Source organism: Papio anubis, chromosome 1, assembly GCF_008728515.1.
Source record: "Papio anubis isolate 15944 chromosome 1, Panubis1.0, whole genome shotgun sequence".
Lineage (NCBI taxonomy): Eukaryota > Metazoa > Chordata > Mammalia > Primates > Cercopithecidae > Papio > Papio anubis.
Genome location: NC_044976.1, coordinates 135,249,928 through 135,393,587, shown reverse-complemented (window position 1 = coordinate 135,393,587; position 143,660 = coordinate 135,249,928). Strand labels below are relative to the sequence as shown.

Sequence of the window (143,660 nt, the reverse complement as noted above, 5' to 3'; positions counted from 1 at the left end):
CCCCCATGATCTTCCTCCTGCTCCAAACTGAGCAGCTTGCTTTTGAGGCCTGAGCACAGCTGTCATCCAAGGACTTGAATTCAATGCTCTGCTGACTCCCACCTCCTGTTTCCTGAGACCCACCTCTTCTTTCTTGGTCTACAGCCTAGTTTTAGTGGTGTATAGTCTCCAGCAGTTTCTTAAGACAGAGCACATGAGAGGTTGGTCGATTTGTTGTGAGTCCCTGCACATCTGAAAAACATCTTTATTCTACCCTTGCACTTGCTGACGGTGGCTGAATGTAGAATCTCAGGTTGAGCAAAATGTTCCCTCCCTTTAGAATGTTGAAGACGTTGTTCCCTAGACTCCTGGCTTCTAGAAAAGCCAATGCCACTCTGATTCCTGGTTTTCTTCCTGTGCCCTATTTCAGCTCCCCAGAAGCTTTTTGGATGTTTTCTTCATCCTCGGTGTTCTGAAATTTCAAAATTGGGGTAGGTCTTTTTAAAATTTGTAGTGATGGGCCCAATTTCCAATTGGGAAATTCATTTCTGTTCTAGGGATACTTTATAGATATATTTAAAAATTATTTCCTCCTGTGATGGCTAATTTTAGGTGTCAACTTGACTGGATTATGGAATACCTAGAAAGCCGGTAAGGTATTATTTTGGGGTGTGTCTGTGAAGGTGTTTCCAGAGATTAGCTTGGGAGTCTTAGTGGACGAAGTGGGCAGATCTGCCCTTGATGTGGGCAGGCACCACCCAATCTGCTGTGGGTCAGAGAGAACAAAAATAGACAGAAGGTGAGTGTATGGAGCTGCCTGCTGGAGCTGGGAGGCACTCTTCTCCTCCTGTCCTTGGATAACACTTCCAGGCTCCCTGGCCTTTGGACTCAAGGACTCAAACCAGCACCTCCACTCCCCGACCTCACCCTGGTTCTCAGGCCTTTGGCCTCAGGCTGAGAGTTTTACCATCAGCCTCCCTGGTTCTGAGGCCTTTGGACTTGGACTGAATCATGACACCGACATCCCAGGGTCTCCAGTTTGCGGATGGCCTGAGTGGGATTTCTCAGCCTCTGTAACTGCATGAGCCAATCCCTCTAATAAATCCCTCTCCTGTCTGTCTCTCTACAGACATCCTATTGGGTCTGTCTCTGGAGAATCCTAACTAATATACCTCTCTCTGTTTTATTTTTCCTCCTTGTCTTTTAGTTCTCTTTTCTGGCAGATTTCCTTTTATTGAATGTTTATTTCAATGGTTATGATTTTTAAAATGTCCAAGAGTTCTTTCTTGTTCTCATATTATTTCCTTTTCTGTAAAGAGCAAAGTCTTCTTTGATTTCTCTGAAGAGTTCTCACTAGAGTTCCTTTTGAAATTTTTTTCTGGTCCTTGCACTGTTTCTGACATCCTTTGACACTCACCCCATTCCTGGCTTTGTTTGGATCTTTTCATGTTGGAGTCCTTCCTCAAATATCTGCTGATCTGTGACTGTTTGTGTTTCAGAGAGACCCGTAAAGCTGATCGGCAGCTCTGAATGCTTTCACAGAGCGTGAGAACTCATAGGGCTTTTGACACTGGAAATTGCCAAATGCTAGTAGGTAGAGATCTTGCTCTCTGGGGCATTCATCTACTCAAGAGAAGAACCCTTCTTCTTTTGGGACAGGGTTGATTCCCAACCCTTGCCTCGCGGAAGGTTGCAAGCAGCAGAAGCAAAACACGGGACTTTGGAATCCACTGTGAAATGTCTAGACTGCTGTCCTGAACCTAACCTTCCCCCTACCCTCTCCCCACCCACCCCCTGCCCCCTGACCCCCGCCTCACTTTGCCAGGTGTCCTGAAGTTGGGAGTTCTCTCATCTGCTTCACTGCAGAGCAAGCTTTGGGCTCTTGCCTGGGGCAGGGGGAAGAGAAAAGCCAGCTGCCCATCTGTGTGGGGTGAAGGAGGGAACTGGGGGCGTCTAGCTCAGCACACAGACTTGCACTTGAGCCCCTCTTCTTGGCCCTGCACTTGACCTTAACTTCCCCCTGTACCTGTTGCCTCTGAGTTCCAAGCCTCTCGGGCATTCTGCAGGGCAAATCAGTTTCCTGCTCATCTGGATCCCCCTTTGCAGGCACTTTAGCTCATATCTTCCTCTGCTAATGTTCCTCCTCCATCTGCTTTCTGTCTTCCAGACTTTGCTGAAATCTCTTATCTATAATCGTCTCCTCTTACATTCTCCTAGTCTTTGGATTTATGCTGTCAAAAATGCATTTGCTTTCATTTTAGTGGGGTTTTGGGAGAAAGGATAAACACAGGTAGTTACGTTTAGTAGGAATCTGCATTTCTTATTGCTTCAGGCTTCTCCCCCATCTCCTGATGGCTCCAAGCGGAGATTGTGCTCTCAAGGGTTATGACAGCTGCAGTCTCAATCCTGGAGCCCTCCCGGCACTCCTGATGGTGTTGTATCTTTGGAGTCTCATATCAAAAACTTAGAACTTGTAAGAAATAAAATGCCACCTTTTCTCCCACCCTGGGGACATTGTGACAGTGACGAGCAGAAGCCAGCAGCCTTTGCCTGTCAGGGCCACTTCCAGAGTGATGATGAGGCTGCTCGTGAGTGTCTTTGCCTGGACTTGGTCTGGCCTGGAGGAACCAGACAACAGAAGCTGCCCCCAGAGCAAGTGACGTGAAGGATCCTGGCATCTGATGACAGCAGAGGCTGGGGAGGCAGGGCTGGTGGCCCCCAAACACGCAGCTGTCGTGGAGGTGGAGGTGCAGACAGCAGGCACTGAGCACTGGGTCAGGAACATATGGTAGCAGGCGGGGCTGGTGGGCTGGGCTGACAGGCAGTTGGCCTCGAAGAAGTCCAGCCTCTGGTGGGGGGATTCAGCTCAAGGATTGGGGTCTGAATCTGGGGAAAGGGAGGATGCCCATTCCCAGGGGATGGCTCAAGGCAGGGATACGTAGACAGATGGTGGTAATACAGGGGACATTCTGGGGACTGAGACAGGAGCGAAGAGGGACAAAGGGACAGGCAAGGGCCTTGGCATCTGAGCTGAAATAACAGCAAGTTGGAAAAGCAGGCCCCCTGGGAGGGCCTTGGGACAGGGTTGATTCCCAAGCACAGGTCAGAATACTATCCTGAGCTGATGTCAGGTGGACACAAGGACTTGGAGGCAGGTGATTGCAAAGGAGCCTCCTCCTCCACCAGTACCTGAACTCGAGCAAACTTGCACCTCACAAGACGGAGGTTGGGGAGAGAATCAACTTTGCCATCTCACTAACTCTGGCAGGATGGGCAGGAGGGAGATGCACCACCCTGTGCTGGGAACCTGATCTGTTTGGTGGTGACACTGATGGTGTTGATGAGTTGAACTCAGGGAATGAGTTTTGTGGAGCAGGCACTTTACAGGCATAATCTCATGGAGTCCTCACATCAGGTCTCTGAGATGGTCTTGCCACCCCCATTGTACAGATGAGGAACCAGGGCTCAGAGAGGTTGATCAGGTTGATCAGGATCACACCGCTAGAGAGCGGCAGAGCCAGGATTCAAACTGTGTCTGCCTGAAGCCAAACACAATCTCTTCTCGATCCATTTTACTGCCTCCCGAGAAGTGACTCACATTCCTTCAAGATATGAGTGGTTTCAGGATCTCTTGTAGAAAGACCCAAAGCAGCCATTGACATTGCACAAGGCCTGGGATCAGCTGGGGGAAGGGTCTGCTTCTCTAATGACACAGCTCACCCCGGAACCCTGGTGTGTCACAGGCAGCTAAGCACAAGTGCTGTGTCTGCCTGAGGGTGTGGGAAGCACCCTCAGTTCTCTGGAGCCAGTAACAGGATTTAATTTGCAAGCCTGTCCTGAGCTCTCTTACGTCTGCCAAGTTAATTGGGTCTTGGGCATCTGTGAGCTGTGATGAAGTGTCTACATCGTGCAGGGAAGGCTGGTCCTGCTAGTCCTGTTAATGTGTCCAAAGCCCGAAACTCCAATCCATCTCCAGCTGTTGCCTGGAACCACGTCTGCTCAGGCTGTGAGGGAGATTCAGATAGAGGGAAAAGCTATATAGAGAGGTGACGATATAGATGTAGAAATAGAAATAGATATATGGATGTAGATGTAGGTATAGATACAGAGACAGATATAGACATAGGCATGGATATAGATATAGAAATGTGGATGTAGATGTAGTTATAGACATACATGTAGACATAGATACATATATAGATACATAGAGATCACCAGAGACAGCCCAGGCAAAGGTATACTTTGAAAATAGCTACCACTTACTGAGCTCACTTAATCCTCACAGCAACCCTGTGAAGTAGGATTTTGTTTTGTTTGTTTGTTTTTGTAGAGGGGATCTCACTATGTTGCCCAGGTTGGCCTCAAACTCCTGGCCTCAAGTGATCCTCCCACCTTGGTCATGCAAATTGTTGGGACTACAGGTGTGAGCCACCATGCCTGGCCAGATAGGAATTTTTATCCCCTTTTCTACAGATGAGGAGCTAGGGCTCCCAGAGGTTGAGTGACTTGCTGAAATCACACAGGGATGGAGATTAGGAAGGGGATCCTGATGGGTCCAGGTGTCATTGCATGAAAGCCTCGTTTGCGGCCATAGCCTCCACTGCCCCCAGACCTCCTGCTCTCAGCCCTGCCAGCCTTGCTTAGCCTTCCGGGGCAGCAGAGAGGCAGCCCAGACTCCATCCTCCATGTAGCCTCAGTGAGGGAAGAAATGAGGTCCAAGGGGGGAATGAGCAAAGTAAACCATGGGGAAAAAGAGTTCCCAAAGGAGAGCATGTCTTAGCCCAGTTCTGCTTGTCACCCCTGCCCCTGTCTCCCCTTATTCTTTGGTTAAAGAACTGTTTTTCAGCCAGGTGCAGGAACATTCAGGATAATGGCATTTCCCAGCTTTGCTAGCTGTGCTGTAACTGAGTTTTGGGTTGATGGGGTGTAATTTGCAGTGGTTTGTGCAAATTCTAGGAAGTATCCTTAAAGGGAAGTGTCTTTTTCTGACCCCTTGTTCTTTTAGCTGCCTGGCATGTGGATGTGATGGCTGGTGCTCAAGCAACCATGGAAGCCACGTGTTGAGGAGGGCAGAGCAGTAAGAGAGGAGGGGCCTGGGTCCCTGGTGATGGTGCGGTGGCATACTGCTCCAGGCTGCCTGTTTCCATGAGAGACAAATACAGTCCTACCTTGTTGAAGCCTCTGGGTTTTCTGGCACAGTCAGGCAAACGAATCCTAATATTCAAACTGTTTAATTCCTTTCACTAAAGCTTACATCCCTCATTACACAGGTCCCACTGTTGTCCTCTAAATTTCAAATTTGTCTGTTTCAGATCTTCTCTACTTTGTAGGTTAAGTGAATGTGTTCAGGGTGGGTAGAGGTGGGTAGGAAGAAGAAAAACGAGTTAATTTTAATTTGGGAAAGCCAATGTGTGCCGTGAGGATGCAGGAGGGGCAGCCAGAAGCAAGGGGTGCTCAAACTCCATCAGCACCTGCCTGATCCCGGGTACACCTATGGCTGCCTCTCAGTGGCGAATCTGCAGGCGCTCTAAAACCTTCCTTGGCTCTGGGCAGGAAGCCTGTGAGGAAGCCCACCAGCTCAGGACTGAGCTCCGTGCTCCTTGCTGTTGTCCCTTGGCTGGTGGCTGAGCTGTGCCTGGCACAGGGTGTGTGCTTGGTGGTTATCTGTTGAATAAATGAATGAATATGAGGCAGCCAAGTAGAAAGGGGTCACTGGAGAACCTCCCACTGGCCCGCGCGCCGGAAGGAATGCACACTGGGATGGAGCCTCAGGAAGTTCCGCCATTTGCAGAAGGAGGAGCCTGGCCTTTCCCGTTGTGGGGTGGAACCTGGGATTCAATCTGTGAGGCGGGAAGCTTATACTAGCGGGGCTTTCGCTACATGCGCACAATGTGTGGTGAGCAAATCAGGGTAACTGGGATAGCCATTGCCTCAAAATTTTACCTTTTATTTGTTAGGAACATTTGAATTATTTTCTTCTAGCTATTTTTAAGTAGATAATACTTTATAATTAATTATAGTCAACCTCCTGTACTATCAAACACTAGATCTTATTCATTTGATCTAACTGTATTTTTGTTCTCTTGAATCAACTTCTCTTAAACCCCACCTTCCCCCTACCCTTCCCAGCCTCTGATAACCACCAGTCTACTATCTCCATGAGATCCTCGTTTTTAGCTCCCACATGAGTGAGAACATGCGATACCTGTCTTTCTGTACCTGGCTTATTTTACTTAACATAACGACCTCTGGTTCCATTCATGTTGCTGCCAATGACAGAATTTCACTCTTTTTTATGGCTGAAAAATATGCCATTGTGAATAGGTATCACATTGTCTTTATCCATTCATCTGTTGAAGGACACTTAGGTTGATTCCATGTCCTGGCTGTTGTGAATAGTGCTGGCAAAAACATGAGGATGCAGTTATCTTTTTGATATATTAATTTCCTTTCTTTTGGATTTATACCCAGCAGTAGGATTGCTGGATCATATGGTAGTTCTATTTTCAGTTTTTTGAGGAACCTCCATACTGTTTTCCACAGTGGCTGTACCAATTTAACATTCCTACCAACAGCGTGTAAGACTTCCCCTTTCTCTGCATCCCTGCCAGCATCTGTTGTTTTTTGTCTTTTTGATAAAAGCCATTTTAACTGCGGTGAGATGATATCTCATTGTGGTTTTGATTTACATTTCTCTGATCACTAGTGATGTTGAGCATTATTTCATATACCTGTGATTCATTTGTATGTTTCACGAAATGTCTATTCAGATCTTTTGCACATTTAAAAAATCAGATTATTTGTGGTTTTTTGCCGTTAAGTTGTTTGAGTTCCTTATATTTTCTGGTTACTAATCCCTTGCTGGATGGATAGTTTGCAAATATTTTCTCCCATTCTGTAGTTTGTCTCTTCACTTTGTTGTTTCCTTTGCTGTGCAGAAGCTTTTTAGTTTGATGTCATCTCATTTGTCTATTTTTGCTTTCCTTGCCTGTGCTTTTTGAAGTCTTACCCAAAATATCTTTGCCCAGACCAGTGTCCTAAAGTGTTTCCCCGAAGTTTTCTTCTAGTAGTTTTATAGCTTCAGGTCTTAAATTTACATCTTTAATCGATTTAGATTTGATTTTTGTATATAGTGAGAGACAGGGGTTTAGTTTTATTATTCTGTATGTGGATATCCAGTTTTCCCAGCACCATTTATTAAATAAACTGTTATTTCCTTAATGTATATTTTTGATGCTTTTGTCAAAAATAAGTTGGCTGTAAATGCATTGATTTATTTCTGTTTTCTATATTGGTGTCTGTTTTTATGCTAGGATTATACTGTTTTTGTTACTATATCTTTGTAGTATATTTTGAAGTCAGGCAATATGATACTGCCAGCTTTGTTCTTTCTGCTCAGGTTTGCTTAGGCTATTAGAGGTATTTGTGTTTCTGTACTTATTTTGGAATTGTATTTTCTATTTCCATGAAGAATAGCATTGGTATTTTGATTGGGATTGCACTGAATCTGTAGGTCACTTTGGGTAGTATTGACATTTAACAATATTAATTCTTCCCCTTCAAGACCATGGAGTATCTTTCCCTTTTTTTGTTTCCTTTTCAATTTCTCTCATCAGTGTTTCAAATTTTCCTTGTAAAGATCTTTCACTTATTTGGTTATATTTATTTCTGTGAGCTGGGTGTGGTGGCTCACACCTGTAATCCCAGCACTCTGGGAGGCCAGGGTGGGCGGATCACTTGAGGCCAGGAGTTGGAGACCAGCCTGGCCAACATGACAAAACCCTATCTCTACTAAAAATACAAAAAATTAGCCAGGCATAGTGGTGTGTACCTGTAATCCCAGCTACTTGGAAGGCTGAGGCACTAGAATTGCTTGAACCTGGGAGGCAGAGGCTGCAGTGGGCTGAGATTGCACCACTGCACTCCAGCCTGGGTGATGGAGTGAGACTCTGCCTCAAAAAAATATACATATAGTTCTATGTATTTTATATTTGTTGTAGCTTTTGTAAATGGGGTTGCATCTTGACTTTTTTCCAGACTGTTTGCTGTTGGTATGTATAAATACTACTGATTTTATTATGTTGACTTGTATCCTGCAACTTTACTGAATTTGTTGATCAGCTCTAAAGGTTTTTTGGTGGAGTCTTCAGGTTTTTCTAAATAAAAGATCATATCACCTGTGAACAAGGATAATTTGACTTCTTCCTCTCTGATATGAATCCCCTTTATTTCTTTCTCTTGCCTAATTGCTCTGGCTGGGACTTCCAGTCCCCAGCTCTTTATTCCCCATTTGCCTCACTTGGGGCCACTGACTGTACTTCCTCTTCTCCCTTGCCTTCCTGTGTTGACTCAGTCCTACTCGGCCCTTTGCCAACTACTGAATTCAGGCTGAAAGAATTTAAGTAGACTTGTCCCAATATTCTGTGACTCAGTATCAGGCCATTATTGGTGGCAATCAGTCCTGATTTGGGGCCCCACTTCTCATAGGTGGGCTTCACCTTGTTTCCAAGACTCAAACCCTCCTCCAACAGAGTCCCATTTTGGAGCGCTGGACTCCTGTTTTGTTCCTGGGACCTGAGTCCCACCAGGGTGAGTGGCCTAGGCTGGGAGGTCTCTGCAGTTTGTTCCTTCCTTGTTCTTGGCAGGTCCTCCTCCCTTGGGAATGGAGTCCCGCTGTCCCCAGAAGCCCTCCCTGCCCTGGACTCCCTGGCATCTGGCCCTGTCCTTCTCTTGGGGCCTTTCTAACACCAGTAGTTTAATTTAAACCATTCCTTTATGAATGTAGCTGAGTCATTTCTACATATCAGGAACTTCTGTGGGCACTGGTGATACAGCAGAGTATAAGACAAGGTGGTCCCGGCCCCTGGGGAGCTTATAGACAGCAGAGCAGAAATAAATTAAACATAATGCTGTATGGTGGTCAGTGCCATGAAAATCCTGAGGGCTGTGTGCATGACCACACTTCAGGTAGCCTTGACAGAACCAGTTCTTCCTCCTTTCTTGCTTGTATTTCTCAAGAATAACTGTAGAAAGTGCTGGGAATGCAACATCCTGAGATAAGGAAGAACTGACCAGAACAGCCCAGGATCTGTTCCTGGCCTTCCTAGAATAGGATGCCCTACAAAACTTTAGCCCAGCAAATCAGGTTGCTGGTGGGGTTTAAATCTGCTTTCTGAGGTTCTGTAGCTGTAGTGCATGTGAGGGACGTGTAGACAAGATTCCATCCACCCTGGACAACTTTCCTGAGCCTCTGGGGACTGGTTCACCACAAATCCCAGGTTCCTACTGTCCCTTGCTGCCTGTGAGTGATAAACTTGCTTTATTTAACTTGCTGTGTGAGTAGTCTATTTCACTTGACTCATGCAAGTGGTAGAAATTGCGGCCCAAAACGTGGTGGGCTGAAGTGGTAACCAGAGCACAGCAAGCCTGCTTTGCACGGTGAGAGTGTTTTTTGTTTTTTTTTTTTTTTTTTTTGAGGCAGTCTCCTCTATCCTGGGCTGGAGTGCGGTGGCGGACTCAGCTCACCAGCTCGCCTCCCGGGTTCACGCCATTCTCCTGCCTCAGCCTCCCGAGTAGCTGGGACTACAGGCGCCGCGCCCTGCGCCCGGCTAGTTTTTGTATTTTTAGTAGAGCGGGGTTTTCACGTGTTAGCCAGGATGGTCACCGATCTCCTGACCGCAAGTGATCCGCCCGATCTCGGCCTCCCAAAGTGCTGGGATTACAGGCTTGAGCCACCGCGCCCGGCCACGGTGAGAGTGTTTTATAGGGGAACCTGGGCAGGTCTGAGGGGATCAGGGAAGGCTTCTCGGAGGAAACGGTGTGAAAGTTGAGGTCTGAAAGAAGAGCAGAGGCTAGCTAGGTGGAAGGGGAGGGTGTTCTCAGGAGAGGTAATGGCATGGGCAAAGTTCTGAGGCAAGAAGGTGGGTGGCAGAAAACCTGAGAGTTTGAGCACAATCATTGAGGGGAAGAAGGGTGCATGGAAAGGCTGGAACCTGGGCAGGGCCTTCTGATGGCCCACAGAGCATGCCTGTCCAGGCCTCCCCCTGGTGTGGGCCTGAGCCTTGCCCCTGCACACCCAGGTAGATCCTATCCAGGTCTTGCCACTTCCAGTTGCCCATAGGTAAGGGGCCATGCCTTGCTGGGTCCCAAGTTCTCACATCTTATCTCTCCCTCCTCATAGACCCTTTCCTGTTGCCACACAAATCTTGGCCACCCTCAACACTGCAGGATCCCGGGCCATTTTTTAGAATCTCTTTTAGGAGGGTCAGCTGCTTGCTCTTAGAACCTCAGGACGAGAGGAAAAAAAACCCAAAAAACAAAGAAGGGCAATCCCCTTCAGCTATACTTCAATGATAGGGACAGAAATTCTGGGTTTGATCTTCCCTGAGTTTTGTGGTGGCCCAGAGACTTGGCTGTGACTCAGCCCACTGCCTCTGCTACCTGTGAGCTGCCCACACTGAGGGGTGAGTCACCTGAAGCCCCCTCGTGGGCGCAAGCCTTGTGGGGAGGAAAGCTCAAAGAGAAAACATGAGAGGGACGTCATCACCAGGCCCTGCTGGGAGCTTCAGTACATCCTGCAATTCTGGAACCAGATCGGCTCTGTTACTTCCTTTGATTTAAACTTCTGTTTTCCCTCAACCCACTGGATCCATCTTTGAGTTATTTAATTCCAACTGTAATAAAAAATCCATTGAACCGCACACTAATGCAATATGAGGCTGGGAAGCAAACAGCAGGCCTGGGAGGGTGGAGCTGAGCAGAGCGGAGTTTACAGGGCTTTGTCCTTTTTATGGGATCTGCTACATAAAATCTGATCGCATTTTGACTCAGAATGTGGGGATGGGAGACATATTCTATTTAAACTGGGGACTTTATGGGTGGGAGGAGAGATCTGTGCTGTCCTTGCTGATAGCAAAGATTTGTCCTTTTCCTCAGACACAGCTACTCTCCTTGTAGCTTTTCAGGGTGTGCCGGGTCCTAGGCCTCCACCCACCTGTGTCTTAGGGACTGCTGGCTGTGTACCAGGCACCCTTACACTATTTACATCTTTAAATTGGAATCACAGGCTCTGACCTACTTCCCAAAAGTCAAATTGTTCTTACTGTCCTAGCTTCTGCCTTTGAGGCTCACTTCCCTCTCTCTGGCCTTGCTGCATGCCACAGACAGCTTTGACTTCTGACTTTTTGACTTCTGATCCCTTCCATCCACTGTAGAACTCTCCTCTGGACCTTTCTTCCAGCCAGTCTGGTTCACCAGAGTCCTGTTACTCGCTGTAGGCACGAGTGGTGTTGCCTGGCCTGGTTACAGGAGTCACTGAAAGAGAAAAGGCTGCCCCATTGAACCCCCTGCTTTGGGGCCCACTGCTTCTGTGCCTGTAGAGCCTGACCTCACAGCCTAGCCCAGATGCAACTTTCCTCTGGGGTCTGGTTAAGGAGGACTGCCTCATCCAGGGTCCCAGGAGCTGCTTTCAGACCAGAAGTTTCCATGAGAGGGCTGGACCCAAAAGGAATTTCAAAACAATGAAAAACTGGCATGCCTGGGAGTGGGCCAAGCTCCGGGCCATCTCGCGAGCCCCTTGCAGGGCCAAGCGTTAACTCTTGAATGTGGGACTGGGGAAGCTCCTGGATTCCACTGGAGGGTCCTGAGTGGTCAGGTTGATGGGGCCTAGGAGGGGAGATGTCAGGGTAGCAGCTACTTGCTAACTTGTGGGAATATACTTCAACATTTTATCCACAGGTCAGCTGTACAGGTGCACACCAGCCTATGGGCAGTCCTGGTTGGTTCTGCTGAGCGTTTGTTGAGTAGAAAAACAGGTCTCATTTCTAGAGCTGCGTTCTCATTGGAACCGCATCCTCTTGAGGCTTCCCAGGGGCTTGCCAGGTTGCTGACCTCAGATTCCTGTCCTTATTTGTTCTTTCTTTTTTTCTTTCTTTTTTTTTTGTGGTTATAAGGAGCGGAGAGTTTAATAGGCAAGAAAGATGGGAGAAGGCAGAAGATAGAAGCTCCCCCATACAGAGACAGAGGGAGGGGGCCTCCAAAGCCAAGAGAGGGAACCCCAAGTGGGGCAGAAACCAGCCAGGTGTGTATATATAGAGACTGGAGGAGGTGGTGTCTGATTTGCATAGGGCCCAGGGGATTGGTTTGACCAGGCATGGCATTCATGTAGCCTGCAAAAAAGCTGGACCTCCTACCTTAGCCTTTTAATATGCAAATGCAGGGCGCCAAGATGTTCTACACATGTGGGGCTATGTGGGGGCGGCCATGTTGCCAGGAACATGTGGGGCAAGAAGGCAGAGGGAATTGCTATGTTGGGTGGACTCAGTTTCTAATGGACTGCATTTGCATATCAAAGGTTGCCAGCCTGGCTATAAGAGCTGCTGCTTTACAAGAAACTTTTCTGGAAATGCTTTAAAAAATGAAAACTTCCCAAGGACTCCTTTCCCTCTCTATCTGCTTAAAATAATTTCTTAATAACTCCTACCACATTCCTCCCTGTGGCCATATCACACTAACTGCTGTTACAGGGTTTTGGATGATGACTCTTTCTGGCTACTTCCTGCTGAAAAGGGGTGTTGAATGGGGAACAGCAGCTAGGGCTTCTCCTGGGGTGGATCTAAGGGTCCTCGAAGAATGACATGTCCATGTGTGGTTCAGTTTGCAGCACCATTTGGAGTCTGATTGCTTCTGTGAGTTGGGTGATCCTCAACTCTTGAGGTCCCCAGATAAACTCAGAGCTTCCAGAGCTGTTAGAAAGTGACATTCTTTACTGACCACAGGTTAGGAACCCTGCGCGGGGATTTGTAGACAAGGTATGAGGCCAGTTCTCCCCAAGGGGCTTTTATTGGCTCTGCATGTCTGGCTTTATTCCTTAAAGGGAAACACACCCTTTCAGTCAAAGCCTTGGTAAAATAGCCAGTTTTTCCAATTGTGTCCTGTTGACAAACAAAAATGATTCTTTTTTTTTTAATTTAAATTTAAATTTAAATTTTTATTTTTTTGAGATGGTGTTTCACTTTTGTCACTCAGGATGGAGTGCAATGGAGCGATTTCGGCTCACTGCAACCTCTGCCTCCCAGGTTCAAGCAATTTTTCTACCGCAGCCTCCCAAGCAGCTGGGACCACTGATGTTCGCCACCATGCCCAGCTAATTTTTTCTGTGTTTTTAGTAGAGACAGGATTTCACCATGCTGGCCAGATTGGTCTCGAACTCCTGACATTGGGTAATCCACTCACCTTGGCCTCCTGAAGTGCTGGGATTATTACAAGCATAAGCCACTGTGCCCATCCCAAGAAGGCATTTTAAACAAAAATTCTGACATTTAAAAACTGAAAATATGAGCCCAGGAGCTCAAGGCTGCAATGAGCCAATACTGTACATTTGTACTCCTGCCTGGGAGACAGAGTGAGACTTGTCAGTAAGAAAAAAAAAAAAAACTGAAAATAGAAAAGAGAGCTTTTACAGTGTTGATGAACTCATCTTAGAGTGCATGATTTATAAATACGTAAATATCCATGTATACTTTCACAGTGATAACTACTGGAAAAATGAGAATGTTAAAAAAGCCAATCTAAACAAAGTCCTTCTAATTCTACCTGCCTCTTTACGTTGGTAATACCAGGAGTCTTAAGAGAGCTGCTGTGGTCTATGTCACATTCATCCCAGCCTCCTTTCTAATCCTGTAGCTGATGAGAAAAATGTGATAAATCCTCTGGCTTAGCTTTGATGTTTTTTCATTAATTCACTTCTGGTAACAAATTGTGGCAGGTCTTCCACTTTCATCCCACCAGCCATTTCCATCACCTTCTAAAAGGGCTTTATTGTAACTGCAGCCCAGGAAGAGGTGGTTGGCCCAGACCATGGAGAGGGACAGCAGCTGGTCCAGGCAGCCACCACCATTGGGTGGGTCATGGTAGTCGGGCAGGTGGAGCAGGATGAATTCCATGAGGGCCTTCCATTGCTTCTCACTCTCTAAGTAGGAGCGAAACTGTTCCATGAAGTTGGCTGCCTGCTGTACCCCTGAGACCAAGTCCTCCACCGCGGCAGGGCCTCGCCACCAATCATGGTGCCCACCATGCCAAGGACTGGATAGCCTGCCGCCATCAGAAAAATGGATTTTTATTGCACTGATGCAAACAGCTATATTGCCATAAGTTAAGAGTACTCACAAATAGTTTCCAAATTCTAGAGGAACCAGGCAGAGAAAAATAAACATCCTCCAAATTTTGTAAATAGTTTAAAACAATTTTCCTTGACTCTGAAAAACAAAACAAGGATCAGCAATATTCCAAACAAAAGTCAAAAAGTTTGCTTTCACTTTCTGAATGCAGTCCACTTAGTTAATTCTTGTTTTGCTTGATATTTGTGAACATGTTAGTTCTTTATGAGTCCTGTACATTCTTTCTCTATTCCAATGTTACAACCTTCAAAGCTATTAAAAACTTGCATTTGAGAGCACCTGTTAAAGTCCTTAATATAGCTTGATTATAAACCGTCTTTTGAGAAGGAACAAAACAAGACAACAATTATCTGCCAATGGCAAAATTCCCGGCTAGTTACAGTTAAAAACAAGACTGACAAAGTTTATTTCCGTGGTTTACAATAACTTTACCCTTAATTATGATTGATAGCACATACTTAGACATTAGCATTTTAGAAATCCCATACAATTTTGGAACATATATTAGTATTATTCACCAAAATATAACTTAAAGAAGATTGGAAATCATTTTGGCAATCTAATGTGACTAAACATGTCAAATAATCCTGTTTACCTCTTTTCTGAATGTTTCAGGGGCCCTCTGAACCATCCAAAATCCAGGCATCAGGAAGGACAATTTCCAGATTGTCATAAGTTATTTTGCCAAAATGATGACTCAAAAGGCAAACACCTTTCATTAGCCTTTACTATGACATGAAAGTTCTGTTCAAAGCCAAATTTTACCCTTGCTTTAGTTTGTTAATGTTAACCTCAATTAGTTAAAATGAAAGCAATTTGACCAGGAGGTGAAGTCTTTACAAACCTTTTATGACCCTTTTACTAAACAGCAGATTAGTGTCTTAAGACCTCCTTGCTATGCTTTTATTTCAATGCTCAATTTATGAAAAGATCATATAGATACTATGGGAGAAAACAGTGTAGTGCTTCTACCACGTGTTTCATTATAAGGCAACCCAAAGCCAATTGGCTTATTTTGTAATCAGCCCATCCCTGATGACCGTCTCATCTCCCAGTGAGGGGTGGGCATGTTTCCTTATCTTCCAGGTGGCCAAGAGCATGCTTCTCTCATTTATAACTACTATTAGCCATAGGTTACAGTGCATTTTCTACCTAGTTATTACACACCAAAGCTCTCATAATGTGAAGTAATTTCTGATACCCCCAAACTCAAAACCATCAGTGCAAAACAGAACAGAGCCTTCGATTTTGAGAGAGATCCTTTTAAATCCTGGGGTTTCATGAGGAAAACAGAGGTTTTTTCCCCAAATGGGGTCTGTGGTGCCTCCTCTGTTTTTCCTAAGGAGTCCCATGCTACCAGAAGTTATCTTAGGGCCTCTCATGCATGCCTTAAGAGTGGTAAGACAAAAAAAAAAAAAAAAAAAAATGGAGAAAAATCATTCAGTCGACTGAGAAGAAAAGAGCCTTTTTCCAGAAAAACAAGATCGAAGAAGAGAAAAACATAAAGGCCTTTTAAATATACCTGTAACTTGAATATCCACTTTTAATTAAACTGACCACTCTTTAAGAAAATCCTTTTAAGTTCCCTTGTTACTTGACTTGAGCCACACCAAGCAGTTAAGATTTTCAGCTTCTGAACTTTACAAAAAATAACCATACAAGTGAAACCAACAAGCCTTTATCGGGTTATGACTTAACGGCGAGTGTACAAGGTATTTTTAAAGGAGTGATAGGCAGCTTTTGAAACTGTTATTGCAAAATTGTGACTGAGACAGTGAAAGAGATTTGACCCAAACAGCTCCATTTTGTCTCTAGCCCTCAAGTTCTCCTTGCCCATCCCTGGGCGTAGGCTGAACCAGCTTTGGGAGGAGCCAGGTTTACAGTCTATAGTCTAAAACAAAGACGGTAACAGCCACTTCCCAAGGTATACTTTCCTCTTGCCTGGGGACCAGGCCAAGAAACTAGCCACAGGATTAGAAACCGTGGCCCAGGAGCCATGCAGCTGAAGGCTACAAGATTTTGACCCTCCCTAAACTGCTCTCAAGATCAATGCTTAAGATATTTTGTAAACCCTGCCCTTGAAGGATTAGCTGGAGTCATCCAGATTGACAAACTGGCTTGTTTGATTTTTGTGGCCTTCACTCAGGAACTGACTTAGCACAAGAAGACAGTCACCATTGTAAAATGGCAGAGACTAAAACAAAGTATTGCCACGTGGTTACAGGTCATGTTCCCAAGGACATGAAACAAGATGGAGGCCTGTAGCTAAGATTGTTACTGACAGTTTTGTTGGGCTGGCTTGAACAGCAGGCTTATGGGGTCTTGGGCATGCATCCTAATCTAAGATACTCCTTCTTTGACAGAACCATACGGAAAGACATGCAAAGCACACCAGATTGTTTACGGCTTAAGATCAACTTCACAAATCCTTTTTCATTAATTATAAATTTACAGAGAATATAAGCAATAATCCTTATTATTCCTTTTACTGGTTTGCACAGGGAGAGAGAAGTCAAAAGCCCAACTGGTAAGAAATGTTTACCCTTTTGCTGGCATATCAGGCTTCTGGGTTCCCTTCCCCTTAGCTCAACTCTAAGCCAAACATTTTAAGGTTTGGAAAATTAACTTTCCCGAGGTTGGAAGAACATTACAAAAGAGATAGAAGCCATTTTAAACCACAAAAGAAGGAAAAACACTACAGAAAGGAATTCCAATTAGGATTCTCAAGAGGTATTGCCTCTCTTCCTGTTGGGAATGGGGTTTCCCCTATTTCTTTGCCTTCCCTATTTTTTCTTTTCTTTAACCCTTTTGGACTATTATAGGAGATATATTGTTTATCTCCAGAATTCTCTTCTGCTTGCAGAGCTGCCTGTTTTAGCTGCAGTGAGGGTTTGACTTACCGCAACATAACATCCCTCCGTGTGAGGTCAAATATCTGAGTGAAATGTTGGAAAGCTTCTATATACCTATCAGGGTCATCAGAAAATTGGCTTTAGTTTCCCTTTACTTGCCTAAGGTCCCGCAATGAGAAGGGAATTTGAAGGGCCCCAAATAAGGAGGACTGTCAGATGATTTCCCTGAAAGCTACTGTTTTTAATTTTGGGGAACTACTTTCCCTGGACCTGCCCAATGTGTTGCTAAAACAGCTGAGTCGATCTTACAACGCTTGCAGAGGTTTAGTAGAAATGCTATGCTCTTGTGCAGAATAAAATGAGTTGTTTTCTTTAAAGTTCTGAGGTTAAGGAAGTTCCAGTGTTTCAGAGTGCACTCCAGAGGGGTGCAAGCTGAAGATAATTTATTATCCATTTAGAAAAAGAAGTGAAAATAAAAGCATCCTCTTAGTCTCCTTCCTTTCCACATGACCCAGAGTAGAGGAGAAGACGGGGAGCGTCTTCCGAATGTCTTACCTACTCAGTTTCTGGATTCTGGAACTTTTAAAAATATGCCCCCACCATGGTTGTAGGCGTGGTCCTCCAAGTCATGGAACCAATGAACTAAGTGATGGGGCTAACCACGTGTACCCACGCAGCCTTAGTTTATCTGCCTTGTGTGATTTCCCTTTGCATTCCTAGAACCCATGTGATTTGCCTGGCTTCCTCCAGAGAGACTGTGCTGCCTTTGGGCAACACTCCTTTAACAGAGGCAATGTGCTAGATTGCCTGCTATTACAGCCCGTGCTAAAGCACTTACCCTTAAAACAGTTCTGGTTAACTTCTGAACTTAAAATTCCCTTGCTAATTAAGTACTATCTTAATCCGAGACAAAATAGATGCCTTAAAACAACGTAGGAATCAAATGGCCGTTTTCCCACTGATGGGACAATATGGGGACTAAAATCTGGCTGCCAAAGACGTTTTACTCGTAACTGTTAAAAGCAGAAACTTCCCATTTTCGGAAGAGGCCTAGAACCTGATTTCTACTATGTGGCTTAAAAATACCATGTGCTCGCCAGAGAAAACGTAGGGAGAGTTACTGAGTTACTGCCTGCCACGATTCGCGATCTTTTCTAACAGAGCTGTTTCCCTGAACTGTAAAGATTCCTGCACATTAGACACATAGAGAGAGGGTAAGAGACCATGGATAAAAAGAGAAAGAAAGTTTGGTGACAGGGTAGCTGGCAGAGAGCCTTGAGATTAAAGGACAGATTTAACGTTGAAATCCGCTCCATATTCACCAGTCTGATGACTGAATTTCCTTTCCCAGCCAATGCACCAAAATGATACGGCTCTGATGAGTGGAGGAACACCAGGGCTCTTGTCTCACATTGAACTGGAAAAAATGACACGGACACACGTGGAGTGGTTTTAAGGAGCAGAGAGTTTAATAGGCAAGAAAGATGCGAGAAGGCAGAAGATAGAAGCTCCCCCATACAGAGACAGAGGGAGGGGGGCTCCAAAGCAGAGAGAGAACACCCCCCCATTTGGTCTTTCTTTTCTTTCTTTCTTTCTTTCTTTTTTTTTTTTGAGACATAGTCTCGCTTTATTGCCCAGGTTGGAGTGCAATGGCACGATCCCGGTTCACTGCAACCTCCGCCTCCCATATTCAAGAGATTCTCCTGGCTCAGCTTCCTGAGTAGCTGAGATTACAGGCATGCACCACCATGCCTGGCTAATTTTTGTATTTTTAGTACAGATGGGGTTTCACTGTGTTGGCCAGGTTGGTCTCAAACTCCTGACCTCATGATTTGCCTGCCTTGGCCTCCCAAAGTGCTGAGATTACAGGCGTGAGCCACCATGTCCAGCCCCTATGTGCTCCTTCTAAGAGGAGGGGAAGGGAAGGAAGAGAAGTATATGATGGTCAAGAACTCAGGTGTTGGGGTCAGACTATTCTGAGTTTGACAACTGGCTGTGTCACAAGCTGCGTGACCTTGGGAATGCTGCTGAACCTCTCTGAGCCTTGGTTTTCCCATCTGAAATGTGGCACTGATAATGCTTCTTTCACTGGGGGCCTATAAGGGTTCAGCTGTTCAAAATCTGTAAAACACCTGGCATAAAGGATGCCCTTAATTAATGGTAACTAATAATATTGTAATTAGTTTGACTCTGATGGCCCAACCTGACTGGTTTTTTCCCTCACCTGCCTGACCATGCTCATATTCAGCCCCAACTCCTCCTGGGACTTACCCTATGCCACACAGTGTGCTAGACACAGGTTCGGAAATGAATACCACCAGTTACACATTAAATGCTACATGGAGCTTTAATAAATGAACAAGGTATTTGCAGATTACCACCCCCCTCCCCTCTCATATACCAACACCTCATCTGTCTTACATGCAGACGCTCCTAACTATAATGACCCATTTCCTATATTTCCATAGAGAACCCAAGAGAAAGAAGGGCCTGTGCCACACCAGGCCTGTGCCCACACGAAGGCAAGAGTCTGCTAGCACAGGGAGAGGCCTTTGGGGCAGAAGCAGCAAACAGTGTGGGTTCCCTGAGCCAGGATCTGGAACAGGACTCCCAGTGACCAGGGCAAGGCAGGATCCAGCCCAGACAGGGAGGATTGGAGGGCGTGCTCTCTGGGCCCTGGGCATAAGGTGCTTACTTGTGGTTTCTTTCTCAAGGTGAGTCAGACATTTACTGCACTGAACAGGGCTTGTTTCAAATAGTCCACCTATATTAGAGTAGATATGCTTTATTTAATAGTTCTTCAAAGGTATGTAGTTTAATAGACTATCCAGTTAATCTGAGTTTCCATCGAACAACCTATCTTGTGTTGAATCAGAGATCATGTCTCAAATCTGGTCTCCCAGCTAAAACTGACAGCACACAATCTGCCAAGCGTGGATGGAGAAAGAATAGAAACCTTATTACTGGAAGCATTGTTTACACTTATAAACTCAATGCTACGAATAAGAATGGTGAAGAGTCCTCAGGCTTTTGAAATGGAGATAATTGATTGATTTTCTAATATTGATCATTTGCAAAACAATACTCATATATATTGCCTGAGACTGATGCCGCAAGTCAAAGTGATAGTTGGCCACATCGCTTTAGAGATACCCCTCATCATGCCCAGTACTGTTCCCTGTTACCTGCGCATTTGCCATGCCCTTGGTGTGACGCACCTGCAGGAAGGCGAGCAAGACAGCGCAGATGCAGAGCCCATATGTTTCTCACATTAGGAACACAAAGAGGTGAGGCTGCATTTCCTACTTGTCAAGCACTCAAGCTTAATTGGGCCAGAAATACTCTCTGGTTCCTGCTTCTGCAAGACAGATCTCGGCTGTCACTAAGCATCTGTGGTACCCAGAAGGGACAAATGGAGTTCTGTGGGCTGGAGGCTTTGAGAAAGAGCAGATTTTTCCCTCCATGCCAATTATGTGTGTGGGATTTGGTTTTCTTTGTGTATCCCAATCTTTGGCCCTAGGGCTGACATTCTGAGCATGCCTCTGTCCCTGGCACTCTGCTCCCACCACGATGCGTGGGAGGCCAGCTGAACCCCTGGCACTGCAGGTGTTAGAGCAAGAGGGTTCCAAGCAGGGAGGTGGCTGCTCAGGGAAGTTTCCAGAGGCAAGGGAAGTGGAACCTGAAGGGGTGAAGAGCATGGATGGAAGGGAAGAAGGGAGGGCAGGCAGGGGAGCAGTGGGAGCAAAGACAGGGTGGTAGCACATTAGTGCATTCACTTGTGCAATAGTATTTATTGAGCACTTACTGTGTGTGGCAGCGATCAAAGCAGACCCTGTTCCTGCTGTCAGGGAGAGAGAGGCAGACAACAAGCAAATGACCAGGTTTGATAATATCTGCAGTGAAATGTGCTCTGAAGAAAAATGGTGCAGAGTAAAGGGTGAGGAAAGGAGCAGGGGGTTGGTTATGGATGGGGCAGGTGGGGCAGAGTAAACCAGACCAGCAGGGCATTTGGAGGACCAGGCAAGGGAGTGGCTGGCGAGATGCAGGCTTAGGGACCATGATGTAGGTTAAAGAGTGTTGGTGGGACCTGATGGGCAGTCATTCTTGATGGTGCCCCCAGGGGCGGGGAAGGGGACTACTAGATGTTTGCGCTAAGCCCTCTGCTCTCTGAAATAATTCATTACCTTACTCCACGCAAGTCCTTCAAGCCAGCACAGAGGTGTCAGTATGTGGGAGCAACCAGTGATCCCACCACCATTTAACAGAGATGGGAACCAAACCCAGAGCAGGGATGTGACTCACCCAAGTTCACTCACCCAGAGCGGAGGCAGGAACTCGGGTCTCCTGACAGAGCTTTCTCTTCCCAGAGAGTGGGAGGGAAGGGTAGCACTGGCCTGGCTGGCCTTGCTCAAGAAGGTAGAAGGTGAGGGGAACAGGCAGGCCCTGGAGCCTCCTGTGGAGGCATGGTGTGGCATTGCCACCTGATCAGAGAGCAGAGGCGCTGCCCTGGTTCCCTCCCCATCTCCCATTTGCCTTCCCTCTATTGTTGCCTTTCTCTTCTCTCTAAAGCCCTTCGTGTATTTTCCAGGCAGGGCAATACGTGTGTGATGCAGGGGCTCAGACACGGGACTGGGCTCCCTAGGCCGCCTCTGATGGAAACTCCAAGATGCTATGACTTCCCTGAGAGCTCGTCTGCCAGGAAATGCCAGCCTCAGCCTAGAGCAAAGAGGAGCCTGACCCTGTGGGGGCAAGTCTGCGAGGAGCCTGACCCAACATGCGTGGGTGCTGCAAGGGGCGCTCCTGAGGCCAGAGGTTGTGCATTTTCCAGGCGGGTGCATGACTTGACTTTCTCTGCTCATTGAGCCAAGGCCTGGCTCTGGTGGAAACTGCCCACGTCATGAAGGGCCTACTTATTTCATCACAGGCCCGAGCCAGGCCAACACTGGCACTGTAGCTGCCTGCTGGAGTGATTCTTCAATCCACATGAAAGCCTGAAAGCCTCTCCTTAGAGACATTAATTAGCCCCCGATTAATGCTGGGCAGAAGCTTACCCTGATAGAGAGCAGGATTAGCTCCAGCTCTGGAGGCTGCCACCCATCTATCTGTAAATTGCCCAGCAAACCATGAAGAGGCTTCGGTCCTTTCTTATCAAAGCAATGAAACAGCTCAGTGTGGAAATTACAGGGTCTTTGGAGGTTTGCTGATTTCCTTGGCCTTTCATTGAGGACTGTCCCCAATCTGGCATCCCCAGCTGTGTCTCTGGCTCTCTCCCATTCCTCACCAGGGCCTAATCGCAATGCCCAGAAAACTCTCTCAAGAGCATCTTTGGAATGCTCAGGAGGGTGCCTCCATCAATGGAGATGCCAAGGTTTCCCTAAGACGTCTTCTCAGCAGGCTGTGCAGGAGTTTCTGAGGTGTGTGATGCTATCATGGTGACCCCTCATCCCTCTGTCCCCAAGAAGAGGACCTTGTTGTTCAGGCAGCAGGGATTTGAGTGGGGTTTGGGGGTAGAGCAAAGAGAGGCAGGAGAGGAAAGCAGGATGTGTGTGGTTCAGTGAGTGTGGGTGTCATGCCACAAGCAGCGCCCAGGCACCCACACTTACTGCCCGAGTACTTCGAGGATGAAATGTTGTGTATGGCATGTGCCTGGTCCTAAGGCTAACAGCAGAGGATGGCGGCCAGCCCCTCACACTGCAAGCAGAGAACCACAGCTGAGCCGCAAGCTGTCTCCACCCCAGGAGGAAAGCTGGACATTGGCCAGATCACTTAGCCCTCCTTTTCTTTATTTCAGCCCCAGGCACGCGCTTTCAGGAGGCCAGTATCCCAGGGTCTGTCCAGGGAAGAGAAGCAGGGGCAAAGGGCCCTCTACATTGCGGGCAGATGGTGCGAGCTGATGGGGGTCCCATGCATTCCGCCCCAGCAAACCCCAGACCAGGAAGATTCTCTTGAGTAGGGCAGGGCGGGGTGGGGCAGGGCAGGGCAGGGCAGGGGTATCTTTTTTTTTTTTTTTTTTTATATACTTTAAGTTCTAGGGTACATGTGCACAACGTGTAGGTTTGTTACATATGTATCCATGTGCCATATTGGTGTGCTGCACCCATTAACTGGTCATTTACATTAGGTATATCTCCTAATGCTATCCCTCCCCACTCTCCCGACCCCACAACAGGTCCCAGTGTGTGATATTCCCCACCCTGTGTCCAAGTGTTTTCATTGTTCAATTCCCACCTATGAGTGAGAACATGCAGTGTTTGGTTTTCTGTCCTTGCGACAGATTGCTCAGAATGATGGTTTCCAGCTTCATCCATGTCCCTACAAAGGATGTGAACTCATCCTTTTTTATGGCTGCATAGTATTTCATGGTGTATATGTGCCACATTTTCTTAATCCAGTCTGTCATTGATGGACATTTGGGTTGGTTCAAAGTCTTTGCTGTTGTGAATAGTGCCGTGATAAACATATGTGTGCATGTGTCTTTATAGTAGCATGATTTACATTCCTTTGGGTATATACCCAGTAATGGGATTGCTGGGTCAGATGGTATTTCTAGTTCTAGATCCTTGAGGAATTGCCACATTGTCTTCCACAATAGTTGAACTAGTTTACACACCCACCAACAGTGTAAAAGTGTTCCTATTTCTCCATATCCTCTCCAGCACCTGTTGTTTCCTGACTTTTTAATAGCTGCCGTTCTAACTGGTGTGAGATGGTATCTCATTGTGGCTTTGATTTGCATTTCTCTGATGACCAGTGTTGATGAGCATTTCTTCATGCGTCTATTGGCTGCACAAATGTCTTCTTTTGAGAAGTGTCTGTTCATATCCTTTGCCCACTTTTTGATGAGGTTGTTTGATTTTTTTCTTGTAAATTTATTTGAGTTCTTTGTAGATTCTGGATATTAGCCTTTTGTCAGATGGGTAGATTACAAAAATTTTCTCCCATTCTGTAGGTTGCCTGTTCACTCTGATGGTAGTTTCTTTTGCTGTGCAGACGCTCTTTAGTTTAATTAGATCCCATTTGTCTATTTTGGCTTTCGTTGCCATTGCTTTTGGTGTTTTAGTCATGAAGTCCTTGCCCATGCCTATGTCCTGAATGGTATTGCCTAGGTTTTTTTCTAGGGTTTTTATGGTTTTAGGTCTAACATTTAAGTCTTTAATCCATCTTGAATTAATTTTTGTACAAGGTGTAAGGAAGGGATCCAGTTTCAGCTTTCTATATATGGCTAGCCAATTATCCCAGCACCATTTATTAAATAGGGAATCCTTTCCCCATTTCTTGTTTTTCTCAGGTTTGTCAAAGATCTGATGGTTGTAGATGTGTGGTGTTATTTCTGAGGGTTCTGTTCTGTTCCATTGGTCTATATCTCTGTTTTGGTACCAGTACCATGCTGTTTTGGTTACTGTAGCCTTGTAGTATAGTTTAAAGTCAGGTAGTGTGATGCCTCCAGCTTTGTTGTTTTTGCTTAGGATTGTCTTGGCAATGTGGGCTCTTTTTTGGTTCCATATGAACTTTAAAGTAGTTTTTTCCAGTTCTGTGAAGAAAGTCATTGGTAACTTTATGGGGATAGCATTGAATCTATAAATTACCTTGGGCAGTATGGCCATTTTCACCATATTGATTCTTCCTATCCATGAGTATGGAATATTCTTCCATTTGTTTGTGTCCTCTTTCATTTCGTTGAGCAGTGGTTTGTAGTTCTCCATGAAGAGGTCTTTCACATCCCTTGTAAGTTGGATTCCTGGGTATTTTATTCTCTTTGAAGCAATTGTGAATGGGAGTACACTCATGATTTGGCTCTCTGTCTGTTATTAGTGTATAGGAATGCTTGTGATTTTTACAAATTGATTTTGTATCCTGAGACTTTGCTGAAGTTGCTTCTCAGTTTAAGGAGATTTTGGGCTAAGACGATGGCGTTTTCTAAATATACAATCATGTCACCTGCAAACAGGGACAATTTGACTTCCTCTTTTCCTAATTGAATACCCTTTATTTCTTTCTCCTGCCTGATTTCCTTGGCCAGAACTTCCAACACTATGTTGAATAGGAGTGGTGAGAGAGGGCATCCCTGTCTTGTGCCAGTTTTCAAAGGGAATGCTTCCATTTTTTGCCCATTCAGTATGATATTGGCTGTGGGTTTGTCATAAATAGTTCTTATTATTTTGAGATACGTGCCATCAATACCTAGCTTATGCTTATTTTAGCATGAAGTGCTGTTGAATTTTTCAAAGGCCTTTTCTGCATCTAATGAGATAATCATGTGGTTTTTGTCTTTGGTTCTGTTTATATGGTGCATTACGTTTATTGATCTGCATATGTTGAACCAGCCTTGCATCTCAGGGATGAAGCCAACTTAATCATGGTGGATAAGCTTTTTGTTGTGCTGCTAGATTCGGTTTGCCAGTATTTTATTCAGGATTTCTGCATCGATGTTCATCAGGGATATTGGTCTAAAATTCTCTTTTTTATTGTTGTTGTTGTGTCTCTGCCAGGCTTTGGAATCAGGATGATGCTGGCCTGAAAAAATGAGTTGGGGAGGATTCTGTCTTTTTCTATTGATTGGAATAGTTTCAGAAGGAATGGTACCAGCTCCTCTCCATACCTCTGGTGGAATTCGGCTATGAATCCGTCTGGTCCTGGACTTTTTTTGGTTGGTAGGCTATTAATTATTGCCTCAATTTCAGAGCCTGTTATTGGTCTATTCAGCAATTCAACATCTTCCTGGTTTAGTCTTGGGAGGGTGTATGTGTCCAGGAATGTATCCACTTCTTCTAGATTTTCTAGTTTATTTGAGTAGAAATGTTTATAGTATTTTCTGATGGTAGTTTGTATTTCTGTGGGATCGGTGGTGATATCCCCTTTATCATTTTTTATTGCATCTATTTGATTCTTCTCTCTTTTCCTCTTTATTAGTCTTGTTAGCGGTCTGTCTATTTTGTTGATTTTTTCAAAAAGCTAGCTCCTGGATACATTTATTTTTTGAAGGTTTTTTGTGTCTCTATCTCCTTCAGTTCTGCTCTGATCTTAGTTATTTCTTGCCTTCTGCTTGCTTTTGAATGTGTTTGCTCTTGCTTCTCTAGTTCTTTTAATTGTGATGTTAGGGTGTTGATTTTAGATCTTTCCTGCTTTCTCTTGTGGGCATTTAGTTCTATAAATTTGCCTCTAAACATTGCTTTAAATATGTCCCAGAGATTCTGGTATGTTGTGTCTTTGTTCTCATTGGTTTCAAAGAACATCTTTATTTCTGCCTTCATTTCATTATTTACCAAGTAGTCATTCAGGAGCTTCAGGTTGTTCAGTTTCCATGTGGTTGTGCGGTTTTGAGTGAGTTTCTTAATCCTAGTTCTAATTTGATTGCACTGTGGTCTGAGAGACAGTTTGTTAAGATTTCTGTTCTTTTACATTTGCTGAGGAGTGCTTTACTTCTAACTATGTGGTCAATTTTGGTATAAGTGCGATGTGGTGCTGAGAAGAATGTATATTCTGTTGATTTAGGGTGGAGAGTTCTGTAGATGTCTATTAGGTCCGCTTGGTGAAGAGTTGAGTTCAAGTTCTGGATATCCTTGTTAACTTTCTGTCTCGTTGATCTGTCTAGTGTTGACAGTGGGGTGTTAAAGTCTCCCATTGTTATTGTATGGGAGTCTAAGTCTCTGTGTAGATTTCTAAGTACTTGCTTTATGAATCTGGATGCTCCTGTATTGAGTGCATATATATTTAGGACAGTTAGCTCTTCTTGTTGAATTGATCCCTTTACCATTATGTAATGGCCTTCTTTGTTTCTTTTGATCTTTGTTGGTTTAAAGTCTGTTTTATCAGAGACTAGGATTACAACCTCTGCTTTTTTTTTTTTGTTTTCCATTTGCTTGGTAGATCTTCCTCCATCCCTTTATTTTGAGCCTATGTGTGTCTTTGCACTTGAGATGGGTCTCCTGAATATGGCACACTGATGGGTCTTGACTCTTTATCCAATTTGCCAGTCTGTGTGTTTTAACTGGGGCATTTAGCCCATTTACACTTAAGGTTAATATTGTTATGTGTGAATTTGATCCTGTCATTATGATGTTAGCTGGTTTTTCCGCTCGTTAGTTGATGCAGTTTCTTCCTAGATTCAGTGGTCTTTACAGTTTGGCATATTTTTGCAGTGGCTTGTACTGGTTGTTCCTTTCCATGTTTAGTGCTTCCTTCAGGAGCTCTTGTAAGGCAGGCCTGGTGGTGAGAAAATGTCTCAGCATTTGCTTGTCTGTAAAGGATTTTATTTCTCCTTCACTTATGAAGCTTAGTTTGGCTGGATATGAAATTCTGGGTCGAAAATTCTTTTCTTTAAGAAAGTTGAATATTGGCCCCCACTCTCTTCTGGCTTGTAGAGTTTCTGCTGAGAGATCTGCTGTTAGTCTAATGGGCTTCCCTTTGTGGGTAACCCGACCTTTCTCTCCGGCAGCCCTTAACACTTTTTCCTTCATTTCAACCTTGGTGAATCTGACAATTATGTGTCTTGGGGTTGCTCTTCTCAAGGAGTATCTTTGTGGCATTCTCTATATTTCCTGAATTTGAATGTTGGCCTGCCTTGCTAGGTTGGGAATGTTCTCCTCGATAATACCCTGAAAAGTGTTTTCCACTTTGGTTCTATCCTCCCTGTTACTTTCAGGTACACCAATCAAACGTAGATTTGGTCTTTTCACATAGTCCTAGATTTCTTGGAGGCTTTATTTGTTTCTTTTTACTCTTTTTCCTCTAAACTTCTCTTCTCGCTTCATTTCATTCATTTGATCTCCACTCACTGATACCCTTTCTTCTACTTGATCGAATCGGCTACTGAATCTTGTGCATGTGTCATGTAGTTCTCGTGCCATGGTTTTCAGTTCCATCAGGTCATTTAAGGTCTTCTCTATGCTGTTTATTCTAGTTAGCTATTCTTCTAATCTTTTTTCAAGGTTTTTAGCTTCCTTGTGATGGGTTTTAACATCTTCCTTTAGCTCAGAGAAGTTTGTTATTACCCATCTTCTGAAGCTTACTTCAAAGTCATTCTCCATCCAGTTTTGTTCCATTGCTGGCGAGGAGCTGCAATCCTTTGGAGGAGAAGAAGTGCTCTGGTTTTTAGAATTTTCAGCTTTTCTGCTCTGGTTTCTCCCCATCTTTGTGGTTTTATCTACCTTTGGTCTTTGATGATGGTGACCCACAGATAAGGTTTTGGTGTGGATTTCCTTTTTGTTGATGTTGATGCTATTCCTTTCTGTTTGTTAGTTTTCCTTCTAACAGTCAGGACCCTCAGTTGCAGGTCTGTTGGACATTGCTGGAGGTTCCCTCCAGACTGTGTGCCTGGGTATCGCCACCAGAGGCTGCAGAACAGCAAATATTGCAGAACCACATGTGTTGCTGCCTGATCTTTCCTCTGAAAGCTTCATCTCAGAGGGGCACCCGGCTGTATGAGGTGTCAGTCAGCCCCTACTTGGAGGTGTCTCCCAGTTAGGCTACTCGGGGATCAGGGACCCACTTGAGGAGTCAGTCTGTCTGTTCTCAGATCTCAAACTCCGTGCTGGGAGAACCACTGCTCTCTTCAAAGCTGTCAGACAGGGACATTTAAGTCTGCAGAAGTTTCTGCTGCCTTTTGTTCAGCTATGCCCGGGCAGGGGTATCTTTTACTACAGTTTAAGGAGACAGAAGTGGGAATAGGAGAGAAGAAAAGGTAAGGGTAGTGAAAAAAAGGGTATGTGAGGTGGACATCCTTCCTCTCCTGACTCCCGTCACCAGACATAGATACAGACAGAGGAAAAGGAAGGAGAGAGGGATCCTGGAGGAGGATGGAAGGACGCATGTCGGGATAAACACTCATTCCTTAATAATCACTCAAACTTGAACCACAAAGCAAATTGTGGTCCCTTATCACCGCTTTTGAAATACCATGATCATCAACAAACATTGAGAGTCTTCTCTGCTGGCTGTTCTGCTAAATGCTGCAGAAGCAAAAGCTGCCTTGGGCACACAGGCCATCTCTTTGGGAGAGAACTGTGCTGAAGTCAGTCCACATCCATGGTGAGAGGTGCACGAGGGACAAATTAGCCAACCAAGAACATGACTTTCATGATGATAAATGAATTGTCAGTATTACAATATTTTGGCATTAAAAAAAAAATGAGCTCTATTTTCCAATTGAAGTCTGAAAAAAGGTTTAGGTTTAGGTAGTTTCTTTGGGCTGGAAGGAACAGGAACATTTCCCAATCCATCATGACACAGCAGGTGCCCCAGGTCAAGAACCGGAGAGGGCTGGTGTGAGCATTCCCTGTCACCACCTTTAGGGTTCATAGTAGCCCCAAAGTTTGAACAGGCAAAGGGAACCACTTCATTTAGAGTGACCTAGGTTGTCTCTCATCTTGTAGCTGGGCAATTTAAGTCCCCACATTATTTCATCTCTTACGATATTGTCAGCATGTGAGGCATGTCCAAACCAGCTTCTTATGCTACACATTCTGGTCCCCAACACTTAGACCACCAGCCTTGCTGCTCAGAAGATGTAGGGTGCTGAGCCATGTGCCTCTTTTCCTGGCTGGACGCATTTCTACTTTTAAAAAGCTGGGAGCATATCATGTTGCTAGAAGCTATGCAAACAGATTGTTAAGTGAACACAGATTACTAATGGAACTTTAAGACCCATATATAACAAATTTATTCGAATACATATTCAATGATATAAGAAGTCATTTAAAACATAGTGTAGAATATTGTGAATAAGAAAGTTCATGCAAGTGGCTAGTCTTCATTGCTTTAACTCTTACCCTGGATATTGCTCTGTCCCCGTCATAGGCTCCTGCCATGCCCTGCCCTCTGGAATTAGTTGGTCCTGTCCTGGGTTCAGGGATGTCCAGAGCATAGCCCAGCCTTTGGGGTGCCAGTGCAGTAGGGGCCCCTTCAACCTGAATCTAGAGTCTGGAGCCTGTTCCTGCTGTTCCTGAGCCCAGGGCTCCCCTTGCAACCTGATTTAGTGAAGAAATCTTTATGACCTGTTGACTATCAGTCGTTCTAGGGAGGAGGACTTTCCTAACTATTGGCAGCTTCCTGTTTTGTCCCAAACCTCCCTTCCCCTCTATATTAGTCAGGGTTCTCTAGAGGGACAGAACTAATAATATATATATATATATGTATATGTGTATATATATAGATATACACACACATATGTTTATATATATATATATATAAATATATATAAAGGAAAGTTTATTAAGTAGTATTAACTCACGTGATCACAAGGTCCCACAATAGGCTGTCTGCAAGCTGAGGAGCAGGGAAGCCAGTCCAAGTTCCAAAGCTGAAGAACTTGGAGTCCGATATTTGAGCACAGGAAGCATCCAGCATGGGAGAAAGATGTAGGCTGGGAGGCTAAGCCAGTCTAGCCTTTTCACATTTTTCTGTCTGTTTTATATTCTGGCCATGCTGGCAGCTGATTAGATGGTGCCCACCCAGATTAAAGGTGAGTCTGCCTTTCCCAGCCCACTGACTCAAATGTTAATCTCCTTGGCAGCACCCTCACAGACACACTTAGGATCAATACTTTGCATTCTTCAATCCAATCAAGTTGACACTCAGTATTAACCATCACACCCTCCCCTCTCCCCTCAGGGCTGAGATCCTTGGCCAGTGGAGGACAGGTTCTCTTCCCCAAGGATGTCCAAGTGTTGCTTGGTGTTAGGCTCTGTCTCTTGCCAGAACCCCACTTACCTCCTGATTCTAATCCCATGACTGGATTACCTACCACCTGTTTGCAGTGACATTGCCTTCAGCTTCTTGGGATCCACCTGCTAGGCTGGGCTTCTATCTGTGGCCGGCCACTGAGCTGGTCTCCTTTCTCTTTCTGTGTCCAGCCACTGGGCCTAGAGCCTGGCTCTCTTGACTGGCACCTGACTTGGCTTTTGGAGAATAAGATGCCACCTGCCTTACTCCTGAGCCCTCAACCAGGGTCCGATCATGATGATGATGATAATGATGACAATGATAGCTACCACTTATGTACACATTGCCTTTATTAACTTTTCTTTTTTAACTTTTTGTGATGAAAAAATGTCAAACATATACAAAGAAAGAGAGAATAGTAAGGAGCCCTCATGTATCTATCCATCACCCAACTTCAACTATTATCAACTTTTAGCCCATCTTGTTTTCTCTATTCTACCCATTTTTGTTGCTCATTCATTTGTTTACTGGAGCATTTTAAAGCAAATTCTAGATATCTCACATTTTGGTTATAAATGCACAAATATCTTCAGGTCATTTTGAATTGATAATAAACATATATATATATATAAACCACCAAGCCATGATCACACCTAGCATAAACTCATTTTATTGTCTTTATGGAATTATCTTTTATCAGTCAGTTTGTCCAAATCAGGTGTCAAAGTCTATAGGTCCATTTAATTAAGTCTCTTAAGACTCCTTCATTCTTTCAGTCTGTAGTAGCCTGCTCTCTTCTTTTTCATGCCTATAATTTGCTAGAGAACCTGAGTGATTTGTCCAGTAGAATGCTCCACATTCTGGACTGGGATAAATGCTTTCTTGTGATGTCATTTAACTTGTTCTTCTGTATTCTGTATTTTCTTTTTAGCTGTTATTTAGGTCAAGAAACTTGATCAGATCCAGGCAGTCGTATCAAGGATGGAGAAGCACTGGAAACTGACATCCTGGAGGGAAGGGGTATTTTATCAATGACATTGTCTAGAACTGCTGGTGCACAGCGATGATAAAAAGCAGACTGACGTTGAATTGGTTTCGTTATTGCTGTAGAATTCTCTGCAAAATACCCTGCTATTGCCTATACACAACTGGATCAGTATCTCCCCTAACCCCTTCTTGGTAGGCTGCTGGATTCAGACTCCATGTTTAGGCAAGACTGCCGTGTAGGTGGTGCTGTGTACCTCTTACTGCATTACAGCATGAGACACAGGATGTCTGCTTTGTCTCTCTTTTTGTGATCAGGTGGGTTCAGGTCCTGCCAACCTGATGGTTTTAGCAGCTCAGATTCATTATTTTCTTAGGGATTGCAAGGTAGTGATATTTCAATTCTTAAGACAAGGTTTTACTCTGTTGCACAGGCTGGTGTGCAGTGGTGCAAACACGGCTCACTGCAGCCTCAAACTCCTGAGCTCAAGGGATCCTCTTGCCTCAGCCTCTCAGGTAGCTGGGATCATAGGTGCATGTCACTACTCCTGGCTCATTTTTTGATTTTTTTGTAAAGATGAGGTCTTGCTATGTTGTCCAGACTGGTCTCAAATTCCTGGCCTCAAGCAATCCTCCTGCCTCAGCCTCCCAAAATGCTAGGATTACAGGCATGAGCCACCAGTCTTCTGACTTATTACCTGACCATTATTTTCTATAAAGAATAAGTTTCTCTGCCGGGTGAGGTGGCTCACGCCTGTAATCCCAGGACTTTGGGCAGCTGAGGTGGGCATATCACAAGGTCAGGAGATCGAGACCATCCTGGCTAACGCAGTGAAACCCCGTCTCTACTAAAAATACAAAAAATTAGCCGGGCGTGGTGGCGGGCGCCTGAAGTCCCAGCTACTCAAGAGGCTGAGGCAGGAGAATGGCGTGAACCCGAGAGGCTGAGGTTGCCGTGAGCTGAGATCGCGCCACTGCACTCCAGCCTGGGCGACAGAGCAAGACTCCATCTCAAAAAACAAACAAACAAACAAACAAACAAAAAAAACTTTCTCTCCTTGCAGGCATTAGCTTGCTTGCTTTCTCTCTTTTCCTTCTTTCTCTTTGTTTGTTTGTTTCTTTCTTTCTTTTTCTTTTTCTTCCTTCCTTCCTTCCTTCCTTCCTTCTTTCCTTCCTTTCTCTTTCTCTCTTTCTCTCTTTCTTGTCTCTCCTTTTCCTTTCCTTTCCTTTCCTTTCCTCTTTATTTCTTTTCAGATGGGGGTCTCACTATGTTGACCAGGTTGGTCTTGAACTCCTGGTCTTAAGCAATCCTCTCACCTGGCCTCCCAAAATGCTGGGATTACAGGCGTGAGCCGCCAGACAATAGCTTCCAGAGAAGGAGTTGGTACCCTAGCAGCCTAAAATATTGACCTATGTATCGTATTGCTTTTAATATCATTGGGCACACAGATTTTTATGTTTGATTATGCTATATGTACTCTCACATTTTTTAAAGTGAAAAAAATTATAGGTTTGTACCAATGCTTCCAATTCAAATTTAAGATTACAGGGTTTTCACTTAACTTGGTTGGGTATACACTTTCATTTTTTTTTTTTTTTTTGCTGAAAAGCGTGGTTTTTAACAATTGTTACATAATTACTTATTTACCTTATTCTATAACTATAATAGTTTCAAAATAGCTAAACGAATATTGCTGCTAACAGTAAGATTACTGAATACAGTGTAAGATTTATTTGCGACTCATTTTGTCCTTAGAACATATCCTGCTAGGATTGTGTAATCGAAATGTGAAGTGATTATTTTCTTCGTGTTGTTGTGCCATTGACTTGATGTGCAGTTAGGTACATTTCTTTCCTCTTACTTTCAATTTTTAAGACTTCTTTTCTGCCTTTTTGATTTTTTAAAAATTTGTATTCAAAGTCAAAACTATCTAACAAGATATATTCAGAGAAGTCTAGCTCCTATTCATATCTTCTCCATCCTTTTCTCTCTCCCTTAATAGGTGGCCATTTTTATGAGTTTTTGGCTTATTCATTTAGCAATTTTTTTAAAATGTAAGCAAATTTGTATATATTCCCATTCTTTCCTCCCATTTTGTAGCTAATGATGGTAACAATTTTTTGTCACTCTTTCCAATGAGAGATGCAGTTTCTTTCTTCTTTTCTTTTCCTTTTTCCCTTCCCTCCCCTCCCCTCTTCTCTCTTCTCCTCTCCTTTTCTTTGTTTTCTTTTCTTTCAACAGATTCTCAATTTGTCACCCAGACTGAAGTGCAGTGGCACAATGACAGCCCACTGGAGTCTCAACCTCCTGGCCTCGAGTGATCTTCCCACCTCAGCCTCCAGAATAGCTGGAACTACAGGTGCCTGGCACCATGCCCAGCTAATAAAAAAAAAAAAAAAAAAGGTTGTGGAGATGGGGTCTCACTATGTTGCCCAGGTCTCAAACTTCTGGCCCCAAGCAGTACTCCTGCCTCAGCCTCCCAAAGTGCTGGGATTATAGGTATGAGCCACTGAGTTACAGATGAAGTTTCTTTCTCCTCCCCTTAAACTGAGTTGGTCCCAACTGTTTTAACCACTAGAATGCAACAGAAACAGTGCTCTGCCTGTTCTAGGCCTAAGAGGACTGGCAGCTTTTGTTTCCTCCATGTTATGCTCACCCTTGAGATTCAGGATTCATTTGCCAAAAAATAAAGCCCAAGCCATGTGGAGACAGAGCAGTCCTAGCCTCTCAGCCATGCCTGCCAAGGCACCAGACATACAAGTGAGTCATCTTAGATGGTTCAGACCAGCCACCATTTGACTGCAGCAGCATGTTATGTGATAGATAAGAATTCAAACTACAAATTAAGAACTGATTTTAAAAGCATAGGAAAAGAGAGTGAGAACTGATTCCCCAACATTAAAATAGTTCAGGAGAATAATTTTTAGAGGAGACTTTGCTGGAGGATGAGAAGGACAGCTCTTTTACCAAGAATGCTTTGTTTAACAACTTTTTATCTCTATCTTCCTAAATTGGGAAAAATTAAAATATGTTAAGTGAGGGCATAGGTGTTTGCCAAAATATAACATCAGTTGTCGCTGAGTAGTGAAACTATGGGTAATTTCTCTCTTTTAAAATCTTTTCTATACTTTTCTATGCTTTCTCTGAGTATTTATTGCTTTTATCATGGAAAAGAGAAACATTACAGAAATGTTTAGGGATATACTGGGTCATTCTCTTTCCCACCCTTTGTTTTTGTTCTGATGAAGTCTGGTCAAAGAGACCACAAAATAGCACCCAGAAAGGAAAGAGAGATCCTCAGGGGCAAAATAAAATCCAAGGCCATAGGGTGGTTGGGGTAACAGGACAGAGCATCAGCCAGGGTCTATCCAGGAAACTAGGGCCCGTTAAAAAATATTCCATAGAAAAAACTCGTCCAGCTCATCAAACACGAAACAGCCATGGGGACCGTGCATTCAGCCATCCCTGGGATGTGTGCATGGGGCCCATGGCTTGGCAGTGGCTTGGTGTAGCTCCCATCTCAGGGATGGAGTGTTCCCAGTTAGCTGCTGACTGTTACTGGCTTCAACCCACATGCTCAGTTTGCCTGGCTCTCAGGGCTTTCCCCATTTCCTCATGTTAACCTGGTCAACTACTGAATCCATTTCCTATTTTCAAGGAAATTGAAAGATGTGTGGCTCCCTCCCACCTCCTCTCTCTCCTCTTTCTCCTTGCCTTTCTTCTTCCCTCCCTTCTGTCTTTCCTTTCTTTCTTCTTTCCTTCTAGTAGGGAATGAGAGTAAGGGGATGTATTAGGGTTCTCACGAGAAAGAGAACCAATAGAATGTGTGTATGTATGTGTGTGTGTGTGTGTATTAAGAAACTGGCCTATATGATTATGGAAGCTGAGAAGCTCCAAGATGTGCAGATGGCAAGCTGGTGGCTAAGGAGAGATGGTGGTGTAGTCCTAGTCTGAGTCTGAGTCCAAGTCCAAAGGCAGGAAAAGAGTGGTGTCCCAGCTCGAAGATAGTCAGACAGAGAGCAAACTCTCCCTTACTCACCTTTTTGGTTCTATTCAGGCCTTAATTGGACTGGATCAAGCCCATCCACGTTGGGAGGGCATCTGTGTTACTCAGTCCAACAATTCAAATGATAATCAGAAACATCCTGCCAGACACATTCAGAATAATGTTTAACCAAATATCTGGGCACCCTGTGGCCCAGTCAAGTTGACACATAAAATTAATCATCACAGGTAGAAAAAGAAGAGGCAGGAGAAAAAAAGTACTAACCCTTTCTCTTTAGGTGACCAGCCACCTTATCTTATGATCCCTCTGATTCAGGCCTCAGAAATTCCTTGGGTCTTGTAGAGAGTCACTGTGTTTAATTCAAAGCGTTGCCTGGTTTGGCTTTGCCAACAAAACTGACCTAATTATCTTTCCATGATGGAGCCAGGAGGGCCCCTATCTGGTGATTAGGCAGCCTGTCTGGCTCAGGCCTGTGCAGCCAGGACGCTGTGCTGGGAGGGCACTGGGCGGAGGTGTTTTTCAGCTTCTGAACTCCACAGCTGGACTTCTCTCTGCTCTGAAGGGTTCTGGAGCTCACTACTCACCAGGGGAGAGTTGGGCTGGGGGCATGAGCAGAGCATATTGATGGAGGCAAGGCTCTGCTGCAGTGGGAAAGCTAGCCACAAGGCACTCCTTCAGATAATGACAATGATGCCTGGTTCCTAACTGGTGCTTCCTGGTCTCCAAATGCTCTCACATTTGGTCGCCTGCCCAGAAGCAAAGCTAGAAAGTTCTGTTTAAATGGTAACAATAGCTGCTTCACCGAGGAGCTCATAACTAGGGAATGCCTTTGATGTACAATTATTTTCTTCTAAGAAGCTCAAAGTCCCACATGCTGTGCACAAATCCATGCATCAGACACTAGCCAGCTCTTGGGTTTCTTAGGAGCCACTTCCCAGGTTATCACGTGTTGTCAGAGATGTGCAGATGTGTTAGAAGCACCATCGTTGGTCAGCTCTGAGGAATTATGGTGAACAGGAAAGGTGCTGGAGGATTGGAGCTGGGCAAACTTACTTAGATCTTTATAAAGTGAACAAGACAGATTTTAACATCTACCTTCTGGTGAATATGTCAACCCATAAGAAATGCTACCAAAATTATTAATTTTAAAATACCAAGGTAAAAAGCAGTCCTTGCTAGGTGTCATTGATTGTTTTTTAAAAACGAACTCCCAGGGATTCCTCTGCAAATATAACATATTAAAATTGGATTACAGCATCTTCCATTCCCAAAATTGATACCATAACCAGACAAAGGATTTATGAGAAAAAAATTTTAGGCCTATTTATAAATATTGATGCAAAAACACTAAATAAAATATTAGCAATTAAAATACCAACATGGTTATCTTTTGTTTTTTGGAATCTTGTTCTGTCACCCACGCTGGAATGCAGTGGCACGATCTTGGTTCGCTGCAACCTCTGCCTCCTGGGTTCAAGCAATTCTCCTGCTTCAGCCTCCTGAGTAGCTGGGACTGTAGGCACCCACCACCATGCTGGGCTAATTTTTGTATTATTAGTAGAGACGGATTTTGCCATGTTGACCAGGCTGGTCTCAAACTCCTGAACTCAAGTGGTCTGCCTGCCTTGGCCTCCCAAAATGCTGGGATTACAGGCATGAAACCAGCTTGGCCAACATGGTGAAATGCCATCTCCACTAAAAATACAAAAATTAGCTGGGCGTGATGGCTCATGCCTGTAATTTCAGCTACTTGGGAGGCTGAGGCAGGAGAATCGCTTGAACCCAGGAGGCAGAGGTTGCAGTGAGCCAAGATCACGCCACTGCACTCCAGCATGGGCGACAAGAGCGAGACTCCATCTAAAAAACAAACAAACAAACAAACAAAAAAAACCCCCAAAACACCAAACTATATCTATATCTATCTCTTTATATCTATCTATCTATCTATCCAGATATGTTTAAGACTGAATAGCGAAAGGTTGCTTAAACAAGAGACAAAAAAAATGGCAATAATATAAGGGATAAATACATTTGACTACAATAAACTTAAGAACATGTGTTCTTCAAAAGCTACCTTAGGGAAAGCAAAAGTAAAGAAACTAATTGCAAACTGAGAAGAGATAGTAGACAACAATAGATCGGTGTCAAGAATAGATAAAAAACTTCCACAAACAAATAAAAAGATACAACCCTATGGAAAAATGATCAAAAGACATAAATGGCCCAGGCATGGTGGCTCACACCTGTAATCCTAGCACTTTGGGAGGCCAAGGCGGGTGGATCACTGGAAGTCAGGAGTTAAAGACCAGCCTGACCAAGATGTGTAACCCTGTGTCTACTACAAACACAAAATTAGCCAGATGTGGTGGTGCATGCCTGCAATCCCAGCTACTTGGGAGGCTGAGGCAGAAGAATTGCTTGAAATCGGGAGGTGGAGGTTGCAGTGAGCTGAGATCGTGCCATTGCACTTTAGCCTGGGCAATGGGAGCAAAACTCTGTCTCAAAAAAAAAAAAAAAAAGAAACATGTATGGCTGATAAACACAAGAGAAGATGTTCAACATCTTTAGTGGTCAGAGAAACACACATTATAATCTCTAACATTTGTTTTTACCTCTGTTTAACTGGCAATTAAAAATCTGACAACATGAAGCTTTAACAAGATTGTAGAGCCACAAAACCTCTTGGCTGGGCATGGTGGTTCACATCTGTAATCCCAGCACTTTGGAAGGCCAAGGTGGGCAGATCACAAGGTCAGGAGTTCGAGACCAGCCTGACCAACACGGTGAAACCCCGTCTCTACTAAAAATACAAAAATTGGCTGGGTGTGGTGGTGCACGCCTGTAATCCCAGCTACTCGGGAAGCTGAGGCAGGAGAATTGCTTGAACCTGGGAGGCAGAGGTTGCAATGAGCCAAAATGGTGCCATTGCCTGAGTGACAGAGCAAGACTCTGTCTAAAAAAAAAAAAACCAAAGAAAGAAAACAAAACAAAACAAAAAATCCTCTTATACTCATAAGGATGTATGTTTGTGAAACACATTGGAAAAGGGCTTGGCTTTCTCCTCTAAAATTGGACATCCACATACCCTATTACCCAGCAATTCTACCATTAGGTATATATTCAAAAGAAACTCTCATGCACATAAAACAGGAGATTTGAATAAAAACACTCCTAGCGGCATTTTTTGCATTAGCAAAACCTGAAAATAACTCAATCTCCATTAATGCAAAAGTGAATGGATAATTGTGGTCTATTTACACAGCAAAATATTAACCAGCAATAAAAATAAATGAACTCAACCATAAACAACAGTATGAATAATTTTAGCAATATAATACTTGGTGGAAAAAAGTAAGTCTGAAACACTTACATACAATATTACATCCTAATTTTGGGGTGAGGGGTCTCACTCTGTTGCCCAGGCTGGGATGCAATGGCATGATCATGGCTCACTGCAGCCTCAACTTTCCTGGGCTCTTATCTCAGTCTCCCGAGTAGCTGGGACTACAGGCACTACACCACGCCTGGCAATCTTTTTTTTTTTTTTTTGTATTTTTTGTGGAGACAGGATTTTGCCGTGTTACCAAGGCTGGTCTCAAGCTCCCGGGCTCAAGCCCTCAGCGCACCTCAGCCTCCCAAAGTGCTGAGATTATAGGCATGAGCCACCATGCCTGGCCTCATTTTTAAAAAATAATTTCTAAAGTAACTAAAATTTTATGAAAACACATCTTTTAGAAGCACACATAGATACAATAGAACTTAGTTTGAAAGGAAGGCACAGAGCTGATGGACAGAGGATTAAGAATGATTATCTTGGTCAGTGGAGTCAAGAGGATGTGATGGGGTGGGATCATATGTCAAGGTTATTGTCAGGATCCTAGCTTTTGTTTGGATCTGGTGCATTCACAGGTTCTTATATTATTTTAAATAACTAAGTAAAAACAAGCCATGTATAGACCAATAGTCAGGATGTGTAATAAACCAAGGACAATACTTAGTCCAGTTCTGTGTACTTGAGTTCCAACAAAAGAACAAAAAGTAGAAATGGAAGCCGGACAAAAGTTAGGTGAAATTGTATCATTTTTTTCAGTCGATGTCATTTCGGTTCATTTACCATGTCTGTTACATCCCAAAGCACTCTGCCAAGCAGTAACAATGGACTGAAATTCTCCTGGAGGGAGATGTCAATAGTCACTTGGTAGGCTGACTTCTCAAACTTACAGATACCCAAGCTGGAAGGGAGAATCTTGTGGCAGAAATAGTCTGGGTCAGGTTCTGCATGCTTGAATGAATTAACTCTGTTGCTTCTGCCCATGTGGTCACTTGCTCAGGATCTAAAGTCCCTAGAGAGAGAGCACCCATATGTTCAAGCAGGGTTCTCATTTACTTTGGTGCTGCGGTGGCTAGAGGAAGAGCCTTGCTGGCAGTCTCCAGGAATCACTTTGGCATCTATAGTGAAAGAACAGATGGAGACATTTACTGTTATTACCACGATGTCACACCATGGGGAAGAAGAGACGTTAGGTGGCCGAAACAGAGCACAGACTCACTGGATATATTTAAACATTACATTATTAGTGGTAATAACAACACCTACCCTTTATTAAGTGCCTACCATGCGTCAGTCTCTTCAAAGACATTACTCTCTATCTTGACTATAAGCAGCAAGAGGACAAGGCTTCTGTCTTGTTCTACACTGTATTCCCGGCATCTGGATCAGAGCCTGGTACATTGCATGCATTTAGTTAATATTTCAGTGAAAGGCCGCCCCGCCTCCCGGCAGTGTTGTGAGGCAGGCAGGCATTATTCTTGAGAGAGAGGTTGAGTAAGTGTGTGCCCTTCCCATGACATCACTCACCATGCTCCACTGATTCTGCTTCCTCAGTACCTCTCAGGTCTGGTCTCTGGCAGCTTCTCCCCATTGCCCCTCCCATTCAGGCCCTTCTCGTGGTTTGCCTGGAATGTTGCATGATCTCTCGCTCAGCTTCCTGGCCCCTAGCTTCCACATTTACAGTCTATTCCTTGCGTTGCCACCAGAGTTTCTTTTTAAAAACATATGACTCGCTGCTTCTATGGAGTAGGGTAAGTTTCCCAAAAGGGATAGGAAAACATGTGAGGTGGTCCAACACTATGGTTCACGACAGAAGGAAAGAGTTCTGTAGTGCTGTGTGCATGCCATGTGCATCCAATATATGTATTCAGGGAATCATTATTGGGATCACAATTTAAGAAGGAGGTTAATTAAAACCCTACCATTTATTGGTCGCATACTTTGAACCAAATGTCTTGCCTATACCATTTTATTGAATTCTCACAATAATTTTTTGAGGTAGGCAATTCTGGTTCCACTTTACAGATGAGTACACCAAGGCCCAGAGAGGTTAGGAAGGTACATGGTCACACAGCTAGTGAATGGTGGTGTTAGACTCCCCCACTCCCATCCCATCCCTGAGCTTTCTGGCTCCCAAGTCTCCTACTCACAAATAAGCGCATCTGGAAGAATGTGTTCATGGCACTGGAGGATGCATTGGAGGAAAAGGGCTGACTGGACCCAGAAAAGAAAGGAAGAGCTGCAAACAGTGAGTTCCTGGACCCTAGGAGAGCCTCCCCACCTTCCCTGTGGAGTCAGAGAAGCCGAGGAGACTGCTCCTTCCTTGCATGAGAAGTTGGGGGAATGACTTACGATCCCCACCTACTTTATTTTTTGGACAAGGTCTCAGTCTATCACTCATGTGGAAACGCAGTGGTGTGATCATAGCTCATTGCAGCCTTGAACTCCTGGGCCCAAGCAATCCTCCCACTTCATCCTCCTGCATAGCTGGGACTATAGGCATGTAGCACCACACCCGGTTAATTTTTAATTTTAGTTTTTTTGAGATGAGGGTCTTATTATGGAGCCCAAACTCGTCTCAAACTCCTAGGCTTAAGCGATCCTTCATCCTCAGCCTCCCACAGTGCTGAGATTCCAGGCATAAACCACCATGCTGAGCCTGACATATGGTTTCATAGCTCTTTCTTTTCTACCTCCTTCTTCGCCATTTGTTTCTGAGCCACTCAATTCCAGTTAGCACTTCCACTGAGGAAGGGGTGGGAGAAGGGAGAAGCCGTGACTAGAAAAAACAAATTAAATTAATTAAAGTTAGTTAATGGATTTATCTCTGAGTAGAGGGACAGAGTGACTGAAATGACCATTGCTGGGAGTGGAAGCCAGTGGTTCCAGTCCCAGCCCTGCTATGGGCTATGTGGTCTTAGTGGTGGCACTCATCCACGCACATGTCACCTGTGGAATGTGGGGCTCAGGTTATATACTCAGTCCTTCCCTGAATTGTCAGTAAGTTAAGGAGGAATGAGCATAGATTGGTGTTACGGTTTCCCTACATGAATGTTCATGCAGCTTTACTTCTAAGAGCAAAACATTTGGGGGGAAATAAGGGTTTATGAGGTTTTGTTTTTTTTTTTAGTAAAAATGATTAAAAATTGCCTAGGGCTGGGACTTGGAATTGGGAGCGACTGCAAATGGGCACAAGGGATCTTTTTGGGGTGATGGAAATGTTCTAAAACTGAATTGTGGTGATGGTTGCACAACTCTGTAAATTTATTAAAAACCGTCGGATGCTATGTAAATTATATCTCAATAAAGCAGTTAAGATGACTATAAATGCTGGAGAAAAAGATCCCATATCACGGTGGTTGCCTTACAGATACCTCACTTTGTGGAAGGCATTCTGGAAGAGGCGATGATGAGCAAACTACACTCCTATGTTTCTACAGAGCTGTTAAATTAGCCCAGTGAGGAGAGGGGCATGAATACAAATTGTTCTATTGCATGAAAGCATGTGGTTAAATGGTACCAAAGAAAGAAAAATCAGAATCAGGAGGAGGAATTTAGGAGAGCTTGATGAGATCCAAACAAAGATGAAAATCGAGGCAGAATCTGTGAGTGGCTAAAGACAGAAAAAGGAAGGCTGTGTAGTCCACGCGCAGTTCCACTGAATACTGGAAAAGGGCGGTGGGATGGGGTGGGGGGTACAGATACTGCACCCAGACACCTAGTGACCAGTTGGTCCAGGATGGGCCCAGAGTGGCTGTGGGGAGAGGAGGCTGCTGGCAACCACAGTTATTCAGCCATGTGGTTGTGGTGAGTGCCTGCAAGGCTGGGCTTTGGAACTGGGGAGGACATGGCTATCAGCTAGAAAGTGGCAGAACCAGAATTTGGGCTCCAGAAGCATAACTCTGGTGCTTGGCCCTCAACCACAAAGCCACATTGGCCCTCAACCACAATGCCACATTGCCTGCCTTACTGAAAAGGAAACTGAGGCTCAGAGGGGCTGAGTGAACTGCCCAAGGTCACACAGCAGGAAGTAGTAGGGCTGAGATTTAAATTCAGGTCTCCTGGTGCCAAAGCTGAAGCAGATCCAACCAGTCTTGCCTCTCCACTGCTAAGGAGGACACAAGCACACAGCTAGTCCTGCTTTCATCCTCCTGGGACTCTGCCTGCCTGGGGAGGGACCAAGGTATAGCAGGAGGGGTCGAGGTATAGAGGGAGGGCTGGGCTGGGGCTATTCTTTCAGCTGCAGTCATCTGCTTGGGGAGAGCCATATTGAGAAGGACTCAACATGGCTTTCTATAAAGAGGAGGCTTGGAGCTCCCCTAAGTTCTCCTTTTGGGGTGCTTGTCATTTGTCCTGGCAGGAAATGGCTTGACTAGACGCCTGCTCAGCATCTGAAAAGGCTGACAGCTGTGCACAAGGAGAGAGCACTTTGCCATGTTCACCCAAGGAGAAGGGAAGGGCAAAGTCTTTCAACTCAACCCCTTCGCAGTGTGCCTTTCGGCCTTATGATTTGCTTTAAGAGCTCTCATTATTTTACTTAATGCAATAGCACACACTGAATTCTTACTAGAACCAGCGTTCAATCACGGCTCACTGTCCAAATTTATTCCTGAGCTGGCGAGACTCCTGAGCCAGGTGTACGTGCGTTCCATGCAATGCTTGACTCTTTCTGGAGTGATCTTGAGAGGTAAGCCAGGGACAGTGTGGGAGGAAGGAAGGGGACACAGTGTGTCCTGGGTATTATCATGTCTGCTGCATTATGAGGAGACCTGGGCTGAGAGAAGGGAATGCATTCCTCAGAGGCTGGAATGTGGCTTACCTTCTCCTTTCCACTCCTGCCGACACCCCTTCAGTCCCAGGACAGCAGTTTCTGCGGGAACCACCTGTCCTGCCACAGGGGGAATCGCTGTGCCTCTGTAATTCCTGTGACTCCTGCCTTAGCTCCTGGTCTGCCGCCCATTCCTAGGGCACATGCTGAACCCTGTGTTTATTCCCAGAGCAGTTCCTCTTCTGAAATCTTCACTTCCAATGCTTCACCTTCTGACCACAGTCCCACAATTTGCCTTCATAGCTGAGCCCTCCTGGAGAAAAATCAAGTGGCCTGTAGATTGGCCTGGGGCCCAGCCTCAGCAGGGCATTTGGTGTCACCCAGCAGCCACTTGACCTGGTCCTCTGGATGATTCCCCTTAATCACCATCCACACCTTCACCACTTTCTTCAAACTCTTCACCTCAATGTTGCCCCCTCTGTCACCTACTTTGGTGAGCAAATTGCTGTGGGTTGGGTGCCCCATGCACTTGCCACGTGGGTTTATAACGATTTATTTATGTGTTTGTTTCCCCAAGTCGACTGCATCCTTCTTTGGGTCAGGATCTGTCTCCTACTCATCTTCCTGTCCTTGTTGCCTGACCCAGTACCTGCAACCTCCTGCGGCTTAATCACTGTTGCCAAGTGAATAATAATAGATCAAGGGGTCAAGGCAAAGGCTTGCAGCAGAGGCTGGCTCAGGGAGATGACCCACACACTTGTTCCTGTGAGCTAGGAGGAGCTCAAAGGGCCTCCAGGGACCTCTATGCTGCTCAGCTGGCATTTAAATAAGAGAAGACCAGTAACTGCTCTCTGCATTCTAAAATCCTATGTTGGGAGATGAAACGCAAAATCTGAGGTCATTCAGTCCTTTACAGTACGGTTTCCATGGTGACTGTGACTGGCCAAGGCCTGGATAGGGACAGCTGTGCCTCTTGAGACCAGGCCCAAGTCCCACCTGTGTATGGAAGAAGGGCACCCTCGTCCTTTCTGCATCGGGCAGGTGTACACGGGTTTCCAAGTCTTTTCTCTCCCGCTTCACGCACCCCTAGCAGCAGTGGAGCCATGAACTTCCTGCAGAGTTGAAAGCTTGGGAGAGCAGGACAGGACAGCCTAACCCTGAAGGACTGAGCTGCACTCACACAGCCCGAGACTCCTCAGCCCACCCGCAAGTGCCACCATCCAACGTCACTTGACCTAGGTGGACTGGGAATGGTTCCACCTCTTTCTTCTGGGAGTGGGGGTTTGAGGGAGTTGTGTGAAGACAATTTTTGCGTGTTTCTCACCACTATCCTGCCCCTCTGGGATATCACTGGGCTTTATGACAAAGAACTTGTTCTTCTGGGTCTCAGTTTCCTCATCTGCACAATGAAAGGGCCACACTCAACGTTGGCAGGTCCTGGCCGGGCGCAGTGGCTCACACCTGTAATCCTAGCACTTTATGAGGCTGAGGGGGGCAGATCTCCTAAAGTCAGGAGTTCGAGAGCAGCCTGGCCAACATGGTGAAACCCTGTCTCTACTAAAAATACAAAACTTAGCTGGATGTGGTGGCATGCACCTGTAGTCCCAGCTATTTGGGAGGTTGAGGCAGAAGAATCGCTTGAACCCGGGAGGCGGAGGTTGTAGTGAGCCGAGATCGCGCCACTGCACTGCAGCCTGGGCAACAGAGTGATACCCTGTCTCAAAAAAAAAAAAAAAAAAAAAAAAAAAGAAAAAGAAAAAGAAAAAGAAAAAAAAGAAAAGAAAAAAATTAGCAGGTCCTAAATACACTGCATTTCTGTGTCTGCCAGCTCCTACTACCTTCTCTCCACACACTTTCTCCACTTCCCTCTCTCCTCCTCCCTCTCTCCACTCCCTTCCTCCTCAACCTCCTCCATATCTCCTCCCCATCCTCTTTACCTGTCTTCACCTGGTTCCTGGTGACCCAGATCTCCTTGCTCTGCCTGATGGCCTCTTGGTTTCTCTGGAGCAAGCTCCTGGGAGCCTCCTTGACTTTCTCCTGGGCCTTTGAACCCTGCCCTAGTCCATCCTTGAATAGAGATGGGAGGAGGGAAAGAAAGTGGCAGACCAGGCTGCTATGTGGCATGCTTGCCCCCACATTATGAAGCAGAGATCTCTGGGTCTGTTCTCCAGGTGCCCCCCGTGCCCAGCCCAGTTCAGCTATGCCTCTTTCTCTTGCCTTCCGGGACTCATCTACTAGGCCTTTTCCCTATTGTTTCCATCACAAACTTTTTGCCTCTGCTTTTTCCTCAAGCTAATTTTGCCTCTCCTACCTTTCTGTCCTGGCTCTGCCTCCCAGCAGTCTGGCTCCACCTTTCCCTCCTTAAGACTCTGTGATTTGGTGGACAACCCACAACTGCCCTGAACTGACTCCTTTGAAGGAGATTTGAAGTCTACAAACTGCCAGACTCAATCACTTGACTCAGTTCTCATCCTTCCCATGCGGGTGGCATCTTGTGTTCATCACGGAACATTGTGTCACATAGTTCATTGAATGCTGGGAAAGTGTCCAAATGCTTTCTGGGGCCGGGCGTGGTGACTCCCATCTGTAATCCCAGCACTTCAGGAGGCCAGGGCAGATCAACTGAGGTCAGGGGTTTGAGACCAGCTTGGCCAACATGGTGAAACCCTATTTCTCCTAAAAATACAAAAATTAGCTGGGCGTGGTGGTTCATGTCTATAATCCCAGCTACTCAGGAGGCTGAGGCAGGAGAATCACTTGAACCTGGGTGACGGAGGTTGCAGTGAGCTGAGATCATGCCACTGCACTCCAGCCTGGGTGACAGAGCTAGGCTCTGTCTCAAAAAAAAAAAAAAAAATGCTTTCTGGGATATTCTTGTTGCTATTCCATCCCAAGCTCATCCCATTCTTCTCTGCTTGTGGTTTTCACTGGGGCGTTTTCTCTGGAGAACCATGTTCTAGGAAACCCTGCTGGCTCAAGCCCACATAGACCCTCCCATGGACTACCAAGGCTCAGAGCAAGGACTTCTCATTCCCCTGTGCATCATTAAAAAGCACTGCTTTTCCTGCCACAGTCATTACATGCTAAACTCTTCTAATTTGTTTTTTTTTTTTAACATCTTGGGATATATTTACATGGGCCAGAGTATTTTCTTTTTGTCTTTATCTCTTGCTTGATATTTTACTTGTATATATGTTAGTTATCAAAACAATGAATTAATTCATTAGTATGAATTGATAGCCTCAATTGATAGCCAGTTAGGTTCCTTTAAAAAAGTATCATTATGGACTCATGGATTTATATATATATTTGACCTGTTTCAGTCCACCACTGTTACTGTCCTTGTTGGTACTCACATTGTCACATCTCTGGCCAGTGGGAGCCTCTTCATCCTGGCTCCTGAGACCATTTTAGGACTCTATCAAATCAAATTTGTCTTTGACTCTTTCCTCACTATCTTCTGTGACAAGCTGCTCCAGGCTGTATGATTTTCAGGGGCTCTGCTGCCAGTGATGGTTGCATGGTTGGATGACAAGTATTTTTTTAAAGTTCCTTATATTATCCCTTTCCCCAAGGCAGGGAGAAAGTGTGGAAAGGTGGGAGGCAAATCTCTTCTGTGTTTCAGGCTTACCCAGGAGGATTGAGCTGGATTACTTTTGACTGAGGAAAATGACAAGTCTCCCACCCAAAAGGGGGCAAAGAGGGGTTTCCCCAGCAAAGGTGAAGGGTTAGGTTTGGGGGTTTCCAAGGGTGGCAGAGAACGAGCCATGTTTCCTTGCAGAATCTGGGAGCTGCCAGACCTCTGCTGGGGTGGTCTGCGGATGCAGGAGGAGGCCACTTTCAGCGAGTTGTGGACCTGGGCTCCTCAAGGGGATCCCTATTCTCAGGGTTATCTGGGCAGCAACAAAGCTGCCCGTGGACCACCCCAGCCTTGGCAACAGGCAACTTAGAAACAATTCCATGATGGAAGGCTGGAGGCCCTTCCTGGTTTTCTACAAGTTAGGCTCTCTAATCTTGCACAGCCTTTGGGAGAGGGAAGCTGACTTTGACACCGCGCTGGGAAGTGGGACCCAGAGAAGGTTTAATTTAGTTTAAGTGAAGTCATGAGGCAGTTCTCATATCCGATGACAGTTGTCTGTGGCCATGTCCCCAATTTTGAGACACACCCTTTAACTTAGGACATTTTGTTCCCTAGTCCTAGGTCTCTGGGGAACAGGAGGCTGTCCTTTCTCCAGATGTGGAGGATAGGGAGAGAAGAATCTGTTGTTTAAAGCCCTTTATAAAGCTAGCAATTATGATTTCTCTCTGTGCTCCACTGCCCAAGAACTCCAGGCTCACCTCTGCTTCCCTTTCTTGCCCCACTCACCACCCCCTCCTCTGTCACACACTTAATTGTGCTCCATCCACTCGGAACTATTTGCAGATTGAGGAATATGTCACGTGCTCTCTTATCTCTGGGCCTTGGCACATGTAGGTATATCAGTTAGGATTAGGTTCAGCTGCATATTACAACAACAACAAAACAAATAAGTAGTTTAAATCTGACATTTATTTATTTGGCGTGTGAAAGAAGCCAAGGGGTGGCTCTCCAGGGCTGATATAGCAGCTTCACAGTTGTCAGGACGCAAGCTCTTCTTAACTTTCCGCTCTACCATACTTAGTAGTTGGTTTCCATCTCAAGTTTGCTTTATGACACAAAATAGCTGCTGGTGCTCCAGCCATCAAGTCCACATTCCAGGCAGAAAGATGGAGGAACTTGGTTGTATCTCCTAGTTGAGTCAGAACGCCTTCCAAGAAACCCTATAAACTTGTATTTATATCCCATTATTCATTGCTAGCTACAAGGGAATCTGAGAAATGTAGTCCTTTAGATAGAAATATTGCCTAGCAGGATAAAATGAAGTTCTAATCATCAGGAAAAAGAGATAGATAGATATTGGGTAGGAGCTAGTAATCTCTGCAATCAATGAATGTCCCTTCTCTTTGTTCAACTTGTTCTATTGACCCTTTTGCTCTCAGCCTAGATAGAGCTTATTTTAGGAGACAGGCCTCTTGTAGCTACTTCCCTTATCCCAGACTTCCTTGTTATCACACTGTATTGCACCTGCTGCTCCACCTGTCAGTCTCCTCCCTTGAACGTGAGTGCCTGGAAGGCTGGGACTGTAGGTGCTCAATAAAGACTGATGGAGTGAATGCTGGGAGAAGGCTGGGGCAGCCTCATCCAGGAGCATTTCACACTATTTATCCCTGTTCAGAATGCTATTATAAACTCCAATTGATCTTGCTATTTTTTCATTTCTATGTCATTACCACAAATATGTACCCAAACCTTGTTTTTGAAAGAAAAAATATTTCTTCCCCAAACTACTTGGGATGGCCCATGATTTGTACCTTCACAGCTTTGGAGAATGGCACATAAAAAACAGCATAGCATCCAAACCTATCTGAACATGGTCTGTAGGACAATAAAATAAAAAGTAATTTATAAGTGGCAAGGAAGCATAATTTTATTTTGTGAGGAAAGCCAAACTGTTCCATATAATTTGTCATTCAGACAGGGCTCTCTGACTTGCTCAAGCCAAAGGCTCCTAACTCCTTCCCATCTCTGACTGACTCCTGATTTAATTCTAAGTGGCAGAGCTCCCAGTATCTCCAGTAAATATGTTTGCTGTCTCTTGGCTTAGGTAGGTTGTCTATACTCTTTGTAAATGGCTGATCGAAGATGAAAAATTTTGGCCGTATTATCCTAGAAATGTGCTCTTAGAAAAACTCTATCAGTAGTTTTCAATTCTCTATCACTGTTTACCAACCCATTCCAAAATTTAGTTGCTTAAAATAACAATTTATTATTTCTCAAGATCCTGTGGTTTGGCTGAGCTTAGCAGGGCAGCTCTTCTGTTCCTTGTGTATTGCTTAGGTCACTCCTGTGGTTGCCTTCAGCTGGGAGCTTGCTTGTGATTGTAACATCCAAAATGGCCTCCCCTCATACCTCATTTTCCATGATGTGATTATTCCACATTGCATGCCTGTGTCAAAACATCTCATGTTCCCCATAGATATACACATCTACTTGTTTTTGGTACCCACAAACATCAAACATAACAAAAATTAGGGAAAAAAAGGACTACCCTTCTCCAGGGCCTCTCTCCACATGGCCTTGCACCATTCAGCAGCCTAACTTGAGCTTCCTTCAGCATGGCAGCTGGTTTCCAAGGAGGAACTTTCTGAGGGGCGAACCCAAATTTGCAAGTGCCTCCAATTCTTTATGCCTGCTAATATCCCATTGGCCAAAGCAAATCATGAGGATAATCCAAGAGCCAATGAGAGAGGGGAATACACAGTCCACAAACACTAAGGGACATGTTTCCTTGGCCACCAACATAATAATCTACACAAGTGCCCTCTAAGGAGAATGGAACAGAAGAGGAGAAGACCCTGGAGTGAGTTGCATTCCTTTTAGTGTAAGTTCCACGACTTCATGATTTTAAGCTCCAGAGGCAGAGCCAGTGGATGAGGGCTATAAGGTGGCAGGTTTGGGTTTTAATAGGAGCTGCCTAACAGTGAGACACCTGCTTTGTTAGATAGTGAATCACCCATTGTGGGGAGTATTCAGAGAGAATCTAGATTGCCTCTTGGTGGGGATGTGTAAGGAATTTTTGCCCGAGCTAACAGCTGGACTTAATAATGGATAAGCTTCCTTTTAACTCGGAGTCTATTTAAAGCTCTCCTTGGAAGGCCAAGAATATTTGTCTCACAGAAAACAAATTCGTCAAGCCACTTGCAAGGTGGGGCGGGGAACACAGACCTCCAGGTGGAGAAGATCCCAGCTGTGGAAGGGGACTCAGTGTCTGCGGACTGGGAACAATCTTTGTGCTCTCATTGATTGACAGCTGCCCTGGGATTGAGAGGGCGGGACTTCCTGTCCCAACCAGCCCTGAGGGAAACAAGCAGGAAAACGTGACTGGGTCCTGGTCAGCACCTTCCAAACAAGCTTCCCAGAAGTACTTCCGCTCCACACAGCCCTTCAGGGGCTGCCAGGGAAAGAGAAGGCAGGGGCGGGGGAGGGTAAGGGAGACTGTCTGGGGAGAAGCCAGTGACCTCTTTGCACTCCATCAGAGCAGCTCCACTTTGGTTCTTGCAGACTGAGTTTTCTTGTGAGATTTTTGTTTAAGGAAAAGGTTCCAGGGCTAAAATTAAAAGCTTTAAAACTACTCAGAGCAATTTTATCCATGAGAGACATTAAGTCAGCCTAAGTGCCCTGCTGCAGGTGGAGACCCGGCGTAGTGGTGGAAGACGGGAGTAGGGAGACAGCCCTCCAGGACTTTGGTATTGAGGGAGGGCAGTGGAGGTGCTCAGGGTGGGGCAGAGGTGGGGCCGGGGCCAGAGTCAGCTCCTGCACCGAGGTGCGGTCTTGGGGTACAGTTTCGGGGGGCTTGGCCCTTCTTACCCGGGGGTGGCCCCAGGTCTATCTAAAGATGCTAAGACGCCCACAGATGACAGAGCCAGAGCCAGGGACCTGGGACGACCACTCCTGGGAGCACTGCGGGAATGTGAGGGCACCAGTGCAGCTCCAGGTCTGACTGGAAGATCTAGAGCTCCCCTAGATTTGGAGCTCGCCCTGCACTCCCGGCAGCACCGTCTCTGGACAAGCCTGGGAGCCCAGATCCTTTTGCTCCAGAGCGCCTGGCACGTCCTCAGGGTGAGGCATCCTAGTGGCGTGCTGAAGGAGGCCACCCTCCCATCTCAGCTTCAGGCAAGCGTTCTTAGGGTTTCAGGTCCAAAACACGACCCCTTTCCACCTCCAGACAAAAACAGAGTGGGGCCAGCAAGGTGGTCAGGATGGAATCTTTTGGACGAAGCCAGTGCCCCCTGGAGTGAGAAGCAGACCACTGTGCCACAGCTGGAGCCTGTCTTCAGCACCTCCCACCTTCTGTTCCAGGACACCCTCCCCTCAACCCCTATATTAGTCTTCTATTGCTTTGTAACAGATTGCCACAAGTTTAACAACTTGAAGACATCCATTATTCTATGGCAGTTTGTGGGTCAAGAGTCTGTGTACGGCTTCACTGCATCCCTTGCTCAGAGTCCCCTGGGCTGTATTTCCCTCTGGAGGCTCACCTGGGGAAGAAGCCACTCCCAGATTCACTCAGGCTGTTGGCAGCACTCACTTCCTTGCAACTGTACCAAGGGGTGGGGTTGGGGAGGGTCCCCCTTTTTGCTGGCTTTGACTGGAGGCTTGCCCTCAGGTCCTAGGCTGCTAGTTTCCTGCCACAAAGGCCTGGCCACTGACTTCATCTGCCCTCAGGAGATGAGGCAGTATGGTATTTTTGTACATAAATACATAAAAGGTACAGTAAAAATATGGTATTGTAATACCACTGACAGTCTCTGCCCTCAGGAGGGACCCAGCCCCTCTCTTTAAGGGCCGCCTGCCTGATTAAGTCAGGCCCACCCAGGACAGTCTCCCTTTAGATGAACTCGAAATCAACCAATTTGGGACCTAAATTACCTCTGAAAGTGACTTCATTTTTCCCACAGTCCATTGGCTAGAAGCAAGTCACAGGTCCCACCCAAGCTCAAGGGGAGGGGGATATACAGGGTGTGAAGAGCCAGGGGATGGGAATCCTGCGGGGTGTCTCCCACACCCCTCTTTTGGAAACCTCAGGATCCGGTACCATAATCCCTTCCCTCACTTGTGAGGACACACACCCTGCACCCCCCGCCCCCTGCCCCCACCATGCACAACTCTTCCAGTCCAGACCTGTTCGGACCAGCTCAATTTTCTGTCTTATCCTAACACAAATTTCTCCCAGCTGTCAGACAAGATAGAAATCATTGGATCAAAGAAGTTCCCAAAGGGGACTCTGCATGGTCTTTGGGGCTTCTGCCTTATTCCAAAGAAGTGACCAGGGAAGACATGTTAGGGGTCCATGACTAGTGAGTCAAAAAAATGGTTTACAGTCAAGCGTTGCTTAATAACAGGGATTCTGTTCTGAGAGATGTGTCACTAGATGATTTTGTCCTTGTGCAGACATCATTGCGTTTGCCTGCTACATACCCAGGCTATATGGCATACAGCCTATTGCTTCTAGGCTACTAACCTGTACAGCATGTGACTGTACTGAATACTGTAGGTAATTGTAACACAATGGTAAGTATTTTTGTATTTAAACATACCTAAACACAGAAAAGGTACAGTAAAAATACAGTATTATAATCTTAAGGTGTACTACTTCGTGTGGTATGTTGTTGACTGAAACGCCATTATGCTGTGAGTCTTTACTGTTTGGATGCTGGGAAGGTGACTCTTAATCACTTTGCTTAGATCACCACTTACTTTGCCACCCAATAGGGCCATCTTTGGTAGGATTTTGGGGTTATGTCTGCTCCTCCCACCACCGCAGAAGATGACTGATCTGATAAACCACCTGCACTTTGTGTGTTTGCATTTTGCAGGGACCCAGTACCAAAGGAATTGTTCCAGTCTCCTCTATAAAGTGTTCATAATAATGATCATGGTAATAGTCCTATTTATTGAGCACTTACCATGTGTTGGGCATTGGGTTAAGCACTGTACGTGGTCCTCATATCAACTTTACGAAGAAGGTCCTATTTTAGAACTGTGGAAGCTGAGTCTCTGAGAGTCTAAGCCTCTTGCCCAAGGTCACGAAGTTGATGAGTGGCAGAAGTAGGATGGTCCCCTCCCTGGAATGTCAGAGTTCAAGCCCGTGTGATACTGCCTCTCCTGATCCGAACACTTCCTGTCCTCAGTTGTTGGGTTTCCATGCCCTGCACACCTCCCTGGGCACAGCCATAGCTGGGGCTCTCTGAGTCAGCCCCTGACTGGCCTGGGAGAATTTACAAGGAGGGGCTGAGCCTGGGGCGAAAAGAGTTGCCCCTGGGGTACAGGCTGAGGGCCTTCAGGGAGCGCTTTGTCACACGGCAGCCCAGAGCCTCCCCTGAAGCCTCAGAGGTACTGCCATAAGTGAGAAACAAACCAACCTATGCCCAGGAACCAAAGGCCAACAGAGACCAGTCTGTGGTGCCTGCCAGAATAACAGAGCTTCATGTCCCCACGTGTCATCACAGGAAACATGAGACCAGGTAACTAATGGGTGCCAAAGCATCCTGGACCCAGTGTCCTGCCTCATGAAGCGGGGACAGAGGGACTGGGGAGCTGGAGCCAGGCTAGCTGGGTCAGGGGTCCCAGGGCTGGGCCTCCCGCTTTTAGAGCCAGAGGAAGTATCATTGAAGGACTTGGAAACAGAACACTAAGAAGACACTGGATCTTTGCTTTGGATCCATCTTAGCTGATTTGAGGATGTCCAGGACTGATAGCACCCGCTTTCTTGATTGGCTTTGTTGTTGCTTTGGTTTTTAGTTCATGACTTGTTTAGTTAAACTGCAGAGTAGGGAGTATAATGGCACATGACTCACCTCAGTGGCCTGGTAAAGATGACCTTCAAGGAAAAAGGCATGCTCTCTCTGCCTCTCTGTGTCGTGCTGTCTCTCCTTCTCTCCCCAAGTCCACTTCTCTCCTTTTTTCTCTCTCCTTTCCTGTTTCTCTCTGGATTCCTCTTGGCTTCTCCATCTTCTAGAGAGTCATCAGTTCTGGGACTCCCACTGCTTCCGAAAAGACATCAGTGAATTGGGGAATGTCTGGGACAGCTGAATAATAAAAATTGCACATGGATAGACAGGGATTGATTGGTGCCTGAATGAGTGGGCGAATTCAATTCACATTGATCGAACTCCTGGGATATGCCAGCCTCTGTACTCAGCCCTGGATGTGGGCGTGTGTTGCAGGGAAGCGGAGTTGGGGGCTGGGGGAGGAAGCTACAGAAGCTTAACCCTGGCAGTAAGGATTCTTAGGAGGGCAGGAGGAAGAGTCAGCCTCTCTGCCTCAACCAGGGGTGCTTGCCCTAACTCCACCGTGGTCTCTGGAGAGGGGGAAGCAGAGGAGATTGATTTTCAGTTTCCAGGGCACTGTCATCCTCTGTCCTTCTTAGCAAATGCCTCCCCCACCATCTTTAGTCCACTCTGTCATGTTCACTGCTGCCTGCGGTCCCCTTCTGTTTCTGTCAGAAATAGCCCGAATCGAAGGCAGTCTCTCCAGACAAGTGAGGGGACTGACACCTCTCAGAAAGTCCTGTCCTCTCCCACTTCTGTACCCAAGTGGAAGGAGAGAAACCTCTTGAAGCTGAAGGAGGGAGTCTCATTACCCAGGAGCCAGAGGAGACCGGGTTTTCATGAGTGGGACGATTAGAGCTCTGGAGGTTCCTTGCCCACCTTATAGATCCCATTCTCTAGCCCAAGATTAGAGGTCTGTTCTGGTCCTCACACTCTTTGTCTTAGGGCTGGAGAGAGGACTGCAGGCAACCAGACATCTGTGGTCATGGCCTGGCCACATGAACCATGGGAGAGAACAGATAGGGCATTTTGAGGTAACCTCATGTTTTTTCTGCCAGTCAGTTTGGTTTATTGTTCAGATCTGCTGTAATTACAGAGAAACCCAAACCTAATCCTCACCAGGTTTAATCAGGAGAGCTGATTTATAGATTGATTGTAACTTAATAGATTTATTAGGAGCTGAGTGGGGCCAGCGTGTAATGGGCTGAGTGAGGCTGGCCTGTTGCGCTGGGAGACAGAAAAGAATGAAAGCCAAAAGCCAGGGAGAAAGGGAAGGGAGTTAGGAGGTGAGCAGAGAGAGAGGTAGGGGAGAGAATTCAAAGAGAAGAGATGGACCTGAGACAAGCAGAGGGGAAGAAGCAAAGGGAACTGAGTGAATGTGGGAAGAAAGCCTTTGGGACCAATCTTTCCAGCAATTCTTAGGAACTAGGCAGGGCTCATTATTTAACTTTTCTGAGCCTCAGTGTCTTTATCTGTAAAATGGGTGTAATTAATACCTACCTCATAGGGTGCTTGTGAAGATAAAATGAGATTGTGCATGTGAAAGAACTGGGCATGTTTCCTAATACCTGGGGTGTGCAGGGGTCAGTGGGATAAAAGGAAGAGGGAGGAAATAGGAGAGACAGAAAAGAGAAAGATGACAAAAAAGAGAGTATTGGCAGAAACGGATTCACATATTATATATAACTACCATGGAAGAAACTGCTACATGCCCTCCCTATCTATTCTCCCCTTCCTCCATAGTAATGAGCTTTAAATACTTGATTTAGATTTTTTTTCTTTGAGAGAAGGTCTCACTCCGTCACCCAGGCTGGAGTGTAGTTGTGCGATCTCGGCTCACTGCAGCCTTAACCTCCCGGGCTCAAGTGATCCTCCTGCCTCAGCCTCCTGAGTAGCTGAGACTACAGCTATGTGCCACCATGCCTGGCTAATGTTGTGACTTTTTTTTTTTTTTTTTTTTTTTTTTTGTAGAAACAGGATCTCATTATCTTGCTCAGGCAGGTCTAGAATTCCTGGGCTCAAGCAATCCTCCTGCCTCAGGCTCCCAAAGTGTCATTTAGATTGTTTATTTAACTTTTAATTTAGAATAAAGTTTCCTAGCCTCTTTTGTAGTTAGATGAGGCCAGTGGATATAAGTGGAAGACATCTATGCAGGGCAGGTCTAGGGGATGCCTTTGAAAGGAAAAGATGCACTCTCTCCTTCACTCTTCCCGCTGGCTGGTGCGCCATCTTGAGCCACGCAGACAACCCTTTCTGGCATCCTAGGAATGTCAGAGTGTTGAGATAAAAGGATCCTGGGTCTGTGACTCTGTAGCCACCACAGGAGCATAGGCAGTCCTAATGACTCTGGGGAATTAAGCCACTTTACTGACCTAAAATTTTAGGAAAAAAAAAAATCAACCATTATCTTATTTAAGCCACTTTGATGTTGCATCTTTTTAATATGCATCCCCACCTTGATTCTAACTCAGAGCTGTCCAATCAAACTTACTGAGATGATGAAAATATTCTCTATTTACATTGTCCAGTATGGCAGCCACTGGCCTCTACATGTGGACACTGAACATCTGAAATGTGGCCGGTGTGAATGAGGAAATGAATTTTAAGTTTTAATCAATGTTGACTAACTTCAAATTTAAGTAGCCACATGTTAATAACTACTAACTGAAAGACTACTTGTTCTTCTCTGGAGACAACCCTCTTGCCCTTTAAGCGGCTTCTCCTTGAAGGGAAGAGACTTCTCAGGGAGGGTCCCCTTGGCTTCCAGATGTGGTTCAGAATTCTGCCCACGTTTCAGCAGTGCACAGTCTGGGAGTCCTTGGTTCTTAAGAGGATGAAAGTCTGTCCAAGTTCAGCTGCTTTTAGACCAGAGAGGCCTCTGCTGGCTCTCGTGTTCTCTCTTAACAACCTTCCCCATTTTTCTCGGTACCCTGGTCATCAGCCAAAGCCATATCCACTTTGGAAAAATGTAAATAAAACTGTTGGCATAAGAAATGTGACTTGCCAAGGTAAAGTGCTAGCTCTGAGTGTCTACTGTGGGACTCCTTAGATCCCTAGACAGTAATCTCCTCCTCAGCCTTGCTAGAGCTCCTCTCAGCCTGTTTCTCTCAGATCATCAACACTCTAAATTCAGTGTGGCAAAGATTCTTCCTTGGGTCCTTAAAGGCTGTATAAGGTTGTCTGACAGTGACCCTTGTTCTTACTCTGGGTCCTCGGTCCCATCTTCTCCCACTCGGAGTGCTGTGCCCAAGCTCACCTTCCTGCAGGTTGGATAGTTTCTGCTGCCCTTCATCCCTCCCTTCTGACTTCCTGGAAGCACGAAGGTTTCCAAATACTTCTGTCAACAGCTAGCATCTAAATCCAGATGCCTGACCTGAGTATTCCTCTACTGACAAGGTTGCTTTCCCTTTTTTTTAAATTTAAAAAAAAAAGAAGACTTACAGAAGAGAGGTCCCTTCCATTAGAACAGAGACCCCCCCTAAGTCTAACAGGGCACCCTGGCTCCAGCAAGCCTCTCAGTGGGAAGATGGGAGGAGGGGGGACTCATGCCTTCACTTCTCTTATCAGTCTTGGCTTTAGAAGCATTCTTCTCCCTCATCATGTTCTTCTGCAAACATGATACTATTATGGCTTCAGGGAACCAGTGGGGAGGACAAATGTCACTTTAGGAAGGAGGAGGGGAAGCTGTATCCACAGAAGAAGCAGGAAATAAACCACCTGATCCAAAGAGCTGAAATAAAAGCACTATTCTAATTTATGATCTAATTCCACACTCCTGGTCCTTTGGAGTGGGAAGGGTGGGTGTGGAAATTCATATTAAACAAATGGAGAATAGAGACAAAGAGAAATGACTTGCTCTGACCACAGTCATGCAGCTGGGTGGAAGTGAAGGTGTGAGTAGACACCGAGCTGAGGCTCTGTCTTTAAGATCACATTTTGCACAAGTATGTTGCATCCAGAAAAGGCAACCAGAAGATAGGTTCTGGAAGTCAGCATGTAGAGGGAAGCCCAAACACGAGGCTCATGTAGTTCAAGACCAGTGACTTAGAAGGTTCATTGCCAAGAGGTCCACTAGCTTCTTCTAGTAGACCTTGGTCATTACAGTTATGTTTGTCTAGCATGCATCCCTACCCCCCTTTTCTGGTTGCAGTACCACCTATTTCTTTGGGAGTGCTTCTATCCACTCCTTTAGGTTTGATGGAGGGTGTCAATCACAGAGCGCCACCCATGACAGACCATGTCAAACTCAGTACTCAATCATGGTACCCTGGCAACAGTGACTGATCCAAGAGGTGGACCCATTACCAAAGATGGAACAATGAGAACCACTTCCCTGTGAGAAAAAAGTCTCTTTCTGCTGGCCTTGTTTGGAAGGGTGTGATTTGGGGATTTTCAGAGGCCATCTTCCTCACCACAAGGAGAGAGTCAGTCTCTGCAGACTGAAGCCACACACAGAGGGGAGCAGAACTGAGAGCTGAAAGATGGGGGGGTGGGGAAATGGGGAAGGGTGGAGATGGAGATATATATCGAGAGATTAGAATATTTATAGACATAATTTGAGCCCTTCTATGGATTTCCCAGCCATGTAAGCCCATTGTATCAGCTAGGGTTCAACCACAGAAGCAGAACCAGTAGAATAATGTAGATAGGAGAGGGAGAGAGAGAGAGAGAGAGAGACGGACTTATAAGGAATTAGCTGCACAATTGTGGCTAAACAAGTCTGAAGTCTGTAGGGCAGGTGTTCTGTGCTGGAAATGCATGAGGGGAAAAGAAAAGATGCACACACGAGACTTTTTTTAAAATTTTTTTTTAGGCGGAGTCTTACTCTGTCACTAGGCTGGAGCTCAGTGGTGCGATGTCAGCTCACTGCAACCTCGGCCTCCCAGGTTCCAGTGATTTTCCTGCCTCAGCCTCCCAAGTAGCTGGGACTACAGGCACATGCCACCATGTCCGGCTAATTTTTTGTATTTTAGTAGAGACGGGGGTTTCACCATGTTGGTCAGGCTGGTCTCGAACTCCTGACCCCGGGTGATCCACCCACTTTGGCCTCCCAAAGTGCTGGGATTACAGGCGTGAGCCACCACGCCCGGCCCACACACAATACCCTTTAAGGGTAAACAACCTTTATCCCACGTATATGGCAATACAGATATAATAAGCAAATGATATAAAAAGCAAATTGCAGTGGAAAGGGGTGAAGGGAAAAGATATGTACATGTATATTTACACACCACCAGATTATGGAGGAAGCATCACCAGAATGGGAAGCAACAGCCTGGGCTCCAGAGTCAGCCACTGGTCCGTGCACAGACGAGGAGAGGTCACCCGGAGCTTCAGCGCCGCCTGGGACCCTAGCTCTTTTGTAACGAGTTGTTTGGCATGAGGCCCAGTCATGAGGGCCCTTCGAGACTGGGCTCAAGGAACACAAAAAGGTCAACTTGTTTTTGTGATTGTTGTTTTTCACTAACTAACGTACAGGGGCAGATTTCTCCGAAACATTGCTGGATGAATATACCTCAAGGGGCTCATGCAACCTGTTCCGGGACTCGGTGACCATTGTCTATGTCCATGTTCAATTGAGTTCAAATTTAATATTTAACTTTTCCTCCACATTCGGCCTCAATTCGATACTCAGTTGTAGGATAAAACGTGTAAAGATACATGGGGAAGGCGTAGTTGATATAGATTACAGATAGAGGGTAAGCACAGGATAATTAAAAGCACAATTAATAAAAACCATACCCACCATGGCCAATGCCAATGCTAGTTGGACAGCCAATTCACAATGAGGTCCCCATGGTTAGATTCTAACTGCTTTGTTTTTGCATGTCTTGGGCAAGGAGAATAATATTGTGAGAATCGTCAGGGATATACACACAACATTCGGCGTGCAGTAAGGCACAAACCCTTCCTTGGGCTGCTGTAAGCATGTCTAATGCCATTTGATTTTGCAACACAACAGTACGCACCTGAGCCAATTCATCTGATAACAGCATAAGTCCAGTGCTACTATCGTTAAGAGCTTTTTCTACATGCAAGCTTAATATTTTAATTTGTTGTCGAAGCGGTACCAGCAGTGATATGGTACCACCGCCAGGGAGTCCGGCGCATTTGTAACCAGCAATATTTGTAAGCCACTAGATTACTGGGGAGGGGAATATTATCCCAGATAGTGAATGGAATTAATGGCCACCCCCAAGTGCATCTCCCTGTTCAATTCGGGGGCAGGTATCACCACCCATAGGACTCACATACCCAGAGAGCCCCCCAGGGAAGGGGAAGAGTTCTACCGCAATTGTATTGCTGTAATGTGTAATTTAAGTAACAAAGGTGCTGTGTTTCTTTGGGGACACTGTTATTGATTTGAAGTATGTGCTGATAACTATCTGGTGGGAGAAACCCCAGAGTGGCATTGGGGAAGCCATTTAAGGCCTCCCAGCAAAGGGGGGGCCATATGGAGTCCAGCTACCAGTATGACAGGTTCCCAGTATATTCCGTTCCAGGCATATCAGGTAGGATACAAAGGCTTTTGACTCATTGGAAGGGTGGATTTTGCCTTTTGTTGCACTTGGGCAAGAATAGACTGTTTGGTTTGGTTAAAAGAAGTTCAGGTTGTACTACAAGTGCTGTTCTCCCAACCCCATTGGTAGTGACATAGCCACTTGGAAATATTAGCAGAGATAATATTCTAAGGTAATCCATTTGCTGCAGCCTCTGGCAACTCGACACATAGCCAACACTGACTGCAGTTGACCTCTTCTGCAGCAGTGGCTACCCAGGTGATAAATTCATTCTCGGCCTCAGACACAAAGACACAGGTGGTGACCATGAGTAGAAAGGTTCATTCCCTGTAATAACAAAAGTGGAGGGGAACATGATATCGTTTTTTCATATTTAGGAAATTGTACTGTGCCTTCATTTTCTGCTCCCATAGCTACAAGGTCACCAGTCTTAGGGGCAGGATCTGATGGACGCTGTACCCATATTTTGGCTCCAGGATTTAAGCCACGTGTACCAGTGGATCTGAATACCCTGGTTCTGTATGTAGCCTCTGTTGGGGCAGAGATTTCCTACAGGGTTAATCGCTGACAAGGTACCACTAATAATTGAGCAACCGGTATCTGCAGCTCCATAGCAAAAGAATCTGGAGTGGTATTGTATAAAATGACCTAACTCTCCCTGGTAATCACTGTCAGTTATACCACTGTGTACGGTAATACCCCACATTACAAGACCTGATTGGAATGTAATCCACCCATAATGTTTGCAAGGTATAATACCTATAATAACTCCTAAGCTGGTGGCTACTCTGTATGTACTTTGGGGGGAATTATCCCAGGCTTTAAACTATATAAGTCCAAACTGGCAGCTCCTTTTGTCCTCCTCCACGGGAGTATAGCCTCTGGGTGGATTTTCCAGCATTTTAGCGAGAGAGGTTGGAGTACATCCGCACACTTAGCAATTTGTAAATGTGGGGTAAGCATTCGATTCAATGGGGTTTCCGATGTTGTTAATGACTGATTATTTAATATTTGTAGTATGTCAAACAGGTGATCCTTCCATTTTTCTAACTTACCTTGCCCTAACACCTTTAGCGGTTTTTTAAATAACCCATTCATTCTTTCGATTAGGCCAGCTGCCTGTGGGTGGTACGGGATGTGGAAAATCCATTATACGCCATGTTGGTCTGCAAAGGTTTGTACAGCCTTACCTTTGAAATGGGAGCCACTGTCCATTTGAATTTGTATGGGCACACCATAATATAGAATTAGGATGTTTAAGGTTGTAATAGTGTTAGTTTGGTTAGCATTAGCATAAGCGCAGGCTACTAGGAACCCTGAGTAGGTGTCTACAGAAGTACACGTATATTGGCACCCTTTAGAAATGGCAAAGGACAAGTATAGTCCATTTGCCAAATTTGTCCTGGCATTTTTCCCCTATGAATGCGCCCCATAACCCTCTGAGGAACTGGCTTAGTTTTTAACTGTTGGCATGTAGTGCATTGGGATAGAGTTGTGCGAACAACATCCTGGGGTAATGATATCCCTCTTTGCTCTCTCCAAGCCATGGTTCCTTGGATGCCTAAATGTCCTCACTGGAGATGCACCCATTGCGTGAGCGCAGCCCAGTCTGGTTCTTCCGGGCCTGAGTCTGCAGTAATAGTGGAAATTTTAGCTTGTTGGTCTGATTAGTCTGTCAAGAGAAAGCAGAGACACATGAGTATCAACATGGAAAATGGTGATAAAGGTAGTGTGCACCAGGATTCAGATATCTTCCCAGTATTATTTTCCCCAAATCTCTTTATTCCCAATTAACCATTTGTTTTGTTGCCACTGGGGCATCCAAGCAGTGAGATCATTTGCTGCTGACCAAGAGTCGGTATACAAATGACAAATCCTGAATAGCTCCAGCCTCCTCCTGAATAGCTCAGAGGACGGCCACCAGTTCAGTCAGCTGGCTACTCCCACCCCTTCCTTCAACAGAAATGCGTATGTTTTTAACAGGATTATGAACCACAGCCTTCCAACATCAGGTCCCACCAGTGTATTTGGTGGATCCTTCAGTAAGCCAAATGTGTTTCTGATTCTCTGGGTTTAGTTCTTTAAAGGATTTGCCCCATTGTGGTGGGGGGATGGGGTGCGCTCTTTCCCTATCTGCAGGACTTGCTTGGTGGTGTCCTTTTGTACATCTTCATGTGAAAATGATACCCTCTTTGGCCCCGGCTTAGCCTTACCTTGTATGTACCATTTCCATTTGATGATGCAACCTTCTTGGGTGTGCCCTATTTGGTGAGTTTTGGGGAGCTCATGACCCAAGTCATAATAGGAATTTCGGGCCTCATAATGACATCATGGCTGAAGCAGGGGCACTCTGTTTCCAGCAAAGCTCAACAGCAAGCTAACAATTGCTTCTTGAAAGGGGTATAGGCCAGGTGCGGTGGCTCACGCCTGCAATCCCAGCATCCTGGCTAACACGGTGAAACCACGACTAACACGGTGAAACCCAGCATCCTGGCTAACACATGAGACCATCCTGGCTAACACGGTGAAACCCCGTCTCTACTAAAAATACAAAAACTAAATTAGCCGGGTGTGGTGGCGGCCGCCTGTAGTCCCATTTACTAAGGAGGCTGAGGCGGGAGAATGGCATGAACCTGGGAGGTGGAGCTTGCAGTGAACTGAGATCTCACCACTGCATTCCAGCCTGAGTGACAGAGCGAGACTCCATCTCATGCCGGCCTCTGGCAGTTTCCAAGTCCAAAACCCCAAAGGTACCCTCTTTCTGCCAAAGAGTTCAAATAGCATGTTGATCTAGGACAGTTACTTGCAGTTCTACTGGCCCATCCTGTATGGGCCATAGATCCAGGGCCAGTTGCACCACTTGTTTAGCATGTTCAAAAGCCATGTTCTCTTCCTCTCCCCAGTGAAAGTCATAGCATTTTCTAGTAACTGCATGCAGAGGTTGTAAAATGTTACCCAAGTGGGGAATATGATATCTCCAGAATCCAAACAAGCCAGTAAATTTCTGGGCCTCTTTTTTAGTGGTAGGGGTTGCAAATCCTAGTATTTTAGCCTTAGCCTTTGGTAAAATGGACTATTTCTCTGCATTCCATAGGATGCCAAGGAACTTTACAGTTTGTTCAGGTCCTTGAATCTTACTAGAGTTAATTTCCCATCCTTGAGATAGGAGCTGGGTTTTTACCTGCTCCAAACACCGGCTGACTAGTTCTTCAGTTTCACCCTGAATTAAAATCCTCTCTTCCCCCGAGGGCATCCAATCGCCCAAGTCCTGTAGCTGACCTAGTTGTTCAGTACCTCCCGTGTGGGAGTATCAGTATGGGAAAAATAATAAAGATGTTAACACCATTCTATAAGCAGGTGGAGCAATCTTTAAAATCTTATTGCGGATTTTAGGACTTACGGTGTTGTCTCTATGTTACCAGCCATTCCCAGCACCACAGTTGTTTTCATGGCCTTCTCCTTTAACTGCATATCAGTGAATGCCAGGGCTTTCCCTCATCTGGCCAGGCATCCTCTGTGGAATATTTCTGTCTGGTCACATTGATGGCCAGTTCCTACAAAGATATTTCATCTAAAACATTTCCTTCATCATTAGTAGGGTGGAGTCCAGTAGCCCAGTTTCAAAGAGCCAGCTGAATTTTGGGTACCCACGAGAGGGTAACAAACTTTAGAACATTCCCTGAGTCCACTCTAATGCCATTGGTACCCTGTTCATTGATTTGAACCAACCAAGTAATTACACTTTCCCCTCCCTTTTATCCAAAGGTTTGTAAAATGTCTGTTATTTCCTGCTGGGTAAAGTCTTCTACAGCATCTCTCCGGACCATCTGTCCCTCCTGCCCCTGCTGTACGGCCCGTGGCCGCCTCCGGAGTCTGGCCTCAGCAGTTTCCCTTTATTCACCAAGGGAGTAAGTGGTCCCTTCTTCATCATCATCCCGTACATCTCCATCCCATGTGTCTGGGTCCCACTCAGGGCCTGCTCGAGCAAGAGCTACCTATACTTTCGGCCTATCCACTTTGCCTTGCCTGTTCTTATACTTACCGGGCCACCCAGATAGCTGTTTTGTCAGCAATAGCCTGGTAGCTTTGGGCTTGATCAGTCAGGACATAGGCCTGGCATTGGGCCAATACCAGTCTAGAAATTAAGTCAGCATCTTCCTTTTCCAGCTTACTTTTTTCCCGTAGCAACCAATCCCTATCTTGACACATTAACTTATAAGCAGTAAGCAAGCATCATTCACGCCAGATCTCCTTGGCATCTCTTTTGCCGACTGGAATCCCCTGCAGCACTTCACGCACAGCCAAAGGTTCAAATTGCACTAATTTAGATTCCCAGTTCTCACAAAGGCCAGTTCCCCTGGACCATGCAATTGCCATGGGGGAAAACTGGGGGAGTTCCCATCCTGGGATATGGGAAGTCCCCGAGCTTCCATCTCTGTCCTTACAGCCGAAAAGTGGCATACTTTTGTTTTCGAATCCTGTTCGTGATGCCAAAAAATGTTCTGTGCAGGAAACGCACTAGGGGAAAAGAAAAGACACACAATACCTTTTGAGGGTAAGCAACATTTATCCCACGTATATAGCAATACAGATATAACAAGCAAATGATATAAAATGCAAATTGCAGCGGAAAGGGGAGAAGGGAAAAGATATGTGTGTGTGTGTGTGTGTGTGTATATATATATATTTACACTCACCAGACTATGGAGGAAGGATCACTAGACCGGGAAGCAACAGCCTGGGCTCCAGAGTGGGCCACCGGTCCGTGCACAGACGAGGAGAGGTCACACGGAGCTTCAGCGCCGCCTGGGACCCTAGCTCTTGTGTAACGAGTTGTTTGGCATGAGACCCAATCGTGAGGGCCCTTTGTGACTGGGCTCAAGGAACACAAAAAGTCAACTTATTTTTGCGATTGTCTGTTATTTTTCAATAACTAATGTATAGGAGCAGGTTTCTCCGAAACATTGCTAGATGAATGAATGCCTCAAGAGGCTCATGCAATCTGTTCTGGGGCTTAGTGACCATTGTTTGTGTCCACGTTCAATTGAGTTCAAATTTAATATTTAACTTTTCCACTACAGCAGGCAGCCACAAGGGAAGGTCACAAGTAGGCTGGAAGCCCGTGGCAAGAGCTGAAGCTTGATGATGTCCTTCAGCTGCAGTCAGGAAAAAAGTTCTAAGGAGAAAGGAGAGCAATTGTTGACCCAGCAGCTACTTGGAGGATCTCCCTCGGAGAAGGCCCATTTTTAAGGAGCTTAAGTCAGGCCCACCCATGATAATCTCCCATTAACTAACTTTTTTTTTTTTTTTTGAGACGGAGTCTTTTTTTTCTTTTTGAGACAGGATCATGCTCTGTTGCCCAGGCTGGAGTGCAGTGCCACAATCATGGCTCATTGCAGCCTCCATTTCCTGAACTCAAGTGATCCTCTTGCCTCAGCCTCCTGAGTAGCTGAGACTACAGGCATGTGCTACCACACTCAGCTAATAAAAAAAATTTTTTTTTTTTTTGGGTAGAGATCAGGTCTTGCCATGTTGCCCAGGTTCCATTGATTAACTTAAAGTCAACTGATTGGGAACTTTGTTTTATTTATTCATTGTTTTGAGACAAGGTCTGGCTCTATCGCCCAGGCTGGAGAGCAGTGGCGTGATCTCAGCTCACTGCAACCTCTGCCTCCTGAGCTCAAACCATCCTCTCACTTCAACCTCCCAAGTAACTGGGACTACAGGCACATGCCACCACACCCAGCTAATTTTTTGTATTTTTTGAAGAGATGGGATTTTGCCATGTTGCCCAGGCTGGTCTCGAACTCATGAGCTCAAGCAATCCACCCGCTTCAGCCTCCCAAAGTACTAGGATTACAGATGTGAGCCACCTCACCCAACCTGACTGGGAGCTTTAAATCACATCTGTAGAATTCCTTCACTGAAACACCCAGATTTGCATTTGATTAGATGCCTCAGGGAAGGTGTGTGAGTATTATAAAATGGCTGCTGCCTCCTTTCTGTCTTCCAACTCTTGAGCAAGAATATTCCCATTGGTCCAACATAAATGGAAACTAACTAGAAAGAGAAATCTGTGGGCTAGAGTTGAGCCTAGCCAAGCTGATACATTAAAAAGCCATTACATCCATACTTTTTTCCCCATAAACTAAATTTGAGTTGTGTTCCATCACTTGGCATGAAAAAGCTTCTGATTCAGTTGCCATTTACTTATTGAGTGCCTTATACATATTATCTCACTTAATCTTCTTATACACAAATGAGCTAGGTATTATTTGCAATTTTGAAGACTGAAGCTCAGAGGTTAAAAAAACTTTTTCAAAAGCTCAGAGCTTCAAACAAAGTTTGTCTTTCCATAGCTGATGCTATGATACCAATCTTTGCGAAAAAGGAGGCACCTGGTTGGAATATGAATTCCTCATGCAGTTTGGAAGTTGAGTTCAGCAAATTTTTATTTTAGCTAAAAAAAGTCCAAAACTTGATGTACTTTATTCATCTGATGACAGAACAAGGCTAAGAAATATATTTTTATCTTCATGACCCAATGCTTGGCCCAGATGTATTATTTGGCTCGTGTAATGAACTGTTTGGTCTGTTTCCCCTGTTGCGTTTGTGTCTGTGTTTTTGAGATGATCATTTAAGGTTTTAACTTTTATTTGGAAGCCTCTTCTTCCCTGAAATACCTTAGATCTTCAACTTTCCTACAAACATCAGCTGCAATCACAACGTCAAGTAGATGCTGTATAAACCTCTTGCAAGAGCAGTGAGGAAAAAAGGAATGTACAAATGAACAATATCAGAAATGAAAGAGGAGACATCATTACAGCTTTGACAGACATTAAAAAGATAAGAGGAAAGTAGGAAAAGTTTTATGCCAACAAATTCCATAACTTCCACGAAATGGACACATTCCTTGAAAATAGATACATAGCATGTGAGACATTTTAGCTGGGATCCCAGATAGTTAAATCTCCTAACTGCCAAATCTTAAGGGCACTTTTGGGATTTTACTTTACCCTTTAGTGAATTTGACACTGCTGACTACATCCTTCTTAAAATCTTCCTGTTTTGGCTTCCATGAAACACTGTTAGTGTTTCTCCATGTAAACTTCGTTTCCCTCCTTCTTCCTTTCTGCTTAATTACAGAAATTCTATAACTTTTTATTTTGAGACAGAGTCGTACTCTGTCGCCTAGGCTGAAGTGCAGTGGTGTGACACGGCTCACTGCAGCCTCGACCTCCCCAGGTTCAGGTGATCCTCCCACCTCAGCCTCCTGAGTAGCTGAGACTAGAAGTGTGCACCACCATGCCAAGCTAATTTTTGTATTTTTCATACAGATGGAGTTTTGCCATGTTGCCCAGGCTGGTCTTGAACTCCTGTAACTACCATTCGTATGCTGATGGCTCCGAAATCTGCAGCCCCAATTGCTTTCTTGATTCTCAATTTGACTCAATATCCAACTTTTATCAAGACAATTATCTATGCTGGCCATTTAATCAATGAGTGCCCGCTACCTCTCGGATGTGTTCAGACCCTTCAAACTCATTTCCTCCTTGTCTGCTATACTACCCAGTTTTCATTTGGGAACTGTCCCTCCCCCATTCTCAGCCCTTTTCAGTCAGGAAGAGTCCTCCTCCCCCTCAGCCTCTACATACGCATGTGATCTGATTTTATCCCCTCCAGCCCATCTTCCACACTGTGAACAAATATATCTCATAATGGTGGTGGTTTAAAAGCCTAGGCCCAAGTATTTGACACCCCTCCATTGAGAGGCGGGGTGTCTACCATGAAATCTGAGCAGGCTTGTGACTGCATTGACCAGTAAAGCCCTGCAGAAGTGACACTGTGTAATTTCCAAAGTTAGGGCAGAAAAGTCCACGCAGCTTCCACCGGTCCTGCAATGTTCATTTTCTGAGGGCCTCCTCTCAGGAAGTTCCCTCTCAGAAGCCAGCTGTCATATTGTGAAAAGTCCAAGTCACATGGGGAGGCCATGCGTAGGTGCTTTGCTGACCCATCCTAGTTGACCCAGCTTTCAAGTTACCCCAGTCCAGGCAGGCTGATATTCCTGAGAATCTTCTCAGAAGTGGGTCCTCTAGCCCCAGCTCTTCCAACTGTCAGCCATTCCAGTCTCCCGAGCTGAGGCTCCAGATACAAGGAGCAAAGAAGAATTATCTCAATGTGCTCTGTCCAAGCTCCTGACCACAGAATTTGTGATCAGAAAAAAATGGTTGTGTTAAGCTGCTAAACTTGGGGGTAATTTGTGACACAGTGATAGTAACTGAAACACTTATGCCACAACCCTGCTTAAAATGTTCTAGTGATTCTGCATCACCACCACCGAGATGAAGTCCAAATTCCTTTGCCATTCAGTACTAGATGCCTGGCCACCCCACCAGATCCATCTCTGTCTGTGCCCACACAAGCCCTAGTGCCAGCCACACTGCAATTCCTGGAATCATCCCTACTTCCCTGGGCTCCCATGCCTTTGTACATTTTGTTGCTCTGCCTGGATGTCTTCCTGACATCCAAGATATTCAGCAAATCATCTGGAAAACTGGGGGATGCAAATCCACTGACTTCCCTGAAATCCTTTTTCTTCAGGAGGAATGATTGACTGGCCCTAAGACAGTTCAAGTGCTCTGCAAAAGAATATTCACAGAATGTGGGTTATTTCCTGGGTCTCTGAATAAAATAATGGTTATATAGAATTGATTCTGGAGCCAGATTGCCTGCATTCAGCTGCCAGCTCTACCACGGATTAGTGGGTAGCAGCCTGTTTAACTTCTCTGTGCTTCAATTTCCCCATCTGTAAAATGGAATAATAAATAATACTTTGTACAGTTATGGTAAGGATTAAAAGAGTTAAAATGTGTAAAGGGTTTAGAATGATGCCTGGCAGAGAGTGCTTGGATAAATAAGGGTTTGTTGAAAATAAAACAAATCTGCAAATAGTTAACTGTAGTCATTGCTCAAGTCCCTTTGAGTATCGCCTTCTTTGGGACACCTCCCTGAGGCCTCCCCCACGCTAGCTGGCTTCACAGATAGGTCCATGTTGTCGCAGCACCTCCGACACATCCCAGCTGCAACATTCCTCACCGTCTCTGTAAGTCTGTCTTTGTAGTTGTTAGCATCTCTCGGCTCATTTCTTAGATTCTTGAAGGCAGAGCCTGGATTTTACTCATTTCTCTCTCCCTGGAATCTGAGTCTTACTAGGCCTTCAATAAGTGTGTATTAAATGGAATCTTGCTTTGATTTTAATAAACACAGTAACTCCAGGCCGGAAAAGGCTAAGCGAGTTCTTCTAAGCCATACAGGTAATTAGTGGCTGAACAAAGACTAAAAATTTAACCCTGTTCTTCTGACTGCCAAACCTAAGCTAATGACTCGTGTCTGTGTGTGTATGTGTCTGTGTCTGTGTACACATGCATGTGTGTGTCCACCAGTATCATCACTAACCCCTGGTCATTTGCTTTTAAAATTATTTTATTCAGAGACTTATACAATAACCCTTGTTCTTTTAGGCTCTTCTGAGACCCTGGGTTGTTTATAATAATAGAGTCGATCACTACTATTCCTGAAGGGAGGATATTGCACCCTTCCAATTATTCAGACGATATGCTGGTTGTCTGGATAATTCTGAAGCCTTGAACCCCTCCCTAACGTTAGAGGCGGTAACTTTCATCCGTTTACTTTTCCCAGGTGCGGAGGCAAAGGCAGCCTTATTCAGAAAATCGAATTCAATACAGGACCTCAAGCTGCCGGCTGTTGCTTCTACCAGCTGCCCCATTATTAACGCCAGACGGCGCTGTGTCCTCACTGGCTCTTTAATCACCACGTCAGGTTCACAAAAGGCCCAGGTTTCCTCCAGCATAGTTCAGGGGATGGTGAACGCTTCCCAACATGCCTGCAACAGGCGCATTTCTTTCTGCTTTTGGTGCGTGTGTGTAGGGAAGTGTCCCATTTTTAACCAGTCTTGCGGAGACCTGGCCTGGTGTTTGAAAATCTGTTTCCTCTATTATCGATCCGATCCCAGGATTGCTTTTTCTCTGACACTTGAAACAAATTCACTCATTTTTTTTTTTTTTAAGTGAAAAAAATTTTAAACCAAATAGAGCTGGGGGGGTCTCGCTACGTTGCCCAGGCTGGTTTTGAACTCCTGGGCGCAAACAATTCTCCCACCTTGGCTTCCCAAAGTGCTGGGAATACAGGTGGGAGCCACTGCGCTCACCATAAACAAAATCATTTAAATCACAACGCACTGAAGGCCGACTAGGTGTTAGGCGCCGCGCGATCCCTTGTCCCCCTGTCCCTGGCCAAAGGCATGCTCTAGATTAGGGGACTCCTTCTTGAGGCTTTCCCGACAGTGTCAGCCAAGCACACACTCCCAGTTCGCAGGGCTTCGTGGTCAAGGTTCCCCGTTCACCTGTCTGGAGGGCGAGGTGTGTCCACCCCTTCCAGCACCTGGGCAACCAGCTCCCCTTGCGGTTCTCTTCCACTGCCTTCCCTTCGCCCTGATTTTCCATTCCTTGTGAGTGGTGGTTTTGGTTGGGGGGAGGGGACGGGGAAGGGGCCTGGCGAGGAGGGGCGTCAGAGCGCTGTCACAGGGTGTCGCGCCGCCCTCCCCGCCCCTCCACCGGGCGTGTGGGGACGCCGGAGGGCGGGAGTCTCCGCGAGCCGCGCGGCGCACGGAGCACTGCGGCCGCCTGAGTTCGGCGCTGAGCCCGGAGCCCGCAGCCGGCCGTTTCCTGCTCCCGTGCGCTGGGCGCCAGCTCCGGCCGTGCTGCCCGGCTGCTTGAGAGCACACCCGACCATGGAGCCCTCGCACAAAGACGCCGAGACGGCGGCGGCGGCGGCAGCGGTGGCGGCGGCGGACCCCCGGGGGGCGTCCTCGTCCAGCGGAGTAGTGGTGCAGGTCCGCGAGAAGAAGGGCCCCCTGCGCGCCGCCATCCCCTACATGCCCTTCCCCGTAGCCGTCATCTGCCTCTTCCTCAACACTTTCGTGCCGGGACTGGGTAAGACACGGCGGTCGCGACCCTTGCGACCTCGACCCCGCAGCGGGAGGGCGTAGGGGGACAGACGGGCGCTGCCGGAGACCTCCTGGAGATGCTGCGCGCTCCAGTGCTGCGACCACGCGCGCCCGCCGGCTCCCGGCGTCCCCTGGCAGATGGCAGAAGCTCGTGGAGTGGGCACCCTAGAGGGGAGAGGCTGCTCTGGGGTCTCCGACCCGCAGGCGGGGCCCCAAAGAGCGGAAACTTTGCGGCCAATGTTGGAGCCCGAGGCGGCGGCCGGAATGGCTCTGCCGGCTTCGGGGAAGGGCTCCAGTCCGGGCGTCCCGATTGCCGCTCCTCTCCGTCGCGCGCATCGGTCCGCGAGCCCATTTCTCCGAAAGGAATGGGGTTGAGGCAGAAGGAGATCTTGGGCTTCGGTGGCAAGGATCAAACTCCCGGGCGTCGAAGTCAGCTGAGCAGGGGAAAGGGGACAAACTGGGCTACAGACACCCGCAGACCCCTCTGATTCGCGGGATGCGGACCGTGTGGGGACGAGAACTCTAGCCAGAGTCTCCTTCGCCTCATTCAGGGGTGCCTGCACTTCCGCGAGCACCCCGCACGGCTCCAGGGGGATGGGGGATGATTTTATTAGTTTGGATGCACGTGGCCAGAGATGAACCCATAGCTCCCCCGGATCCCTTCCATTCCTGAGAAGTAGAGAGTGCGCCGATGTAATTCTGTGCAGGACTCTGGCAGCCGGCAGGGGTTCTGGTGGCATCTATGTCCCATGTTTTAAAGCGGAGGACCCTTACAGAGATGGTGCGGGAGGGTGAACGGAGGCAGGGAATGAGAAGTTTTCCTGACCCTCCCTCCCTTAACTCCACCCCCAAGTCTCTGCCTGCACGCCCCTCCCTTCCTCCAGCTTGGCACTGGCTGCTCCTACGTGCTGGGAGGTGCCCCCCTCTCTCCCATGCCCGCCCGAAGAGGCAGGCGCCCTAGTGCCCTCTCCGGGAGAAAGCGTGCCCCTGTCGCCGAGCCCGTTGCCAGCGTATGGCTCCAAGTTCCCAAGAGCAGAGGCCAGCTGGAAGGGTTTTTCAGTTTGACTTTGGCCTTTCTCACGGTCTGCTCGCTCTTAGCCTGCTCAGCAGGGGCCTCTGCTGCGGTGATAGCCAAGGCCACAGCCACCCACGCAGGACCCGTTCACTTTCCCCTCCGAGCTTACTTGTCTTTCTACCCCAAAGGGCTGCTCCGCCAGAGCAGCCTATCTGAGCAGTAAGTTAGGTGGTCTTTAGTTGGGCTTCTATCTCCTGGGATGCTTCCAGCAGCCTGTCCCCCTGGCTGGTGTCATCAGATCAGCTCTCTTTGCACATTTAGATACTGCAAGGAGACAAGCTGATGTTAATTTAGTTTTATCAGAAATTCCCACCTGCTGGAGTAAAAAGAGACTGCCTGCCCCTCCCTCTGGCGGATATGAAGATCCTCCTGAGCCAGCATGCATCTTGATTCACCTTTTTTTTTTTTTTTTTTAAAGTGGTGAGGTAAATGCCACCCTATGGTCTTTTGAGGAAACAAATGCATTGGTGCCAGGTGAGAGGGGCTGCACCAAGTCACTGCTGCACGAGGAAACCACCTTGTGGGAGACCAGCCCCAAGAGACAGCAGCTGCCCACCCATGCACCTAGGTGTGCCCTCCTGTGTCTCCCCTCACTAGGTGCCTTTCCTAGCCTTAGCCCTGCTGCATTGACAGCATCGGCTGCAGGGCATCGTCCATTCCGCTGACCCCTGACTCTTTGCCCTGGGGATCCAGCTTTTCTCTTTGTGAGATCAGAATCCTATGGGATTTTTGTGAAACAAACAAACAAATGAAACAAACCATTATAAGAAACCAGGAGAAAATAAAGGAAAGACATGCAAACCACAAAAGTAATAAAACAGGTGAGCTTTAGGTGCACAGATTTCTGAATTTTCAGTGACATAATCCTGGCTTTTTTTTTTTTTTTTTTCATTTTGCTTTGGTTGCTATTGTACGGTTTCCTGGGTGCACAGGCTCCAGCTCCTCTCCACACAGAATGATCCTTAATGGTGGTTCTCATCTGTAAGTCAGGCACACCTATCTCTTGGCGTTACTGAGAGTATGAAACGTGATTACCTAAAGCCCAGTGTCTTGTGCATAGGAAGCTCTCTGGGGATGGTGGGTCCGTCTTGCTCTTCTGCAGAGTTGAGCACTGGTCCCATCTCTGGGTGGGGGTCACTGCAGCAGGGGCAGCACTGCCCTCTGGACTACTCAGAAGCAAAGGCTCCTTGAGTGCTTTTGATCTCTCTGCTCCCCTCTCCACCTGCAGTGGAGTCCCAGGCAACAAAGCAGCTCAGACCAATCTTGCAGGTGGTTTTATTGCTCTCCTCTCCCAGGAATGGTTTAAATGGCCCCAGCTCTTGGAAATCCACCACTTGGCCCAGATCCACTTCTCCAAGGCCTGCTGGCTAGTCTGAAGCTCCTGGGACAACTGAATATTCATGGCTGATTCTGCCCTTTGATGAAATGCAGCTTCTTTCAATTCACTCATTCATTTGACCAACACAGGCACCTACCACATGCCAGGCATTGACTGGGGTTGTGATGATGAATAAATCAGTCAGGGTGTCATAGACTGTTGAGGAAAATTGATGCCAACTTTGTCTGAATTTGATAAGTGCTAGGATGGCAGCAGGAACAGAGTGTTGTAGCAGAACTTAATTCTTCCTGGGTGTGAAGGAAGGGGGCTCAGAGAAAGCCTCCCTGAGGGAGTAGTGTTAGGTTAGACCTTGCTGAGAAGATCTATCACATGGCCTAAGCACTTGCCATCACACTAAACTCCCATTCTGGAAATTGCTGAGACCACTGGCCCAAAGATCTCTTCTTTTTTTCTGGAAACTTCCTTCCCTGCAAGTACTCTCTTTGATTGCAGATTGGATGAGAGGGCCGTCTTTGCTGAATGAAGGCTTGTTTATTTTTTTTCCCTCTGATGTAGGTGTCTCACGTCCATTCAGTCTTCAGGACCTGCCACAGAGAAGCCCCATCCTTAAAATTCCCCAGTGCCTTCTCCACCCAAGCAACAGTGCTCTCGGATAACACTCATATCATGAGTGGGATGTGCCCTCTCTTAGGGAGTGGCTGGAAAGGAGAAGTGATTTATAATCACTCCAACTCCTCACTGGAACAATGAAAAACAGTTTTTACAAATGGACATTAGTAAAGAGAGTCACCTTTAGTCCTACTCAGTGAAACTCTACTAATAAAGACCACCGTTGGTACTTTCATGTTCCAACAATTAGGGTGTTTATAAGTATATACACAATTATTCATACTTGTAATGAAAGTTCATTGTTACGCCCCCAAATGGCCAGAGAGTTTGTCCAGTGGTCAAGGGTATCGTTATACTTTTGTATTTAAAAATTATATCTATCTTGATTTGGTGAAACGAAAATGTTGATATCTCAGTGACAGGGAAAGTCAAAGGGAGAAGGACCTTCATTGACCTTTAACCACTCCACTGGACTCAGGACATCAGATAGGAACAATCTATTCCTAACACACTGCCTACCTTTGATGCTGCTAAAGTCTTGCTTGCTAAATAAGAGCACCACAGGCTGGCTCTGCTTCTTCTCTCTCTCTTTCCTCTAGACCCAAGTCTCAAACTGATGATTAATCATGTCCCACCTCCCGGCATCTTTTGTATCATAGATTTTTTGTTGCTGTTTTGAGACTTTATTCTTTGTCTATCTAAGTAGATCTTAAATTCCTTGGGAGCAGCAACTGTTTTAAATGTCTTCTTGAAAGAGTACGTTATCCACAAATACATATAGACTTGAATTATACTCCTGGAATAGGCATTAGAGAACATCTGGTCCAAAGCCTTTATTCAATATAAAAGGGAAGTAGGCCTGAGGATGCAAGGACCAAGGAAGTTTACAGCCTACTAAACCTTTGGAAGGAAGTTCCTGAAGAGGTTTTTCAACAAAGTAAGGGAGTAAACGGAGAAAGGAGATATGAGATTCAGGAAACAGAGGATCCTATACAGAGTAGCCATGAAAAGCAACCCCAGGATGAAATTATTCCGCAGAACCAGAGAGTAGTTACTTTTCATTAGAGTGGAAGGAAAGAGGTCTCTGAAGGTGACATGAGAGAAGGACATTCGAGAGAGTAGAGAGTATTATTAGGACACTGCAAAAAATTAAGTTTGTAATGAAAAGCAGAAATCAAGCCAAAAAAACCACCCAAACAAAACAGAAGGCAATTAGTAATTGCAGTAAAGACAAAGAGCCATGCAAAAGCATTAAGATTCAAAAATAAGGCAGTTTGCCCAATCAGGTCAGAAGGACAGCAGGCTTCAAAAGGAAAAAAAGAGTCCAAACAATAAATGGAGTGGGAAGAAATTTGGAGGATATTAGGGATATGATGTAGAAGGCAAATTTTCTTCTATCAACAAGAAAAAAGAAACATAATTGGAAACTTCTGGAAAAACAAAATATTTCTTATGAAAGGGATAGCCCGAATATGAAGCAGTCCAAAATGTGGCCTGATTTTGAGCATGTGGTGGAGTGTAAGAAAGGCTCTAAGCACATAGGGTCTGTCATTGAAACAGTGGTGCATGATATGAACTCTTTGGCTCTGCAGTAAAGAATATTTGCTTAGTCATAATGTAAATGCTGCTTAGTGGCTTTCAACTTCTAAAATCAACAACAAAGCACTGAAGACTACTTAAGAATAGCTATAAAGAAGTATGTAAAGAGTTTCTGGCTTGACAATATAAAAGAAGTTGGAGAGTAGAAGAAGAGAGAAGAGGAATTGTGATAGATTAAATTGTTGTTCCCAATTATTCACTGTTCTCCCTGAAAGAGGATTTCACACCCCCACCTGATGCCATATGGCTTGCCTGCCCTTGTAGGAGAATATTTCCTCCCCTGTCCACTGATAATCCGGTTTGGCCACGTGACTCGCTTTGGCCAATTGAATGTGAGTGGAAATGACATATTCCATGTGGAACAGACACGTTAAGAGGCGGTGTGAGGTTCTGCCATTGTTCTTTTCCCTCTCTCATGAAAATAGCAGGTCTCAGATGGGGGATGCCCTTCAGCTAGTTCCCAGAATAAACAACACATCAGAAGCAGGCCATGGCATGGCATGTGAATCAGAAATCAGCCTGAGTTGCTGAGATTTTGTGGTTGTGGGTCTTGTTATTGTCCCAGCATGACATATGCAAAGCTGACTTACAGCAGATGGTAGGGTAGAGGCATGAATACCCTAATCATACAAAATGGGAGTCAAGAGATGCTGTCTGTAATTAATAGATCAAGAAATAAAAGGCACCAAGGTGACCAATAGACGAACTGAAATAGTTGATGTGTTGGGACAGTGAGATGATAGTGATCTGCTGAAATAATGTGGGAACAAGAGTAAAAGTGCAATTGAGGGGTGATATAAGCAAGCTGGCTTGTACGTATTACAGCAGAAAGTGGATAAGTGATGTCTAAAGTTGATAAAACATGAAAAAGCAATATAAGTGTACTCTTTGGAGACTGGGGAAGCACCAGAATTCCCAGTCTTTCTGGCATCATCAATTTTTCTGTCTATTGGCTCATTCCCAGCAGCACACATCCATGCTGAATTTGTCTACCTTTTAAAAATAGCCTCTCCTGATCCAATATCCCCTCTGACCTGTGCCCATTTCTTTTCTCCCTTTCACAGCAAAATTCCCTGAAAGAACTGTCTGTATTTGTTGTCTCCAATCCCTTCTCTCTCATTTTCTTGTGAACTCACTTTAATCATGTTTTTGCCTCCATCACTCACTTACACTGCACTTGTCAGGGTTGCCAGTCTCCTCCAGGTTGCTAAATCCAGTGTCCAGTTCTCTGTCTTCCTCTTCCTGGACCTATCAGCCGTGCCGGCCAAAGGGGCTCACTACCTCCTCCTGAAATGCTTTATTTACTTGGCTTCTACAGCACCACTCCCTCCTAGTTTTCTTTTTACCTCAAGGCTCTTTCTCTGTTTCCTTTGCCTCTCTTGACAACCTCTAAACTTTAGGGCTCCCCAGGGCGCTTGGTCTTCTTGACCTGGATCTTCTCTTTTCTGCCTGTATTTACTCTCACAGTGATCTTGCCCAGTCTCTGGGCTTTCAATTGCATTTTTATGATGATGACTCCCCAGTTTTGACCCCCAGCTCAGGCCTCTTCCCTGAACTCCCGAGTTATATATCCAACTGCCTTCTCATTGTCTCCACTTGGAAACTAAAAGGCATCCTAGGCATAACACATCCAAAACCAAACTCCTGGTCTTCTTTCCCAGACCTGCTTCTCCCTCTTCTTTCCCCATCTCAGCAAATGGAGGACTCCCAGTGGCTCTGGCCAAAAACTGAGATTCAACTCTTTTTTTTTTTTTTTAACCCCATGCCCAATCTGTTAGGAAGTCCTCTTGGTCTGCTTTCCAAGCCTGATCAGTATCTGACCACTTCTTACCACTCTCTGGTTCAAGCCTCCATGTTCTTCTGTATTATTGCAGTAGCTTCCTACATGGTCTCCTTGTCTGTACTCATGTCCCTTACAGTCTGTCCGCAACATGGCAACCAGAGTACTACTTTTTAAATACGAGTGAGTCAGACTGTGTCACTTTTGAGCTCAAAACTTTCTAATGGCTCCCATGTCACTCAGAGTAAAAGCTCGAGTCTTTATTATGACCTGTAAGGACCTAAGCCAGAACTTTCCAATAGAAATATAATATAAGTCACATAGGGAATTTAAAATTTTTCTAGTACATACCTATATCATAAAAAGTAAAAAGGAATAGATGAAGTTAACTTTAACAATATGTTTCATTTAACCTAATATATTAAAAATATTACCAACATATAATCAATATAAACATTATTCATAAGATGTATTTTCTTTTTTGCATACTAAGTTTTCAAATCCGGTGTACATTTTACACTCATAGCACATCTCAATTTGGACCTGTCCCATTTCAAGGATAATTTCAAGTGGATGTATTAACAGCATCTGAATTTCTTCTGAGAAATGGCAAGGGACCCAGCTGTCATGGGAGTGGTCAGTTAACAGATGATACGGTGGAAGTTTGTGTCTCAATGAAGGTTAGATAGCTTGCTAAGCAGTGGAGGGCTTGCTTCTGAGTGCCTTCAGCAGCATTTCACTCTTAACATGCTCCTACTGTGTGCCAGGTCTATGATCAGAGCTGAGGCACAAAGACAAAGAAGATGTGGTCCCTGCCAAGGAGCTGACAGTCTAACGGGAAGGCAGATGCTAATGAATACAGACAGTAGTGTGTGCTTTAATGGAGGAAAGGATGGGCCATTGGGGCCCATCTCATCCAGTCTGCAGTGGTGAGGCAATGCTTTCCTGGCAAACTTGACCATCTGGGAGATGAGCAACAGACTGAACAGAATGACCTCGATGGTCTAAATCAAATGCCGTTTCGAGTTCAACATTAGGTTCATGATGCCACAAAGCATCATGAAAAGGGAGGTCAACTAGAAGCCAGGAGGCGTCAGACCTAATTCTGGCTCCTCAGTAGCATGGAACCTTGAGCAGGTCACTTAGCCTCTCTGAACCTCAGTTTTCTCACTTATAAAATGAAAATAATAATCTCTACTTGGGCATCTCACAAAGTCATTGTGCCCCGTTAACTGTAAAGCACTCCACAGTCAGAAAAGGTTATTGTTACCAATTAATATTAGCAAAATCCCCTTTGCGCTTTTAAATTTGTAAATTGACAATTTCTAATTATATAAATTTGTGGGGTACAAAGTGATGCTATAATTTATGAATACAATGTGGAATAATTACATCAAGCTAGTTAATGTATCCATCATCTCAAATACTTAACAGATTTTATGGTGAGAAATTTGAAGTTTACTCCCTTAGCAACTTTGAAGTGTATGATACTCTATTATTAACTATATTTACCGCACTGTGCAATAGAACTCAAAAAAGGGAAAAAAATCAAACTTCTGCTGTGATTTTGTACCTTTTGACCATCATCTCTCCATTTCCTTCGCCCACCTCAGTCCCTGGCAACTACCATTCGACTCTCTTCTTCTATGACTTTAATTCTTTTAGATTCCACATCTATGTGAGAACATGCAGTATTTGTTTTTCTGTGCCTGACTTATTTCACTTAGCACAATGTTTTTCAATTCCATTCATGTTGTTGCAAGTGATAGACTTTCCTTTTTTAAGGCTGAAAATACTCTATTGTGCATATATAGCCCCTTTTCTTTATCCGTTCATCTGCTGATGGACACTTAGATTGATTCCATAACTTAACTGTTGTGAGCAGTGCTATAGTAAACATGGGGTGCAGACATTTCTTGAATAAACACATTTCAAATTTTTGGGTAAATACCCAGAAGTAGGATTGTGGGTCATACGGTCATTCTATTTTTAGCTTTTTGAGGCACCTCCATACTATTTTCCATAATTGTCCTATAATTCGCATTCTCACCAACACTGTACAAGGGTTCCCCTTTTTGCCACGTCCTCACCAACACTTATTATCTTTCATCTTTTTAATAAAAGTCATTCTGACATGTCCAAGAAGAGAAAATTATAGGCCCATATTCCTAATGAACATAGATGCAAAAATCTTCAACAAAATACTGGTGAACCAAATTCCACAATGCATTAAAAGGATCATCCACCATGATTAAGATTTATCCCTAGGATGCAAGAACCGTTCAACATATGCAAATCAGTAAATGTGATACATCACATTAACAGAATAAAGGACAAAAACCATATGATCATTACATTAGATTCAGAAAAAGCATTTGACAAAATTCAACATCCTTTTATGATAAAAAAAATCTCACCAAATTAGGTATAGAAAGGTCATACCTCAACACAATAAAGGCCACATATGAGAAGCCCACAGCTAACATTATACTCAACGTGAAAAGTTGAAAGCCTTTCCTCTAAGATCTGGAACAAGACAAGGATGCCCACTTTTGCCACTTCTATTCAACATAATGGAAGTCCTTGCCAGAGCAATTGGGCAAGAGAAGGAAAGAAAAGGCATCCAAATAGGAAATGAATAAGTGAAATTGTCATTGCTGATGACATAATCCTGTATATAGAAAACCTTACAGACTCCACCAGAAAACTGTTAGAACATATTGGAATATAATACAATTAAGTCGTTCGATACAAAGTCAACACACAAAAATCATTAGCAAAATCCCCTTTGTTCCCAGGATCATTCCTGGGGTATTTCTCTGAGTGGGAACTGGGGGTGGACAGGGTGACTAACAAGCACTTCCACCTTTTTTCAGCACCTCAGTTCCATGCAGCACATGGAGCTGAAACCTAGGAATTCCCACTGGGCACCCAACCAAACCTCCCACACGTGACGTGCTGGCTTGAAGGGGAAGGGCACACATCCTCCAGGGCTTAGTTCAACACACCAACTGGAAGCTTTCTCCACTGTACTCCCCAAACCCTGGGCCTGTGTAAGGGATGTGTCTCTGAGGCTAACTTTACAATTTGGTAAAAAAGGCTGTGGGGAACATCAAAGTGGTGACTGAGCGTGTGTGTGTGTGTGTGTGTGTGTGTGTGTGTCTGTGTGTGTGGGTGGACGTGCACCTGTGTGTTTATGTGCACAAATGTTCCATAGACTTTACCTATAGTTATTTTACAATAAAAATTAGAGCATAGTTTAGTTTCTAGGTCTGGATTTGAAAATCTCTGTGACCATATACCCTTGAGGCACACACTTGGTGGTTTATAGCATACTTGAAGCCCCACAGTCTGGGGCAGTGTGGGGTGGCAGGTGTGTCTTCAGCATGGGAACTTCGCAGTGAGAACCCATGAGAATTGGGTCCCAGGCCGAGCACATACTAGAAATGACATTCCTAGGGAAAAGTGGAGGCAATGGGAAGGAGACCATATTTTCCTAATCAAAAGGCAGGACACGGGGATTCATCATGCATTTATTTTATGACAGACCATAAATTACATTGATGAAGTAAATTTTCTTGAGAAGAATAAAATGAGATGAGGCCAGGACAGCCCCTGAACCTGGAATTTGTAGGGGCCATGGTCAGAGGCCCCTGTTGATCAGAGCACTCAGTCCAGCTCTGGTCTCTGTTGTCTGAGAAGTTTGATGCTGAGGCCAAGAGCAATTTGCTGTTTGTGGAAAAGATCCTGTCCTGAAACCTCAACAATGAAAATGGTTCAACTTTCCAAGGGCCAAGGAACTTTAGGATGGCTGCAACCCCTTCAATTTACAGACAAGGGAAGAAAGGAGGCCACCTACTACATCCAAGGCTCTAACCCACAATCTCACAGTCAGTTACCCTGGCTTCGGGGCCTCCCTGCCTGTCACAGTGCCTGGCTTATCCTGGAGGGTTAATTCATATTTGTCCAGTTAACTGAACACACTGCTGTTGATGAAGACCTGGTGAGGACTGCAGAGAACAACTGCATAGCCACATGACCTGTTGGTGACCACATCAGTGCCTGCCATCAGGACCCTTCTCCTCACTGCTCCATCCTTGCCCCTCCAGAACAACGTTATTGAGATATATTTACATACTATACAAGTCACTCTTTCAAAGTGTATAATTCCGCCCGGACATGATAGCTCATGCCTGTAATCCCAGCACTTTGGGAGGCCAAGGTAGGTGGATCACAAGGTCAGGAGATGGAGACCATCATAGCTAACACGGTGAAACCCCATCTCTACTAAAAATACAAAAAAATTGGCCGGGCGCGGTGGTGGGCGCCTGTAGTCCCAGCTACTAGGGAGACTGAGGCGGGAGAATGATGTGAACCTAGGAGGCAGAGCTTGCAGTGAGCCGAGATCGTGCCCCTGCATTCCAGCCTGGCCAACAGAGCAAGACTCCGTCTAAAAAAAAAAAAAAAATTAGCCAGGCGTGATGGTGGGCACCCAGCTGCTTAGGAGGCTGAGGCAGGAGTATCGGTTGAACCTGGGAGGTGGAGGTTGCAGTGAGCTGAGATCATGCCACTGCGCTCCAGCCTGGGTGACAGAGTGAGACTCTGTCTCAAAACAAACAAAACAAAAAAACACGCAAAGTATATGATTCAATGGCTTTTAGGAGATCTATAGCCTTTTGCTCCTTCCTCAGCCCTGTCTTCCAACCTCACTACTTGACCACTTTTCTTCCAGAACCTTGGAAGTTTAATGAGACAAGAACACTGTAATCCAGGTGCCCTTGGGGAAGGGTAATCGTTTGGAAACCCTTTTGCTGTTGCTGTCTCCAAGTTCTGCCAGTGCAGGAATCCACATCTCAGAAGACAAAGTTCACATTAGTGTTGCTGTTTGGCAAGACGCGAGCAGCCTCCAGGCTATGGAACATTGTTTGGGAGATTGTCATCTTCTATTTTCTGTTTCACTTGAAAAAGAAGCTTGTCACCAAGCAGAAAACATTCTCAATGAAAATGGAATAGCACAGAGCCAGTGGCACAAGTTGGAATGTGGGGCATGTTTGTGATGGAGTGAGTCACTCTCTCTGGGATGGATAAGTTCTGGCCCTGGTTGGGGATGTTGCATAGGTTTCAGAAGTGTCACTCTTAGGCCAAGCTGCAGAAGGGAGCACTGACAGCAGATCAAATGGAAATGGGTTCCCTGGGTCACATCTCAGAATGGCTGTGGTATAATGCTCTCATTTTGATTTTCTCTGTTAGCAGATTAAGCACATTTCTATTCATGTCTCAGCTCTGATCATTGGATCCTCCTCCCCTGAAATTCTTCAGGAGCTCCCTATTGTCCATTGAGCCAAGTTCACATTCCACATTGGACCCACGAGGGTCCAGCGAGCTTCACCCCTTCTTTCCCTCGCTTTATGTAGGCCTTTATCTGGGAACACTGTTGCTCCTGCTATACCCTTTGCCTAGTACACCTTCCTCTATCATCACTGTCTAACTCCTACCCAGCCTTCGAGACCCATTTTAAATGCCCTCTTCCAAAAGCCTTTCCTGACCATACCAGTGAGGTGGGCTCTTCCTTCTTCAGAATGGTCAGGTCACTTAAGACATTCCTCTTGCTCTCCTTGAGAATCTGGCTCTTTGGTTATCTTAATCCTTTTATGTGAAATCATCTCCTTGAGGGTAGGGGCTGTGCTTTACTTATCTTCTGTTTCCAATCGCAAGTAGCACCTTTCTAGTAGGTGTTTGCTGAAGTGAAGGTACATTTGATTTGCATATTAACTACTGGTAGGAGAGGTGGAACCAAGAGCAGGTCCTTGTTCTTTTAACCTAGTGGACCCTTCTCCAATGAACACAGGCTTTTTTGTCACTTCTTGGCCTTCCTAGCTCAGAGTTCTCAGGGCTTCATGCAGAATAGGGCAGATGTGCTGTCCTGCAGCATGTGTGTCTCTGAGGAGTCCTTGGTCCCCTTGGTCTCCAGGAACTGGAGCAGAGGAGAGATGTTGCTGGGACAGACGGTCTGGTCTGTAGGGGACTTCTTGGAGCAGTTATGATGTTACTGAGAAGAGCGGGGCCACTGTCTCTAATTACCCTGTGAACTTTCCAATTGTGTAGCTAACCACTGATGAGTGTGAGAAGAGTGGTGGAAGGAATCAATCTTAGTAAACCTCTTTAATAAAGATTGGTTTGGTCAATAACCATCAAATCTGTCTAGGGGGAAGTTGAATGAGGAGCAGGATATTTATTTGCATGACTGTAAAGTGTCTACCCTTGGAATGCTTCTAATTTACACGGGGGAACAAGACAGAGTGGAGAAACCAGAAAGCATCTTGACTGGGTGAACACAATTATCATCATCTGAACCCTGACAAAACTGTGCTAGGTGAAAGAACTCAGTCACAAAAGGCCACGCATTGTGTGATTCCACTGATACGAAATTTCCACAGTGGGCAACTCCATAGAGACAGACAGTATGTGGGGTGGGAGGTGAGTTTGGGGGGAAATGGGGAGTGACTGTTAATGGGTATAAGGTTTCTTTTGAGGGTGATGAAAATGTTCTAAATGTTCTAAAATTGATTGTGGTGATGGTTCCACAAAGCTGTGACTATACTAAAAGCCACTGAATTATTAAGTGGGTGCATTTTATGATATGAAAATTGTATCTCCAGCCTGGTGCGGTGGCTCACTCCTATAATCCCAGCACTCTGGGAGACCTCACCTGAGGTCAGGAGTTTGAGACTGGCCTGGCTAACGTGATGAAACCCCATCTCTACTAAAAATACAAAAATTAGCCAGGTGTAGTGGTGCATGCCTGTAGTCTCAGTTGCTCAGGAGGCTGATGCAGGAGAATCACTCGAACCCAGGAGGCTTAGGTTGCAGTGAGCTGAGATTGCGCCACTGCATGCCCTCTCGAGCCTGGGCGACAGAGTAAGACTCCATCTCAAAAAAAAAAAAAAAAAAAAAAAAAGAAAGTTGTATCTCAATAAAGCTGTTAAAAAACTAACATCATCAACAAGACATCATGTACCTCCTGGTATGATATCCTGAGAGGAACACTATATCGCTTTTGTAGTCTTCTAGCCAGGGGTTCATAAACTGGATCTGCTCATGGGGAAACATCAGACAAACCCAAATTGAGGGGTGTTCTACAAGGTACCTGGCCTGTATTCTTCAAAAGCATCATTGTCATAAAATATTAAGGGAGTCTAAAACGCATGACAGCTATATACAAAACATAATCTTGGATTACATCCTGTACTGGAAGAAAAGAGAATCACAATAGGACATTATTGAGACAATTGACAAAAATTAGAATACAGATTGCAAATTAGATGAAATATTGTATCAATATTTAGCTTCCTAAGTTTAACTGTGCTATGAATATATAAGAGAATATCTTTGTTCTTTGGAAACACATTGAAATGTAAAGAAATAAAGAGCCATGATGTCGGCAGCTTATTCACAAATGGTTCAGAAAGAAACAAATAAGAATGTGGAGAGAGAGAGAATGGCAAGACAAATGGAGTGAAATGTTAAAAGTTGGGAATCTGGGTAAAGCATAGACCAGAGTTCTTTGCATTATGTTTGCAACTTTTCTGCCAGTTTGAAGCTGTTTTAAAATAAAAAGTTGAATTTTTTGGCAAAAAAGCCAAACACACTCATGCAGTTCAGACATGGTGATTGCACCTAAATCCAAACTACTGTACTCTAAGCCAGTCACATCCTCTCTCTCATCACTTCCATAAGGTCTACCAGCCATAAGGAAGTCAGGAGCTACGTGGGGACCACAGGAAAAAAGTCAGGGCACAAGGTGGCATTGATTTGCAAGGTACAGACCCCAGAAGGAGATTTTTCCAGAGATCCTTACTATTAAAACCCTAAGGGCACACAAAAGTTTATTGCAGCCATTTGGGAGTATGAGGTATTTCTCTGCTCCATCAGCATAGGCTTGATGAACTAACTTAGTTAAAGTGAGTTTTTCGGGAGGCTGGGGTCATTGTGCACACCCGATTCCCTTCAGTGGCCCATGGATCTGAACAGGCTGCCTTGGCAGGCTTCCTTTGGAGCTGATCAGGAATCTGAATGCTTCAGTCAGAGCCAGAGCAGATCCCAATGCCGCAGAGCTATTTTGGAGAAGTCTTCGTTTTCTTCATTATTCCTCTTTTTGACTTAGTGTGGAGTCCAGAAGTTGTCCATGGACCTCAAAGAAACCACCTCAAATCAACAACCAGTGACTTTGCCATGCCAAGAGGGCATGGGAGAACTGCCCCTTTGCCTTGGCTGCTCTGAGAGGTCATGTGGGTTGAACACGCAAGTGGAATCCTTCCAGGAATTGCCCTGTGGCCTGACTCAGAAGGGAAAAAAGTAAACATTACCATCTTAGGCCCAAATCACTGGGGTTCTGAGGCTCAAGGCAGAAAGAGTGGCAGGCTCTGATGCACTCTCGCTCACGGGTCAGGCTTGGCCAAAAGGCTTGGGTGGTCTTGGGTCTGACTGCCCATGGCTGAACTCTGAGGCTGATACATCCTGAGAACAAGGGCCTCAGTGCTTGCGAATTGATTTGGGCTATAGAGAAAGAAAACTCAGGAAAGTCTTGAGTCTGGGGAGATACCCAATTACTTGGGCCCACTCTTGGGTGGGCCCATTGTGTGGTTTATTTTTCCTTCTAGTTTCCCTTCTGCTCCCAATACAACTCATGCCCCAGGATGTTCTAGATCTCTCTGTGTGAGTTTCCCTGAGGAATTAGGAGCTAGGTTACCCTGTTTCAAGATGTAGGTCCTCAAGAAATGCTTGGAGGTCAAGCAAAGCACTTCTTGAAGGAGGACTCAGGGAAGGGAGTGGGTTAGTGGCTATGTCTCCCAGGCTTATTTCCATCTCATTGTTTCTTATTCTTCATGGGGTTCCCTGCTCAGCATCATGGGACTGGCACTGCCACCAATCATGGGGGGGAAATCGTGTGATTCTTCACATGCATCTGAAGACAGTCAGCAATGGCTGGGATTGGTGGTTGGGTGATGGGTAGAACGGGTAGAACATGCATTAGAACCAGGCATCTACTCTTGGATTATCTGGTCTACCTGCCACTCTAATTTTGAGTTTTCTAACTTAGCATGTGGGTTAGTTTTATCTCTCTGATTATACCTTTTTTGTGTGACTTCCTCTAGTGGAGGGCCCACTGCAGAGCACCCAGTAGAATCCCAGCCCTACTTGCTGAGTGATAATGTGCTGGGAAATATGCCCCTTCCTCAAGGAGAGTGTAGCTTTTGCTGGCTGAGATCTGGAATCCTGGCTTCTCATTCCAGCTCATCCTGTTGATGGGAGCCTCAGCGCTTAGCCTGATGCATCTCATGCTTTTCAGTTCTGAATGAGTAAGAAGCCTTACCCTAGCAGAGGTGGGCAGGGGAGGAGGCTTGACAGGTAGGCTGGTGGCTCCCACTCCCCTGCCCTCCCCCATGCATTTTCTGCTCTTCCCTATCCTGCTCTGGACCCAAGGGGGCTGACCTCGACGGCCTGCATCACCAGCCCCCTTGCCCTCTGGCTTCCAGGTGTCTTAGCCAATGGGAGGTTCTTGTAGGGATGGAGGAAAAGAGGGACAGTTTGGAGTATTTGTTTCCTGTTCCTTCCAACTTCCTGTCTATGACCACGACTTCCATTCTACAGCCACCTTCCACTACCCCAGCCCTCTCCGCCCAACAACAGCCTTCCTTCTCCCTGCCCCTCAGGCCCAAAGGTGGGAATGGCCTCCTACTGTTGCTGGGCACCAGCATTTCAGCCTCCCATCCTGCCCAGACCTCTGTGTATAGTTCCTTCATGAAGACCCTGGGGGTGAGAGCCTTTGCTTCCTGCTGGGACCCGCTGGTCACACAGAGATGTTTGTTTTTAGCACCCCTGACTAGACTGTGGGGTCCTGAACCACCAACCTTGGCACTACTACTGCTCCCCCACCCTCACTCCTCATCCCCACCCACCTCCACCTGGTTTTCCTAAAGATGTTGGTTTCTAACCCAATCTTCCTCCTAGAAGCTCTGGAACAACCAGTACATGGAGCCAGAGCTTCCTGCTGTCTGAAAAGTGTGGGTGTCCAGCTTGCAAATGGCTCTGGTGCTCAGGAGATGCCTTAGTCGGGGGAGGGGTGGAGACTTGAGAAGGTGCTAGGCGTGACTCCCTGCCCAGCTCCTGCCTGGGTAGTTCTGCATACCCCCCATCCTCCCCTTTCCCGCCCACACTTGGCTCAGAGATCTCTGGGCTGCACCTCCTGCCCAGAGGATTCCCCAGCAGCAGAATCCTGGTTCTGTCTGCTCTCCTCCCAAGAAACCCAGATGGCTGGAAGCATCACTGCCTTCCCAGAATGTCATTTCCCTCTTTCACCTGGAGCCTTCATTTTGGAAGGTGCAACAGTTGCCCAGCCCATTGCTTGTGCCTGGGCTTACCAGTGATTCCTCCTTACTCTTTCTGTGATAAACAGAAAATATTGAAAGCAAATTGCTACTCAGTCCAGCATACTCCCCTCTCCCTAGGACCCATCGTTTTGCATTTTTGTCCCCCACTACCCTTTCTTCTGTTCCTCTTCCCTTGGAGAATGACACCTGCTTAGGAATGGAATCCTCAGTTGCGTGGTTTGATTTCTCTTCCTCCACTCACAGAAAGAACCTCCACTGTTTGAACTGTCAAAGCCCCCAATGATTTCTTGTTATGAGAAGTCATCAAAATACGCCTATTATGTTTTAAGTCTTTACAAAAGACACCAAAAATTAGTGCATCATCTACTTAAAAGAATCCATTTTGATAGCCATGCCAATTACATTTTTAAAAGGCATAAAGGTTCTAGTAGGGTACTTCTGATTTTTCCCCCCTCTTGTGTGATTTGTGTGCAGACTTCTGAGAAGCAGGTTTTATAACAGAGATTCAGCCAGGCTAAATCACAGCGGCAGAAGCTTATGCAACTGCTAAAAACCTATGAGTTAAAAATGGAATAGTCTTGCAGAGTATGGAAGGTAATAATATGAGTGATGAGAAAATAGAAAGTAATAAATTAGTATTTCAGCAATTCAGGTCTCTTACCCACAATTTTTTTTTGTACCAGAAGGTCTTGGTGTCATTTTTCCAGAATAAATTCAAAGTGCAACCTCTTAATAGAAAAAAATCAAACTTTGCTTTCACTAATTCAACTCTCTGTCCCAATTAATCCAGGATCAAGAGCCCTTTTAACTGACTTTTTGCCACCATGTCACAAAACATATCTTATATTTGCTGGACCTTGTATGATCACTAATTCCTGTGAAGGAACAGATTTTAGATTTTTATAAGTGGGTTTTGTTAATTTGCTATTTTAAAAATACTTGTGAGACCTTTACAGTTGCCATGGCAATATAATTTCCATAAACATGATTTTTGTGGGGATTTTTGCACATTGAAGGCTGAGGTTGATATGCAGTGTTGGGGGGAAGGTAGGTGGTGAATTTGGCAGCAACCTCATTGCTGCTTCCCGCAAATGCTGCAAATAAGATTCCAAGAGTCCATGTTATGACAGAGGCCTGGATTTCTAAACAGTACACGACACAAGGGGCTTCTTGGAAGTAGATCTGGTTGGGGAGAAGGAGACCAGCCTGTTCCTAGGGTGAAGCCAGTAGGGTGCTGAGGTCAGGGCACCTGCTCTGCTGATCAATGGTCCTGTCCAGGCCAGACTGATCTGAAATATCTTCCCAAACCTTGCTCTCAAAAAGCCTTTGAAGACTGTCCGTCCTGGAGCTATCCAAGGGGTGGTGAGGGCCCCGAGGGCTCTTTTCTCAAACCACATTTGTTCAAAAATCCCGTTTACCACACTACCCTGCTAAAATGCTGAACATTTGCAGTGGAGAAGAACAGAAAGTAGAAACACAATAATATTAGCTATTAAACAAAATAAGGAAACATTGAATAAGAAATAGTTTTATATTCATCCTGAATGCCAGTGGTTGAGGGAAAGCAGATTTAATGAGAAGAGGTAGATGGTCCCAATGGCCCTAAACAGCGTCATTTGTATCAGTGATGCCAGACATTTGTTACGGCTCACAAACAGGGGTTTGCCAGTAAATTTTATTTCCCAGAGAATGAGCTATACAAAGAGATCGAGGGAGGAGATGAATAAGTAAGACAGAGAATTTTTTAATAGCCAAACACACGTTGGAGAAGAAATGACAGGTAAAAGCAGTTAAAAGTGGAAGCGTGCCAGCATGAGATGACTCTGCCAAGGGGTCTCTAGTGAGCAGGTCAGGCATTTGGCGCCAGGCACTGCCTAATTGAACAGCCGAGGGGCTTGAATCATACAGAATTATGAATCATAAAGAATTATGAATTACCAGAAAGCCCTTGTGTTAACATTATTATTTATGTATTGTCAGAAATGCGAACAGGGCACCCCGAGGAGGAGGTACTGGACTACCTGTCTGGCTGAGCACTGATCTCCATTCCTTGGAAGCCGAACCTGAGATGCCCGGGAGAGGTCATGTACTTGCCCGGGAGCCTGCACACTGGCATCCCACACGTGCCTAAGACAAGTCCACATCCAGAAGTTTGCAGAAATCAGAAAAACTCAGAGCACCAGCTCCGCTATGCATGGTCTCTCGCTTCACACTAGTGGGAAAGGCCAGGAGACTATCCAGTCTGCAGACTCTGCAAAGGCCGGCAGCTGCTGCTGATTTGCGATTTCTCAAGTGTGTTTATTGAAAAAGAAAGAATTTGTGCTTCTAGAGTAGTGAGATTTTGGTGGGCCTCATTCTGAGGGTGCTGAGGGCTGTGAGTCCCACTGCGGGTTCGGGGCTGCCGTCAAGCCTAGGCGGGGTGGGTTGTTCAGGGCCTATCAGCGCTGCTCCTAGGGCTTCCCAGGCATTTTTTTCTTTGCCCTGAAATAGCCCAGAGGAATTTGGCAGGGACAGTTTCAGGAATGTGGTTCATCGCCCCATCCAGAGTGGGAATTGGAACCAGAACGCTGCCTGCAGCGCAGCTCCAGCATCTTCCCTCAACACACATTTAATTTTTTTTAAAAAAAGTTTAAAGCATCAGTAGCAGGCAGCTTGACTGAGGCTGGTGGGTGGCCAGGAGGAGAGAGAAGGAGACTGCTGAGCAAAGAACTGCCAGGTCTGGTGCCTGGCTGCCTGCTGCCCCCTCTGGCGGCCACTGTCCCAGCTGTGGGGAGGAGCGGGCATGTCCCTTGTCCCTTGACTTTGGCTTTGAAAGGAGGCCCAAGGCATGAAATGCAATAAGGAGCTTTGCCCCTGGGACATTGCTCTCTGGAGGACACCTCATTGCTTCAGGGACAGACTTTGTTCCTGGTGCCAGGAATGAGGGTGGCCTCTCTCATTCTCTAGAAGCAAGGATAAGCAGAAGCAGAACCGCCAACTACACTGTTCAGAGGAGGTGGGGTGGGAGGCAGAGGTCCTTGTGGTGTCCCCAGCAAAAGGGTATTTGAGGGTGGGCAGTCAGGTCCCAGAATGCTGGTGTGCTGTATGTGTGCCCACACGTGCATGCTTCCCCAATTTTGATGTCCCTTTTCTGGGGATAACTTTTTTTTTTTTCTTCTGAAGGAATACCTCCTGGATCCCACGCTATCACATGATGGCTGTATGACCTTAGGCAGGTGACTTAACCTCTCTATGCCTCAGTTTCTTCATCTGTAAAATGGGATAATAATTGTTCCCATCTCATAGGGCTCTCTTGAATATTAAAGGTTATTACATATAAAGTCCTAGAATAGCACTTTGCACATATATATAGCGAGGCTGACATATTGTCCTTATTATTATTATCCTTAGAATTTGTCCTGGGGTGAAGCCAGCCCTCCCATTCCAGCTATGAGGGCCCAATGCCCTGTGATCCATCAGGGCCACTAGGCTGTGGGCCTGTTGAGCACAGGTCGAGTCTTCACTCAACTCCACACTTCTGTGGCTGGTACAATACCTGGCTCGTAGAAGGTGCTCAGTAATTTTGGGGCCAAATAGCCTGTCAGGGACATGGCTGATGTGCGGTCCCACACTACAGTTCTCAGACCTCAGAATCCCCTGGGAAGCTTGGTAAAAATGTAAAACCCCAGCTTCTATCCTCAGAGATTCTGACTGAATGTTAGCAGAAATGGAGTGGGGCCAGATAACTTGCATTGTTTGAAAAGCATCCCATTTGAGAAACGCTCCTGGGGAAGCTCAATGTAACGTACCCCCAAAGCCTGGGACTGAGGGACAAGAGGGAGAGCCAGGAGTGGCTACTTCCAGCCGTGGCCTGCCTGCGTGCCCCTCTTCTGCCTTCAGGACTGGGAGGGGATGGTGGGATCTGCACTGTCTGGTAAAAATACTGAAGAGGGTTAGAGCCTTGCAGGGAGAGAAGTTGGGGTTGGATTTGGTTTGAAGCATTTTTAATCTGGAGCTGCTCTGCAGTAAGATGAGGTCAGTGGTTCTTAGAAATACTAAAAGGGAGCCCTCAAGACAGGCCCACAGCTCACTGGTCCCTCGGGGTGACTGCCACACATCAGTGCTCCTCCTTTCCTCAGCTCTGCCACCAACCTGAGCCCTGCCCCTCCCTGGAGGCCTTCCTTCACAAGCCCCCTGCTGGATGTTTGCAAGGCGCCTGGCTGGAGTGATGCCCTCCTTTCTGCTCAGGGCTGTCACCCGGAGCTCTGGTGGCTCCTCTGGGTAAGCAGAACAGTCAGTGAGATTTCCTTGAGGTTCAAAATGTGGCCTTTGGAAAACAGCTGTTAGTGTATCCCAGCAGCCCAAGAAAAGACATAATGGAGTTGAGTCAGGAGGCATGTGCTTTTATGGAGCTGTGTGTTTAAAGATACATTTGAGGTTTGTTTCTTAGCAACAGGGATCATCCAAAGCACATTGGCAGTGTCAGAGCAGCCAATGATGCCCAAAACCACCCTGTAAAATACAATAGAAATCTACAGAGTAGGAGGGAAGAAGCTAAGCACAGTTCCTCTAACAGGTGAAGAAACTCAGAAGGTCGAACAGATGTAGTCGCCATTGTTTTAGACTACACAGCATCAGGGTGAGAGAAGTTTCTACCCCACAGGGGCCAAGCCACCTCCCTCCACCTGGCTTCCTTCTGGCCAGAGCAGCCTTTTCTTCAAGGAGCATCACACAGAGAGCTCTTCCCTCCTTGGGCTCCCTGCTTCCCCAGCACCTGGAGCCACAGCATCCAAACAAATGATCATTTATCCTTCATATGTGAAGGGATGAGGGCTGAACCTGGGAGGAGATATTAGAGACCTAAATCCAGAGGTTCTTAACCTTGCCTTTGTGCCATTGGACCCTTTAGCAGTCTGATGAAGCTTTGGACCCCTTCTCAGAATAATGTTTTTTTTAAATGCATTTTTAATGCATTTAATACATAGACTTTAAAAGCCCCAATGATATTGAAAAAGACTTCCTGTAATCCCAGCACTTTGGGAGGCCGAGGCAGGCTGATCACGAGGTCAGGAGATCGAGACCACCCTGGCTAACACGGTGAAACCCCGTCTCTACTAAAAAAAAAAAAAAAAAAAAAAGAAATCAGCCAGGCGTGGTGGCATACACCTGTAGTCCCAGCTACTGGGGAGGCTGAGGCAGGAGAATGGCGTGAACCCGGGAGGTGGAGCTTGCAGTGAGCGGAGATCACGCCACTGCATTACAGCCTGGGGGACAGAGCAAGACTCTGTCTCAAAAAAAAAAAGACTTATTAAAATATTTTTAAAAACAAATTTGTAGGCCGGGCGCTGTGGCTCACACCTGTAATCCCAGCACTTGTGGAGGCTGAGGCAGGAGGATCACTTGAGGACAGGAGTTTGAGACCAGCCAGGTCAAAATGGTAAAACCCTGTCTCTACTAAAACTGCAAAGATTAACCAGGCATGGTTGTGGGCACCTATAATCCCAGCTACTTGGGAGGCTGAGGCAGGAGAATTGCTTGAACCTGCGAGGCGGAGGTTGCAGTGAGCCAGATCGCATACTGCACTCCAGTCTGGGAGACAGAGTGAATGAGGCTCTGTCTCAAAAACAGAACAAAACAAAACAAAAACTACAGAAAAAAATTTGCATATAGAAACACTGTGCTTCTGTATTGATGTATTAAATAAGAAGATCCAGTAGAGGGTCTAAGAAGTACCATAACTTTGAAATAGTGATAAGTGCAAATGATATTTTGAGAAATCGACTTCTTGACCGTAGCAGGAATGTCTATGGTTTCCATTTGGTGATGAAGACCAGATTGTGTTAATATTACTGTGGTTATTGTCTGCATTCATAATGAGAAGGAATGCTAAAATTGAGTTCAAGGTTAGTGAAAATTAAGATGCAAATTTTTTTTTTCAGTTATAGTTCATGGATGCCCCAGGGGTTTTGTGAACCCCAGGGTTACCCCTTGGGACCTTCTCCCTTCTTTTTTTTGAGATGGAGTTTCACTCTTGTTGCCCAGGCTGGAGTGCAATGGTGTTATCTTGGCTCACTGCAACCTCTGCCTCTGGGGTTCGAGTGATTCACCTCAGCCTCCTGAGTAGCTGGGATTCCAGGCATGCACCACCACCCCCAGCTAACTTTTGTGTTTTTAGTAGAGATGGGCTTTTTCCATGTTGGTTAGTCTGGTCTCCAACTCCTGATCTCAGGTGATCCACCCACCTCAGCCTCCCAAAGTGCTTGGATTACAGGCATGAACAACCACACCTGGCCCCTTCTCCCTTCTTTATTCTCCTACTTTGCACTTCTGAGTGCCTGGAGGCCTCTTGAGCAAAGTTGCTTAAAAACCTGTGTTGTCAGAGCTGCTACACTGGCATGGACAGGCGGTCAGAGCAGAGAGGCAGTGAGACACTGTTGAACAAGCACAGTCAATAAATAAGAATTAAAGGGCATGACGATGATACAGGCTGCTGTCAGAACCTGTTACCCTTGTTGTCAAAGAAACGGGCACCATCACCTTCCTCCAGAGAGGGGCATTCACAGCACAAGTGTCCTGGGTCAAGGTCATTGAAATGTAATTTGACCTTGGAAAGATGAGAGCCATTGACTCTGAGATTCTCAGGGCTTTTTTCAGTCTGTTTTTCTGATACCTACTGTGTTCATTTAACAACTTTCAACAAGTATGCGTTGTTGAAAGTAGGCACTTGACCAAATCCTGGGTCTACAGTGATACTGCCATGAAGCTGGGCTTCATTGGAAACCAGGAAACCTGAGGTGGGAGAGGCTAAGAGTCCTGTGTGGCTAGATGCCTCGGGGAGATGGAAAGGGGAAAGTGGAGTTGGTCACAGTTTTACCATGAGCAGACCGAGCAGAGGGAAGCACCCTTTATCTAAGCGCTCCTAGAGGGCAGGGCCTCCTGGTGGATTAAGCAGGCCAGGGAAGCCTCCTGAGTCCCCTAAGTCCCTGAGTCGGCCTTTGGGCAGCATTCCTGGGACTCAGGTACTCTGGCTGCTCTGCCTCAGGGAAAGTGCCCCAATCTCTGGGGAAATGCCTGGAAGCCCCTCAAGTGGTCCTGCCTTGGCATTGAGCAGGAAAGTCTGGGTCCATGGTACTAGTTCTGCCAGAATGGTTTCACAGGACCATGAAAAGTTAGAGCTGGAAGGATCCTTGAGGAACACACAATCCAAGCCTCTCATTTTACAGACATGGGCACTGAGGCTCAGAGGCAAGAGGGACTCTCCCAGGTCACATGGTGGCAGAGCCAGGGCTAGAACCCAGGCCTCCTGACCCCGATCCCCAGATGGAGGTCACATGGGAATCAGTAGGACGAAGATCATGTCTGAGTCCTGGGCCTGCTGCAGGTTTGGGGTTTGGTTTGTTATTTTAATCCAATGTTCTGGAGTTAGTCCAGCACCTGCAGTAGTGTTATCTGGGCACCTGGATCCCTGCATATGTTAGTTACCACATACAGCAGATTTTCCAAAGTAGTGCATCAGTCCTGCCATTCCTGACCAGCTCTTTCTAACCTTGGCCAGGTCAATTAAGCATTTTGTGCTTCAGGTTTGATGAACCTGATGTTAGTAGTACCTACTTCACAGGCTTGTTGCCGTAAGTGAGTTAATGCACATAGAGCTTTCGTAACAGATGGTGGCAGGTTAGTCATGACTCTTTCAGTTAAAAGTGTTAGAAAACCAACTCAAGCTGGTTTAAACAGAAGATGGGATTCATTGGTTCACAGAACAGTAAAATCCAGGGCACAGTGGATTTCAGGCCTTGCTGGATCCAGGTGCTCAAATGTGTCCTCAAGGCTCTGTTTTGCTTTCTAGCTCTTGGCCCAACTTCCATTCCTCTATATTGTTTGATTTTTAAGTAGACTCTTTTTACACAGTGACTCATAGTGATCCATCATGGCAATGTCTTTTTAACTAGCAATTCCAGTAAAAAGAGGGGGTTTTATTTATTTTTAATTTTTAAAATAAAAATTGTGTATATTGAAGGCATACAGCATGATGTTTTGATGTACATAGTGAAATGAATACTAAAGTCAAGCACATGAACACATCCATCTTCTCCCAGAGTAACGTTTGTGTGGATGTATGTGGTAAGAGCACCTAAAATCTACTCTCCTAGTGAATTTCCAGTGTACAGTATACTTTCTTTGTTTTTTTATTTTTTTGAGATGGAGGCTTGCTCTGTCACCAGGCTGGAGTGCAGCAGTGTGATCTCAGCTCACTGCAACCTCCACCTTCTGGATTCAAGCAATTCTCCTGCCTCAGCCTTCCAAGTAGCTGGGACTGCAGGCACACACCACCATGCACTGCTAATTTTTTGTATTTTTATTAGGGATTGGGTTTCACCATGTTGGTCAGGCTGGTCTCAAATTCCTGACCTCAAATGATCCTCCAGCCTCGGCCTCCCAAAGTGCTGGGATTACAGGCATGAGCCATGGCCCCTAGCCTGCAATGTACATTTATTTATTTATTTATTTATTTATTTATCTATTTTGAGACAGAGTCTCACTCTGTCGCCCAGGCTGGAGTGCAGTGGTGCGGTCTCGGCTCACTGCAACCTCCATCTCCCAGGTTCACACCATTCTCCTGCCTCAGCCTCCTAAATAGCTGGGACTACAGGCGCCCACCACCACGCCTGGCTAATTTTTTGTATTTTTAGTGGAGACAGGGTTTCACTGTGTTAGCCAGGATGGTCTCCATCTCCTGACCTCGTGATCCGCCCGCCTTGGCCTCCCAAAGTGCTGGGATTACAGGCGTAAGCCACCGTGCCCAGCCTATACTTTTATTAACTATAGTCCCTATGCCATATATTAGATCTCTAGGCTTGTTCATCTTATGTAACTGCAACTTTGTACCCTTTGACCTCTGTCTGCTGATTTCACCACCTCCCTGACCCAGGTAACCACCGTTCTACTCTCTGTTTCTGTGTATTTGACTTTTTTAGATTCCACGTATAAGTGAGATCATGCAGTTTTTATTCTGTATCTGGCTTATTTCACTTAGCATCACATTTTCCAGGTTCACCACGTTGTTGCAAATTACAGAATTTCCTTCAAAAAAGGGCTGTTTTTCCCTAATTGTCCTGTAAAGCTCCTGAAGTTGAATCTCATTGGCCTGGCTTGAGTCATGTGCCCTTCCCTATGTAATCACTGTGATGGGGCAATGAGACGCTTGGATCGGCCAGACCTGTATCACGTGCCCACCTTGGGAACTTGGGGCCAAGGTCAGTCCCACCCAAACTTCATGGCCTGAGCATGGGGGAGAGGAGGATCCCAAAAGAAGCTATGGGCACTGTTTCCAGAAGAAGAGAAACTGATGTGAAATAGGCCAAAGTGACGGGTGACTAGGCCTGCGAGAGATGTCGTAACCTCACATAAACATGTGCACCTCAGGGACCCCGAGGTGGGGACGTTACAGTTGCCAACTCTCAGAGTGGAGAGAGCTTTGCAAGAGAAGTGACAGGACTCCTGAAGCCCAGAGGACATGTCTCGAGGTCAGCGGGGCCCCAGGGCTGTGGGTCTCATGGCCCCTTAGGGAAAGGCCCACCCCAACTCATGGGGAACTGCAGGTGTGGACCGCGGTCAGTTCCGAGCAGGGCTGAGGTCACATGCCTGGGCTTCCTGCTGGCCAGGCCGCTGGCTGCATCCCGGAACTCTGCATATGTGGACTCACAGGCTGCTCACAGCAGGCCTGTGAAGTAGGCGCTAGCGGGAGGAGAGCCTTGGGCGCAAAGAACTTGATGGACCTGCCCAAGTTAGGAAGGGGCAGAGCTGGTGGGCTCAGGCAGCCAGGTACCAGGAGCAGTCACCTGACCACTGCCCTGCACATCACAGGGATTTGTGAGGACTAGATCAGGCTTATACAGAATGGGCCCGCACAGCAGAAGCCCTCAATAAGGTGAGACTCACACTGCCCTATTGCAGATAGATAGTGTGGTGGGAATGCAGAAAAGTGACTTCTCAACCGAAAATTGAGAGTCAGCTCCAGCTGGAGGCTGAAGGTTCCCAGAAAGACAGATTGGCTTGGTCTGATGCTCCAGCAGGCTGCTCTCCAATCCCTGCCGGCGGGCACCCAGGGTGGGTGAGGCAGGAGGCAGGCGATGGTGGCTGACCAGGTCCATGGACTGGGCCGCAAGGCCTGGCTGGGCTCTGGGTTGTGGGGAACAGAGTGGGGGGTGGCTAAGTGGCAATGGGGACTTTCTGAACAGGGTTGGGGAGAAGACGGGGCAAAGACCCAGGCCAGGGCAAACATGAGTGTGCTTCTTGGTGTTCAACAGGACAAGATTTCCTAAAGTGCTGTTTCTGGGAGGACAAAAATAATCAACACCATGTCATATCTGGTCACCCATTTTTCAGCTCCTTTTAGGCATGGGGAAGCCTGCAGTGAATAGTCTGAACCACCAAAATATCAAAGGCAACTGCACTGCAATAGATATTCAGGCTTTCACATCCACAGAGCCTTCTTTCCCTAATAGGAAATGTCTGCTGGTGACTTTCTCCCCAGAGCCTGCATTGACATCAGGCCAAGGGCTGAGTCCTGCCCTCCCCATCTCAGGGGCTGCCACCTATTTTCCTGCTTGTTTAGACAGCTGGAAAGAGAACTGCCCTAGGTTGCAAAGCCTCAGTTAAGTATCCCTGTACCTAATGAGTTCTGCTTTGAAAATCCATCAGCCTCAGACACAGCTCTGTCTGACCCTGTGATTCTCTCCTTGGCTCAGTAATCAGACGGGGATCACCAGAATGGAGCATGACTCCTCTTGCGGCCGCTCCCTGGCAGGTAAACTTACGGTCTGTCCTTACTGCAGGTTGCAGGAGCGGTTCGTTAGAGGAAGTGACACACAGTCTCTCGGAGCTCCTGACTGGGGCGGCTGCTGGGCAAGGGGCTAGGGAGACAGAGCTGGTATTATGGGCCTGGGATGGCCAGATATTCTGGGGTTCCCAGCCAAAAGTCTCCTGCAAGGCCAGTAGCCCTCATTCACAGCAGAAAAGAAAAAGAAATTCTCCCCATTCTCGAAAAGCCGTGGTGAAATGAAATTCATTTGTGGAGAGATTCCACGATCGAGGCTCCCGAGTGGCTGCTGTGTGGAGTATATGTGTCCCAGGTAAAGACCCATCTCTTGCCAAGGTTGCCAATGACTAGTGAGCTAGTGGACATCCGGAAGAGATTTCTTTTTTATTGTGGTAAAATGTGCATAACATTTTATACATAAATGCAATATTTACCATTTCAGCCATTTTTAAGTGAAGAGTCCTGTGGCAGTAAGTACATTCACAACGTTGTGCAACCATCACCACCATCCATCTGCAGGGCATTTTCATCTTCCCAAACGGAAACTCTGTGCCCATTAAACATGAGCTGCCCACTCCCCCCTCCCCCAGCCCCTGGCAACCACGAGAGTACAGGGCAGCAGAAACCCACAAACACAGCTTGTCTAGTTCCGTGGACACACAGCTCTTTGGGCCTTGTCTGATGCCTCTCTGGAGATCTATTCATTTAATAAACCCTTATGAAAGGCTTGCCATGTGCTAGGCATTGCACTGGTGCCTAGACTATAAAGGGGAGTAAATGCAGCCCTATTTTCTACAGCAAAAATAGCTACACACACACTTTCCTAGTGACCACCACTGCTCCCTCCAGTTCTAAGCACCTGTTACCCCCCTCTACTGCTCACAGCCACACACAGAGATAGGCATTACTGCTCTCATTTTCAGGTGAGGAAACCAAGGCATAGAAAGGTTAGGTGACTTGTCTAAAGTCACACAGGTAGGAAGTGGCAGAGCTGAGGCTCAAACCCAAGCAGGCTGGCTTCAGCATTGGAGTTGGGTCTTCTTAACCTCTCGGCTGTGCTGCCTTGAAGGACTCACAGCCCGTGCAGGGAAGAGAGTGTCCCTTGTTGAGACTGCTCTCCCTTCAGGAATTGTCATCATTGTGTCTGTGTGACGTGATTCTAGTAAACAGGAAAGCAAAAAGCAAAGCAAACCCGGTTGAAAAAAAAAAGTGAAGCTGTACCCAGAAATCTAGTATAGCTCGAGACCATGGAGAAGATGGGGAATGAAGCCTCGGGAAGGAATGAGCCTGTGGGAGGCTCTCTGCTATCTCACTCACCCTGCCAGCTCTTCACACAAAACAGGATCTCACACACACACTCACACACTCAGGCACACACTCACACACACTCACACACTCAGGCACACACACTCATGCATGCATGCACGCCAGGGACTGATGATGATGGCTGAAAGTCCTCTACCCATGGTGCCCTTAGCTGCCAGAGGGAAAGCTGAGACTCCCTCGGACCCCAGGGCCATTGTCTTCATGGGAGTAAGGGCAACTGAAAGGGAGAGGCGGCCAGCAGCAGCCGCTCTTACTGTGACAGCATGCACCGCTTTCGGAGGCTTCAGTCAGATTCCGACTCAGGGGCTGCCCTGCGGTCTTCTCCCCAGATAGATGGGTTGTTCTGCGGGGGATGGTTGTTCTATGGGGTGAAGGAATCAGAGGCTGCACAGAGGAGACAGTAGGGCGGGAGAGAGTGAATGCAAAAACTCAGTCACTGCCTTGCTTCCACCACTAGCCCGGGGAAGGTGGGAGGGCCTGGCCTACCCTTTTCTTTGGGGGAGGTCTGCCCCCGTGGCCTCTTCCCTGACATGCAGCCTTATTTTTTCGTTGTAATGAGATGTGAGAGGTGGCCCCAGACTGCCCTCCCTGTGGGTCCAGGACTCCGGACCTTGTTGGACCTTGGTGGAGGATGATGCTGTCAAAAAGACACTGCTGTTTGCCACCTTCTCCACATCTCGCCATCTTGCTTCTATGTGCTTTCTCAAAATGTCTTTACACATCATCATGGTCATGTAGTCTCTTTTCAATTTTTTCTTTATTTTTCATTTAAAAAATGTTTTTTAAAAAACTGAGATAAGGTCTTACTATGTTACCCAGGCTGGTCTCAAACTCTTGCCCTCAAGTGATCATCCTGCATTTAGTGCCCCACACCTCTCCTCAACCCCCAGCTTTTTTTTGAGAAAGCATCTCGCTTTGTCACCCTGGCTTGAGTGCAGTGACGCAATCACAGGTCACTTGCAGCCTCGACTGTCTCGGCTCAAGTGATCCTCCCACCTCAGCCTCCAGAGTAGCTGGGACCACAGGCATGCACCACCATGCCTGGTTAATTTTTAAATTACTTTTAGAGACAAGGTCTCATGTTGCCCAGGCTGGTCTTGAACTCCTGGGCTCAAACACTCCTCCCACTCTGGCCTCCCAGAGTACTGGGATTATAGGCATGAGCCACTGCACTCAGCCCCAATCACTTTTTTAAAAAGGCGGCCATGACTGGGCTGAGTCTAACTCGGTGAAGGCCGTTTAAAGTCCACAGCCACCCCTGTAGTGGCTGCTTCCCTGGGCAGAGACAATGAGTGCAGCTGGGCCTTGGAAGGCCTCTCCCCTCCCATCCCTGAGTCTTGATCAGCTGCCCCTCATACCCCAAGGTTTTCTCTTGCTGATTTCTCTCTCAAGCAATGAAATAAAAAAAAGTCACACTGATGTATTAGGGATTTAATTGAAGATAAATTTGCATTTTGAAGGAGAATCTTGGGGAGCTAAAAGTTCATAATGGCAAGAAGTGAGTGCGGCGGCTGGAATTTCCTGTTCCAGTGGAGCCCATACCTCTGCATGAGGAATCTTCTGCGCATCCCTAAATTTGATCAGGTTCATGATGCGCTTGACCTATATGGATGGTGAGTTCTCGCCTGGCCCATCCCAATGCATTTTCTTAGGGTCTGCAGCTGTGAAGCCGGCTATGTGCACTAATTCTTTGAGAGAAGCGTGGTGTCCTAATCTCACACTGCCTCTTTGGCAAATGATAGAAGGAAACTATCTTATCTTGGCAGCATGGTGGAGAGAAGCCACTGTGAGGCATTAGCTGAGTAATGGGGGAAGGATGGGGTATGGGAATGCCAGGCCATCATGATAAGGGATGCCAACTCCCAACACGTGAGTGCAGCCTTCATTCAGTTCTGTGCCAGGTGCTGGGCTACGTGCTGGGAATACAGTGGTATCAGCAAAATTTACTTGGTCCCTGTCCATGTGGTGCTTCCTGTCTCTTAGAGAAGATAGACATTACATCAGATAATCCACCCACAAGTGTGAGATGAGGAGGTCTGTGAAGGAGAGGCATTCAGAGCTAGGAGAGTGAGGGACCATGGAGGCCTCCTGAGGAAGCCTCACTGGCCAAGAAAGAGTGCAGTGAAAAACAAGGCTGGGGTGGGAGAGACCAGGGAGACCAACTTGGGAAGGCCTTATATCTTTTTTTTTTTTTTTTTTGAGACAGGGTCTTTGTCGCCCAGGCTGATGTGCTGTGGTGCAATCATAGTTCACTGCAGCCTTGAACTCCTGGGCTCAAGCCATCCTCCTACCCAACCTCCCTAGTAACTGGAACTACAGGCACATGCCACTGCCCCTAGCTAATTAAAAAAATTTTTTTTGTAGAGATGGAGCCTCCCTGTGTTGCTCGGGCCTCAAGCAAGCCTCCAGACTCAGCCTCCCAACATGCTGGGATTTGGGATTACAGACATGAGCCACCCTGCCCTGCCCCTTTGTTTTTATTCTATGAGCAATGGGAGCCGCCGAAGGATAATCATATCTGCATCTTGAAAACATCCCTGCAGCTGTTGTAGACAGCACAGCTGTGGGAGACCTGTTAGGAGGCAGCAGTCCAGGCAAGAGTTGATGGGAACTTGAACTAGGAGGCAGCGTTAGCAGAGACAAAGTGGGTGGAAGTAAGAGACATTTAGAAGTAAAAATGACAGATTTGGTCTCAGATGGGCTGTGGGGAGGAGGAGCCATAGGGAATCCTGGGTTCTGGCTAGTGCAGGTGATGGGAGTGGGTGTGGATCTCTGAGATGAGAAAGGGCAAGGCTTAGTGCAGGGACAGGTCAGGAATTTGTTCTTGTACTTGTTTCTGAGAGGGTTTTGAAATATTTCAGAAGAGTTGTCAAGTAAGCCATTGTCAGTGGTCTGGAGCTCAGAGGTGAAGTCTGTGCTGGAGAATGAAGTCTTCAATTAGGTGCCCTGGGTGGAGGGGAGAGGATCTTAGGAGAAGCTGTGTGCTGGGGAGAGGAGAGGTCTAGGGCTGAGGCTGAGGACTTCAACATTGCATGGTTGATGAAGGGGAGGGCAGAGGAGGACAAGTCATACCTTGAGTATGCCCCACTCTCCCTGGCATATATCACTTCTTTTCTACTTGGAACATTCTTCCCCTTTCCTAGACTCCACACTCACCTGAGATCTCTCCTTCCTCTTGGAAGCCCTCCCGTGCTCTTATGCCTGGGTCAAGGGCTGCTGTTGCCCCACTGCTCCCCATACTGCCCCCTCACAGCCTTTATCACCTTGACCAGCAAATACCCAGCTGTGGGTCTGGATCCACCACTAATCTAAGGGTTATATGTCTGGGCCACCATTGTGCCCCCAGCACCAAGCATAGTGTCTGGTGGGTCTGTAGTTAGAGTAGAGGCTCAGCTGCTATAACAAAGAGACCAGAAACACAGTGACTTAAATGCATTAGAAGCCCTTTCTCTCACGTCAAGCTATCTATCAGGCTGTGCCAGGCTGGCAGGGCAGCTCTCTTCTAAGAGGTCATTCATTGGAATCATCTTGATGAATAGTCTTCTGCCAAGGCCCAGGGTGTGGCCCTAGTTCCCATGGTTGAAGTTGGGTTACCGCCGTGTCTTCTTTCCAGCCCATAAGAAAGGAAAAGAGCAAAGTCTAGGGAAAGCAGCTGGATTTAGTTTGGAGATGACCCAGAAGTTTCCTACATGTATCACTTTTGCTCATAGCTCATTGTCCCAAACTTAGTCTCATGGCCTCTCTTGGTTGCAGAGGAGGCTGGGACATGTAGATGCTAGATGAGTGGCTAAATGCCCAGGAGTCAAAAAGAAGGGATTTGGGGGACAGCTAGCAGTCTTCCTACTCAGTGGGCAATGAATACTGAATGGATGGACAGTTGGTTTGTCGGAGTCTTAGTCCATTTTCTGTTGCTATAACAGAATCTCACAGACTGGGTAATTATAACAGAAAGAAGTTTATTTAGCTCACAGTTCTGGAGGCTGAAAAGTCCAAGAGTATAGTGCCAGCATCTGGTGAGGGCCTTCTTGCTGCATCATTACATGGCAGAGGGCATCACATGGTGAGAGGGCAAGAGTGTATGAGCTTAGCTCTCTCTTCCTCTTCTTTTTTTTTTTTTTTTTTTTTTTTTGAGATGGAGTCTCACTCTGTTGCCCAGGCTGGAGTGCAGTGAGCAGGAGTACACACAGAGATGATGGTAGGGGAGGATGGGCAGCCAGGTAGTGGGTGGGGAGAAGAACTAGAAACCAGCAAAATGAGCTGAAAAGAGTCAGTGGATGGGAAGATGGGCATATCAGGGAGGAGCCGGTGGTGAAGGACCGCCATCCTCTTAGTGGGTTTCATCCTGAGCCAGGCCTGGCCTAGCCGGCTTGTGTCACTGAAATGCTCTCATCCTTCAGGGGGACCCATTCCAAGGGCTTCCTGCACCCGTCCACTGTGGAGTGTTGTAAGTCCTCTCTGCAGCTGCTGCAGTTTATCTGAGGTTTGACTAAAATCTTCCTTTCTTCTATTTCTAACTGAAGGCTTCTGCCCTGCTCCTCATTCACACGTCTGGCCCTCCCCTTCCAGTTCCCCCTCACTTAGTCACCCTGCAACCATGCTGCTACCAGAGCTGTCCCCAGCCTCCTCCTGGAAGCCCTGGTCCCGGGGATCCTGACCACAGCTCCACTGATACGGAGGTGGACGCTGCTGCTGTTGTGTCAGCCCCCGCCCTGGGAAAGGTCAGTGCCATCCTTCACCATTGGAATGACTGGTTTTAATCCTTGGTTCTTTCCTGAAATTAGTTTTCTTTTAAAAAGTAGGTTTTTCAAATCCATATGGCTCTTTGCTCTTTTAAGACATCAATATGAGCCAGGCACAGTGGCTCATGCCTGTAATCCCAGCACTTTGGGAGACCAAGGCGGGTGGATCACCTGAGGTCAGGAGTTCGAGACCAGCCTGGCCAACATGATGAAAACCCATCTCTACTAAAAAGTACAAAAAATTAGCTGGGCGTGGTGGCAGGTGCCACCATCCAGCTACTGGGGAGGCTGAAGCAGGAGAATTGCTTGAACCTGGGAGGTGGAGGTTGTAGTGAGGCGAGATCGTGCCACTGCACTCTAGCCTAAGCAACAAGAGCAACATGCCATCTCAAAAAAAAAAAAAAAAAAAAGACATCAGTACGTGGATCCTGAAGGGTCACTCCAAAGTCAATCTCATCTGAAAGCCAGTGCACAGGAAGCCAGGCCACTTTCGTTTGACTCTCAAAGTCCTGAAAAGATTTTCCACAGTCCCAGGGTAGGCTGTCTCCTAAAGCCCCAGTACCCCCTTCCCCTCTTGTTCTCTGATGAAGCTGAGGGGCCACAGACCTCAGGCCTCTCCCTCTCCTTTCCTGGTAGCCAACAAGTTTGTGAAAACAGGCCCGGGCGGTCTCAGTTAGCTTTTGCTGCATGACAAGCCTCCCTAAAACTTAGTGGCTTAAAACAATAGTGTTTATGGAGTTCACAATTCTGTGGGCTGGGCTCAGGGGGGCATTTCTTTGGTCACGCTGGGCTTGGTTATTCTTAGCTGGGATGGCTAGATGGCTGCAGCCATCTGCATGTGGTATCTCATCCTCTAACAGGCTGGCCAGAGCTTGTCCATGTGATGACAGTGCAGAGCTCTATGAGTGTGGCCCCAGCTCAGGAGTGGTACAGCACCACTTTCCCTGCATTATATTGGCCAAGGAAAGTCCCAGGTCCAGCCTGCATTCAAAGGATGGGGAAGCAGATTCTACTTCTTAATGGGAGGAGCAGCAAAGTCACATTGCAAAGGCTATGGATACAGGAAGTGGAGAACTGGGGCCATTTCTGAAATCCACTGCCGTTGGTTAATGTACCATTCATTCTAGGCCTGTTCTTGTCTGTAAAATGAGAATAAAGACTTGGGATTGTTGTAGAAATCAAGTGAGGAAATATGGTAAAATGCTAACTTCTAATGAGTGCTCAGTGCATTACAGATTGATTATAATGATAATGGTTTTACCTTTTGCTAGACAAGCAAGCACACATGTCTATCCTACAGGACAGCATAAAGCAATTCTGTTTTTCCTCCCCAGTGCCTTATTAGTCCATTCCTGTCCACCTAGAAAGGTCCTCAGGGAGCTACTCCTCACTAGCCTCTTCCTTTTTCTCTTTCCTCACAGCTCTGCGTCCACTAGAATCCTCCTCTCTGTCACTGGCTATCTTTTGATAATCTTATGTACTTCCTGTAGCATGGCTGCAGTGCAGTGTTATCCTAACAGACTCTCTGACTCTTGTCAGTTGTCCTGACTTGGTAGGGCAGAGCTCTGGGAGGGGCGATGGGAGTAATCGCCCCCTCTGCCCAAGAACCAAGCAGTACAGGCCTTTAGGATTCTAGATGCTAAATGATTGCTGTAAAAACTAAACATCCTCACCCACTTCTTCTACTCTTCTTCCCCCTCCATTGACATGTTGCCCAGTGACGCTCTTGTTCCAACTATCTATTGTTGTATAGAAAACAATCTCAAAATTTAGTGGTGTGAAAAAAAAGCCATTGTATTATGCACATCACTTCTGTGGGTAGGAATTTAGACAGGACACATTCAGGATATCTTGTCTCTGCTCCATGATGTGTGGGGCCTCAGCTAGCAAGACTCAAAACCAGGGTGACTTGATGGTTGGGGACTGGAATCATCTAGAGGCATCTTTACTCACATGTCTCGTAGCTGAAACTGGCCATCAGCTGGAACCTCACCTGAGCTGTTGACTGGACCATCTACATGAGGTTTCTCCCTGGAGTTGCCCACATTAGCTAGTTTGGACTTTTTCACAGCATGGTGGCTGGGTTCAACAGTATGCAGCTGAAGATGCAGGAAGTGAGATCCAGCAGTTTGTTAAGGCCTGAGCCAGGAAACTGGCATAGTGCCACATCTGTTACATGCTGTTGGTTCTTAGAGAGTTCAGTTTTAAGAGGAAAGTATATGGGCCCATCTCCTGATGAAAGAGTGTCAAAGAATTGGGTGCCAAGTGTTTTTTTGTTTGTTTGTTTTGTTTTGTTTTTGTTTTTGTTTTTGAGATGCAGTCTTGCTCTGCCACCCAGGCTGGGGTGCAATGGGTGGTCTCAGCTCACTGCACCTCTGCCTCCCGGGTTCAAGCAATTCTCCTGCCTCAGCCTCTGCAGTAGCTGGGATTACAGGTGCTCACCATCATGCTGGGCTAATTTTTATATTTTTAGTAGAGAAGGGGTTTCACCATGTTGGCCAGGCTGGTCTGGAACTCCTGACCTCATGATCCACCCACCTTGGCCTCCCAAAGTGCTGAGATTGTAGGCATGAGCCACTGCACCTGGCCTGGGTGCCATGTTTTAAATCCACTACACCCCCCTTTGGCAAAAGATGGTTCAATATATCATTTCTATGCTTGATTTAATAATGCAGTTATCCCATTAGTGAATATTACTGATCACTTACCCAGCATCATTTTACCCTCTTCCTACTTCCCAATAAAATCCAGATTTACACTCAGGAGTTCATGTCTCCTTTATGCCACCTGGGTTTTTTAGGGGAAGCTGACTCTATTTCTTCTGCCAAATCATTGATTCAAGAGTGGGCAAGTGAACTAACTAGTCCTATCTCAGTAAATCTCAGGACTCCTACTTGGAATGCTGAGACAGAAATGTTCTGTCTCCTCTGGAGATGTGGTGTATGGATGTGAACCTAGGACTGCTGCAATTATTTTGTCACCATGAGAGAAGTTGGCCTTGTGATGAAGCTCACACCTTGGAAGACAGAGCAAAGAGATGGAAGACATTGGGTCTCTGATGAATCATTGAGCCAAGGAATCAAACCAACCCTGAATTCCTGTTAACAATAAAAATAGCAAACAGATATTAGGTACTTAATATGTTCTAGGCATTTTAAACGCATAATCTCTATGAAGCCTCACACGAAATCCTGGATATGGATACTAGTATAACCCACATCTTACAGATGAGGAAATTGGGCCAAAAAGGTTTGATAGACCTCCAGAGGTAGAATAACTTGCCCAATTTCAGTCAACCAGTAAATGGTAAAGTCGTGAATAACACTCAGCAGTCTGGCCCTAGATTCCATCTTCCTAACATGATCCCACAGTGCCCTTCTAGTTTTGTTTTGTTTTGTTTTTTCCAGTTTGTGAACCAATTTCCCTTTGTTTTTGTTTTCTTGAGACAGAGTCTTTCTCTGCCACCTAGGCCTGAGTACAGTGGCACGATCTCAGCTCACTGCAACCTCCACTTCTCAGGTTCAAGCAATTCTCCTGCCTCAGCCTCCCAAGTAGCTGGGATTACAGGCACGCACCACCATGCCTGGCTAATCTTTGTATTTTTAGTAGAGATGGGATTTTACCATGTTGGCCAGGCTGGTCTCCAACTCCTGACTTCAGATGATCTGACTGCCTCAGCCTCCCAAAGTGCTGGGATTACAGGCGTCAATAAATCCTTTTGTGATTTAAGCCTGTTTGAGTTGGTTACTTCCAAATTAAAGACCACAAGGGACAACTCCTCCCTGCAAGTGTGGTATGTCCCCATGGCAGGAGCGGCAACGTCACCTCCCCATGGAGAAAGCCATCTTGAACTGATTCCATGTGCCCCAGGCAGGAAGTTGTCCCTAGCACTAGAGCATATACATGGGCCACCCGGCAGGGCACAGTTCCAGGAAGGAGCACATGTGTCTGCCAGGCCTGTGGGGAAGCACCAGCTGACAGGGTGCACCTGAGCACAAGCCCCACACAGGGCTTCTTCCACCTCCTCTCCTCCCTTCCTGGTCCTCTGAGAGACTGGGCGCCAGCTCAGTCAAACCACCTCCTTTTCCACTGTTGTTGTGTCGTGGCTGCCTGAGTCTACAGTGGCTCCTGAAGGCCTCTTGGGACTGCAGTCCTTTCCTGGCTTCCAACCCAGAAGCCTCAGAGTCTGGCCTCTCATCTCCAGCAGGTGAACCCAAGCCTGCCATTTGGCTGAGAGCCCCACTCTGCCTGGTTAACTGGGAACAACACCATAGGATTGGGAGCTGCATTCCAGGGGTGTTCCTGGAAATTCAGGGGCTTCTGTCACAGTCTTGCAGAGTCCCATGGCATCACTTAATTTTTTGTGTTAGATATCTGCGTGCATCTGTCCCCTAGTTTACTCAACCACTCCATTGCCTTCTCTGCAGCTAGTGAGGAGCTAACTGATAGACATCCTTGAAGAGTTAGATCTCAACAGGTTGCCTAAAACCTTGTTTTAACCAAAATGAGAATTTGTTTTTGAAAAAAAGAGAAAAGCCACCTATAATTCCGCCATGGCAAAACCGTTTTTACAATATTTTGCTTAATACACTCCAGTCTTTGTCCACATACACACATATGTTAAAATAGTCCCCCACACAATATACTTTCTATTTGTGTAATCTCACTTGAAGCACTTGCCTATCTTGCTGTGTAGTCATCACAATGATAATTTTTCCTGGCTGTGTCACACTGCGGCATAGGGATGAGTGCCTAGCCTCAGGCTTCATGAGGCTGACACGGTGAACTTAACAATGATAATAATTTTTTTTTAAAAGGTGGAGTGAAGAATAATGACATTGGCCACAAGTCAGTGTGAGAGCAGGATTCATTGAAATCTTCAATTTTGTTTTCTTAGTCATAATTAATAACTCCTATCTGCCAAGATTCTCCTCCAGCATTCCCTCCTCAGAGGACAGTCCCCATCATCTTCCTTCCTACTCAGTGTGGGGCCCTCCTCATGCCTCAGCTAGGCCTTATTGGTTTCATGCTGTGTTCTAAGTACTTTATATGCGTTAATTTAATCCTCACGTTTACCCTTGTCTACTATCATTGCGCGTTTCATAGATGGGGAAATGAGAAATGCTATCATCTAGAAATGAGGTCTAGAGAAATGCCATCACTTGTCAAGGTTGCACAGCTTATCTGTGATGCAGCTGGGATTCAGACCCTGGCATTCTGATGCCAGAGCCCACCTTTGTATTCACAGTGTTATCCTGCCTGTCCCGCCTCAGTCCCTGCTCAGAGGACTGACCACACAGCATTGTGTTCTGTGGGTTATTTGCCTTTCTCACCACCCTGTGGGATACTTGAGGGCCTGGACACTGAAGCACTCAGCAGGTACTTCATAAATGCTAGCTGAATACATGGAAAAATGAATGGATGAAATGAATTGGGTATGATTTTAAGGAGGGGACATGTCTTATTTCAGGCTGCTATAACAAGAATACCATAGACAGGGTAGCATAAATAGCAGACATCTATTTCTTATAGTTTTGGAAACTAGAAAATCTGGGACCAGTATACCAGTGTGGTTGGGTTCTGGGAAGGGACCTCTTCCTGGTTTTCTCACAAGGTAGGGAGGGAGAGAGAGAAAGAGCTTGGATTTCTTCATCCCTTTATAAGGGCATCAGTTCCATTGTGGAGACTCCAACTCCATGATCTCATCAAACTTTTGCACAATGGAATGCAGTCTTCAGGTCTAGTGACTGGAGTCTGCTACTACCTGCTATGTCAGAGGCCCACTGAGGCTTTTGCTTCTGAGGGCTCAAAGACTTAAGGGTTCAGGGTGCACTGTTCTCTCATATGCCCAGTGTGTGTAGCCACAGCTCAGGGCACCTGGAGACAGCTCTTCCCACCATTCCCAGGGGTCACCCACGCCTGGCTATGAGCTCCCACTGGTGCCTGGCACACTTGAGCTCACACACACTGGGCTGCTGAATGCCTGGGGCAGTCTTGTTCCCAGGCTTGCGTTTGGTAAGGAGAGAGTGCCTCAGCTTTAACAAGCTCCATGCTGAGCATATGGTGGGCACTATATCCATGTTATTTGTTATTTGGGCAATCAGATGAGGTCCGGGCATGAGCCTGGAAGTCTTAGCCTCGGGCCTGTGGATTAGTGGCACCATTATGGCAAGGGGTCGGCTCAGGGATCCCTGTTCTCAGTTGCTGCAGCATCCCCACAAGAGATCCCTTTGGGTCTCATCATGTTGTAGGCTCTCACTGCCTTTGATCTGAGAGAGTCTCTCTGGCTGCTGCAGCCTTGGGCAGAACCCCTCTCTGTTTTTAATCTCCGTGTCTACCCATCCATGGAAATGTCATCTTGTGAGGTTGCAAATTCTAAGGAGATGGTAGCCGTGTTGTCTCCTATAACAAATGTCACCACTGCCGCCCTCACCCATCTTTCCACCAGACTGGCCACCCTTAACACCAACCTGCTGGAAGGTAGGAAGGACAAGGCTAAGCCTTCAAGGGCCACTGCATTGTCCTGGGCTCCCCTGCCCTGGCCATTACACAACCACCCTTCCCCATCCCATCCCTGTCTCCTCAGTTCACCCTCTATCACTGAAGCCTAGACTCTGTCATGGCAGGCTCGGAGTTAGGGAACTGAGAAATTCCATGTGGTTAAATTTCTCCTCCAGCTTAACATCCTGGGAAGACCCCTGAAGAGACCTATGGTGTCCAGTACTGTAGCACAGCTCCCCAGCCCTGCCACAGAGTGCCCAGGCTGGGAGCACATCAGAGGTTTAGGAGGGGGCAGGCAGAGGGCAGAGGAGGTTTGTTAATAAGCACAAGGAAGCTGATGCACGCCCGGAGCCAGTAAAATTAATTATTAGCTCCAGTCGCCCTCACCCCCAGCAGGATGAGAACTGATGTCACAGTCAGGGGACTGAGGGGGATGGAGGAGGGAGCTGGTCTCATTTTCCTTCTGTCCTCAGAAGGAAGGACACTGGATGGGTGTGTGGCATCCAGGAAGGCTCCTGTCTTCTTTCCTTTATGCCACTTGGAAAATCAAAGGCACACAGTAACAGCTGCAGCCCACCTGATGCTGCAATACACCTGAAGACTGTGACTTACCAGGGTCTCACCTGCACACCCCTTGTCTGCCTGAAGACTCGTACCCCACTGTGTTCCCCTGACCCCGTCAACCTCACAATCCCAACTCATTTGCCCAAGACCCCTGAGCATTTACCCGAGACCCTGGGAGGAATGAAGAGGGTTCGTCCCAAGCTGGCACTTTCTGACTGGGGAGAGAATGGAGCGCCTCTGGATATGGGGGAGCAGCTGAGGCTAAGGGAGAAGTGGTTCAAGATGCCATACACCTTCTCTCTGCTGGAAGACAGAAGGTCACCGGTCCACTTTTCCCCATTCTCTTCCATGAAACCCATGCATAGAAAGATTTAAGTCATAATAAATTTACTCTCCCATCTCTAGTTGATCAAAGGTGGGTTATTGGCCACTGGGCACTGCTGATAGCAGGAAAGACCCCCTAGTTACTGCACTGAAATGATGGGATCCCAACGAAATGCTGGCAAATTCAGCTTTCCAGTGGGTGGTGTGACCTCACTAGGGTGTCTGTGCTTTCTCTAATGTTGAAAGCCACTCATGGACCCTTTGCTGCTCCAGGATAGAGGTATCAAGGGCACTGGCAGATTCTTTCTGAAAAAGTATGTGGAGGGTCAGGATGATGAGGATGCTGGAACTGTTTGTGTTTTACCCTGCACTATTCTAGATCGGTTTTATGTTCTGAGTCCTCCTTGCAAATTCCTTGCTGGCCAGGACATGAGGCTGCAGACAGTGCTGGGTCTACAAAATACTTTCTGGGTGACTGACTTGGTGTAATTCCAGGGGAAGACATAGCCCCTCCACAGACCTGCTCAGCCTTGAACGCTGCACCAATATGGCCTTTGGTTGACACCTTCGTCTCCCACCTAGTGTGGCCTTCTTGTGCTCTGTTATGGAGTGACCAAGCTGAAAGGATGACATTGCCTTCCCTCAGCACATATGACCACATGATATCCCAAATCTTCTGCTCCATTTCTTGAGAAAACAGAACCCAAAAGAGGTGGCACGAAGACCACCTGAGTGGCCCAGGACTCTGGCCTTGCTTTCTGCAGCCTCCTCTGGTTTACTTAGGCCATGGCCATATAGGCCCCGTTCACGTTCAAGGCTACGCTGATTCTGTGTCCCTGGGACTTTTGTCCAGAAGTATTTGTGAACTTGTAGTCAGTTCTCTTTCCTTTTCTTTCCGGTTGAAATAATTGCACAATGAGGCAAAGATGATTAGACCCCCTAAATCAGAATCTTAGGGTGACGGGACCCAGGAAGGTGTGCTTTTAGCAATCTCTCATTTTGATCCTGAACATAATCTTCCATTTAGCTTATTCTAGCCTTGAACTAGGCAGCCCTTGGCAATGGGTCCTGTTTCTCAGGGTGTGAAGAACCTGTTTCTTTGCTTTCAAAATCAGCTGTACTTTTCCTTCCTGACCCCCAAAGCTCACATTCAGGGTAAGGCCTTGAAAAAGGCCCCGCTCAACCACCACTCCGGGAGTGAGGAAGGGTGTCCAGGTGTAAGTCACAGCCACTGAGGAGCAGCACATCACAATGACTACAGAGCCAGCTGGAGGTGACAACTGGGATCAAACGACTTGCTGGCCTAGGTCCCAGGGGCAGTTTTTACCCTGAAGTAGCTGCTTCAGAAGACAGCTCTGCCCTTTTTCCACCAAGTTCCAAGACGCTTCAAGATCCTCTCTCCAAACTCAGCACCTCCCAAAGCTCCCACGTGAGTCATGCGAAAAACTGAACCTAGCGAGAGCTCAAAGAATGCTTCCAGCTCCCAGGCTCTATCTTATGGGAGCAGAGCCGCCCCCCTCCTGATGGGAGACTGTACCAGCCCACTCCTGACTGCTTGCCTTCTCGTGCCTGACAGCCAAGCTTCAGGAACTCTCCCCTGAGGACAGGCCCAGAGAATCTCTTTGGGGCTTCCAGGATGGAAGTGGAGAGACCCTTTTCTCTCCCCACTGCCTTGTCTTGGGGCCTGAGCCCTGAGCTCCTTGGGGAAGCTGCAAGCACAGAGACCACAGTGATGGCAGCCAGGGGGCGCTGTGCTTGCAAAGCTTGGCTCTTCTTGTGTTTTTGCTGCACCTCTCCGTGGGAGGACTTCCACAAGCCTCTGCTGCCTGCCCTTTTTCCCAGGATCATCGTAGGACGTGCAAACCACATGTCTGTGCCTAAGTCCCAGGTATCTTACAACACATTGATTTTGGTGGTTGACAGTACAGTCCATTACCATCATTTTCCCTGGTGCCAGTTAGTGTTCACTGGGACCTCCAGGAACAGCATGCTGAGGGCCCGCCCCACCCTCCCTGTCCTTGCTGCAGAGGACCGTCTTCCCGCTCCAGCCCTGAGTCATGTGGGCGAAGCCGTTGGACAGAGTGAAAAACCAGAATCGTGGACTCATTTCTGATGAAGTTGTATGATTTTCTTGTTCTGTATCTGCCAGGCTAATTCCTCCACCCATCAGAGGAATTGGTATCAGCTGGAGGAATGTTTATTTTTTTTTTAAACAAGCAATTCCTAGATCCATCCCTGTGCCTGTGATGCTCTAGAGTTGGGGCCTTAGAATGTGCATATGAACCTCAGTTTGAGACATCTGATGTACATACTGCTTTGGAAAACCATCAGGGGATAGTTCTCCTTCTCATTTTACCAAGAACCTTGATGTCCACTTATCCCCTACCTGCTTATGTCTTCACCCTGTCCCCTGCTCCCTCCTGGCAGCTTCTTCTCAGCAGATAAACAACCTTAAGTTTCTCCCACTTAAGGAAAAGTGGTCCTCACCCACGCTCTGGAATCCACATCTCCGTTCTCTCCAAGCCCCCTGACCTCCTGCTCTGAGCCCTGCCAGTCTCCTGACTCCCTGTGGAGCCACTCTTGGCCTAAGCAAGTCTGTGATTACACGTGGCCCCTCTCACTGAACCTTGCTGAAGCAGGTGACCTGCCCCAGCACCTCTTCCTCCAGACAGTTCTCTCCTGTTTCTGGGATGCCCTCTCCTAGCCAGTCTGATTGGACCTCCCCTGTTCCCTTTGTGGTCTTCTTTTCCCTTGCTCACCCCTAAAATCTTGGTGTCTCCCAGGGTCTTTGAATTTCATGCCCTCCTGGGGTGACCTCATTCACTTTCAACCACTAGTTGAAATTGACACCTCTGGGGTCCTTGTTTCTGACTCAGCTCTCTTCAGTCGGTGGGCACGGCCCACTCTGGGTTTCCCACCCTGGTCAATGGCTCCATCCTAACCCTGTAGTGTGGAAAACCAGAACCCCAAACCCATCCTGTGCCCCTGTTCCTTCCCTACCCCAACATCCAGCAGGTCACTAAATCAAGGATGCTGCCTCCCTGTCCTCTGCAGGTCCTGTCTCTCCTACTGCCCTCTCCTCCCTTCTCACTGAGGATTTTGCAAGGCCTCCTCTCCCTGCCTTCCACCTCGCCGCTTCCGACCCATCATTCCTTAGGGGTCAAGTGTTTGTTCTCAAATTCAAACTAGGCCCGATAGTCCCCTGTTTAACCCCTTCCCAGGGCTGCCTGTTGCCTGGAAGAGGAAGGTGGATTCCAGAGCGAGGCCCTCAGGGCCCTCACCAGTCTGACCCCTGCCCACTCCAGCCTCATTTGTTTAATTTCTGAAATTTTTACAGAAGTCTGAGCCAGCCTCATTTTTCATCACTCCTCTACACATGCCCTGAGTCCAGCCTGTGCACCACTGGGCTCTGAACGGCCAGGTCAGCCTGTCTCCAGATGCTCTTCCCTCCTCTGAGTCCAGTCTATGCACCGCTGAGCTCCAGACTATGCACCGCTTAGCTCCGGACAGCCAGGCTGGCCTTTCTGCAGATGTTCTTCCCCTCCTCCTTTCCTCCATGAGTCCCCATCAGCTTCCCAGCTCCCTGCTCCATCGCCTGCTCTCCTGTGAAGTCTTTCCTGCTATGGCCAAACAGAATTCGTCACTGTTCCTGGTGTGACCCAGTGTCCTTGCCAGAGTGTGAGCTCCCGGGCTGGAGTGGCAAGTTCCCATCACCTGTCTGGGCTCCCATTCCCAGGACTCGGCATTGGCATATGGCTGGCGCTCAATAGAATAAATTAGAACCAACACATGGCCGTTGGGTAGAGCATTTTATTTAACTGGTAAGACTCATTTAAAACAATTAACACCTCTTCATAGGAAAATGTGCTAAAACCATTTTTAAAATTTACTGCTGAAGAGATTAAAACAGTTTTTATATCATAAATCCATTCACTTAATCTCTACCTTTTATGGCGTGTGGTACCTTATATGGCAAAAGGGACCTGTTGTCATAGTTTCCTAGTGATATCTGAGTTCACACAGCTGGACAATATGCGTGCGCATGGTAGAAGTCAGTATGTGTATAAGGTTATATTTTTACATGGCTTAGAGTTATCATGAGTGTGTTAACATGAGTAAAAGAAGGTGCAGAGACCAAAAACCCCTCCAACACCACACACATGCTAAGGTTGTCTCCTCCTTTAAATAAAGTGTGGGCCAGCCCAGCTTTTCCTAACATATAAGCCAAAGCCTTTGCTAGGGATCATTCAGCTTGCACAGCCCTGCTCATCTGCAGAGCACTGGGCTCACCAGGCCTTCCCTGCTCCACAGGGAATAGGCAGGTACTCAGCCCACTGGCCTCTAATCACTTTAGCAATTCCAATGAGATTTCATCTTTTGACAAGAGATGGGCTTGATGACCTTCTGACTCTAAGAATCTCTGAGTTCAAGGACAAAGTTTCCTTATGCTCAAAACTTTCACATACACATTAGGCTTTTATTATTCAGCTGTTCTTGACCTGCAGAAATGCCAATTTCATATGGTTCAGTCTAATAAAAACATGAAAGAACACGGACCACTGTTCCCATTTCCTAGGCTGAAAGAGTGAGGTGAGGCCACAGCCACAAAGAGAGGGTCACTGGGTCTCAGCTCCCACTGAGTCAGGACACTGTAGCCCAGAGATCAGAACACCATCCAATTCAGGGTCTTCCATAAAGACATAGGGAGAGGAAGGAGTAGGTTCAAGGATATTTGAAAACCATTAAGGATGAAGGTTCTTGCTTATTATTAATAATTGTTTTTTTTTTTTTTTGAGATGGAGTCTCACTCTGTCACCCAGGCTGGAGTGCAGTGGAGCATTCTTGGCTCACTGCAACCTCTGCCTCCCGGCTTCAAGCGATTCTTCTGTCTCAGCCTCCTGAGTAGCTGGGACTGCAGGCGTGCACCACAAACCCCAGCTAATTTTTGTATTTTTGGTAGAGACAGTGTTTCATCATGCTGACCAGGCTGGTCTCGAACTCCTGACCTCAGTTGATGCGCCTGCCTTGGCCTCCTAGAGTGCTGTGATTACAGGCGTGAGCCATCACGCCCGGCTTCTTTCCATATTTTTTAATGTAAGGATGCAACACCCTAGACTGAAAAGAACTCAGCCTTCTTAACTAGACGGATTGACTTTAAGTCTGGGTTCTGCTGTGAGGGCAAGTCGTTTAGCCTATCTGAGCCTCAGTTTCTGTATCTGTAAAATGGGGATAATAATACCTCCCTCCAGTGGTTTTAAGAATAAGAGGTAATGTAGGTAGAGAGAGGGTTGCACAGTGCTTAGCAAACTATAAGTTTGCAGCAAATGGCACCTATGTTATTTTCACCTCACATTTTCCACACATATTCTTGTTCATCTTCAACCATCTTTCCACTTCTGCAGCATTCTCTTTTGTAATAGGTGCACTTGTGTGCATCTCCCGTCTCACATGCACGATGCACTGGCAGAAGCACAGGATGGTGGCACACACTTCCTAATAGTCCCTGAGTCCTCCACATCTTCCTGTATCCACTACCAAGTGCCGAGCCCACATCTCCTCCATTCCTCAGCTGCTGACTTCTCATCCCAGTTCATCTTTCCCATCTCAGACACTTTAAATCCACCCTGCCACCTGGGCGCGGTGGCTCATGCCTATAATCCCTGCACTTTGGGAGGCAGAGGCGAGCGGATCACTTGAGGTCAGGAGTTCGAGACCAGCCTGGCCAACATGGGGAAACCCCATCTCAACTGAAAATACAAAAATTAGCCGGGCATGGTAGTGCATGCTTGTCATTCCAGCTACTCAGGAGACTGAAGCAGGAGAATCACTTGAACCTGGGAGGTGGAGGTTGCAGTGAGCTGAGATCGTGCCACTGCACCCCAGCCTGGGGGACAGAGTGAGACTCCGTCTCAAAAAAAAAAAAAAAATCCACCCCGCTGACAAATTAATTTTCTTAAGTCCCTGCTTCCATTGCATTCCTCTCCTGCTAAAAACTCTCTGTGAGAGCTCCATTTCCTGCAGGTTGGGGGCAAACTCTTACTCAGGCATTCAAAGCCTTCCACAAATGGCCAGAGTCATTCCTGCCTCTTCATCCCCATCACCTTCCCCTTGTCACCACCCTGCCCCCTGCACCATCCTCTCCCTTCTCCTCCCAGCAAGAAGAGGCTGGAGCTGAAGTCCCAGCTTCATCACTTTTACCCTTACAGGAGCCCTCAGCCTCCTTCTCCTCTGTCAGGTGGGGTGATGAGTTTGCCCAGTACACTGTGAGTTCTTGAGGGCAGGGGTCCAGTTAGGTTCCTGAATGAGTCTCTACAGAGACTCCACAGTTGCACCCCAACCTCATCCCCCCGAAAGGAGGCTCCAGGCAACACTCTGTGCCCCTAGCTGGCTGTCCATCCCTTGCGAGTAGAAGAACAGCTTTGCTTCTCTGGATCTCCCACAGGGCCTCTGGGGCTCTGTGCCAGGGACATAGTAGGGTAGTTAGCGAGTTGCCTGATCTTGAATCCGTGGTTTTCACACTTTAGTGAGCCTTATCATTCCTTGGAGGGCAGGGGGGAAGCTTGTTGAGAAATGCAGATGCCGGATCATCCTTTAGACATTCCGTAGATCTCAGGTGAGACCCCACATTTTTAACAATGCCACAGGTGATGAGACAGGTGGTCAGAGGAGACACTTGAGGTTTGGTGTACTTCTTTGGATGCCCACAGGCCACCTACTGTGTATAAGGCACTGTGCAAGGGGCTCAAGGGATGAAGGTGAATGAGATGCCACCTGGGACCTCACATCGGTGGCAGTGGTTATGATGAGGAGAAGGAAAACGAGGCAGTGTTAGTTTCAGAAATCAGCACGTGGACTCAGGCTTCAGCCTTGGATCTGAAGCACAAAGGTGTGGGCGAGAGCAAAGGCGAGACCTGGAAACTGTAGGAGCCAGCGAGTTGGGCAGGGAAGGGCCTGAAACCAATGAGATGCAGCCTGGGACCTCACGTTGGTGGCAGTGGTTAAGATGAGGAGGAGGAAAACGAGGCAGGGTCAGTTTCAGAATTCAGCACGTGGACTCAGTTCAGAGTGGGAGGCAAAATAAAAAGCAAGGCAGCCTCAAAGAGCAGGAACTCACAGAATGGAAAGTGAGGAATGTGAAAATGGTCACCAGTCGTTTGGCCAATTTCCCAAATGCCCTGCTTTCTGGTCTGGGCCTGCTTTTAACAGGTCATCTATACCTGGGAAGCAGTGCAGTGGGGCGTGGCACTGGCATCTGACTCTGGTGGGTTCAATGCCTGCCTGTGATTGTGACCTTGGACAAGATGCTTAGTTCCTGAGAGGTATTAGTTAGAGCTCTCCAGAGAGACAGAACAAGTAGGATATATGGAAGGGTTTTTTTTTTTTTTTTTTTGAGACGGAGTTTCACTCTTGTTGCCCAAGCTGGCCAAGCTGGAGTGCAATGGCACCATCTTGGCTCACTGCAACCTCTGCCTCCTGGGTTCAAGCAATTCTCCTGCCTCAGCCTCCTGAGAAGCTGGGATTACAGGTGCCCACCACCATGCCCGGCTTTTTTTGTATTTTTTAGTGGAGATGGGATTTCACCATGTTGGCCAGGCTGGTCTCAAATTCCTAACCTCAGGTGATCTGCCCACCTCAGCCTCCCAAAGTGCTGGGATTACAGGCATGAGCCACTGCACCCAGCCCTGGAAGGGTGTTTATGAGGGGAAGTTGGCTCACGTGATCACAGAGGTGGAGAAGTCCCACGATAGGTTGACTGCGAGCTGCAAAGCCAGAGAAGCTAGTAGCTGGCTCAAGCGGGCAGCGTGGCTCAATCCAAGTCTGAAACCTCAGAACCAGGGAAGCCAACAGTGCAGCCCCCAGTCAGTCCTGAGAGGCCCCCAGGAGGCCTCTGGGGTAAGTTCCAAAGTTCAAAAGCTGAAGAACCTGCAGTGTGATATCTAAAGGCAGGAGAAGAAAAAGCGTCTCACTCTGGAAGGAGGAAAGGAAGCAGAGAGGACATTCCCCTTCCTCTACCTGTTTGTTTCTGCTGGGCCCCCAGCTGATTGGATGGCGCCCACCCACACTGAGAGCAAGTCTTCCTCTCTTGGTCCACTGGCTCACACATCAGTCCCCTCTGGAAACAGTCTGACAGACACACTCAGAAATAGTGCCCCACCAGCCGTCTAGGAACCCCTCAATCCTGTCAAGTTGACATCTAAAATTAACCATCACACCGAATCACTCTCTGTGTGTGTAAGAGTGTAGTAAGCCAAACGGTGGCCTCTAAAGATGTCCACATCCATATCCCCAAACCTGTGAATATGCTACCTGATGTAGTAAAACGCATTTTGCAGATGTGATTAAATTAAATGGATGGGGAGAGTATCCTGGATTACCCAAGTGGGTTCTGAATGCTATCACAAGGGTCCTTACCACAGGGAGGCAGTGAGAAGATATAAAGACAGAAGCAGAGGTCAGGGAGAAGGTGCTACGCTGCTAGTGGTGATGATGGAGGAAGGGTCCACAAGCCAAGGAATGTAGGTGTCCTCTAGAAGCTGGAAAAGGCAAGGAAGTAGATTTTCCCCTGGAGCCTCCAGAAGGACTCATCCCTGAGGACCCATTGCAGACTCTTCTAACCTCCAGAACTATAAAAAAATAAATTTGTGTGGCTTTTAACCATGAGGTTTAGGTAACTTGTTACTGACACCGTAGGGAACTATGACAGACACAGAGAATGCGAATTCTCTTCACGGTTGTCATCAGGAGGGCTCAGAGCCCATGTAGGAAAGGAGCCTAACTCAGTAAAAGTAGTGATATTACCCATAGGGGCTGAGTCTTAGACAAGGTGAAGAATGTGACTGCACCCACCACGTTGCTTGACACCTTGTGGATGCTCAACAGAGCTTAGGCTCACTGTCCCTCTCCTTACAGGTCACGGTGTCTAGGGGAACCCCATCAGGGAGGGGCTCTGGGAAACCTGTCCTAGTCTGCACCCTCTACACTGTGCAGGCACCTAGGCTCTTGACTCCTGTCCCTCAGTGATCAGCATGTGTGCCAGGTGGTCATTTCCTGGCCCTTCACCTCTCCTGAATTTGCCTCTGAGGTTGCTTCTCTGTTAACTCAGACACACCAGCTCCCACCTCAGAACTCTTTGGCCCTTGGAATCTTTGCCACATAAAGTTGCCCTTTCCAACTGCCTGCTGTCCTTGCAAGTGGCTTCCCTGTTGCTCCTTCCCAGAAAGGACTGCTTGTCATGTGATTTCCTTGTCTCTCCAAAAGGTTCCAAGACTGTATGGGGCCCCTGGCAGCCCCGTGCCATACCTGCTCCAGATGGCCCATGGACCTCTCCAGTATGGAGACGAGAGGTGGACCAGGGTCTGGGCAGTGGTGTCACTCAGAGGATAGGGTGCCAGACATAGGTGGCTCTTCTCTGAGCTCTCGGAGGGTGGACAGCTGGGCCCCAGGCCGGCAATGAGCACACAGACTCCTTTGTCTCCCAGCACCCTCAGAAGGCTGTCCCCTCTGGCCTCTCACAGGGACATTCGTCTCGGCCTTCACTGTGCTGTGCGGGGCCCGCACCGACCTCCCGGACAGGCATGTGTGCTGCGTCTTCTGGCTGAACATTGCAGCAGCCCTCATCCAAATCCTCACGGCCATCGTCATGGTGGGCTGGATCATGAGCATCTTCTGGGGCATGGACATGGTCATCCTTGCCAGTGAGTAGCTGCTGGTGCTGCGCCTCCTGGGGGTGGGGGAGTGACCAGGGACAGGAAGGACTTGGGAGGCCTTCATGGCTGGCTGAGGTCCTGCCCACCCACTAAGGACAGGCTCTGGAGAGGGCTTGCCTGTGCCCTCTTCACAACTCCCCGGGCTGCTTGGCACAAGGGACCCTCCCCACCAGGCCTGGCCCAACACCTGCAGGGAATTATGAGTTCATGGCAGGCAGAGTTCCATCATTTAATACAAACTTGATTCAGACACAGAATGGTTTTGTGAAAGGGTTTAAAGTTACAAAATCAAGTTTACCAAAGACAACTCAGTTATCCTTTCTAAAATAACCTAGCAAAATCTTAAAACAGACTCCACCCATTTTAAGCAGCTGTACTTGTCTCCCATACCACCATCCACGTTCCTTGTATTTTCCCATGCCTATCTACCTGTGAGGACACAGTTCCTCAATAATTGACCTCACCTCTCAGGCACTTTGGCCTCACTCCATACCCCATGCCCCTCATTATGTCCTATACCCCCCAAAACCATTCATAGCTGGGATCTTCAGTGCCAAAGGTAAGCTGAGCCTGGTGAGGGTGGCAGAGGCAGGAGGGGAAACTCAGGGTTCAGGGGCCCTAGAATTATGTAGAATGATCTATAGTCAACTCAGCCTCAGTTCAGGATCCTGTGAATATCCAAGACCAAGAGCACACATAAATGGCAGGACAAGGGTCAGTGACCAGTTAGGCCACCAGACCAGAGAAGATGCAGGTAGACACAGAGCCTGAGGGAGATGCAGTGGAGTGTGGTCAGATGGGCTGCCCAGAAGTGGCTCTTCCAGTAGCAGAGATCGGGGAGGAAGTGGGTCAGCTGCACTGCCAGGATCTCCCAGAATCAGAGCAAGCCAGCCAGATGCTGGCAACCAGGGGCAGCCAGAGCAGGGGAACTCCAGGCTGGACCAGCGGCTGAGCAGCAAGCTACCCCAGGGAGGAATGAGCTGGGAAGTGGCAGGGAAGCTGCTCCTTCTTCCTGGGAGGGGTGTGCTCAGGGCAGGGGTTGCCCTGTCAGAGAAATATGGTGAGGTAAGCCCAGCAGGCAGGCCCTTGCATCTCCTGCATGGGATCTCACCCTCCAGGCATGTCCAGGGGCCACTTTCATTTGTCTAGAGAGATGAAGAACATGACTGATAGGAAGGAAGTGCTGCCAGCCCTTGGGTGAGTCCCAAAACTGGGTCCCGACAATTCTACAGAGGAAATTTGCCGCTTCCCCAGGGGCCTGTGGTCTGCAGGCTCCTGACCCTGTTCCCAACTGGAAGCTGGGAGGTGCTTCTGCCTTTGGAAGGTTGAAGGCTGCCCAATTTGTGCAAGATGAGCCCCTCTTACTGGCTCATCTTCTCTCAAACTGAGCATCTGGCCAGGCACTGGGGACCTGAGTAAGGAACCTCTGCATTAAAGCGGAACATGACTGTGTCACAGGGTAGGTCTCAATAATGTATGTTGATGCCTCATCTGATCTCTAGAGCTTTCTGGTACACTTGTCTTTGATCTCCTTAGTACCCAGGAACCAAGAGGTTGGAACCTTAGAGATAACTTAAAGAGCTCCCTTCATCATGCCCTAGACGAGGCATTGAGGCCCTAGAAGTGCAGATGGGGATCCAGTCACTTCCTCACTTTCCATTGCCCCAGGCTGCTGACTTGGCCAGCAACTCCTCCGCTGTGGCTGGTGTGGGGCGCTAACTGGGCTGCAGGATAAGCAAGTGCAAGAAGCTGCAGCCCCCACCTTTGCCACGCAGCCTTCACTGGGGGTCAGTGTCAGCCCCTTTGTTGTCTGCACACTGTTTCCAGGGCTGCTGTCTTTGCATCAAACTTTTGAGAATGCTTTTAGGGATGTATTAGTCCATTTTCACACTGCTGATAAAGACATACCCAAGACTGGGAAAAAAAAGAGGTTTAATGCACTTATAGTTCCACATGGCTGGGGAAGCCTCACAATCATGGCAGAAGGCAAGGAGGAGCAAGTCATATCTTATGTGGATGGCAGCAGGCAAAGAGAGTTTGTGCCAGGAAACTCCCATTTTTAAAACCATCAGATCTTGTGAGACTCATTTACTATCACAAGAACAGCACAGGAAAGACCCATCCCCATAATTCAATCATCTCTCACCCAGTTCCTCCAACAACACATGGGAATCATGGAAGTTACAATTCAAGATGAGATTTGGGTGGGGACACAGCCAAACCATATCAGGGGTATAGACTTGAGGGCTGCATACAAAAACCAGTCACACCTCATTCTTGCCCACTGCCTGACTCCCAGACTCATTCACCCATCTCAGCAAGGGAAGCCTTTGCATTTTTTTTCCCACAACTAATCCCACCCCCAAAGGGTGAATAGTTGCCACTCATAAGATGGTGCTGCAGGTGGGATTACTCCCAGCAACCATGGAACTTGTGTGTCTGAGAATGAATCCTTTGAAGGGAATAAGTACAATGGACTTTCCTATCCTAGAAGACAGTTGGATAAGGGACTCTTCTTTCTGGTGTCACTCCAGCCCCTTGCTATAAAAATGGAGGAAACTTTTCAGTTGTAACAATACACCTTGGTTTTTCACAAGGCATTGCCTGGGGTGTCATCAGCAAATACACCATCATGAAAAACTCCTAAAAGGGGAGTCAGAGAAATCTAGATGAAAGTGGGAGCTAAGATCAGGAACTTGCAAGCATGTTGCTTGATTTATATGAATAACAACAAATAACAATCAACAACACCCTGTCAGTAAATACTTGGTAGCTTTATGGTGGGCTCTTTCTACTGCCATGCCCATGGCAGACATTGCTAATCAATCATGACACTTTCTGCTGACCAATCTCACATGTTCTCAGCACAGGGCTTCAGGCAGTCACTACTAATTGATCCAAGAGGTCTGAAAGATAAAACCTGTTTGCCACCCTCTGGCCTGGGTCTTCCCCAAAATATTTTTATATATGTGGCTCCTCTCCATAGAAACAGCTAAGCACATAGCTCAGACAGAGCCAGTGTGGGACCAGGATGGGACACATTGGCATCTTTAGATTGCTGTAGTCAAAGCTCTAGCTGTCCAGGAGCTGCCACTCATGTCCATCTGGAATTTATCTGGAGAAAGGCATGAGCTGAGGATGGAAAAAGAAAAGGGCTGGGTGCTGTGGCTCATGCCTATATTTCAGCATGTTGGGAGACTGAGGCAGGAGGATCACTTGAGACCAGGAGTTTGAGGCTGCAGTGAGACATGATCATGCCACTATACTCCAGTTGGGCAACAGAGCAAGATTCTCTTTCAAAAGAAGACAAGAATAAAGAATGAAGGCAGCAGTGTGGGCATGGCCAGGATATGGAGGGCTGGGGAGCAGTGGACAGAGCTCACTGGCAGTGTGAGAGCCCCTCGCTGTGCCCCTAGCTATGCCCACACACCTGGTGGGCAGACTGCTGGTCACTGTGGCTGTCACCGTGAGCACTGAGCACTCCCTGCCTGGGGATTGGCATCTGAGAAACCGCTGGCATGGCCCCTGTCCCATCTCCCGGGCCTCACCATGGATCCGCTTTGTTTCCTGTGCGGAGCGTTCCCTATGGCTCTGTTTTCAGGCTGTGTTTTCTCTTCTTCTCTCTCTCTTCCTCCTGCTGCCTCCCACTCTGTGCTGCTGCAGTTTCCCAAGGTGAGTCTGTGGATGGACGTGCAGGCCTCGTGCTGCTGCTTGGGGCCCTCCCCTCCCCTGAGACCCCCAGTCCTACACACAAACACCCCACCCACTCTCCCAGTGGGTCAATGGGCTTTTTTATGTTTAGCTTTAACTTTTGATTTGGAAAATGATTAAACATAGAAAAGTAGAGCCCCTAGTAAAATGAGGCCCTAATGCCCACACCAGCCTCAACCACTATCAATTCATGGCCAGCCTCTTTTCCTCTGTCATTCCCTACATCTTCCCTACCACAGCATGGGTTTATTAGCACCCAAAATTGAGAAATACTCTGCAAAATGAAGAGAAAAAGCAGCTCAATACACTGAAGCTCCTCTTCAGACTAAGTTCACTGGCTAACAGGAATAACCACTCAGCAAATTCTGCTCATGTAATAGCAGCTGGGAATATTTCAGTAGAGTGCTCTTTTTTTTTTGGGGCCGGAGTCTGGCTCTATGCAGCCAGGCTGGAGTGCTGTAGCGGATCTCAGCTCACTGCAAGCTCCGCCTCCCGGGTTCCCATGTCATTCTCCACCTCAGCCTCCCGTTAGCTGGGACTACAGAGCCCATGCACTTTCATGGCCTAGTTTTTTGTATTTTTGGTGGGGCTTGAGGGTTTCACCCGTGGCTAGCCAGGATGGTCCTGATCTCCTGACCTGCGTGATCCACCCGTCTGTGCCTCCTAAAAGTCGATGCGCTGGGATTACACAGGCTTGAGCCACGGCGCCCGGCCTTTTTATCTTTTGAGACCGGGTGCTGTGCCGTTTCCAGGTACAGTGCGTAGCGATCCTGACTCCTGCAACCTCCAGGTCGCGGGTTCAAGTGATTCTCCTGCCTCAGCCTCCCGAGTGGCGGGACACAGGCCACGTTCTGCCCAGCTAATTTTTTCTTATTTTAGTAAGGTGGGTTCCGCCATGGCCAGCCAGGATGGTCTGATCTCCCGGTAGTGGCGAGTCCTGCCAGCGCCGATTCTAAAGGGTATCTTCTTGAAAGGCGCATTACCCTTTCACACCTAAATAAAGCAGTAACAATTCCTTACTATCCGCAGAGCTCACTTTTTCCCTAAGGACTCATGATCAATATTTTAAAGGTTTAGCCTTCAGGCGCCTTTTCCTGCTGTAATGGTCCAGCAGGTCGGAAGCATACAGGGATAGCTGCTCCCCTCTGTATGCCATCTTTCTCCTTTCTTCCTCCTCTCCATCCACCCATAGCAGATTCTTAACCCTCAGGGAAGCCTGCCTGGCACCTGCTCCCAAGGCTCTGCATTGGGAAATCACACCAGACCAGTCTATGAGTGGCTTCCAGATGTGGGTTCAGGAGCACGTCGTTAGCCTTTTAACTCCCACCCCAAATGCCAGCCCGACAAACATTCCCAGTAGACCCAGTACTCCACACTTCCTGATTATTTTGTTTCTCATTAGAAAGTCAAAGCCCTTGGGAAAAGCTGTGCTCTGATGGTAGCAGTCATTTATACCTTAGTATAAACAAGGCCTCCTGTGTGCATTCTGGGCTAGGGGCACCTCCTGGAGAAATCCTGAAGGAAGCAGGTGTCTAACCATCTCTCCTTTGCTTCTTCCTCACAGGCTACAAGGAGCAGGGCATCCCACAGCAGCTGTGAGCCCACGGGAGCCGCTGGGGAGATCCAGGGGGGCCCTGTGAGGGCTGCACCAGGCAGCTTTGGGCACAAGGACCTTTACATGTTCTCTTCTGCCATTTTCTGGACTGGGGGTGGAAAGGGGGTATTTTTTAAAATATTATTTATTTTGAAAACGCATCTGCTTTTCTCAGCAGGTTGTGAGGCCTGCCAGCCCCTCCCGCTCCGGAAAGCACTGTGGGCGCAGGCACCAGAGCATCAGAGAGCGGGGTGGAGATGAGAACGCCCACAGAGAGGCTGGGATGCTCCAGCAGGCTCCAACCGGCCTTGCTGTACCCACTGCCCACTGCAAGGGCACGCCACAGCAGCTGGGCCGGGCCACACCAGGCCCTGTCTGGGTGAGCAAGGGCTCACCAAGGGGACTGGACCGTGGTAGACCCGTCCTCTGGGACCCCACCCACCTCAAAATCTGGTGCCCTCAAATCTGAGTGTTTACCGTGTGGTCTCCTGGGGGCAGCACCAGGGTGGGGGTAAGGATGGCCAGGCTCCACTCTAGCGTGGAAAGGCCCACTGTGCCCAGAGCCAGCCTGAGACCAGTCCCACAGGCGTCTCCTGGGCCTGCCTCCCTGACCGCACCCCTGCCTCCTCGCAGCTGAAATCTAAGGGCTGGGTGTGTCGTGACCTGTGTTTTCCTGGGAAGGAGAGGAGTGGCTCCTTCCCTGGGGTGAAACTGCCAGAACTGCCAGATGTTTATATACAAAATTATTAGACCGAAGCAGGAGTCGGCAGACTAGCAGTCTTTTGCCCAATACTTAAAAGCATTTCTGGCCCACATTCCTTTTTCTGAAGTCACTGGGGCCAGATGTGTCTCTCAATTGAGAAATTTTAGATTTGAGAAAGACAATGCGATCCATTTATCGTACGCTTTCTAACTTCCCGGCAGAGTGTGGAACATCCCGCCTACCATCAGGCACGTGAATATTTCTGCGGAGAAACGTGACTGGTCCCATCAATTGGGATCTATACAAACTGTAAATAGCCTCACCTCAGTTCAGTCTAATTTTGCCACTAAGTAACTTAGGGAAAAACTTACCATTTGAGAGCTTTTGGGGTTTCAGAATTGCAAGAACAACTGTATGAGGTTGTGGACCTGGATCTGCAAACAGATGCGTTAGGAGGGTGAAATTGTCGGCATTACACAGGGACTCCTTCGGTTGCCAAGGGACCACAGGCCTCTTTAAGGAGCCCCTCTGTAAGTGATTGGGACAGGGCTAGATCCCTAATGGGGCCGGGAGTGGGGAGAATCTAGCAGAAATTGTCCAGACTACTGTGGATCAAGTCTCAATCAAGAGAAATCATACTAAGAGGATGGACACTTACATATCTGTTTCCTTTCCTTTCCTTTTCATTCTAACATAGGAAATGCTAACAGGTGGAGCTGGCCCAAAGTCAAGCTTCTGACTCCACTTGACACAGTGCCATTGGGCGTGTCCCTCTTTGAAGGGCTTGTTTGTCTATCAGAGACTCTGTCAGAACTCCCTGCTAGATCAAAGTGCTTGGGAAGCAGTGGCCACCATTCTGGGGGTTTCAGCCCACCTAACCCATCCACTGGGCTTTCTAATCACAGTCCTGCCTGAGGAGCGGGCCATGCCACCCACCCCTCAGCATGGATCCCTTAGCTACTATTCGTCTTCCATTGCCACCTGGGGCTGGGCTGCTGTTTTTGAACACCTGGCAGTGTCTGTCGTGTCCTGTCCTCTCTTCTTACAGACCCCAACCCAGGCCTTTGCCTTCTTCTCTCCTGTTTGGAAGCCTCTGTGTCTTCAAGGTGTGGGATCAGATTTGGTTTCCTCTAAAAAGCTAGAACCTTCTGCTGTGTGCAGCGGGCATCCTCCAGGCTGGTGCTCGCTGCTCTTGAGGAAGCTGTGTCAGAACGGAGCCGCCCCTCTACTCAGATAAAATAGCTTCAGCTGCAGGAAGCCGCCCCCTCCCATGTCCACCAGCCCACAGCCCTTCACCCCACACCGCCCCCAGAGTTTGCCCGACACCCCCTGAGTGATGACAGGTCTCAGGAGGGGCCGCCCCCACACATGGGAAGGAGCAGCTTATTTTCCCGGCTTGGGCTGGGGGCGGCTGCTGAGGGGGTGAAGAAGAGATAGCAATTTATGTCGCATGTTTAGTGACACAATCCAGACGCAGGTGGGACTTTCTTGAGTGGCAGGTGTCACCTTGGGTCCCGTGTGGGACGGCTTAATACAAGGGTTTCTTTGTGTGCGTGGAGGGCCATTGTGCCCCCAGATCCTCCTGTCCCCTGAGGGCTGTGTCTCTAAACCTGGGAACACATCAGCCTCAGGAGGAGGCCCCTTTCCGCGTAACTGATGTGTAGGAGAAGCCAAGAGGCCCCTGCCTGTCTCCCGAATGAAGCTGTGAGGGTTGCCATGTGGGCGGGACCAGTTCAGAATAGCGCCCCCGCCCCTCTAAATTAGACTGTGGTCTCCAGCATGATCATCTTCAGTAGGTAAGGGACAGTGGCTGATTTACTCCAAGTAGTTCCAGCTGGCCACTCAGACCAGGGCCAGAGTTAACTTCTCAAGCACCAGCCAGCTGAAAATTAGGGTTCTCATGCCAGCAAGTGCTTGGTTGACACACAGTCCTTTGGTGACAAAGTTGGGCTTTGCCTGGATAGTGCAGACAAGGCTGCTGGTTCAGAAGCTGCAGGGCACATTCCAGGTTGGGGCCTTTTGTCCGTTGGAATTCAATAGGACGCTCCCTGGCTGTGGGTGTTTAGGGCAGGAATCACAGGCTTGCAGAGAACATCAGAGGCAATGAGATGCTCCCAGTACCCAACTGTGACACGGGGATCAGGGTGGCCATTCCCTTGGGTCAGAGTGGGAACCTAAAGCCAGAGTGAGCTATGGGTAGCCTGGGTGTGTCCTGCGGATGGTGGAGACTGTTGATTTGGATGTTAAGCTCTGAGTCAGTTTTAGAACCAAGGACCTCAGGCTGAGAAGGCCAGGTCCCCATGGGAGTGGCAGGATTCTGATGGCTCCTGGCTGTGGTCCCGGCCCCCGGCCCACGCCTAACGCTGGGGCTGCAGAGCTCTGCTGCCAGCGCCCACTCCAGCCGGCCACGCCGCTGGCCCTGCTATGGTAAGGAAGGGGCAGGCAGCATGGTTCCCACCCTCAGTTGCCCCAGACCCACACATCCAGCCCCAAGAGCAGCCTCACCCAGGCACGGTGCAGGGCATTTTAGCTTCTGGGAGGGGAGATGCCTTTGTGAGTTTCACATGTCAGAGCAGAAGCTCCAGGAGAGAATAAGCCGTGTGCCCCAAAACACTCGGCTCCTAAGTGGCAGGACGGGCAAGTGGCCAGGTTGGGCCGCCCTCACAGCCTGTGCCATCCACACACTCGTTACAGCACTCCCAGAAGAAGGAGCAGAATTGCAGGCAGCCCAGAGCCGTCCTGTGGAGGGGTACTTGCCCCTCAGGAGTAATAGGGTGATTATGTCACATGTTTAGTGACATAATCCCACCTGCATCTGGATTGTGTCACTAAACATGCGACGTAAATTACCATCTCTTCTCCATCCCCTCAGCAGCCGCCCTTACCCCAAGCCAGGAAAATAAGCTTCTCCCTCCCATCTGTGGGGGCGGCCCCCTCCTGAGACCTGTCATCACTCAGGGGGAGTTGGGCAAAACCTCCTGGGAAGGTCTCCACCCTGCCCCACAAGGCTCCATACTCCCACCTGCCTGGGCAGCCCTCACACCCATGCTCCCTCCTTTAGGCAGGCCCAGAAGGGTGCCCCTTCCTGAGGGTGTCGGGGAATGGTGGCAGAGAGAGAGCTGGTAGTAGGAGCTTCCCCATCCTAATGCGGAGGACCAAGTTGCCCACTCTCCCAGCCCGGGGCTCCAGCCATGCTGGCACAGGCATCTCAGAGGTGTGAGATGAACTCCGCCTCATGCAGGACGCCCAAGGCTCGGGAGCAGTAAGGAGGATGCTGCAAAAAGGAACTGCAGAAAGAAAAAAAAGCCGCATGGTTAACTTTTCCCCAGGAGGGCAAAGGGGCCCGGCTCTCAAAAAGAAAAGCCAGGCACAGACCCCAACACCAAGTGTAAGGCAGCGCAAAGCGGGGCTGAAACCTCAGGACCGGGGTCAAAGGCTTTCCGAAGGCCCGAGGTCCTTGAGGAGGGGGGGAAGCTAAGAGGGCCTTGGTCCTTCTGCACCAGTGTGGCTCTTTAAAATACAAAACACCCCTGAAGCCAAAAACCCTGAAACCTGTTCTTTAGCTAACCCCTTCCCTGCCCAAAGGCCTGCAATTCCGAGAATTCACTTCAGTTTTGCCAGGATCCAACCCCTGGGCCTGAGGGTGGAGAGCCTGGCCTCCTCAGAGTCCCTTCTAGGCTCCTGCGCCCACTTTAGGTTTTAATTGCATTGGCTGTTTCTTATGGTGTTAGTGAATTTTGCAAAGAAAGCCCAGAGCATTGCACAAATGTTTGGGGTCAGTGTCATTTAAATGGAAGTTCCCCAATAGTGGCTGAAAGCAGAGTTTACTGTTATTCCTCCCTCTTGCTGGCTTTGTTGGAGGGTTTTTACTGGAGGGATTGGAAGTGGGAGAGCACTTTTAAAGTGCACCCCACCCCCTGCACCCCAACTGCACCTAAGCTCCCCAGAGACCATGACCTTGTATGTGGCTGGAGGCCTCCGGCTTAGGGTGCAGCCTGAGGCCTTTGCTGCCAACCCTCCCAGGAAAGAAGCCGGGTCTCAGGCTGAAGAAATACAGGGTTTCCTCTCCAGAGGGTTCAGTGAGCACTCAGGTAGTGGCCTCGGGCAGTCCTCACCAGGGGAACACCTCTATACTTTGCATTAATTCGTCAGCAAGCGCTCAGTGAGAGCTAAAGTGGGCCTGGTGGTCCTGTGCTTGGAAAGGATGCCCTCACCTCCACAATCCTGCCGTCCCAGCCTCCACAGGTGAAGCTGCAAGGTGAGCAGAGGCAGGTGTGGGGACGTACTCCTCCAGGACAGGACTGCCCCTTCTGCCTCCAGAGACCTCTGTGCACTGGGTTTAGGGATGAGATGCCAGCCTAGTCAGGGGAGGTGACTGTGGTCCTTCTGACTGGCTTGGATCTTTAAAATAATCACAAAAAAGCTCAGCCTGAGCAGATGGGTGTGAGGCTCAGGGGCTTGTGTTTTTCATCAGTTTTCTTCCCGCAAGATTCTTAGAGCTGGATGTTCACGGAATCATGGGGGCATGGAGATGGTCACGCTCAGATAGTCATGCACAGGCCCTAAATCCCAGGCCATGCAGAGAAAGGAAGAATCCCAACCAGAGTGACCCCAAATGTCCCCTCGTGGCCCAGGAGTGAGTTCCGGCCTGAGTGCTATTATGACTGCTGGCGTCTCTCCAACTGCCTCTCGCCTCAGTTTACCCATGTATAGGTTAGGAACAAAGAAGGGCTCAGGCAGCCATCGTTTCCCCATTTCTGTCAGAGCCAAGGGCTTGGAGGGCCAGCCCCATCCGGGCAAGGGCTGTCCTCTCCTGCCCAGGCCTCGCCTTCTCGCTGAGGCTGGCAAGATTCTAGCTGAACAGAAACACTGGCCCCCAATTCCACTCTCCCCTCCTGATGCTACCGCAGAGGGCAGAAAGGTGCCCTGTAGCGTCCACCGTGTGTGTGTCCTGAGTCTCCAGTGCAAGTCATCTGGATTTGCATTTAGCGGGGAACCTCAGCCCCCAACCCTTCTCCCTCTCTGCCTGAATTTGCCAAAATGCCAACCATCCAGGCAGGTGTGGATGCCACAGTCCATCCCCATTGCATTTCACCCCCACATGGACAGAGGCATACATTCACACACATTCCCAGCACCTTTGACTGCTGGGGGAAGCAGGCTGGGGTCTGCCTGGAGCCTCAGGATTGGGACTTATATCCAAAGGAGCCCACACCCCCTCTTCCGGGATGGGCGCTGGTTGGCAGCACTTTTTGCCTTCATCACACCCTGACCCCTGCCCAGACCACATGCACACGCTGTTTCCTGTCTCCAGGACCCTGACCTGTGGATCTCTTCCTCCCATGCATTCCTAGGGTGAGTGGGCTCAGCACCAAATTTGGCTGTGCCCATTCCCCACGACCCCAGCTTGGCCTCCTGTGGGAAGGGGAAGGTGGACCTGACCAGAGGAGAGGGGCAGTGTTCCCACCTACCTGCCCCAGCACAGGAACCAGGGAGGAAAGAAGGGGGAGGGAGGTTCCATTCACTGTTTTCTGGGTTAGCACTTGATTGGATGTTTCAAGCAAGGGACAAAGTGATGGTGGTTGTATCAGGCTCCCCATGGGCACCGTCACCCCGGAAGGCCTGGGCACCCATGAGAACCTGTGGCCAGCCCTTTTCATCGGCTAAGTTCCCTGCTGTTGGGTGTGATGTCGTTTTTTTAAAAACAACATATAAAAAAGCAAAATAACTGCTTCTGTGTGTATCAACTTAATTTACATACAAATGAGTGTTGTGTTGTGATTTGCAGTGTTTTGACACCGTGATTGGCTTTGTTTGGGTCTCTCTTTTTTCTGTGAAATTAATTGCTGTGCGTTTTCACTGTTCTTAGAGAAGACTCTGAGCTCCTGGAGTTTTCTTGTCTCACTTCTACCCTGACCCGCTGGGAGCCTACCCCACCCCAGTCCAGCCATGAGGGTATTTCCAGCCTATTCCAATGACTGGAACACTTCTTGGAAGAAAACGTCTAATCTCGGGGACCTAGGGACGCTTCCAGACTTGCCCTGTCTGGAACCCTGCAGCCTGGGGCCCAAGCCCGCCTGCAGCTCAACTTTCCCCTGCACCCTCAGGACCTAGCCCCACAGACCTTCCCTGGGAGCTGCTCAGGGGTCTCCACTGCGCCCTCTAGGGGCCAAGCAGGGTTCCAGATTCTCCAGCCTTCTGCCAGCTTTAAAACCCTTCACTCAAGCAGCATTGCTGTACATGCAATGAAAAACACCATATATGATAGTCAAAACCTGTGTACATATCTCCATGTACATATTTATACATACACACACCTTCCTATTATAAATATATAAAGCATGACATCTCTTTGGCATTCCAAGTTTGTGTTTTTTTAAATCCTTGGAAATACGACTTTGGAAACCTTTTTCTTCCTTTCCCTCTTTTCTATGTTGTAATAAACATTCCTGTGACCTTTCTGGTAGTTTATCAAATCCCTGCGTCCTCCCGTGTTCCGAATCGGACAGATCTCTGACTGGGACAACACGCCTTCATCCCACCTCTGCAGCCTTTGCTACTGGTTTGCTTTGCGTTATGAAGGCTGTCCTCCCCAAGGCAGGTCTTGCGTTCTTTCAGATCTTTTTCCCGAATTCCCCTTCTTCCGAAAGGCTTGTGCAACCTACTCTTCAAACAGTCTCATCTTTGATAATCTGATCCCTTTGCAACCAGGAATTTGCGTGCTAAATCAAGCATCAGGCCCCAGAATAAGTGTACAGATGCAGCTCATTTCCTGCTCTTAATTGTTAGACTGGTTGATGAGGGAAATGTGGGCAACATACATATTTGACAAAGACTTCTGAATAAATGAGAGTCTGGGTGAGAGTGGTTAGGAGAATGTATAACTACCTGTTCAGTTATAACGAAGGACAGGTGCACCTGGGAGAGAATTGCATCCACAACCCAACCAATGCCTTCACTCATAATGGGATGAAGACCTACAGAACTTACCAAATTTGTGGATAAGGAGAAATAAGTATATTAGATGAATAAATCAGAATCCCAAAATCTCCTGACGGGCAGAGGCAATGTAACACAATGAAATCTAATAGCGTTCAATTAAAGAGTTGTGTTTGGCATGAAGAAAGCTCCGTGCTTTCCTTCATCCCTGGGGAGTTACTCAACAGGTGGCTCAGTGTTCATCATGGCCTCCTGGGGCTGACCACACAGGCCATGTGGTTTCAGATGCACCAGGAGCTGCAGGCTGGGGTCTGGAATGAAATCGCATCTGCAGCGTTGCATTCAGTGCTGGGTGCCATGGGGGGGCGAGTGCTCTGACAACGAGTGTCCAGGTGTCATTCCTGTCACTCACACCCAAGGGAAGGGCCCCACCCCACCTCCTGCCATTTCCTCAGGCCAGCCCAGCACCCTTAGGGTCCACTTACCTGGGGAGAGGCTGCAGTCTCAATGGCCTCGATGCTGCTGTTGTCCAAAAGAGTGAATCATCTTCAAAGCACAACCTTTGGTAAGACTTGAAGCTCTACTGCAATGGCCTCTCCAAGGCCCCAGAAATGGCATCTGTGCCTAAGGTTGACTTCAGTCGCTGCTAAGACCAGGATCTAAAGCCCAAGGCAGTACAATGACCCAAGGCACTCTCAGAGTTCCCCAGACACTCTAGGGAGCATTTTGTGATCATTTGCATTGTCCAAATACTCAATGTGCTCAGATTAAACCGGAATGCTCCTGGCTGGAGGATTCTTCTGCAGTCATTCAGCTTCAGAGGGGCTCATGAGAAGGCACAATGGGAGATAGAGTTAGCTCTCCTTCCAGCACTCCCAGGTGAAGGGAGGAAACCCTTGGCATGCACTAACATTCCCTCTCTTCTCCCAGCACCAAGTCTCTTAACCTCAAGAAGGGTGACGTGTGTTGAGCCAGCCACTGCCTTTCTGCTGGGGGGTGAATAAGTGTTCCCTACCGACAGAGTTCTCCTCAACCCCAGAAGGAAAGGGCTGTGACAAACACGAAGGCATCTGCTCCCCACAACTCCCTACACCCTAGACCCTAGGCCCTGGGAGAGGCTCATGCTTGCCAGTGGTAGTCACAGGAAGGGACACATGAGGATGTGCAGGAGACAAAGGGCTCGAGGAGGTGGGAAGGCAGTGCTTGGGTTTGAGGATGGGGTTGCCGATGCGTTCCTCAGAGGAGGAGTGGGGCCCAAACCTGGTGCAGTGACAGTCCCAGGTGGGGGACCCCGGGAGGCAAATCAGTGCAGGCTGCATGTTGGGCCACCGAACCCAGAGGATGGGTCTTCATTCCCAAGAGGACCAAGATGAACATTTCTGGGCTCCTAATACCAAGTCAGACTCTGAGTAAAGCCTTAGGGAAGGGTCATGAGACCCAAGATTCAGTTTATATAGAACACGTCAGGAAAAACTTGGGGTGATAATGTTGCAGGACTTTTCCTTAGTTCGGCCATGAAAATTCAGGCTCACAGACAATTTGAATGGTGAGTGAGACAGGGTTTTTTTGGGTGAAAAGGAAGAAAAGTGGGAAACAGGGAGTCTCGCTAGGCTGGAGTTCCTGCTAGAGCGCTTCCTGGGCACGGCTTGAGTACCAGGTTTCACACAGGAAAGAGGGGGCAAGGCTCCTCCCTGCTGCAAACATCATGAACTTCCTGAGGCTCCACCTCACTGTGCAGGCCGGCTGGACTTTCTGCAGGGACCCCCTCCCACCTGGCTCTCTCATTTCCCCTCTAAAGACGTTCACCTAACTGCCCTTAGATGAAGGATAAGGATGAAGACCCATCTTAACGGCTTCCTGCTGACAGGGGGAACTGTTTTTGGGAAATGGCAGTCAGAGCTCCCTCAGATGCCTGTCTAAGGCTTCCCAGCAGAAGAGGCCATCATCAGAGGCTCTGGTTGTATGACTGTTTGGAGTCTGAAGGCCTGAAGGCAAGAACAGACAAACAGGGTCATTAGAAAACATGTAGCAAAACAAAACAGGCCAGGCGCCGTGGCTCATGCCTGTAATCCCAGCACTTTGGGAGGCCGAGGTGGGCGGATTACCTGAGGTCAGGAGTTTGAGACCAGCCTGGCCAACGTGGTGAAAACCCCGTCTCTACTAAAAATGCAAAAATTAGCTGGGCGTGGTGGTGCATGCCTGTAATCCCAGCTACTCGGGAGGCTCAGGCAGGAGAATCACTTGAACCCGGGAGGCAGAGGTTGCAGTGAGCCGAGACCATGCCACTGCACTCCAGCCTGGGCAAAAAAAAAAAAAAAAAGGAAACAAGGGGAGGGGTAAGGACAGCTCAAAAATTCTGAGACCTTTTACCAGTTTGCACAGGGAGAGGGAGGCCAAAAGCCCGACTGGCAAAAACTGGACCCTTTTGCTGGCATGTTGGGCTTCTGAGTTCCCTTCCCCTGAGTCTAATCCTAAGCCAAACAGTTTAAGGTTTGGGAAATTAACTCTTTCTAGTTCGCAGGATGCACCTGAGGGAATCGTCCCATAGTACGGAGACACAATTACCTATCAGTGAAGAGAGGACAGAGGAGAAGAAAGGAAAAAAGAAGACACCTTTTAAAGGAGTCCCAGGGGTTCAGGGTACATTTGAAAGGGGTACAGACTGCAGATGAATGGCTACCCATCTGGAAAGAGGGGAGCAGGTGTCCCTGGTTCCCTTCTCTTCCTAGCAGATACTCGGAGTACATGAGAACGTCCTCTTTCCCTCTTCCATCATTGCATCCCCAAGTCCTGGTGACCTTGGCAGGTGCCACCATGAGTGCCAAAGGGGCTTGCACCCATGAAGCAGGGAAGGCCTAGAGAATAGGAATTATCTGCTGTCACCTATGCCTCTATCTCCTACTGTCAGTAGCCTTGGGGTTCCCTAGACCTCATTTATGACATAGATTTATCCATGAAAAAGGAAGCTTGGGATTGGCTTAATTGGCAGGAATGAGCCACGCTCACCTGCACTGTGTCTTTTAACCTCTGTTGTCATTTGTCTCTGGATCCCTCAGATCCAGTTTTCCTTCCTAGGACTTTGACCCAAAGCTTGGAATTGAGTTTGGGACAAAAATGTGTCTCGGGGGGTTGCATGGACTCCTTATCACAAGCCAAATGCTAAGGTGAAACTGTGGAATTGAGTCCTCCTCTAACAATGGAGAGAAAAAGATGTCTTGTGACACAACCAGATAACTGGTGGCTATAGTAATGCTTGTGAGGGTTTGGCTGCATGGTGCTTGGCTTTGGTTAGCTTTCTTGGTCTTACTTTCCCAAAAAGGAAACCTCCAAGTGATAGGCATCCTATTTATTCCAATCACCTGGCAGGACTTGCAAGATAATTGCTCAGAGTTAGAATATTGATCCAGATTTCTACATTATCCATGCCTTTTTTCTTTCTGAGCTGCAGCTGGAGATTGCTGGTTGGTTCATAGGAGCAAGCAGGGTTAGTCTAAAATGTAGGTGAAAACTTAAAAACAACCAATGAGTTTAGAATTTAATGACAAATGTATAATAAGTTTTGAAACATGATTTCTCTCTCTCCAGTCCTCATTTTTGTTAAAAAAATAACCATAGGACTGAATGGTTTGCAAAATAGACTTTAGTCTTACACTTGGCCTGATTAATTGCATAAAGTGCAGCAAGAATAATTATTTCTACACAGGCCTTTTGGATTGGCTTTGATGCCAGTTTGTTCCACAAGGAATCTCAGACAAGACCTTTTAAAGCTGAGCCCAACCATGTGTTTGTATCCTCAAACAACTGTGAATTCACCTTAAGGTCCCAAGATAAACTTGGAGCTCCGGGACCTGTTAGAAAGTGACATTGTTTCTTCCTTTTGAAAAGAATCAAAACAAAACATCCAGGGTAGTTACAGTTAGAAACACAATTGACACAGTTTGGTTATCTTCGTGGTTTACAATAACTTAAAACACCAACCTTAATTATGATTGATAGCATATACTCAGACATTAGAATCTTAGAAATCCCATATAATTTTGGAACATATATCAGTATTCACAAAAGTATAACCTAAAGAAGACTGAAAATCATTTTGGCAATCCCAGGTACCTAAACATGCCAAATAATCCTGTGTACTTCTTTTTTGGGATGTTTCAGGGGCCCTCTGAACCATCTGAAAAGCCAGGTATCAGAAAAGACCATTTTGAAACTAAAGTTTGATTTCGAGAAGCCTTTTAAATACGTTTAAAGCACCTGATACTGTGAAATAGAGTTCCAGATTACCACAAACTATTTATTTTCTCAAACTGATGACTCAGAAATTTTAAAGAAGCAAAAGCTTTTTATAACCCTTTTACATTTAGTCAACATGTTCACACAGAGAACCTCTTCTGCAAGATTAATTTCCACAGCTTTTCCACCACTTGTTTGAACCTTCAGCTTTCCCTATCTAACTCAAAATAATCCTTTAACCCTAGGCAAATGTGTACATGTCCATGTCTTCTTACAACCTTTTACATAAAAATCACATTTTACTCTTCTCACACCCCTTGCATGTAAATCTATTTTTAGTAGTTTCAATTACATGTCATAATTGTAACTCCTAGCAATTTTTAACTTTAAGGTAAAACTTGGTAAGTTGAATTGTGTGCTAACTGCAGTCAAGGTTTGCCGTCTTAGTTAAGGGCCTGGTTAGTTCCATATGTCCCCAAGCCTTACCAGTTATGAAGCCGGCAAGTCAAATAGTTCTCAAAACCCAAAAAGCAGTTCATAACCTGAAAACACTTAGGAAACTTTGCATCTGACCTGCATTAATAATCTTCACAGCTGTTTTTATTTCTCAAAGATTAAAGTCACATGAACTGAAAGGTACCACAGATTTTATATTCCCTTTGAAAAATATTTGATCCAGGCTGGCATGATGGCTCATGCCTGTAATCCCAGCACTTCGGGAGGCTGAGGTGGGCAGATCACCTGAGGTCAGGAGTTAGAGACCAGCCTGGCCAACATGGTGAAGCCCCATCTCTACTAAAAATAAAAAAAATAAAAAAAAAAAAAATGAGCTGGGCGTGGTGGTATGCTCCTATAATCCCAACTACTCAGGAGGCTGAGACAGGAGAATCGCTCGAATCCGGAGGTGGAGGTTGCAGTGAGCCAAGATCGCACCACTGCTCTCCAGCCTGGGCAACAAAAGCAAAACTCCATCTCAAAAAATAAAAATAAAAAAATTTTGATCCAAGCGCTCTTTTTTAGGCCAAATTAATTAGAGCTCTTTTTACAGACATCACACACAGTACATACACAGACAGGCACAAGAAAACCCCATTGCTGGGTGGGACCCTTTAAGGTACAGGACAAGGAGAACATGAAGATACCAACCAGAGACGGTCATCCCCTAAGGCAGGATTGTTAAAGCCTTGCCAAGAGGTTACTGGCCATGCCCCAGCATGCAAAACAAGATAGAGGCTTGCAGCACAAACCCTACAGACTTGCAAAGCACATCAGATTGGCCACAGCCCAACATTAGCCCCACAAATCCTTTTTCACAATTAAAGCTTTACAGAGAATACAAACAGGGATTCTTATCATTCCTAGCCTAGCAAAATGTCTTCTAGAAAGAAAAAAAAAAAAAAAAAACTTGCTTAAACTTAACTGCTGGCGGGGTGGAGAAGAGGAAAGAAAAAAGGTTTAAAAATCCCTGGGGAAGAACCTCTTATTCTTATTCTTATACAAGTGGTTCCTCCATCAGGGAGAAAAGTTTACTGCCCAGTGAAGCTGAACCCCCTGGCTGGGGAAGGGGAAGGCTGCTGTGGTGATGCATGGCTTGGAACAAGCCAGCCAGCTGTGTGGGACCCTTGGGCCATGCATCCCAGCTCCTACACAGAGGGGAGAGGGAGCAAGGAGTCCCCGCTGGCCTGTCCTTCCCCCAAAAGTAAGGAAAAGACCTTTCTCCCGACCCTCGGAAGCCCCCCGGGTTTGGGGGCATGTTTGGCGACCCTCAGAAGTTGGAGGATTAAAACGCTTAGGAGCAACAGTGAGAGGTTTTGAGTTTCCATTTCACTCACCACTTCTTGAGCCCCCAAATGGGGCGCCAAAACTTTTGCAGGACTTTTCCTTAGTTCAGTTAAAGATGGGGTTCTTTGTCCCATGGCCAGGAAAATTCAGGCTTGCAGACGATTTGAATGGTGAGTGAGACAGGGTTTTATTGGATGCAAAGGAAGAAAAGGGGGAAACAGGGAGTCGCGTTACGGGGAATCCCTGCTAGAGCGCTTCTGCCACAGCTTGAATCTCAGGTTCCATCTAGGAAGACGAGGGGCCAGGCTCCTCTGTTGCAAATATCCTGAACTTCCTGAGCCCCCACTTCAGTGGGCAGGCTGGTTGGAGTTTCTGCAGGAGCTCCCTCCTATCTGGCCGCCTCAATAATAATAATAACGGTTGCCATTTGTGTCATGACATATGTTTACAAAGCACTTTCCTCCATCAAGAAGAGATTCCAACTGAACCTGCATTTATTGAGTGTCTACCACATTCCAGGATGTTCATCTGTGCTATTTTATCTTCCCAAATAGATAAGATGGTTGAGACTATTGTCTCATTAATATCTGAAGACACAGGCTAAAAGAAGTTAAGCAACTTGTCCAAAGATTCACAGCTGGGTAGTGGTGGAGCCACTGCTATCCAGTCTCTTATGTCCCATAGGGCTTCTCGGTCAGGGATTCTTCCTCCTCTCCCTTCTTGAAAGACACCTTCTTGAATCCCCGACCAAAGATGCTTCTAGAAATGGTAGTTGAGGTTTCTTGGCCCCCTGTGAGGAGAGGATTAAGCGGCCCTTTCACCTGGAGCATCACCTGCTGCCCTAAGTACCTGCTCTGGGCATGTGGATGGACCTGCCTGAGGTAATAGGGCGACGGCAAGAGTGGAAAGCAGGCACATTCACTGAGCCAGGGGGCCTGGATCTTCCTTCCTTCATGCCCATGATCAAGAACCAGAAGGAGGGACAAGAGGAGCTGGACTCCCTCCATGTATGCATAGCTGGGGAGCTAGGACAGAAGTGCCACCCCCAGCCCAGCCCAGCCCTCACGTTTCCTCACTGCCTGCTAGAGACACACAGAGCTGAAAGTGTCAATTCAGCCACCGCAATGTCACTCAACCAAAGCAATGATGAGCCTTTGCCCAGGAAGCAGCAGGCTGGGCTGCTCCTTGAGCAGGGTGGGCGTGTTCCCTGAATGGAGCTCCCCTCCCCAGGCCCTACCCCTGCCCCCAGCCAGCAGGCAACCCCTGAGGTGCTGGGATGAAAAACTGCCCAGGGGTGGGTGGCTGTCAGCTGGGTCATGCAGACCTTCTCACACAGTGGCTGCTAGGGACTGAATTGTGCCCCCTCCTAATTGTTGAAGTCCTAATTCCCAGGACCTCAGAATGTGACTGTATTTGGAGACAGGCTTTCTAAAGAGATAATTCAGTTAAAATAATGTCATTAGGATGGCCCTAATCCTGCATGATTGGTCCTTATAGGAAGAGATGATACTTGAGAGGCTGAGGCAGGAAGATCACTTGAGTCCAGGAGTTTGAGTCCTGCCTGGGCAACATAGAGAGACCCTGTCTCTGAAAAAAAAAAAGAGAGAAGAGATTAGGACACAGACATACACAGCACACAGATAAAAGACCAGGCCAGGTGCAGTGGCTCATGCCCATAATTCTAGCACTGTGGGAGGCTGAGGCAGGAAGATCACTTGAGGCCAGGAGTTTGAGACCAGCCTGGGCAGCATAGCAAGACCCCATCTCTAAAATATATGTTTTTAAATTATCCAGGCATGATGGCACACACCTGTAAGTTCCCAACTACTTAAGGAGCTGAGGTGGGTAGATCTCTTGAGCCCAGGAGTTCGAGGCTGCAGTGAGCCATGATCACACCACTGCACTCCAGCCTGGGTGACAGAGAGTAAGACTCTGCCTAAAAAAACAAAAAACAAACAAAAACAAACAAACGAACAAACAAAAACCATGAGGAGACATAGAGAGAAAACAGCCATCTACAAGCCAAGGAGAGAGGCTTCAGAAGGAACCGACTCTGCCTACAACTTGATCTCGGACTTCTGGCCTCCAGAGCTGTGACAAAATAAACTTCTATTGTTGACGCCACCCAGCCTGTGATTCTGTGTTGTGGCAGCCCTAGCTAACACACACAATGATGTGACACAGGGATTGCTGAGATGTTCACTTGGCAGGCAGCAGGAGGAGAGGGGGATC

General features: G+C 47.1%; 1 protein-coding gene and 1 pseudogene across 2 annotated transcripts; one reads left to right on the top strand and one right to left on the bottom strand.

Moving 5' to 3' along the window:
• Positions 1-13,355: 13,355 nt before the first annotated feature.
• Positions 13,356-14,171, bottom strand: LOC101007252 (annotated as a pseudogene).
• Positions 14,172-71,172: 57,001 nt separating this feature from the next.
• STUM (stum, mechanosensory transduction mediator homolog) lies at positions 71,173-134,940 on the top strand. 2 transcript variants are annotated; one of them, XM_003893030.5, is made up of 4 exons: positions 71,173-71,700; positions 122,275-122,454; positions 126,130-126,138; positions 127,742-134,940. In XM_003893030.5, exons 1-4 carry the CDS (start codon positions 71,499-71,501, stop codon positions 127,774-127,776), a joined length of 426 nt encoding a protein of 141 aa, XP_003893079.1. In that variant the 5' UTR covers positions 71,173-71,498; the 3' UTR covers positions 127,777-134,940. The 2 variants fall into 2 exon arrangements, with proteins under 2 accessions (XP_003893079.1, XP_017804550.1); XM_017949061.3 differs by lacking the exon at positions 126,130-126,138 and having other exon boundaries at positions 71,403-71,700.
• Positions 134,941-143,660: the final 8,720 nt, after the last annotated feature.

Bases quoted from the DNA above. Each gene is read 5' to 3' on its own strand.
- STUM (XM_003893030.5), top strand. From the start codon at position 71,499: ATGGAGCCCTCGCACAAAGACGCCGAGACGGCGGCGGCGGCGGCAGCG. The intron at 71,701-122,274 runs GTAAGACACGGC...GGCCTCTCACAG, and splicing joins CACTTTCGTGCCGGGACTGG to GGACATTCGTCTCGGCCTTC.